At 31.7% G+C, this 144,179-nt stretch overlaps 3 protein-coding genes across 4 annotated transcripts; 1 reads left to right on the forward strand and 2 right to left on the reverse strand.

Annotated features, from left to right (window-relative positions):
* Positions 1-13,172: 13,172 nt before the first annotated feature.
* LOC145313466 (protein O-linked-mannose beta-1,2-N-acetylglucosaminyltransferase 1-like) lies at positions 13,173-104,918 on the reverse strand. Of its 2 annotated transcripts, XM_080152898.1 has the most exons (11): positions 104,761-104,918; positions 66,672-67,620; positions 28,623-28,711; positions 23,657-23,704; positions 19,134-19,343; positions 18,350-18,908; positions 17,993-18,238; positions 16,635-17,196; positions 14,744-15,713; positions 13,891-14,293; positions 13,173-13,242 (listed from the first exon to the last, which is right to left on the reverse strand). In XM_080152898.1, exons 2-9 carry the CDS (start codon positions 66,883-66,885, stop codon positions 15,608-15,610), a joined length of 2,034 nt encoding a protein of 677 aa, XP_080009024.1. In that variant the 5' UTR covers positions 66,886-67,620; positions 104,761-104,918; the 3' UTR covers positions 13,173-13,242; positions 13,891-14,293; positions 14,744-15,607. The 2 variants fall into 2 exon arrangements, with proteins under 2 accessions (XP_080009024.1, XP_080009023.1); XM_080152897.1 differs by lacking the exon at positions 13,173-13,242 and having other exon boundaries at positions 13,462-14,297.
* LOC145312918 (uncharacterized) lies at positions 52,773-54,936 on the reverse strand. The gene is made up of 3 exons (XM_080152125.1): positions 54,660-54,936; positions 52,852-54,357; positions 52,773-52,789 (listed from the first exon to the last, which is right to left on the reverse strand). The coding sequence occupies exons 2-3, from the start codon at positions 54,077-54,079 to the stop codon at positions 52,773-52,775; spliced, it is 1,245 nt and encodes a 414-aa protein (XP_080008251.1). The 5' UTR covers positions 54,080-54,357; positions 54,660-54,936.
* Positions 104,919-117,989: 13,071 nt separating the features above from the next.
* LOC145313467 (uncharacterized) lies at positions 117,990-124,099 on the forward strand. Its single transcript, XM_080152899.1, has 2 exons — positions 117,990-118,124; positions 118,424-124,099. The coding sequence occupies exon 2, from the start codon at positions 118,834-118,836 to the stop codon at positions 121,459-121,461; it is 2,628 nt and encodes an 875-aa protein (XP_080009025.1). The 5' UTR covers positions 117,990-118,124; positions 118,424-118,833; the 3' UTR covers positions 121,462-124,099.
* The last annotated feature ends 20,080 nt before the right edge of the window (positions 124,100-144,179 follow it).

Consider the following 144,179-nt stretch of genomic DNA (forward strand, 5'->3'; position numbering starts at 1 on the left):
ATTGCCATATAGTCGATAAGAATTTAGCTATTTTGACTGATTAAATGTAGGTGTAAGGTATAACCAACAAGCGAAACAAATATAAAATAATATTTGGGGGGCAAATGGAGAGGTCGTCAATTTTACGATGTGTTGCCCCCCAACAACAGCTGTAAAAAAACGTATAGGTTTCGTGATTTTTTCGAAATAATTTCGTTATTTTTATAAGCTGGAATAAATGACTTTATTAACACTCTTTCTGTAATTTCTACGCGACATACATAATACCCACTCCCCCTTATCTTATTTTATAATTGAAACAACTTAAAAATAAAATTTTACTAGCAATGCTTTTTTGTGGAAAAGTATATAATAGAGAATTTTAGAGTAGCTGTGAGTCTAAAGCACACACACACACACACACACACAAACTAAAGCCAAATCATACTTTTATGGGTACTTACGCTCATATAAAATTTTGAACAATGAAAATGGGTTTACAATAGTTTCTTTGGGAGGAGCGCTAGAGAAGTGTTTGTGTATTAAGATCTCGGAAATGTATTTCTAATATTTGTACATTATGAAATATTGTACAACTTTTACTTACAGTTTTTAAATCAGCAATTTAATTCGGGGATAAGACGATTAACTATAAATTGATGTTCTTCTTAAAATACCTACCTGTTTTTGTACATTAAAATTATTGGTTGAAATTTTCTTTTGGCACTGCCATTTTAAACCAACCTATAACGATTTTATAATAGTAAATAATGTTTTATGCCAACGAATAAGAGAGCATGTTTATAAAACATTGAAATCGACAAGCGGTTACTATAGATTATTTGAAAGTGTTGAAATTGTTCTCATATTTTCTGCAGTGTTCAAATTATGAACAGCTTTCTTACTGTACAAATCCTGTAAATCTTTCTGTAGGATCGACCAAAGCTATTGTGTGTATTTGTACACTTTGCCTTAAATTTGATAGGGTGGGTTGCACTATATAAACAAGCAAATAAAAACGAATTTGTCCACATGAGCATGGCTAGGGTAAAATAGAAAGAAAAACAAGGATGACAACATCCATAAAAGCGAAGCACTGAAACGGTAGGACAAACGGACATTAACACTTGTATAGTGTCTGAATTGAATAATCAGAAGAGTCGAAGCAAAATTGTAATTATATTTGTTGAAAAAATGCTTGATACATGATAATGTTTATGGACATACTTACATCTTTAGGACTTGATTATAGAGTTGCTTCGCTTATAATATTGTTCTTTGTTGTCCCAGGAATCAATATACCAAAAATCAAATCAAACGAAAAATTAGATCACTTAAAAATTTGTTGTTAAAAAAGTAGAAAAGTTGCTACGCTTTCTAAATCGTGCCTAATTACTACAGGAATCATCATGCAAAGTTTGAAATCGATAGGACAATTCTAACATGCCTAAATTAATGAATAAAAGCTATCTATCTCGGACGGACGGACGTACGGACGGACGGACGGACCGACCCTAATTATAGAAAAGCTTCGCTTTTAAAAAATATTTTAAAAGTCATTAGTTAATAGTAGCAAATGAAGAAATTGTTTCATTTAATAAAAAAGCTAATGTTATACCTTGCTGAAATCAAAACTTAAAGAGAAGTACTTTTTGTAGGATTTATAACAATAATTCGGCAAAGAGCTCTTCATTTGCATGGCCTTTCTCATGAAGTTCTTGTTGTGCATATTACTAGTCATCTTTTATCTACAATTGCTTTCTTTATCCTGGGCTTTACATTGAAGCAGAATATACCATTTTTAAACGTCGCAAGTCAACAATAGAAAAATGAGAAAGCAAAAAAAATTTAAGAAATTTATTTTTTGTAGAGATGATACGCATTTAAAAGTTGAATATAAAAGGTTTATGAGGTCACAGTATAAATATGAATTTTGGGGCACAAAAATTTTAAAATTTTTATCAGAGAAACAGGTTAAGGTAAATGAAAAATAAATTGATCTTTCTCCACACATTCTTCTTGTGTTCGTCTGTCGTATGTCTACAAGAAACTTTTTAGTTTGTGGACTCAACAAGCTGCTACGTCCCCAGCATCTTGGGGCTCTGTATTTTAAGGTTCAGAGAGGGGCTAAAATATTGCTTAAAATCCTCCCAAGACTTTAATCTGTAAATCAAATAAATGTTAAAGATATGTGTCCTAAATAACTTGTGATGACTGATAAGCATGTACTCCATAACTTATTTCATTCGCCCATGGTTAGCTGGTTTTTAACTTTGCTATAGGTTGTCATCCTATTTTTAGTTTTGATTGAATTGAGAAAGAGCTAAGCTTATATTCAACCTATATTATATTGACCTATTCCTTTATCCCTGCTAATAATGGATCATATTTGTATGTAAATGGTCATTGACAAAAAATAATTTTGCACAAATGTAAAATTTAAACATTTTACAACCCCGCAAAAGAGTTTGAATAAGAGGGTAAGCAATCACTTCCTCATATTGTCATGTCATTATTTTTCTGCAAATTACTGTAAATGTAAACAATAGCAAATTAGGGAATGGGGAGGGAAAAGTGGTAATTGACATATAAGAAGCAATGTGGAAGGGGTAATTTAAGCTGTTCGCATAGTATGTTGTGATTTTTAAATAACGTAATATATTTGCGGAATTGATGGTGCTCCTATTAAGAATGAGGTTAACTCATAATTTTTAAGAGCATAGCCTCTCTATGATTATTTTGTGTCTTTACGTCCCCTGGAATAAACGATCAATAACCTAGTACTATTTCGTTCAGTCTACACTTTACTGTAGTAGTGAGTATCTACTAAGTTTCTCCTCTTCATGGTTCATATTTACATCCTAGGAAGGTTTTTAACTTTTGTGGGAAATAATTTTAATTTTCATATATTTGACGTTCACAACTTTGTAAAGAATAATTTTCCCGTCGCGTCTGTAAATGTAAAAAACAGTCCATTTTGATCAAATTATGTTAACGATGTTAGGTTTGATTATTTTCTATATCATAAAATTAAGATTGTTATCAGATACATCACTATCAAGGGATAAGACATCTAAAGAAAAAATAGACAATTTCTGCTAATTGAAAAAATGCTGATATTAAATTTGACATATCTACTCCACATTTGTGTATATTCAAAAACATTTTGTTGGAAAAAGGATTATTGTAACAATACGTTGGAGCGATTTTATTTAATTAATCAATTAATCAAAATAAATTCAATGAGGAAAGAATCTTCGAACTTAGAAGGTTTTTTTTTGGGTGTTTGAAACACTTTTACATTGTTAATCTCTTGATATTGGGAATTTTTTTACATGCTTTATCCCTTTATAACCTTTAAATTATGATTGAACAAATTGTAAACAATTAACTCGTCAATTTTGGTCACGAACACCTCATGAATTGGCCTATATTAAAATCAGTATGGGGTATACAAAAAAAACAATAGAGTGACTCAACTTTTAATATTTAAGAAAGAGATCATTATTTAGAAGCTTTAACATGTATGCGATGTTAAACTGTGGTAAAAATATTGGAGTAAAATACTAGAGGGGGGAGAGGATAAATAACTGAATGTCTCCATCCTAAGGACCTTGTGCAGACTCTCAATTGTGTCTTTGAAAATCCATCAATAGTGTCGGGAATATTAAAACAGCCAAGTAGCTGAAAAAAAATTGCTAGCATGGGAAGAAGGTCCTTAACAGGGGGATCCAGGTAGTTGTCTGGTTATACATCTACACTATAAATTTATTGTAAAACTAATATGAATGTTGATATGAACACATATACATTTTAAGACATAATTATAGAAAAGATACACTTACATAATTTTGCTTTAAGTTGTTCTAGGAATTACCATTTCACATTCAAGTTAAGTATAAAATTCTAATATATTAATATATTAGCATTTGATAAAGTAGTCTTTCTAGAAATGACCATAGCTTATTTCTTGTAGTCACAAGAATCTTCATGCAAGATTTAAAACCTGCAATGGGACAATCCTAATATTACAAAATCTTTGACTTTAAAAATATAACGTCATATTTTGCTTTTTAAATTATTTAATTTGTATCACTGTATAATGTGAAAATAACTTCTAATTTAATTCTGTATAAGAATCATATAATCATTATCTTTCACGTCCACTCATAAATATACAAGAGAAACCTGAAAAAGGCAGCTATTGGGTTGGCCATTCAGTGATTTTAATCGGTTTTTATCTAGTAAATTATCAGTCAAATTATATTTTTAAAAATAAATATGATGAAAGCTAAAATTATCTAAAAGCCTAATATGATTCGCGCCTTTATTTTTTATTTCAGATATAAACTTTTAGTTCATTCAAAAATTTGTTTTGTTGTTGTCCTATATGTATCCAGAATGTCTGTTTGTCTGTATAAATGTTCTTTAAGATCTTGTAAACTGCTGGACTTATTGTCCTATAATTTTCAGGAAATTTTATATTGGTTCTAGTTTTGGGGATATCGTTTACCGCCTTTTTGGGGAGAATTATTTAGTTACTTTGATCCATAGATAGTAATTTTACTGAAATGAAATCAAAATGAAGCCAGCAGAGTGTTTTAAAATTCAACAAGTTTTACAACCCTGTAAAACCATTGTGCTTTTATGTTATTGTAATATACTTTTAAAAATTTGATAATTTTTTTCGACTTAAAAATCAAAATAGTATGTCAATAGAAAGCTTCTATGTATAGGAAGGAAAGCAAAGTGTTTATTAAATGTAAAAAAAGACAACAAGTTTTTTTTAACAAGCTGTATAAAGTTGACGTTTTGGAATGATTTTAACCACCCATCTTAAAGAGACACTCTATTATTTTATTTTTAGCTTATTATAATTGAAAACTTGTTACTTTTTGATATAATTTTTTTGTTAAAAGTACTTTTTCTCCACGGTAAGATAATTAGATATTTACAGCAGCATGATTCAAAATAAGGCTGACAATGTTTCAGTTTACTTCACCTATTATCAAAATCTTATTTAGTGGCTTCTGTATTTTTCACACATTGCCTTTTATTGCTGACTAAATTTGTTATGAACAAGTGTTTCAATGCACTTCTACGTTCAGAAAATAAATTAAACGTCTTCGAACTAATATTATTAGAAATTTACGGGTAGATGTGTCCTTTTAAAGTTGTTTTAATGATTGAGTTAGTAGATAATAATATCTTTATCTCACATCTCTACCAGGCAATTTCCTATTTCTTCCTAAGTTTCCCCACAATTCCCTCTTAGTATTAAGATGTTTATCAAAAAAGTTTTCATCCACAAATGTTAATTTTTTTTCTTTTATGAATGGAAAATTTTCTAATTCTTTAAATTATACCTTAACACACCATCCAGAATAGTCTAGATTCCTTTATTTTGTGATGCTATGTAATATATTAAGTGGGAGGGAGGGCTACTAATTGGTTTACTGACTCAATGTAAGATGCTACCATCTTCTAACCACATATTATACTCAAAAGATAAAATAGTAACATGCTGAAATTTTTAACAAAACATTTTTTGTTTTCATGAATTCTGTTTTTCCTCAAAAAATACTTTTACTATCATTATAGGTTTTTGTATTGGATCTGTGAGGTAGAAGATACAGGACTAAAAATATAGTTTCCTCTTTCCACTCCTGTAGGAAATAATCAAAAACCTGCCCTTGATTTATCACCTATGAAATTGTTATACAATTATAATTTCTTATGAACTCATACCTAATGATTTTAAATAAAGGTTTTGCCAACCATTTGAATATTGTTGTTTTGCTGGGTTGTATGCAATTATGTATACTAGGACTGTTGAATTTATGACAGAAGTCACCATGCAGTGGAGAAATAGTCACGGTTGTATGGGAATAGGCAACAACAAAATTTTCGGGTATTGTCATGACATCGAAAAAGGGTGTTTCGTCGTATATTCATAGTAGCTTTTGATTGGCCCCGCAAGGTTAGGACCGCTGCAGGGGCTATAAATAGAAGAAAAGCTACTGTAAAAATTCGATTAAACTTAACTCCTTAACTTTAGGAAACTGACAATACCCAAATTTTCTTATAATTCCTATTGATATTAATTGAAGAACCCAAGTTTTTAATAAAAAAGCACAATTTTTAATAGCGAATTAACCATTGTTAATGTGACTCACATTTATAACATATACAAAAGTTTACTGGTTTGGTATTATCAATAGCTTCTTGTTGTTACCCTACTTCTTGTTCTTGTAAATGTTTGACTTAAATGAATCATTAATATCATATTTTATTTTCAGTAAGAAGATGATTAAAGTCTCTCAACAGATTATGACGTCATAGGATAAAATGACCATTGAGAGACCAGCATAAATTTTACCATTGCATTGAGCAATTACTGTGTATACTGGCCTCTCATTGGCTATTCTATCGTATATTGAGGGACTTTAATCATCTTCTTCAGTAACATTTTCTCAGATGCCATATACCTTCATCTGTGAGAAATAGAAGAATTCTAGATGTAGCGATTCTCAGATCGTAAATTCACCAGGTTCTGGTGGGAGTGCGCAGCTCCTCTATAATTTTGTTATGGTTATGAACCAAACAAAACTGGTAAAGTTTATTGCTTTAACTTATTATTAATCTTAGACTGTATGTAATTCTTTTAAGTTTCCAGTTATCAACTCATTGTTAGTTTTAATGTCGATGTGAATATAAGTCAAATTTTCTTTCAAATAGAATTTTTATATATTTAACATGTAATATTTAGTCAATCCCATTTTAAACCTTTATAATGTAAAATGAAACGAAATTGATTCTAAGTTGATTAATAATCAATTCTTAAGGCCAAGATTGTTGAAATTTCCATGGTTTTTACGTATTTAATATTGATAAATTTTAAGTAGAAGGCCACAATAATAGAACTCTTGACTATAGAAACCCCTGCCCCTTCTCAAATTATCTGGCCACTGTCGGGGCTCTAACCATGTGGTATCCCATCCGAATAAGACACTTTACCTGTAACCTTTACTTAATTTTACCTATCCTAAAATAAGCATAAAAAATATTTTATTTTATCAAAACAATCGTTTGTAGTCTACTAGCGGCTGCGCTCATAACATCTATTAGCTCTGTATTTGATGGAGTAAGGAAATTAAGTAGGAAAATAGCCTAAAACTAAACTTAGATATAAAAATTAAATAGCCTTAAAACATATAAGAATCTTTCATAAATTTGAGGACTCAATCGGTTCAGTAGTTCTTGAAATCTCAAACATCAGACAAAAAAAACTTTACATAATAGGATAAACAATTTACAGGAAACCACCATTACACTTTTCTAATTTTGGTTTTAGTTTTCCTTGTTCAATTGTGAGACGTGTATTTAAGTAGTTAGTTTATGTTTGTCTTTTATCTTTTTACAAGGACCTGGATATTCATTGCATTGCAAGCATAGAAAATAAAATAGAATTAGAAGTTCATTTCAACCAGAGCAAGAATTTAAAAGCATTTATTTTGCCGGTACGTTCCAGGGATGGGAGGGGGGGGGGTTGTAAACAAATTTTTTATGCTGTAGGCAAACCTTTAAAACTCTTCATCCCTCCAACCTCCCTCACAGAAAAATGCTTGGACGTCCTTAGGAAATATGGACGAAGCCCAATCTGTACCACTTTTGCACTTGTTTTGATTCTTGTGGCGTCATATTCTCCATCTATTTTTTAGGGGTTTTCTTTCCCACTTCTCCTCTCATCTCCCTCATTTTATGACATCACAGGAATTAAAAGTGGTGCAAAAGTGGTACAGATTGGGCGTCGTCAAAATATGCTGTAGGGCAAGGGAATCTAATGTTTCTAGAAAACTAAATGCCTGTTTTAAAAACTTGTCTTTCTGCTAGCAGCTCATATGCAAATGGCATAGCACATAAAAATATCAACAACCCTTTTTCACAGGTTTTTAACAAGGACATCAATAATCTTACTATCTGACCACTGACCACTCTATGCGCTAAGAATGTAGAAAAAATCTAAAACTGTCTTTTTGATATATTCTATGTCATTTTTTTTGAAGAGGTTGACAGCCGTTTCCTTATCTGCAGCTACATAAATAACCGCCCTTTATTACTGCAGCCGCAAAAAAAATACTAATAATGCACAAGGCTGCCGTTATTTCTCTAGATTTGTGCACAGCCGCGGCAAATTTTTTTTATATTTTTTGCTGATAATAAAAATTTGCATCTAAAGACGAGCTAAGCTGGTGATTATATTGTTTGAATGAATGATTATAATAATATTACCGCCTAAAGTAATGACATTTATTTTTATGTTTGCTTAGTAAATGTATGTTTTTAAAATATCATCCTTTATCATAGGAATTAGGCTTATAGCGTAAAAAATTTCATTTCCAAAATACAAAAATATTATGTCACTATTTGGATGGCAGAAAAAAAGTGTCAAATCATGTCATTTACATATATTAATGTAGCTAAATTTGTGTATGTATTTCCAGTTAATATAAAAACCAAGAGAATACATACATAAAAACCGGGTAACTTCAAATATTTGCTAATAAAATGCCCTAGACAACCAACCCTTTGGCATTCAGCCCCACTCAATCTAGAATTGTCGCACACTTGACAAAACAACAGTAGGAACTATTTATAACGCCTATATAACCCCGTGTTGTGTTAAAAATAGAACCTAGCATTTACCCGACAATGAGCGTTTGTGCTACGTGTTATGTCAAAATCGCGGGTACGAGAGTCTATATAATTCGTGGCTCCTTTATAAAACAAGGATGACAACATCCATAAAAGTGAAGCACTGAAACGGTAGGACAAACGGACATTAACATTTGTATAGTGTCGGAACTGAATAATCAGAATAGAAAAGTATAAGAGTCGAAGCAAAATTGTAAGTAAATTTGTTGCAAAACTGCTTGATACAGGATAATATTTATGGACATACTTACATTTTTGGGACTTAATTATAGAGTTGCTTCGATTATAATATTGTTCTTTGTTGTCCCAGGAATATATATATTAAAAATCAGATAAAACGGATAATTAGATCACCTAAAAAAAATTTTGTAATAAAAGTAGATAAATCAACATGTTTAAAATGGATCGTACGGAAATTCTGGTAATTATTATAGAGTTGCTACGTTTTCTTAATTGACCTAACTACTACAGGAATCATCATGCAAAGTTTGAAATCGATAGGACAATTCTAACATGCCTAAATTAACGAATAAAAGCTATCTATCTCGGACGGACGGTCGGACCGACCCTAATTGTAGAAAAGCTTCGCTTTTAAAAAATCCAAGGATATGACAATGGCCGAGAAATTAATCCATCAAAGTCCATTTGTAAACCTTTGTTTCTAGTAGATGGTAAATATGCGGGGGAAGAATAATATAATCCTCAATGTTCCATCCCTCCCTGAATAACTTTCTTCACTAATCTACAATTCTCCCCCCCCCCCCTCATCTTCTATTTTTAATTATCTACTATATATGTTATAAGAGTATATCAGTCAAGGATGCAGGGACAACATGTTGGAAGACAAATTTTTCTTTCATTTTTAATTTCAATCTATAAAAGGCAAAACTTTATTTGTAATGAGAGATAAACTAACGATAAATTGAAATACATTCTCAATGATGATAAACAAATTACCTCCTTTTAATATTGGTTGAAAAGTTTGGGCAATACTGGTTAGGAACCAACCAACAAAGATTCAATTAAAATCATCTATTTTTGTTGATCCAACGAATAAGTTAACGTGTATAAAACTTTTGGGTACCAGTATAAAGTACGGTTCATCAATGTTCCCTTCCTTAATGTTTATATGTTTATGGGGTAAAATTTTATTAATAGTCCATTATCTTTCCCTTATATTCCTGATATTAGCTCATTTATTATTGAGATGTTATTGTAGTTTCTACTTTTTCATTGCAGAAGTTACTTTCCTTTATCATTTTTTTTTGTAGTAAATCTACCTTACATATCAACTATGTAGGTTCATGGGTCTATTCTATGTCTCCAATCCCAGTTTTTTATATACAAAACCTTCAAGTAAGGTTTTTTTTGCCCATACTTTAATTCGTCCTATAGAGCAGCTTTTGAGAGAAATTTAGCAAAAAAGCTTTGATACTAAAAAAAATGTTTTTTTGCTAAAACTAAATGAGACAGCAAAATTTTACATACATCACTTTTTAATGAATTCCAACAGTTATGTTTAAAAATGAATTTCATATCGTTTTGAAAAATGACAAGTATATTTTGGTATGATCTTTTAAATGACATTTACATTTTTTGTAGATTTTCTGCAAAGAAGATAAAGTATAGAATAGAATCCAGGTAGAAGATTCTGCCTGGCTAGCCTAAATTAAAATTGGAACATTTGAAAGACCAAAACGGCTATAAGGCTGTTAGTAAATCACATGATTTAAGTAATAATTCTGAAAAAATATTCAAAATAAATTCATTTTGCAATAATTTACTAAAAGCCTTGTAGCCAAGTGTCCAGCTTTCTTTACCCTATTCACAATGGATTAAAATCGAATTTTATGTGTTAAGCTTTACAAATTTTAATTAAGTAAGCAACTTACTTTTCAAAAATGTACCAAAATTATTGGTCTCAGCATTTATATGATAGGTTTCGCTCCTATGCTGTTTTCAAACAGCTGATTATACATACTAGCAACTACATCCATACATGAACTTGAGGTAGGGGAGGGGGAGGGGTTGTACCCATTTAGCTGACCCTTAAAATTATAAACGTGGTCAATCATACATTAAAAGTAACTTTTCATCTTTATCCAAACCGACCAAGCATCTAATGCTGGAATCACCTCCACATGAGGTGAGTTATATTGGTGGATTTCTTGGTAAGACACCAATTTTTTAAGGGTTAAAGAGTACCCACTATCCACAGTAAATGATAGCAAATTTTTTCAAAGACAAATCTTACAAAATACAATATAAAACTAAATTTACAGGCTTTAAACAAATATTTAACAGTATCTATTAGATTTTGATACAAATTAAACTTTTTTAATTTTGTCCAACTAGTCAGTGTGATTTGTACTTTATCATTATTGTCTTTACTGCGCAAGTCAAAGATTCCTTCAAATTTCCCAGAAATATTTAGGGTTTTCACTTCTATTCCTCCTTATTCTATGATTTTCTTAAATCCATACAAAAAAAAACTTTTATTAGCTAAGCTACTATAATATAACATGGGTAATATGCGTTGAGTGTGTGTCTAAATCAAACTTCTTATCTATGAAAATTCTTTAAATTTAGATAAATAAAAATACCCTTTGCATCATAGACATCCAAGGGGGGGGGTAAAGGGGTGATTACCCCTCCCCCCGAAATAAATTTGGGGGTGCCGTAGGCACCCACAAAATTTTCGATCTTCAATTTTTACCCCCCCCCCCCCATCAAATAAAAAAAATTCCTCTATGAAATAAAGATTACCCCCCCTAATAAAAAAGCTTGGACGCCCCTGCTTTGCATGGTTTAACACATACAACATAAAAAAACATATTACTTTTAACAATCTTATGATCTTGTTATTTTTTAGCTACTAGTGTTTAAAGTTATTCTTGTTAAGTCATATATCATTATTTTTTTGAAATGCTTGTGTGTGTGTTTGGGCGTATGTTTGAAATTAAAGAGCAACTTGAAATGGAATTCTGATTTCACACTAATTATAGACTAAATCAAAATGGGAAGGTGTTCCTGTATAAACGAGAAAAGTCTAATATTCAAAGGCAAAGTTTTAGTATAGCAATAGATAATTACGTTAAAAAACATTAAAATAAAGATATATATTAGGCATCAGACAAATTTTATTTAAAATTAGGTTTCGAAAAGACAGTCGTAGAATAAAGGTACTCAACATTCTCTAAATAAAAGTTTTATTCTTCAAAGGAAATTTTAAATCTGTCATCATTTTTTTAAAGCTATCCTATATTTTCATTGTTTTTAGGTAGTATAAGCTATAATGCTCAGATAGTTGATCAAAACTAAAAGCTTGGAACTCCAAATTTAAGTTTTTATATGAGCACCACTAGAAATATTTCCTAGCCACTCGGGGGTCCCATAAAATACATATACTAGATTCTATATCATTAGATAGTATAAACCAAACTAAAATTTGAAATACCTAACCAAATTAGTGCTTGTAACTATGAGATTAAGGACAAGCATATCATATGACAACAGCCTATTTTAGATTCTAAAAAAGATAGGAAAATTATTGTTTCTAATTTCTGATAAGCTTTTTAACATCATTTAATTTTCAACTTGTAAGAAGATTGATCACATAAATAGGTTCTGAGGGGTGCTGCCACTTTTACCACTCGCCAAAATATGACCACTGTGTTTTTGACAAAAATTGGGTGTATTTTTGTCAATTTTGTTTTTTGCTGTACTTTTGGCAATATCTTTTATCCACTGTTAAAATTACACCTTTACTGTTGTCATGCTGTAGATAGTCTTTGTAGAGTTTTTGTGCTTTCTATGTATCTCTGTTTATTTAACTGGCCGTGCTCATTAGGACCAAGCAAATTATAATAGACTTCAAAGTGGTGTTCCTAGAAAGCAACCAAGAAAAAATTATCCTTGTGATTTTCAAACAGGAATAATTTTCTAATCATTTCAAATTTATTATAATTTCAAGGACTGTTAGTAGCATTTTATGAGCGTAGCTTCAATTTATCTAGGGTATCTTCGACTCTGTAATTTATTTAAATGTGTAAAAAGGCAAAAGTATTAAAATGACAAAAATGACAATTATCTGGAATTTTGGGTAATTTATTTATTTACCTTGATTTTCCCTTATTCCAAAATTTTTTAAATTGTGGCTTATTTGCTGAGACTTTCATATAAGAAAGTGAATAGTATTAGACGAGTGTAAAGGAGTATGCCAAAAAAATTAAACCCCTTAAAATATAAAGGTTAGAGGTTGTTTATTTTATAACTTTTAGCTGTGCAGTCTTCATCAACCAGCAGCCGTCCGTTCAATTGTAATGTCTAGCGAATAAAAGTTATTTTTCCTTTCAAGAAATGGCATCCAGCCGCAGCCGTCCAATAGTAAAGGCTACCAAGAAGTATAGTTCGACCAACGCAACTGATTAAAGTTGTAGAGTATCTTTACTATTCTGACATCAATGAAAACACATATTAATTATCATTATTTATTTGAATTTAAATAATTTTTTATGGATAATAATTTTGATGCTAAAAATTCACAGCCTGGGGTTATAAATAAATATTCAATTCGACAATACTGACCAGATTTCTAAAAATTATGTTAAAAAGCTGCAGAATTTTATAAAACATCTTTTTGAAAAACTTTATATTTCTTCCGGCCGCATAGCTGGCAGTAAAACTGATCAGCACCCTATCTCTATTGCCGAATCAGTAAAGTTTTGGATAAGTGAGCTTACGAAAATCTGCGTTAAGTTATTATAATTTTTAAAATATACTGTACAGCCAGCCGATTTAGCCGCTTTCAAAGCTGTTGTTAAAATAAAAAGATGGAACAATTCGCAGCTTACTTTTTGACATGATCCGTTTCTTTGAAAATCTTGCTACAATTTAAAAAAAAAAGAATAATGAAAATACATTTATCAAGAATTGGGAAGCATAGAAGTAAAACAATTTTAAGATTTTTACATTTGTGGATGTATTTTTGCTTTTATTAGAATCAGAATTTAAAGTTCTTTTAAAAAAGGCTTATGGCAATTAATAAAAATTTTTTATAATTGTGCTATGATTTGAAATTACATACATTGTTGATAGTATTTGTTATTTGGGCAGTGATGATTATTAATTTGTGTATATGATGCAAAAAGATGAAAGAATGAATATTTAGTATTGGTCAGTATTGTAATATTTCACTTGTATCACATTAATAGAAATTACAGATCAAGTCAGTTATACGAAGTAATTCTATTGACGATCGCTGAGGTCATCTTTTACAATTTATTTAGGAGGTGCTAATCTAGCGGAAAAACGGCCACGTCCACACCACACATCATTAAAACGAAAATCAGAAGCAAATGGATAATCTAAAACAGATAAGATCCTATAATGCACATAACGCGCGTAAAGCACAAAAACGCGCATTTTATCTGGCCGTGCGCTCTTACTAAATATTAAAAATACATGTTACTTGTTGTATATTTTTAACCATTTTGCCACTTGCAGCAGGCTAATTTCAAGAAAGAAGACCTTTGCCATTGTCCAAGTAGCTTCATTCGTAATGTTGATTTGATCCTAAATTACTTTTTCTGGTCATTTCCTATCTTTCACTTTGTTTACATATCATTTAAACCAATATCAAAGTTATATAATATTGTAAAATAACAACAAGTGATGAACCTAAATTCTATTGTGACATTTCTATGTCTGATAGACTATAGAAACCAACCTCCTTACTTAAAGATTCCTATCCCACTTGGGTTGATTGCATTGCATCTTGCAATAACAGGGTTGCCAAGCTTGTTGCATATATTTGTTTTTAACAAAATAAATATATAAAAAGATTTTAAAAGCCAAAAACAAATAAGTGAAAAATGGGCTTAAAAGTCTATCTAAACTTCTGAAAATTACACTATTTAAATGAATTATAAGAAGTGTATCAAAACACAAAAGCAAAAAAAGCAACATTTTTAAAGTAAAATCTACGATAAAATTAGGTTGGCAACCCTATCAGGGGTTAATAAACTATTAAATAGATATGTAAACTTACACAAAATAGATGTGAAGTAGATAGAGTAGAGTAGATTAATTTAATCACAAAATTTGCATTTTATATCGGCAGCAGTATATAATATTAAACATACATTATAGTTGGAAGGATGAATGTATATTTTCTCTCTTTTAAAAATATCAACAAAAAACCATTAACTTAATAAATATCACATAAATATGTAGGTATACTTATCTCCAACAGTTATATTTATGTTCCAAACAGGTATGTAAGATTACATATCAATCCTAACCACACAGTTACAGGTGTAATTTAAATCTTGTTTTGCTGTATGTAAAAATGACATCAAAATGTGATGAAAAAACTTTCGATTTAATACTAAAGTATCATTGAATGCATTTTGACAAGGAAAGACTTGATTGATTGATTGATTTTTGGTTGCTTAATGTTTTAAAGAAAGAAGATGATAGTAATAGATTATTTTTAATAGAAGAAAATATTTTCAACCTTCCAACTTTAATAATTCAACTAATCATCTCCCAATATTGAAAATAGGTTATATAAACACATATATATGCAAATGTAAGAAAACTTAACACATCCCCAAATAGTATTGAATTCTGGGGGGAGAGGGGGGGGGGGGAGTGTCGTTTATCTTTCATTTGCCCACCCCAATTTTGAAGAAAATACAAATTTAAAATTATTCCAATTTTTAACACTTTGAAGGTTTTACACACTAATAAAATAATAATTATCAAACAGATCATAATGCTTATTACAAGGTATTTTTTAAAAATTTATAATGCAATAATTTAAATTAAATAGTATAATAATAAAGAACATATTGCTATTTTCAGATAAGTTGACTTTTACAAAATGATAAATAAAATGTAATAAAAATTTTCATGGATTTTTGTTAATATTTTTTAGTTTGGCAGCTGAGGATTTTGATTTCTTTGTTTTCTTGATTCTTAACTTCAGAGGGGTAACTTCTGGGGGCATATAAGCTCTGAAATAAAAAAATGGGAATTAAAAAAAAAGAATTTATTGTTTATCTATTTCTTGGCTTCTTTTTTTACTTTCCCTTCATAAGATATGCTAAAATGTTTTCAATAGGTAAAGCAACATAGAAGTGAGGTTGTTTTTCCAAGTTGTTTTTTCACCTCAAACTATCAAACTAACCATTCTTCAAATGGGTTTAATTATTTTTATAAAAATATGTATTAGGCAATCTAATAACTTAACTACAGTGTGTTTTTTTTATGAGAACTTTTTTGAAAGCAATTTTACCCCACTTATAGTTTTCAGAATTCAATGATTAATGGCTTATTTTCTTCGTTTTTTAAGGGAAATTATGAAACAACCAAAAAAAATTACAGTTTTTGTTGAAAAAGTACAATAAAGTTGAAAATTAAAAACTTAGGTGACAACATATAAAAATGGTTTTAGCGCATTTTTCTTATGCTCAAAATTGGATTTTCAGTAGTCGACTTTGGGGGGGGGCAGTACTTTCTCCCTGATTGAGAAATGGCCTTCAAACTTTGACCTATTCTAGTACATGTCCCCAATAGTATCTGTATAAATTTATAGCTCTATATCTCAACTTTGAAGCGTTTTGCAGCCATTCTTGCAAAAGGTAGAATATTAGAACATAAGAAAAATGCGCTAAAACCATTTTTAGATGTTGACACCTAAGTTTTTAATTTTCAACTTTACTGTACTTTTTCAACAAAACTGTAATTTTTTTTGGTTGTTTCATAATTTTCCTTAAAAAACGAAGAAAATAAGCCATTAATCATTAAATTCTGATAACTATAAGTGGGGCAAAATTGCTTTCAAAAAAGTTCTCATAAAAAAAAACACACTGTACTATTAGCTTTCTAAGTTTTAAAAACAGAATCATAGAATTATAGAAATAAAATAAACTTACGAATAAGGGCTGAATGGAGCACCAATAATATAGAACGGGGTTTCATTAATAAAAAGCCTCCATAGTCCATGATGATAACCTCTGGCGTCCAGGTCCCAGATGTGAAGACATTTGGCCAGTGCCAGCCAGCTGTTGAAATCTTTGCTATGCTTCATTTGAATAAAAAATATGTGCGGTATCTCTTTCTCTTTGATATAGATATGACTAGTTCCGTTTATCTCGTTACAGGGGCATTCTAGCAACACCCTTCCCCTACTAAGTTCATATTCTAGCAGGCCTTCATACTGTTCCTGAACCATGGCCTCAACACCGATCATATCAACGTCAGGTATAGTATTGAATGACCGCTTGCTGAAGTACTTATCATGAAAGTACGAGTTCATGTTCACACCAGAGGCGCCAAAGTGAAAGGTTCGCGACACGTCGGGTATGATGCACTCGCGACCTTGGCGGATTTCGCCGAGACGCATCCACATGTCCCAGTCCCAGGTTTTGTCTGGCGGCGGCCACTGAGGCTCCAGCTCTGTGTAGAACAGATCACGGGATAACATCCATCCCAAACCTTGAAAAAAAAATGCAATTAATTTTCTCTCCTAATATAGTGAATTTGCAAGGGTTGTATATTCTTTAATATGTCCAGGCTTTTTCATCCCCCCCCCCCCCCCCCCTCCATTGTTCAGACAAAAAAGTAATAAGTATCGCAATGTATTTATATATGCAATAGACATGTTAATGAGCCCTAGGACTCTAGGGAATAAACTTCTTCATGTGAAGTAATTACATCTTTACTCATGCTAAGTCTAAGAAGGCATTTTTAAGAATATATATTTAAGTATTAGGTAATAACAGTAATAATAATAGAAAACACTTTTTACATTTTAATAAAGTAATTTAGTGTAAAAAATCATGGATATGTCATGCAGAATGCAAATGAACAATTCTCTTTTTTATTTTAATTATTGGGGACATAAGAAATGAGTGTCCATTGTTATTAAGAAAGAAAGAAAATAAATTCAATAAAATTACTAATTTTGAAAAGTTAAAACAATAGTTATTTCTCGCATCGTATTATAAACGGCTTTCCGCGGATATAGAATGTACAATTATAAGATTAAAACCAGTTTTTTTAGCCGGTGCCTTTGGCACCTCGGGGCTAAAAAAACTAGTTTTAATCTTATTATTGTACATTTTTATATTCGTAGAAAGCTTGATATAATACGATGCTAGACATAGTTTTTTCGTATGGATGAGAACCGGTTCCTATCCACCAGATTCGAATGAATACGAGAAAATATATACTTGTCTGTCATTTCCTTTTCCGAGAAGATTAAAACCTGACCAAAATAAAGCTATCTTACCTGGCATAGTCTCAACCCTGTATAGTAGTGTAGGGTCCATACTTGTGTACTCATACCCCAGATCATTCCACGCCGATACACAATACAGGCTCGGGTCAGCTGCCAGCAGGCCCAGGGTCTGGCCAAAATATGAGAAGAAGTCTGGCGACACGTCCAGGTCTTCCTCTAGGACGATGGCGTGTGTTGCCAGAGGAAACATGGAGAATATGGCGGATAGTGAGATCTTGTAGTGCTGAGAAATTCGACCTGAAAATAATTTGATTAGCAACTTTGCTTTTACATTCTTTAATTTTATTTATTAATGTTGAAAACTTGAAAAAATATATTCACAAGAAATTATTTAAGGTTAATCTTCACCTGTTTTCGAGCCAACTGGAGCATGCTGAATTCCTCTCAGACCAAATAATTTGGCAACAGATAAAGTCTCCTCGAAAAATCCATCAATAAAGACAACAATATTATCGGGATTAGCCCCGTGGGCCGACAATAAAGACTGCAACATCCGACACAGGTAATGCGGCCGGTTCGAGGCTATTATGGCAACTGGAACATTCGCTATCTGATTGTTGATGGGGGGAGGTGGGTTGAATGCAATGGGGGCGGGGTTATCACAGCTACAAATGGATCCGTATCCCTCGATCCTATCACAGAAATCAATGCGCCGATCCTCTGTCGGCGATGACGGCCAGCAAGGCGGAGCCGGCTCAGCTAAGAGCTTAACCTCGGCGCTGACCTCAAGACGTTTGGCCCAGGACTCAAAGTCTGGCGACTTGGCGTAGCCCTCGGCGATTTTACCGGCGCCTTTAACGGCCACCATGGCCCACATGTCTCGCCATCCCACTCTGGACATCTCTGTAGAACCCATGGAAAGCAGAAGACGGCGACTTGGCGGTTTTAGATGGAAGGTGCCCTCATCCTAAACAACAAAATAGTTAATTAAGGACAATTTTAGATTTTTTAAAAATTATTAAACATTTCCGTATTCAAAATCCATTTAAGCCACCTTTATGATTAAATATCAAATAAATTATATTATAAATAAATCTGATTTGTGAATATTCACATAAATAGTCAATCTTGTTATTTTGTTTATCACTGCTTAAAGATATTGTTATCCTTGTTTATATGAGCAAATTATTACCTTAATGGCAAACACGAATATTCTATTATCCTGGACCATATTAACAAACAGAGCCATGGCCTCATCCTCCCTGGGCGAGTATGTGTCGAACACCCTGGAGGACATGAGGGCTCCAGTGACCTGATGGAGAACCAGGACGTGGATACCTCTGCCACCAGTGTTGGCCTCGCTCTTCGGCTCGTAGCTCTGGTACCCCTTGATCTCATAAATCTGAAATAAATAAAACGTCAAAATTTTAAGTCAGGCTTTTACAACGACTTTATAATACTTCTGCTTTGTCAGACGCTTGCAATTGAAATCCAAAGCAGTTTTAGTATTATGGCCTATAAAAATGTGCATCTCAACATCTCAAATTTCGAATTGCTCATTGTATACCATTGAAATTGTTCATAGTGTAACTTTTCCAATTAAAACTACATGGACACATTGCTATAATTTGCCATGATAAACATTGCTATAGAATCGATGAGTATTAGGTAGAATAAGCTGCCTATTTTTTATCTACAGCATTCGATGTTTTGCCCTGATTTGAAATTGCTGATAGTATAGAATTACAACTTTGATGGGGTGCTATCAATTCTGCATGTATATTACCATAATTGATAACCACTAGACCGATCTGGTTTGCCTTTACAGTGTAATATAGGTCCAGGTAAAGTATACTATTTGGGGGGTAGGTACCTCCCCATAAAAATATCCCCTAAGATTAATCATCCCCACCAAAAGACTAAAATTAAAATTAGAGTGCCCTTAGAGACCTCTTAATGCGTAGCCTCTTGTAGCAAATCAGAAGTGCAGTTTGTGCTGTAGTAATAATTTGCGTATGCTGATATTTTATTCATATATATTATATACATTTGTCGGAAGTTATTGCACATCAACTTTGTAGTATTGATTACAACTGAACAACCTTAATCTAATTAATTTAGGGGATTAGAGGGATGGGTAATTTAATAAAAATAATCTATTCCCAATTCAACCTAAATTTATTAAATAACACTTACTAATCAGATGTGCCTGTTCAAGGGTAAGAGCATTCTCCTTACTCCTTAATTTTATGTTAATGTGTTTAATCTGGCATGACATTTGTAGGTGCAATTTTCGACAAGCTTCAAATCCAGCTGTTTGTTTTGAGAATATATTTAATTTATATATTCCTGTGTAGTTACTACAATTACATTTAAAGTACATTAAATTTATATAATATTAAATCAAAACTAATAAATTTGATTTTAAAATTATTGATATAGATTTTCCTTTTGTCAGGAACTTAAAAAATCCATTAATAGCGAAGTTTATTACACAGATTACCATGTAAATTACATCATATGGACGAGACTGCTGTTTATGAAACTTTAACATCAGACAGTAAAACCCGGCAAGCAAAACACAGATACCTTGATTATACAAACTTTGACTGGAAGTCCTAAATGGGCATAACAGTGTTAATAGGCAACTTTTTAGAATAGTTAAATTTGACTCAACTCTAATGCCAACAAGCGGACGTACAACAATTGTAAAACTTCACTATAGAAAATAAACTGGCCTTATCTGTAATAGGTCTGCCTGTTTAATTGGGATATTTTTCTCAGTACCAACAGTTGTGTGGGAAAAAAAATTTTAAGGCTCCATTATTAAAATTATTAAATAGATATTTTAATATTCCCTAAAACTTTGAGCTTTAAATTAACAGTATTTGTGTCTATAGAATTTTTTAATAACAGCCGGACCAATACAGCTCTCCTTAACAGTGAAGATTCCTATAGGTACTGGGAAGTGGGAATGTCTTTTAACCCTCATAAAAGAAGTCGCCCCTAAAAAAGTTTTTGTTTTGATTTATTTTTTAGTTTAAAGCTTAGTTTAGTTAAAGTACAAAAAAAAGCTTAGGCTTTATTTTTAGTAAAGGTAAGAAATTCTTTTACTTTAGTAAAGAAAATCAGATTGCGAAAAAGTTTTAAATACTGTCATCTGTGCTTAGTGTTTTAACATTAATAATGTCCAAGAGTATCTAATAACTTAAGGGCATAGTTTAGTCCCTGATGGTCCTAGAAATATTAGGTTGACAAACTATTTATATTAATAAGGAGTATTACATACCAGAGTGCTAGCAGCTACGTCCATAGCAAATTGGAGCATTGCATTCAAAGGGGGTAAGAAGAGGGCAGAAAAAAGCCTAACACCATCTTTAACTATGTAAAAGAAAAGCTTAATCAGTTTATTAGTATTGACAAAAAAACATACTACTTCATATAAAAGGATACAATAAAACATGAAAAATAATAGGCGAATCTACCCTCCAAATCGGTATGCCTTGCCTATCTAAAATTAAACATATGGTAACGTATTTTAAAAAGAAATATAAATAACATTTAATTTAAAAAACGATTAAGGTTCAAATGTTTGTGATGATGTAATAACAAAACTATCGTCTAACAGGACTAGATGTCTCGCAGTGCCTAGGTATGGCATCTTTTATAGAAACTCTATAGGCCTTATTATTAGCGAATCTACACTTTAATTTACATTGTCTGTCTGTCAGTCCGTAACGTTATGGGGGGATTATGATTTGTTCGGCTACTATCAAAGAAAGATAGACGGAATTTTCAGTGAAGATTCTTATGATACTTGCCCAATCACATATAGATTGTTTTGTCCGCCTGTCTGTCGGTCATGCTTCAAAAAGATCTAATCCTTATATTTAAAGGTTTCATGGTTTTCTTTGAGTTGTGTATATTATCTCTAATTCTTTTCTTTGTTATAACAAATGAAAATCTGCTTACTTTGTCTATTTGTCCATTCCATGATCGTATTATGCTTTTCTGCTTATGGATGTTGTTAACCTTGTTATTTAAAAACACCATTGCCTTATTATTTGCACACTAGGAGAAAATTATCTGCTGTGATTAAAATCACAACGGCTGTTTAACACACTCAATATACTCACACACACATAAATACACACATCATTTAGATATATGTACATATATGTTAAGGGGTAGTTTTATGAAATCTATTTTAAATTAATCTCTCCCTGTATTTTTTTATTTCTTATTGTAATAACTACATTAATGTAGATTAGCATTTATTTGAATTCAAAAAAATTTCATCTTTTATCATTTAGTATTCAAACTTAATGACTTAATCACACACTTTGAAAAATGTCCTATTTTCACTAACTAATATGTGTTATTTATTGATGTATTGATATGTATTGATGATATTTTTATAATTCATGCTAATAAATTTGAATTTAAAATTAAAAATCCTTTAAAGGATCAAAATTAAGCAACTATTCGCCTTTACGATCTTTCTTTTTGTCATGCTTGTTTTTAAACAATTTGTTATTGTGTGAAAATGATTTTAAAGCATGTTCTATTTTTATCAAATGCTGTCATGAAGTGAAAATATGCAGGGAGGGAGGGGAAAATTAAGATTATATTAATCTACAACCCTTTATTCCTCTACTAACTTTAGGAAACCACATGAAAATAAAAAATTTATTATGAAGATTATTTTATCCTATCCCGAAACCCCTGAAAAACATGGCATTTAACAAGGTGTATCATTTTTCACAGAAAAGAAAGATTATTTGCTTTTACTAACGCAGCTACGATATAACTAGAGTTCGTACGTCCTTATGTAGTGGTAAGTGAAAAAATGGATTATTTGTACATCCAATTAACATAAGGCATAAAGAAATATTGGCAATGACATTGCTTCTATACTCCTTTATAGCCACTTTTATCTAGTCATATTAAAATTTATTTGTTTAAGAATGCATGTGCTGTGCTACCTGTAGACAATTTTATCCTTGTTAAACTTTTCTTAACATGATCTACCATAAAATTAACCATTTAGTAAAACTTTCTTTTGTGTGAAAATTTTAAATAGTTCAATGATTAGTGCGTTAATTAAACAAGGATGACAGTTGCATAAAAGCGAATCCCAAAATACTTGGACATTAATAAATTTGCAGAAATATGTTAAAAAAAATACCACTGTAATTTCATTGTATCAACAGATACTGAAAGAAGATCTCAATGGTCTGCACTCATGTTATTGCTGCGCTACTATTAGGCATAATTGTCCTTTATTTAATTAATAATAAAGCCACACATATTATAACAAGGATGACAACATCCATAAAAGCGAAGCAAAATTGTAAGTCAATTTTTTGAAAAACTGCTTGATACAGGATAATGTTTATGGACATACTTACATTTTTAGAACATGATTATAGAGTAGCTTCGCTTATAACACTATACTTTGTTATCCCAGGAATCAACATACCAGAAATCAGGTCAATCGGATGATTAGATCACATAAAAATTTGTTGTTAAAAAGTAAAAATATCAACATGTTTAAAATGGACCTAACTACTAAAGGAATCACCAAGCAAAGTTTGAAATCGATATGACAATTCTAACATGCCTAAATTAACAAAAAATGATATCTTTCTGTGACGGACGGACGGACGGACTGACCCTAATTATAGAAAAGCTTCGCTTTTAAAAATAACTTACCACTGTGTTATCAACAGATACTGAAACAAGATCCTTGCTTGATATTACCCTGCACACAAAAACATTCAGCTTTTATAAAATAGTTTTTTTGTATTAAATTCGACAATTTAGACTTGTTATCAATAGGAAAGTATTGCTGAAAATCCTTGATCTTTTGTATTCTTTCCTATTAAGAGGTAAGATTTTCTGATAACCGTAGGTAAGGTCTCTCTAACCAAAAAAAATTCCTTATTTAGATAAGGATTAATTTTGCACATTAAAAAAAAATACTGGAACACTGTGTCTTGTGTGAAATTGGATAGCCTGATATCTAGTTGCCGAAAGTGTACGCAGTTTCCTGGGTGTTTTCTCATCCTAGCTCAATATTTACTACTAGCTACAAATCTTCAAACTTCCCTTAAAAAATCAAAATTTGAATGTATAAACGATTTATACATTATAAATTTGAATTTTTTGAATTTAGATTTTTTTTTGAAGTTTGAAGCTTTTTTAGCTAGTAGTAAATATTGAGCTAGGATGAGGAAACACTCAGGAAACTGCGTACACATTCGGCAACTAGATATCAGGCTATCTGAAATTGTGGTGTGCCAAGTTTTAAGGATTTTACATAATTCTTCTTTATAATCAAGGAGAAAGGGGAGAATTGATTAATTAAATCAATTCATTACATCTATCCCTAATAATCAAAAGCTACAAAAAAGCTTAAATTTTGGAGTTAAATGACAGATAGTTTAATCTACAAACATTCTATTTCCAATATTAAACTAAAACTATGTAAAGAATTTGAAGATATATTTTTTACAAAATTATATTTATTATGGATCTTAATATATAAGACAATGGACAATAAATTTATGAAGAATGATGATAAACACAATCACCCCAAAGTAGATTGGAATCATTTGTTAAAATGTTGAGGCACTGCCAACTTAAGCCAACCAAGGTTTTTGGGCCAACGAATAAAGTAATACATGTTTATAAAATTGAGCACCAGTATATGTTTTATTTTCCAAAGTTCCAACCCTTCCCGATCTTATTGATTTATAATTTCAAACATGGAATTTGGGGGATTGATTGATTTGTCTTTCATTGCCCTATCCCTAAATCCATGTCTTTAATCTTTAGTTTTATTTTCTCACAACTCCAGGAATTATACGCTTTGATGTAATAATTTATGGTAATCTCTTGTTGTTTTAATATTTTAGGAATTTTATGAATATTTTATTAAATTAACCAGAATATATTTAAGGCATAAGACGTTTTCATGGGAATTATTCAGATATTTTCTAATAAAGACAAATTTTATTCCAAAAACAATATATATATTATATAATGAAAAAAAAACAATTCCTTGTTTGAAATAATAGATATAGTAGATCTAGATGGTCAAGCAAGCCCCATTATTCTACCTATAAGCGAATGATAAGCACCCTTCTCTCTTCCCCTTTTGGCGAAGACCTTAGAAACTAAGGGCAAAGGCACAAAAAAATATTATTATATTAAATCAATGAATAAACTATTTTCACAAAAGTTTTCAGCCAAGGAGATGCAAGTAGAAATATTTCTTTGACTGTTTAAAATACCAATTAGATAAAAAGTAATAATAAAGTTTATGTGTATAAAAGTTTTACTAAACAGTGCCCAAGGAATAGGTCATTGATTTACAAATAGATTGGCAACAATGAAATTATATCTAATGCTTTAGATAAACAAGAAATTTAAAATCAAATAAAATGGTTAAGATGCGCAAATTCAATTGACGAATTAGCATTACACAATTGAATTGGTAAAGGGTAAAACATAAGAGTGCATAAGGGAGGTGTAGGGAATGTTTACACACCCCATAAAATGAGATATTAGGAAGAACAGCCTCCCCCACACCCAGGGGCGTCCAAGCTTTTTATTTTGGGGGGGGTAAAATTTTTTTAAGGGGGGGGTAATTCGGTTTTGGGGGGGTAAAATGGCGCGCGAAGCTCGCCGCAAATTTTTTTTACCCCCCCCCAAAATTTTTACCCCGGGGGTAAAATTTGCTTGGGGGGGGGTAATTACCCCCCCCTGAAATATGTTTGCAGGGGTAAAATTTGTTTACCCCCCCCAAAATTTACCCCCGGGGTAAAATTTTTGGGGGGGGTAATTTAAATTTTATCAAAAATTTAGTATTAAAAATGCGCGCGAAACGCGCAAAAAATTTTTTTGTTAGAGATTTTCTATTTTTGGGGGGTATTTACCCCCCCAAAATTGTTTGGGGGGGGGGGAATACCCCCTTCTAAATAGTTAGGGGTAAATTTTAGATGGGGGGGGTAAAATGAAAAAATTTTTGGGGGTGCCTACGGCACCCCCAAATTCGTTTGGGGGGGGGTAATCGCCCCATTACCCCCCCCCTTGGACGCCTATGCCCCCACCCCTTTTAAAACCCTGTAAACGCCAGTGTAAAAAAAATATAAGTGGAATGAAAATTATGTAAGGGTCTCTGGTTAGGCAAATATAGTATATCTAATATTAGAGGAAATAGTTAATCTACCAATTACCTATCCGTATAGCCCTGTAGGGCATGTAGGGCATGTGTGTGTGTGTTTGTGTAGGGCATGTGTATGAAATAAAAACCTGCTTGTCTACCAACTTTGCTGAGACAAAAAATTATGATTTTATGTATTACAGCTATTCTCAATGTTTAGCTAAAGATCAAAGAAGGATATTTCAGTTTCCTGTATTTAGAAGTGCTATTAAAAAAATCTGGTAAACGTATTTATTGAACTGCTATGCTTTTGAAAGTAATACCAGCAATGGAGTAGGGATAGGGCAATGAAAAATACAATTATGTCTTTGGATCTAAAAGCTATTAAGGGGAAAGAAGATATTAATTAAGAAGCCGCATCATTTATCCCTTCTTTCCTGCATTATCTGCAAGGCTTTTCTACAAACAACGCGCATTATTTAAATGAAATTGTTTAAGTAATAAATATTATTTGAATTTTGTTATTGATTGGATCTTGGTTGCATTACTTTCATCCATAGGTAAAATTAAAATTGGTGAGGTTAGATTTCTCATTGGTTTATTTACAGTTTTGTATGTGATGTAAAGTTTTAATCTAGTGTTGGTGGTGGTGAGGAATTATAATCTGTAATTAAGAATATCTAATACATCTTAATGATGGGAATTAGGCTCTCTCTCTCTTTACTATTATTATTTTAAATCCAAAGCTTTTGTACAATATATTTAATGTACTGGATGTTTTTCTTTGTATTTGTATGCAATGGTCAAGTGAAGATTTATAACTGTTTTGGAAACCTCGCCCTACCCAAGAAAATTCCGACCATTAAAAAAAATATTTCACTTTTTAAAAACTAAAGGGTGAGCAAAAAAAATGCGTACCTTTTTAAAATTCAAATTGCACGGCTTGTGTTAATGGTAAAAAAATGTTATGCATATCGTTAGAACCGCTATGAACTCTATTTTTTGGAAATATAAGAACGATTCCTCTGCTACGTATAGTTAGGGAGCTACGTGTTAAAATGTCCCAACTGATGTAAAACTAAAAATTAGAGAAGATATTTTGCAAAAAGAAAAGCCTACATTTTTTAATTTCAAATTGCGCAGCTTGTGTTAATAGTAGAAAAATGTTACGCATACCGTTAGAACCGCTATGAACTGTATTTTTTTTGGAAATATTTGAACGGTTCCTGTGCTACGCATAGTTTAGGAGCCAGATGGTAAAATGTTCCAAAATTTACTCGCAAGTCAAGTTTTAAGTCAGTTGGGACATTTTAACACGTAGCTCCTAAACTATGCGTAGCACAGAAATCGTAGTTATATTTCCTAAAAATAGACTTCATAGCGGTTCTAACGATATGCATAACATTTTTCTACTATTAACACAAGCCAAGCAATTTCAATTTTAAAAAGGTAAGCATTTTGTTTTGCTCACCCTTTAATATGGAAAGTGGATGGGTAACTTCCCCCGCCCCCCCTACTATCAAGTGTCTATAGGCCTCTAGGGGCGTAAACGATAGTGGAAATTATTGTTGTTTTCCATAATTTTCTTGTGCGAAACACTGCCTTTGCTGGCTTAGATTATTTGGGGAAAAGGGGCTGTCAAATTATCAACTCATTGATTAAGTTAAAAAAATACATAAAACAAAGTATATAAATCTTTGAAATCACAATTATTACCAAGGAGAATTGAGAAAGAATGACAAAGCCTAATTTATCCTACATAGTATATAGGGATTAGGAATAATGAACACATAGAAAAACTATTTTACGCTATCTTTACGATAGTTTTTTTTTCATATTGATAACATTTGTACGTTAAGATAAAAACCGTTTCAATAGCGTCAACAATATTTTAACAGGCTACAATTTGGGGTCATCTCAAAAAACGCCTATTTCAGAAAACGCCTGTCTTATATTCTTAAAAATCTTAGATGACGTCTATTCTTTGGTTGCAATATCCATTGCCCCTGTACAACACAGCATACTCATTGTTTGAATAGGTGGCGTTTTTTATTGCTTAGCTGATTTAGTATAATTAGAATAATTCTCTATTCTTTTAAGTTTTTTAGTCCGTTAATTCATCTAATTAGCTTAAAACAATGAAGATTTAGAAAGAATTTCACAGAAAAAATCTCACAAATTTTTTGCTTTTTTTAAATAAATTCAAAAATTTTTGGGGTGCCTACAGCAACCCCAAATTCATTTAGGGGGAGGGGATAATCACCCCTTTACCCCCATTTGAACGTCCCTGTTACCTTTCCTTAGTTTGAAATAAATTGAAAATAAGAGGGAAGGGGGGAGGCGGGGCAGGTAGTTTTTATGTTTATTTGTTATTTACTTTAGTTCAGGTTAGGGTAGGTTATACTGGGTACCAGATATCCCCGTAGGCTAACAACAGTCCAAAAAAACACGCAAGAAATGGTAAAGCTACTCTTCAACTAATTACTCATTAGTGCATGAAAGATGAATTTTCCTGATATTAAGAGTTGTATCTGTAAGCTCTTGAAGTTTGAGTTGTGAGACAAGTCTTCCAACACTTGGTTCATCTGATTCTAACACACCTGAAATTTTATAAACAAAATTAGCAATAAGCAAACAACATCCATAAAAGCGAAGCTCAACCCATTAAAAGTGTGACATTGATGAACATTAACAATTATAGACACCGCTTGAAGTAAAACAATATTTAGAGTTCTGAAAAAATCGATAAAAATCTAACATAAAATTGATTGATTATTAACAAGGACAAACTTACATCTTAATATTTGGTGACGATCGAGGTACAAAACATGTCAAAATTGGATTTTTTATATCTTTAATACAATGTAGAATGATGTCTGTCTGTCCGTCCGTCTGTCTGTCTGTCTATCTGTCCGTCTGTCCGTCCCTTAAGATCTTGGTAACCACTAAACCGATCGGATTCTACTCTTCAGGGAATATACCTACTGGTCCTGTGGTGGTTTTAGGTTTTTTTGAGGGGTGGGACACCTCAAACCTCCCCAAAAATGAAAAAAATCCCCCCTCAATTTTTTTTTAATTATTTAAAATTTGTGGGGGCATCTCCAGAGGTAATTATTTTTTTTCTTCTTTAATTACATCTTGGGGCAAAGCCCCTAGAGGCTAGGGGCGAAGCCGCTAGTAATATTATAGAGCTGCTATGTTTTTAAATTGAACTTATTGTTATGAGATTCATTGTGCAAAGTTTATTTTTGCCCAATTTAAGGTCAGGGTTATCATTTCAGACCCTAGAACAAAATCGCTATTAATAAACAAATCAATCAAAAAAATATTTTACAAATATTTCTAATAAAATAAAACATTTCAGACGTAAAATATTGTGATAAATCTATCTAATTTTTATAATTGAACAAATGTGTATTAAATTTCTTATATAAGGAAACAGGAATGAAGGGATATACAATTGTTTAAACAGAAGGTTTAAAGGCGAAGCTAAATAAACTAAACAGTCAAACAATTATACCTAATCTTTACAAGATCGTCTTCAGTTTTCAAAAAGGTTCTGAATTTATAGATATTTTATAACGATTTTATATTAGAAATTCCAATTTTGCTAGAACTGTTTAAGGCAAAATAATTTGTTTTTCAGTTACTATATCCCTGATACAAACACACATTTAATAATTGAAGAGAGTACTTTCATGATAAGAGTAAAATCAATTTAGCAGAGTAAGTAAAAACTAAATTATATTTGTGCTCTACAATCACGAAACCTTTTTATTGTCATTTAATTTGATTATTTATTCAAATTATTTAAATCTTAGTGGCTTTGCCCCCTGCGTCTATGAGTTCCAACCAAAAGAGGGGCAAATTCGTCCAACGCTTTCCATGTGTTTTTCAGGTGGCAACAAGGCCCTGAAAAGTTATCATCCTTGTGAAAATATAGAACTATCTGTAATTCTGGTAAAAAGAAATAAAAGTTTATTAGGCACTCAAAAAGATTGAACAAGATTTATTGCGGATTTTTCTTATGTATGCTCTAGCGTTAGTTGGTTAAATAGTTAGATGGATGGATATATGGCTTGTTTTTTTTTCTCATATATGTCCTAGTGTTAGTTAGTTGGTTTAGTAGAAGGGGACAGAAGACCTTTTTTAATAAATTTAAGTTGTTAAGACTTATGACTAATTGTATAAGTTTTTTTTTCATTTTGCCTTGTAATAATTAATCTTGAATTATAATCATAAATAAAAATAAGATCCATCAATACAAATTAAAATTACTACATACATTAAATAAAAACTTACAAGGATGAAAAAAAAATATTTTTAGTCCAATCGAATAAATTGAAAATAAGGGGCGATAGGATTTTTTCCTATGACTAACCCTAGTAGGGCCTTCCTCTTTAATTTTAATATATTTTGAAATTAGGGGGGAAGTGGGTTCGAATAGGCACTAATTTGAAATACAATAAAGCTATACATATACATAAAACGATTCTTTGACGAACAGACATACAAGTCCATATTAAATGATAGCTGCGCTTTTTTAACCAGGAAAACATATATGTCTGATTAGTGTGTGTATAAACTTTAATATTTTTTTTTTTATTAGTTGCAAAGGAGATTTACATTTATATTTTGTCTTTGATTTTTCACCTTATCAAAATATATTTATGTTTTCATGCTAATAATGTTATTAAAAACCATCTGGGAAAAGATAAAGATAGAATAATTTTCTTCAAAAATCCTCCATTCAATTATATGATTACTTGACGGATTCACCCTGTTATTCTAAAAAAAAGTATAAAAATTACATTCTAATTTTTTTACTGCAACTCCATTCTCCGTGTAAGCCAGTGGCCTTGTAATGCGTATAGAACAAAAAAATGTTCATGTTTTCTGTGACAATTGCAAATCTTAATTCAACTCTTCTGGATTTTTTCCCCAGGAATTTTGGGATAGATAAATGGAGTAAATAAACAAAATTCATAACTTAACAATATCAAAAAGTTTAGTTAGATTAACTTACACAGAAGATTTTTAAGCGTAATATTTTATTGTTTTAGGTTATTTTTATTTTTCTATTGCATTTCTACAATTATACAAAGACAATCATCTTAAAATATGTCTGGTGTAGTATAATTATCCTATCTTTCAATCATTATCTGTTATTTGTTTACATTATTATTGCTTCGCTACTAAAAAACATAATAATCCATTTTTCGCATAATTTCACCTATCCGCATATCCCTGCGATTTTCTTTGCAAAAGCTTGAGGTTTAATTTTGCAAGGTGTAATCAAATATAAACAGCATATGGTTTAATTTGGACCTTTTTCAGTTGGAAGGCTGAAAATATTCATATTATTCTAAAATTTAGATGATGAGTCTTGGCCCACACACCATTATGACCAAAATGATAAAATGACAAAAAAAATGGTACCTATCGTTCGTAAGGTATATTTTTGGTAACATATAAACTTAAATGATAATAGATACATCAACAAATTATATATCTTTCTTGAAGCTATTATCTTTTCCATATTTTAGCGGGAAGAAAAAGTTTTTTATTATTGTTTCTGATAATATCTCTTAGGAAGAGAAATATGATCAATCTTTCAACTTTTGTAAAGTTTGGTAACATTCAATTAAAATTTGCCACAATTTTGATTCATTCTGTACAAAAATACAATGATTCCTAGATTTTTATATCCTTGTGACATTTTTAAAAATGAAATTTTATATATCCTACAAACTAAGTTTTGTGCGTGTGTGTCTGTATGTGTGTCATAGCTGTTTTGTCTTGATTGATTAATAGGATTGCGAATTCTGTTTTAAAGAAATACATTTTGTAATTAATGTTATTTAAAATCAACAATTTCCTGAGGCGAAAAAAACAATGCAAAAAATGAAAAATATAAAATCCTATGATTTTTGCTTTTTGCTAATCTTACTGATTGTGTAATCCATGTAATTGTTTGGAAAAATACTTTATTTTACCATTTGAAATTTTTGAAAAGTTGTTTGCAATGCATTTACTGCTTGTTACTAGCGGCTACGCCTCTACAGGCCTCTCGGGGCCCTTAAGGGGGGTGGGGAAGTCGACCAACCTACTTTAAATTGTAGAATTAATAGAAAAATTTATCCTAGTAGGGTGATGTTACCCTCCTCCAAATTAGTTATAATCCTTCCCAGAAGCTACCCTGTAAAGGAGAACCAAATCGGTTTGCGAGATCCTTCGGTACACACTCACACAGACATACACAGATCCTGTTACTTTATTATAAATATGATAAGAATGAGTTTTTGTTGGGGGTTATAAACAGCGACTTGGCGAACACAGTAATAGTGTCTGACTGATTATGACGTAACAAAAAAAAATTAGCCAATGAGAGGCCGTTATTTACCAATGGTAAAATTTATAGTGGCCTCTCATTGGCTAATTTTTTTTGTTACGTCATAATCAGTCAGACACTATTACTGTGTTCCGACTTGGCAAATTATTGGATTTTAAGTATTGTTGCAATACATAATAGTGGTAACTGTTATGAAATATCTTAATTTGGCAAAGTGCAAAAAAATCTACCAGAAAATTGTAAAAGAAAATTCTCATTTTATGTTGGTACAGTGCGTAACTTAATAAAACCTTATGAAAATGTCTGCCATTTAAACAAAATATTGCTTAAAGCTTAAATCAATAAATTACAGTAATGGTTTTATTTGAATACTCTTAAATGAAAAAAATAGAATATTGCATGCCATGTTTCAGAGATTTTAAGGGATAACACAGTGGACGATATATTAATGTACAAAATTCATTATAAATAATTTGGAAGTGCTTTTATCAGATATTAAAAATTACCTTTAATTAAAGAAATAAAATTGTTGAAGTACTCTGAAAGTGCAGTGCTAGTGCTAGTTAGTGTATTTAATTAAAACTTATAACAATTGCAAACAAACACACACAATCACACTATTACATGTATTGAAACATTGACAGAAGAGAATGATGAAAAAAGATACCGAAGGATACCGCTAACCACTGAACCGATATGAACAGTGTAGCTTCTCATAGGTCCTGAGACGGTCATATATATTTTTTGGGTTGGTACTAACACCTTCCCAAGAGAAAGCTTTTTTTTCGTTAAACTAAAATTGAAAGTAGGGGAGGGTCTACTCCATCTCCCATCCCCCCCCCCCCTCCACCTTAAAGGCCTCTAGGGGCTTAGCCACCAGTAGTAAATTAAAGAATAACACATGCCATACAAGGCTAAATGGTAAATATATCTGTTTATTATATTATTAAAAGTTATGAAGCTGATGAACTAAATCAATTTCAATGTTTACAATGTTTAAACATAACAAGCTATAATAATCTCTGTCCTAGTATATAATAAACTCAAAAAAACAATCCAGTACTAACAAAATACACAATTAAGAGACTCTTAAGAGGTTCTAATTAAAGATCTAATGCAGTTCTAAAAAATTAATAGAATAACAGCTCATTATGGGTCTAATTAATGTGAAATTGTACTGTGACCATGAATGATTTTGGCGGGACCTGTCTGTTTGTTTGGTTGGTTGCAGCTGCAAAATATAATACAGTGCATCTAGTTTTTGTTCTTGCTCCCTTATCTGCACTAACTAACAGTTGGTGATACAAAGAAAGAAACTCTAATTATTTATAACTATTTTTGGTAGCTAGACTAATTGAAAATTATCTTTGTCTGTCCGTCATTTAAAAATTATTTAAACGAGTATATGGCAAAAAGACTGTAACTAACACCACACCAAAAACATTTTACATAAATCAGCTGAAGGTTTCAACATCCATCTAAAATTCTAAGTTTTTAATTATATAAATCATTTATTTGATTTCTTAGGACCTGTAATTTTTTAAGACCTCGTTTGGTGTCATGTGTGATGTTAAGAAAGAATGTACAACAGTTTATCAAACTAAACTTTACTTAGGTGTAACATGGCGTTCACCAAATGTATCATAAATTATCCCTGTAGAACAAAATGGGTGTGACTTTCCTTCACCAAATGTACACTTAAATATAGTGTTTAACATTCGAAAAAGGAAATAATAGCAAATTTATCAGATAAATCCAAGGGGAGGGGGATAAAAAGGGTGATTACCCCCTCCCAAGCTTGGAAGTTCTAGTCTCCATGACATAAAGATTCCTCCCCCCCCCCCAAAAAAAAAAAAATATTTTCAATTTTTTAGCTCCCCCCCCCCCAATAAAAAAGCTTGGACGTCCTTGGTTCAGGGTAGAGTTAGTATGTCCTGCAGTATTAATATGCAGTTCTGGTGTTTTGATAATGTGATTTGCACCAACAAAATACTAAATATATATCAAAGAGATACGACATTATGCGGAAGAAATAGCACACCTTTTACTTTTTATTTCCACCTTACACAAACTTAGTTTTTTCTCTTCTATAATTTATTCCTTAGTTTTCAGTACAAAATTATATAATCTAACATATGTCTTGAAAATTATAAAATTTACAAACCTAAAAACATTATATAGAAATGATTAATTAGATAAAAATCAAAGAAAATTACAATTTAATCGACACTTTTAAACAAGTTTAAACCCTTCTGTCCTCTTGTATTTTCATTTTGAAATATTCTTAATCCAAACTTTCTCTGACTGAAATCTTAAAGTATAAGGCAATGGACTAGAAGTTATTGTAACTCTCGCTCCTATCACCTCCACAGTTTTGACAAAAATATCCTCTTGGAAGATCAAAAGATATTGGTGAAAAAGTCTGGACATTGATAGTTTGTATAACCCAATCAACATTTGAATCCAACAGATAACATATTAAATTAATGATTTTAACACAAAGGCAATACTGACAATAATCAAAAGTGCAAAAAATATTCTTCTATCCTTAAAGAATTAACAAAACGTATAAATCTATAATATCCTAAATCTATTTTGATCGGAATTTGTTTATAATTATTGAAATTCCACTTAATATTAGACTAAGAAAACAGAGACTAACCAAAACTTGGATTTTAAATTGACAATTAGACTGACTCGTAATAATCTACTTCCTTTATTACCCCAAAATTAATTTCTCTACAATTAATATACCCCTGTTTCCGTGATAAATGAGTGTGAGGGATAATTTTTGTTTGTGTTGAATTATTGAATAATTAATTAGAAGAGGGGACTCCTCCAGGGATGCTGGAATAGGTCAATTAACAGTAAATTTATATTCCCACCCAAAATATTTTATTTAATATTTAAAACAGAAAATAAAGTTAAAGCTCATTTGCCCGTTGCATATTAGTTATAGTTAAAATCTTGGCCAAAATAGCGTTAAACTAAAGAAACTAAAATCGTAATATTACTGCTGCTATGTCAGACGTGCATATCTTTATTAAATGTGGAGTATATAAACCAATAGTACTATAGAATCTAGAACTTGCTTTTTTTTGTACATCGCCATATGTTGAGTTCTGTATTTGGTAACTGGTGATAATAGTGGGAATAAGGGTTGTACATTTAATATCCATTTAATCTCTGGCAGAATTCTCAGGTTTATAATTTCTACTCAATATTCTTGCCAACTTCAGATATTCAATTGGTGTTCGTTCAAAATAAATTAAAATCATTATTCTAGTAGCAAAGCTACTCTTCGAGTCCATTAGCATTATAAAGTGTTGTAATAAACCACTTAAGATTACAACAAAATACAAAATATAATGTCAAATTATCTGATCTTAAAACCTTTGAAATTAAAATTTTGCAGTTATATAGTACAATAATTTGTTAGTTCTGTGTGGACATTATTATTTTATCTAATTCCTTATTCAAATAAACATTATAACACTAGGCTACCGAAATAAATGGCTCGGTAACAACTGAACAATATTAGGTCTCTAGATAGATGGGAGAAGCTAATAGCTGGGTAACAACTTACTAAATCATATTAGGTTACCAGGTAAATAGGAGAAGTAAATAACTAGATAACAGCTTACTTAATATATTAAGTTAATAAGCAGCTAAATAGGAGCAGAAAATAACCGGGTAACAAGTTAATAAATAATATTAGGTTACCAGATAGCAAGCTGGGTAACAACTTACTAAATCATATTATGTTATTAGGTAGATAGGAGAAAAAAATAGCTGGATGAAAACTTTAGGTTACAAGTCGGTTAAGAGATTTAAAATCCGGGTTACAACTCATACAATTATGAATTAATAAACATTCTACATATATTCGGGTAGCAACTAGCAAAATTATATCATTCTAGCGGCTGGAAAATTGGAAAGAATGCAAATACCTGAATAACTATTTGTAATTATTAGGCAGAGAAAAAGTAACAAACTTAAAAAAAGTGTTGATACTCAGCCATAGACATATAACCGTGGGCACATAATTAGCATAGCTTAAAATTATCTATCAAGGTTTGATAAACTAAAATAATATGCAAATGCATATCATAATAGATTAACGTCATCTAAGAAGTTTATATAATATGTAAACAAGAATTACAATAACCATTACAGAAGAGCTCATCCAAATAAGGATGTTTTATTCTTTACTTAAGATTGCTAGGCTTCATATAAAGATTATGTTCATTAAACAAGGATAACAACATCTATTAGCGGCGAAAATTATGGAGAATATGGACAAAGAGATTCAAAGAGCCCTTGTTAAAATTAAGAATAGATTTAATGGTGGAAAAATTCTCGAAAACTATGTCGCGCATTTTTATATTTTTAATACTTATATTTTGTGTGAAGACTTTTTTATTTTTAAAAGTATTCCGCCATCTATCATGAATAGCAGCCGAAAAAATCACATTTCCCCAATATCATTATGGACGGAAAGACAAACTGAATCATAGAGTAGCTTCGCTGCTAAAAACATAAACCTTACTACAAGTATTTAAGTCATTATTTTGAGGGGGAATATGATAAATATTGTAGAATATGATTAAATATTTTGACAGGTAATCTATTTTGATGCATAATTGATTTACAAATTAATCAAATTTTTATGTATATTTATTAATTTATCAACCAAAATAACTTGAATGTTTTATATATAGCAAATAAAAAATACTTTATACATAATTTATTAGGAAAGCTACTCTATAAGTTTTGTGTCTGTCCTTCTATCTGTAATATTTGTGCGTTTTCTAAATAAGTTCATATGAAGAATCTTGCATTAGGCAGTTTACAGCTGATGTCCTTTTGTCAGAATATTGATGATGTTTTCATTCTTGTTATATGGTAGGTACATGGTCACTATACAAGTAGCCAAGCTCTAAACGTGTAGATGAAGTGTTTATAAAAGCAATTAGTTTTATGCCAAGATTAGAACAATTAAAATTAGATAAACGTCTGGGAAAGAGAAAGATATTTACAGCATGGCTTCTCAGCCACACAGAAAAATAATGTATAGCACCGTATTATATCTAGTTTTCTACGAATATAAAAATGTAAAAGTACAAGATTAAAACCAGTTTTTTAGCCCTGAGATGCCAAAGGCACGGGCTTTAGGGATTTAATAGTATTTTAATATTTTCCTCAAAAGAATCAAAACTAAATTTAGTCCTAATATAATAGTAACAGGATGTCTAACTGAATGTGTGTAGCGAAGGATCTCGATAACTGCTGGAGTACTTTGGTTCTCCTTTATAGGTTCAGGGAATTTAACAACCATTAAAACAAGTATCCATAATAGCAGGCAATATTAAAGCAAATACCATTGAATACATCAAATTGGTCCAAAAAACTGTATATCTATCTCTCTCACTGTATAAATGTCTGCTTGATAATGATACTAAATGCGTTGGGTATAAATCAACAAGTTTTATCTTTCTCATTAAAAAGTATTATAATACAATTATTTTAGCTTCTAGATTTAAACAGTATACTTTCAAATTAACTGGAAAAGAGTAAGAATGATAATTCCTTAAAAAATAAGCAAGAAAACGCCTCGAGGACACGTGGCTTGTTTTTTCCTTTTGACACACATTCGAGTATAGAATCAGAATACGTTACCTGAAAAACAAGAAAAATAATTGATAAAATTTGATTATGGTGGTTATTTAAGGAAATATTTTTACTTTTGGAACGTCTTTAATCAAGGGATATCTTACATTGCTAAAAGATTTCAAACTTTGTTACGTGGTTCAAATAATGTTACAGTACATTCTTAAAAGTGAAGCAACTGTACCTACTCTTAGACAAACCCCAAACTGTCCCAGTTTTGAGCAAGACGATTCCTGTGACGTTATATAAAAAGGGAGGGGGTGAAGAAAATCTCTTCCCCTTTCTCCCATCTCTTTTGAAGAGATTTTCTCCCCCCCTTGCCTTTTTTTTCCCGAAACGTATATGACGTAACTGGAATCGTCTTGCTCAAAACTGGGACAGTTTGGGGTTTGCCTAAGATTGATAATTTGTTTATTTGTCCATTGGTTATATTTATTTTGCTTTTGTGGGTGAGGTTACCCTGATTTGTTGTTTTATATGAATGTTTTATGTATTTTCGAACCTAGCCTCTAGGGGCTCTGCCCTATGAAAGTAGAAATCGAGGAAAGTGGCTTTACATCTTGCGATATAGTTTTTCTAAATAAAAAAAAATTGGATGACGGACGGAAAGACATCATTCTACTTTGTATTATAGATTGTCCGCATTTATTTATGAAGTAACTTTGTATATCAAATTAATGTCCAAAATAAGATGTAATGATAAAATAACTTGTGACAAGCAAAGTTCCATCACTTTAACGTATTGTCTTTTCCTAATACTATTTCATATTCGCAAAACATACAAAATTAGTAAACAAATACAAAGAGGTTTTTAGTTTTAATTATATTTTTCTTAAAATATAAAAAAAATGATACTCTAAGCGATAGTAATGTTACACCATGACATGCCAGAGAATAATATGATAGCTATAATCTCATTTATTTTTGCATGACTCTATCTCGCTCTCTCCCTCTCTCTCTATCTTCTATTTCTTTTTTGCTCCTCTCTATCTTTTAATCCCCTTCTTTTTTAGTAGAAAAGCTATCATATAACTTTCGTCTCAGTATAGATTGACTTGACTGTATCTTTATTGCATTCAATAAAATATGAGTAATGTAAATGAGTAATGTAAAAATAAGTGATTTGATTACAAAAGCTGACAAAAAATTAAGAAGAATATAACATAAATCTTAACAAATTCAGAACAACGTTTAAATGTTTGGAGAAAAAAATATTTTACTCTTATTATCTTTTATTGTTTTTTATTTAAGCTACTTAGAAATTGGTGTGCTACTTATGGACAGAATAATCCTTGTTTTGTGTATATTAAGATAAGAATGATGTAATTGAAAAAAAGCTTTTAGATTAAAGATTAACATGAAAGCTTCGTTGCAAAATAATATTAGCTATATTTTATATAAGCATTTTATTAATGTCTCAACCATGACACTTTGGTTGAGCTTGACTTCCGAATTAGCGGGAAGTTCACGAGATCAGTTGGCGAACATACAAACCCCCAATACCAGGAACCATCAAGTTTCAACAGCAGGTTTGAATATAGATTTATTGATGAAATTATTTCAAAGACCTGAAATTACAATATTAATTAGTTCATAATTCCAGTTATTTATAACCACGTAATCTTATTTGCTTTTTAAAATCATTTTTCTCTACGGTAAAAATCTTTGGAAACTTTGGCTTTAAAGGAAAATTATTTGGTTTAATAAATCATTGTTAAATGCAACAATAAGGCACATAAAAATTACTAAAACATGTATTAATCATAATTAAGTTTCATGCTTAGCTGGCTAAAGCCTTTTTAAAACTACATATAATCGTCCTATACACCATTCTTCCTAATAAAATTAACAAATTCTACCTGAAGTTCTTTTGGTTTCAAATCCCTGGTATACTAGGGTCGTTCACACACTATGAGACCAATGATAGGCCCAATTTTGTTCTCCGAAATCTTCACACTCTCATATCTCATTCAAAAGTGAAAAACGTGGGCGCATATAAACATTCCATGCCGCGTCTATTACTGAAGGAAAGTCATAAAAAGACGACATTTGCGCTTAGTTTTAGGATTAATGATAAGGAATTAATTTCGCACTTGATAAACACAAAGCTTCCTCGAAAAGAGGTTAAGACACACCCCCCGTTTGAAAGTCAAATTAACTTCCTTAACGAGATTCAAGGTTTTTTTTGCGCTGAGCACTAGCAACATTTCTCACTAAACTCAACTCACCATAATCACATGAGAATGGCCACATCCCGAAAACGTGACAATTTTGCTCCTAACTAAATGAAACCCCGTGAAATGCATACACAATATTATACTCCTCACTAGGACTCATAATACCTCACATTTTAGGATAGAAGGATGGGGATTGGTTTGTACCATACAACATTCCATGCACATGACAATCACAAGATCACATACACAATCCTAAAATAGACAATCCTATTAATCATGATGTTGTAAATATAACAACTATACTAAATAATAATCATTTCATAATCAATAGGTAATAATCATTATAAATAAATCAATAAGTACCTACGAAATCAGGTTGAAATGTAAACAATAATGGTAAAATGAAACGAAATAAATCTTAGACAAGAAAATTAAGATTTATAGGTACTTAAAACTAAATTTGTTAAGCATCAAAAAGAGTAGTAAGAAAAAATATTTCAAAATCCTTGGGCAGAAAGTTTTTCAAACTTAATGAATAAGAACTGTACTATCTTAATCAACAATAAACTTTTTAATACTTAAAGAATAGCAAAATAATAATATCTTCATTAGAATTTTCATCGGAATTATGAAAAAAAATACCAATTTTTCTTTGTAAAAAATATGAGACTTTAAATATGAATTTTCAATCATTCCTTGATCTGAATAAAAATGTTTTACTTGATTGAAATTCATATATAATTCTAAAAAAAAATCTGCTAAAAAAATACTTGATTTTTTCTTAGAATAAATATCGAATCACGCAACCTCGACACATTTATTCCTTTTTGTTAAACTTTTTAGGTAAGTTTTTTAATGAATTGTACTTTTGAAAAGAATTTAAACTCAATAAAATTAAATTTGAGCATATGAAATAGAATAAACTTTAATCGCATTTCATTTGATTCTTATTTTAGGCATAAAATAGGCATATGAAAAATGTGGCTTTTTTTTACTAAAAAAAATCTCAATTTCCATAAAATAAGAATCAATTGTTAATCATAATTTTTAACAACTGCTTTTATTTTAATATCTGCGATAAAAATGAAGGAAAGGTTAATTTAAAATATGCATAGTTTATCTTAAATTAATTCTGTGACATTCATATTAATAATAATCAATATCTTAATAATATCATACATCGTGTTCATTATTATAAATGCTTATCTCATAGAAAATAGAGTTTACGTTTTTAAACATGAACGAAAATATATGTACCTAGGAAATAATTGCTATAAAATACTTTCTCAAGGTTTAAAATTGTCCGAAGTCGCTAGGTACATATATTACTACGAATCTCTGCTCTCGGAATGAAGAAAAATCTTTACGCGTGGATTATTAGGAATCCTTGCCTCCGGAGTGAAAGAAAAAACTTTATTTGCTTACAAATTAAAACAAATATCTTGATTTTTTGCGATAATCTTTTTAAAATAATAATAAGAAATATTTTAAACATTATCATAATAATTTTACATGTTGTGTTCTTTACTTTAATGCATTATCTCATACGAGAATCTGAGAAATAACATTTTTTAAGCAAACGTGAACCATGAAAAAAAATACCTCGAAAAATAATTCTTAAAAATCTATTTTTCTCAATCTAAAAAAAATCTGCAAAAATCACTTTGTAGTTAATACACACAGACTTTTGCTTTTCAAAATCATACTTAAGAAACAAAATCTTTTAAATCTGCTTTAAAAGTCTAAACAATTTTGTAGAATTTTTGTGCTTAAATATGAACAATAAAATTAGTTGAATAATGAATACTTATTCTTTGCAGAACCTTTTTAGGTTCCCTTCACAAGCTTAATATATAACTTGTATTATTTTTTCTTTAAAAGATCATTTTCACACATAAATAGTTTATGTTGTAAATTAGATTTGTGGGTTGGTAGACTTTCAATAACTTTCTGGCGGCAACACCCGCCATATTGCAGGCCCTTTACCCTGTGTCGGGCGGCCAGCTTGGCAGCAGCCAGGTCGATTCTTGATTCACAACAGCACCAACCTCTATATCAGAACCGGCTGCAACACAACCAATTTCAGCATCATCATTGTGAACGGCTACATCCTCACCTGCCGTAGCAATGTTATCAACAGCTACGGCAGTATCTTTAACATCAGATTTGACTGCAACACAAACAACAGCGTCAACTGCAGAAATAACAGGTTTCTCAATAACAGCATCACAAGCAGAACCAACAGGTTCATCATTAACAGCTACGGCAGACCCAACCGGTTCATTATCAACAGCTACGGCAGTACCAACCGGCTCATTATCAACAGCTACGGCAGTACCAACCGGTTCATTATCAACAGCTACGGCAGTACCAACCGGCTCATTATCAACAGCTACGGCAGTACCAACCGGTTCATTATCAACAGCTACGGCAGTACCAACCGGCTCATTATCAACAGCTACGGCAGTACCAACCGGTTCATTATCAACAGCTACGGCAGTACCAACCGGCTCATTATCAACAGCTACGGCAGTACCAACCGGTTCATTATCAACAGCTACGGCAGTACCAATCGGCTCATTATCAACAGCTACGGCAGAACCAACCGGCCACGCACTCTCATCAACAGTTACGGCAGCTTTATACGCAGATTTCTGCTGACCAGCTCCATAGTCAGCACTTGTACAGATAAAACCACTACCAAAAATGGTTCGCCACAACATAGACTGGCCCACTTTCTGGTAGGTTGATGGAAACACGTCAGGATGTGTATTTCCAATGATGATATCTAAGCCTCCACTAATATATGTAAATCTTTCTGGCGGCATCTTAAATATTTCGGCGGCGGTTTCCGGATGGACCGAGTGCATCTCGTTGCCACCTCCGAGGTTAGGCATAACAGCTGCCTCAAATTCTCTCAAGTTATTATCCCTGTCCTTCAGATAGAACACCACATTGCGGCAGGATGATTCACTACCGTCAGCAACAGAAATGTTTGTATATCTGCCGGTAGATTTCAGCTTCAACTTGCTGGACAACTTCTCAGACACAAGTGATAGATTTGCACCAGAATCAAACCTGACGGCGGCATGGCAGGCGCCGCCGCCAGGTGCTACAACTGGAACTATTTGCAGCAGGAAGGTACATGTGCTAGGCGCAGAACTTGATTTGTAGACTGTATTCACACTAGCACTAACCTCATGCAACATACGACTATGATAACTGTCGTAATAATTGGTGCCACAGACACCAAGCTTATCCGAGTTAGATGAACGACGTTCCATCTCTCTAAGCCTTCGGTACATATCACGTACTTCTTGGCGCAACTCCATGGAAATTTTAAGCACTCCCATGTCCATCCTCACCTTCTCAACGACATCGAGGTTCCTGGCGACAGTGCTCGACCTCACGTCGTCTGAATCATTGTCAAGCCAGTGCAGAATTTTCGTACACTGTTCCAACGACGCATAAACTTTATCTGCAACAGTTTTCTGTTCACTAGCTTCATCCAAATCACGCTTGAACTTGCGCATCTCACTAGTCTCCACGGCAGATTTTAGACTTTTTATTAGGTCAGATTGGTCCTTGACCTCACTAAAAATGTCACGAATTGATTTTAAATTCACATTTTCACATGAACTAAAACTTTGGCAGGCTTTTAGATTTTCATAAAACACTTTTATCTGTTCGTCAAACACCTCTAGCCTTTCATTGCCAATAGCGATAGCTCGCTCAATTTTCTGCTTTTTAGTGAGCACCATATTGATTCACTAGGTAATTAATTCACAGAAAAATTGTCAATGTTTTTTTTTTTTTGCATCAATACACTATATGCTATTGATTTATTGAAGAATGCTAACGCCTATTCTTCAGATTCTTTGAAGAATGCTAATGCCTATTCTTCAGAACCATTTGAAGTTGCTTGTGCAGCTCCTTCAACCATCAGGTTATTTGAAATTCGCTTGTGCAGCTCCTTCAAACTCCAATCATTTGAAATTCGCTTGTGCAGCTCCATAAGAACTTCAGGACTTTGAAATTGTCTCAACCATGACACTTTGGTTGAGCTTGACTTCCGAATTAGCGGGAAGTTCACGAGATCAGTTGGCGAACATACAAACCCCCAATACCAGGAACCATCAAGTTTCAACAGCAGGTTTGAATATAGATTTATTGATGAAATTATTTCAAAGACCTGAAATTACAATATTAATTAGTTCATAATTCCAGTTATTTATAACCACGTAATCTTATTTGCTTTTTAAAATCATTTTTCTCTACGGTAAAAATCTTTGGAAACTTTGGCTTTAAAGGAAAATTATTTGGTTTAATAAATCATTGTTAAATGCAACAATAAGGCACATAAAAATTACTAAAACATATATTAATCATAATTAAGTTTCATGCTTAGCTGGCTAAAGCCTTTTTAAAACTACATATAATCGTCCTATACACCATTCTTCCTAATAAAATTAACAAATTCTACCTGAAGTTCTTTTGGTTTCAAATCCCTGGTATACTAGGGTCGTTCACACACTATGAGACCAATGATAGGCCCAATTTTGTTCTCCGAAATCTTCACACTCTCATATCTCATTCAAAAGTGAAAAACGTGGGCGCATATAAACATTCCATGCCGCGTCTATTACTGAAGGAAAGTCATAAAAAGACGACATTTGCGCTTAGTTTTAGGATTAATGATAAGGAATTAATTTCGCACTTGATAAACACAAAGCTTCCTCGAAAAGAGGTTAAGACAATTAAATAAGTATGAACAATTTTTATTGCCATCAACATTTTTTTAAAAAGATGATTTTTTTAAAAGCGAAACTTTTGGTCAAATTATCATAAAACATGATTTAATAGAAATCAATATTATAGTATAGTAGTAAGTTGATTCAATAAATATTTGTTTTACCAATGTCCGTCCATCCGTTGGTTTGTCCACTTATCTTTGCTACTAGATAGATTTCTGAAATGTGGGTATAAAGATTACCATAATTGCTTTGTTCGACTTGTAAGATATCTTTGCTACTAAATATGTTAAAAAAATAATGTTAAAATTAACTATTTTTTAGCAGATTTTCTGGTAATTTTAACCCATGACTTGCTTTATCAAAATTAGGGTTTGATACTTAACAAACAGCTCATGCAAATATTAGTAGCGCTGCTACTTTATAATGAGGCTATATTTGTGTGGATGCAACCCTCTGCTAGTCTCAAATATTATTTCTCACTATCAATTCCAAATATTATATAACTGCCCTGTCAATGCATTTTAAACAAACCATTTTAATTGCCTAGGTCGACTACATGACATTTAAAAAGTTTATCGCTGACACATTTTTTATGATATTATTGTTATGAAATAGTTAATGTCTTTTATATAGCATGAAAACAAAAATTGTCAAATCTGGTATATTCTCAACATGCTAAATTTCTTAAGACATTTTCAATGTCGGCTTCATGCCATTAAATATTTGGATATAATAAAGTTTTTATGAAAATAATCAACCTTGTTATAAAATATTTAATTAAGGAGTTAACAAGATAAGGTTAAATAGGTAGAAATATATTTATGCTTCGATGAAATGTAATAATTAGAAGAAAATTTTGTTTATATAATTTTTTTTTTAAAGAAAGGATTGATTAAATGATATTTTTAGTTTACTCCTATAATTAAGAATCTTTTAATGTGTCCCTATTTTAAATACCAAAGCTACTATATAATTTAAATTTTCTGTCCGTCAGTCCGTACCGATATAGGGTAAATGTGATTTTCTCGGCTGCTATTAAAGACAGGTAGCTAAATTTTTCAGTGACATGTCCAGTGTCCAAATCTAGTCTTTAAATTGTTTTGTCTGTCTGCCTGTCTGTCGTTTATCTATAATACAAAATAGCTTGATGTCTGTCCGTCCGTCTGAAGCTTAAGATCTCGGTAACCACTGAACCGATTTAATTCTACTCTTCAGGGTATATACCTATCAGTTCTGTGGTGGTTTTAAGCTAATTTCTTGGGGGGTGGGACACCCCCATCCCCCCCAAAAATGAAAATTTACCCCCACCTAAAAAAAAAAAAAAATTTCTTGAAAACACATTAGACTATGAGCAGCACCAGTAGTTTCTTGAGAACACATTAGACTATTTTTTTTTACGAATTTTGCGAATTCGTTATTTAAACGAGAAAATGTTTTCCTGCTGGGTAGGTGCGAAAATTTGCGATCCGTTCTGCTGGGTAAGTAATAGAAGATGTAATTATACCTCTTGGGGCAAAGCCCCTAGAGGCTAGGGGCGAAGCCGCTAGTGTTTAAAAAGACACTAATCTTATTTTTTAAAGGTATCGTTGTCTCAACCATGACACTTTGGTTGAGCTTGGACTTCCGAATTAGCGGGAAGTTCACGAGATCAGTTGGCGAACATACAAAACCCCCAATACCAGGAACCATCAAGTTTCAACAGCAGGTTTGAATATAGATTTATTGATGAAATTATTTCAAAAGACCTGAAATTACAAGATCAATTAATAAACAGAATAAAATATTATTCGTTATCTTAAAACTTTGAGCACTAAAAAAATCTTTTTCTTTTCTTATGGTTAAAGAATCTTTGGAAACTTTGGCTTTTAAAGGAAAATTATTTGGTTTAATAAATCATTGTTAAATGCAACAATAAGGCACATAAAAATTACTAAAACATATATTAATCATAATTAAGTTTCATGCTTAGCTGGCTAAAGCCTTTTTTTTAAAACTACATATAATCGTCCTATACACCATACTTCTTGATCAAATTAACAAATTCTACCTGAAGCTCTTATGGTTTCAAATCCCTGATATACTAGGGTCGTTCGCACACAATGAGACCAATGATAGGCCCAATTTTGTTCTCCGCAATCTTCACACTCTCATATCTCATTCAAAAGTAAAGAACGTGCGCTTCAAAATAAACAAACACTCTATGCCGCGCCACATTATGAAAGGAAAGCCCTAAAAGACGACATTTGCGCTTTGTTTTTGGTTTAATGATAAGGAATTTAATTTCGAACTTGATAAACACAAAGCTTCCTCGAAAAGAGGTTAAGACACACCCCCCGTTTGAAAGTCAAATTAGCTTCCTTAACGAGATTCAAGGTTTTTTTCGCGCTGAGCACTAGCAACATTTCTCACTAAACTCAACTCACCATAATCACATGAGAATGGCCACATCCCGAAAACGTGACAATTTTGCTCCTAACTAAATGAAACCCCGTGAAATGCATACACAATATTATACTCCTCACTAGGACTCATAATACCTCACATTTTAGGATAGAAGGATGGGGATTGGTTTGTACCATACAACATTCCATGCACATGACAATCACAAGATCACATACACAATCCTAAAATAGATAATCCTATTAATCATGATGTTGTAATATAACAACTATCTAAATAATAATCATTTCATAATCAATAGGTAATAAATCATTATTAATAAATCAATAAGTACCTACGAAATCAGGTTGAAATGTAAATGTAAACAAATAATGGTAAAAATAAAACGAAATAAATCTTAGACAAGAAAATTAAGATTTATAGGTACTTAAAACTAAATTTGTTAAGCATCAAAAAGAGTAGTAAGAAAAAATTTTTCAAAATCCTTGGGCAGAAAGTTTTTCAAACCTAATGAATAAGAACTGTAATATCTTAATCAACAATAAAACTTTTTAATACTTAAAGAATAGCAAAATAATAATATCTTCTTTAGAATTTTCATCGGAATTATGAAAAAAATACCAATTTTTCTTTGTAAAAAAAAACTTAAAATATGAATTTTCAATCATTCCTTGATCTGAATAAAAATGTTTTACTTGATTGAAATTCATATATAATTTCAAAAAAATCTGCTAAAAAATACTTGATTTTTTTCATAGAATAAATATCGAATCACGCAACCTCGACACATTTATTCCTTTTTGTTAAACTTTTCAGGTAAGTTTTAAAATGAATTGTACTTTTGAAAAGAAATTAAACTCAATAAAATTAAATTTGAGCATATGAAATAGAAGAATATTTAATCGCATTTCATTTGATTCTTATTTTAGGCATAAAAATAGGCATATGAAAAAATGTGGCTTTTTACTAAAAAAAATCTCAATTTCCATAAAATAAGAATCAATTATTAATCATAATTTTTAACAACTGCCTGACTGATACAGCATGTTCTTCTAGGGGAGATTTATCTGTCAGTCTGAACAAGACTCTTGCCGTCTTTCTTCCATCCTCAATTCTCGTCACTCGGCCCATCCTCAAACATCTCATCAGCGGATTGGTACTCGTAACCAGAACTATATCTCCATCAGTTAATGGCTCCGCCATCTCATCCTTCCACTTGGACATCCGTAATATCTTCGGTAGGATCTCCTGGCGGTAGGCAGTCCAAAACTGGGCAGATAAATCTTCCAACAACTTCAACCTGGAGGAAATTTGGTCCTCCGGTTTCATCGCCACATTGCACAACGGCTGGCGGTCAACATTTCCCAGCAGCTGGCCAGGGGTAATCAGCCGCCAATTCTCCACGTCGTTCGCAGCTTCAATCGTCAGTGGTCTGCTATTCATAATTTTGCTGACCTCCGCCAACAGCACCAGGAGCTCGTTGAAATTAACAGAACTATTCACCAACTTCTTGGACAGCAATCTCTTGGTTAATCCCACCATTTTCTCAGCCTGCCCAATATAATGGTGGGCTCGGGCCGGGATCTGAGACCAAGAAAACTCTACCTGGCTGCCCAACTTCTGCTCTAAAACCTTGCGAGCACCGGATAATTGTGTGCCCATGTCGCTTACTATGATCTTCGGCAGACAATGAACAGCTTCCAACTTGCGCAGGGACAACAGGATACTGCTGGTATCATACTTTTCCAAGGCATCTAACCACAACGCCCCTGAGAATCTGCAGACCACCACGAACACCCACACCTTCTTCGTTGCTGTCTGACTCCTCGTTTTGGCGGCAGCTCTCCTCGTAACCAGCGGACCCATCAGGTCGACCTGCACAGCTTCAAAAGGCCTGCTCGGGACCAACTTGTCAGGTAACACCTCCCTCATGGTAGCACGACATTCCTTAGCCCTCTCAACACTGCAGGGCCAACACTTCTTCACTTCCATGATGGCCAACCTCCTTGCCTTCACAATCCAGCACCAACGGCGGCTCTCAGCTAAAGTTCCACGGACACCAGAGTGAAGCTCAACATGCGCTTCTCTCATAAAAACAGCAGCTAACCAATTACCAGGCTCCAAAATTATTAAACCTGGCATGTCTTCAAATATCATTTTACGGCCGCCAGTAATGGCGTCAATAACTGGCTGTCCTCGACCAACCATTTTAAGAATCCTCATCTCCCTGGTCACATAATTTCCACCGGGACCAACGACAGGCCAGGTCAATGATACTTCATGCACTAATGGATTTAATGACGCATAATTGCCTTTAGCATCATTTATCCACTCATCCTCTTGGCTTCGTGACACAATGAAAAGTTCCGCCGCCGCCATAAAATTGTACAAAGACGGCTTGTACACAGAATCTGCGGCTGCTACATGACTACCAGCGGCTGTAGCCTCACCTTCTTGTCTGCTCTTTAGCTTCTTCAACCAGGTGTTCGCAATTTGCAGGACAGCTGCCATAATACGTTTGGCCTGTCCAAATGATCTCCTGTGCTTAAACCTAAAGACATCTTCAGCGGCTTCTCCGGCAACTTTCATTGAACATAACTTAACCATTTTGGTATTCAACTCCTCTGGGGGTAAAACTTGCTTGACTTCTTCGGCAGTTTTCACCGGCCACGCACTTTCATCCTGGCGCAACCATTCTGGGCCCAATCTGTACCTGGAACCTGGTCCCAAATCTGATACTTTGCAGGTGCTTCTGGTGCCCAAATCTGCAACGTTTTGCGTCCCCGGGACCCACCTCCAGTCATCCTTGTTGGTCGCAGATTGAATTTCTCCAATACGATGAGAATTAAATGTGTTCAACATAGCACTGTTGGAAACTATTCGTGATAAAACACACGATGAATCAGTAAAATACATCACTCTGATAACATCAAAGGGCAGGGCATCTCTGACGGACTTTGCCAACCTTGTGGACATCTGGCACCCCATCAACTCAAGGCGTGGAATTGATTCACACTTGACCGGCGCAACTCTTGACTTGGTGGCTAGCAGAAACGTTTCAAATCCTTGTCTAGTTGGCCACCTCAAATATGCATTACTTGCATAAGCCTCTGATGACCCATCCGAAAACATCATCAAGGATGGAAGGCCAGTTGGTTCATCCGGAACCACACAACGGTCAAACTCCAATTTAGCGACCTCAGCTCTGTCCTCCAGCGACTGAACAAGTTCATCCCGTAGACTTTTTGGAATGAAATCTTGCCAGCCCAAATTCAGCAAACAGGTTTTCCGCAGGACAAGTTTAATTCTCAACAGAATAGGGCTGCAAAGCCCGATCGGGTCGAAGGTTTGGGCGGCGAACCTATGGACCATCTTCTTTGTCAGATTCTCGTCCAAGGCGTCCTGGAGGTTGTACAAATCAGCATCCTCTTTCACCTTCCTTCCCTTGACTTTACCATCTTGGTTGACTCTTGTGGCAATGGACAACACATCGGTGGCTGGCTTCCATATCAGCCCGAGAACCTTGGTATGCTGGCAATCATCTCCAGAATAAATGACTTGTTTGAAGGAAAAACTACCTTTGCCGATAATCCTGTCGGCCTCTTTCATCATCTCCTTGGCTTCTGGCTTCGATCCTGCTCCCGAAATAACGTCATCTATGAAGCTGTGCTTCTCAAGCTTGACTGCAACTGGAATCTGAGGTAACTTGAATTCCTCATCAGGGTAGGTAGGTATTTGTGGCTCCTTCCATAATTCAGGTTTGGCAACAATTTCACTACCGTTTATTTGTCCCTCTCCATACATCTCCTTGACCTCTGCTTCACTCTTTCCGCCGAACAGGCGGGACGTCAACTTCAGGGCTGTAACTGCCAAATTTCCCGCAGCTAACTCGCCGAAATTTACAACTTTGGTCAGGTAAATTTCAAGTGGACCATCTGGCGTCGGGGAAAATAAAACTCTCTTCATCTGGCTGTCGAACTCTGTGGCCAGGATGGAGTTATAAAACTTGGAGATATCCGCGGTTATACCAACCTTGTAACCGCGGAAAAGCATCAAATGATAAAAAATCTTCTGCATTGGCGGCGGGCCTCCCAGCATTATGTTATTAAAACTGGTACCCTTGAACGTCAGAGAACTATTTGCACACAATCGCATGGGTGTGGAACTTGAATCCTCCTTGAAAGCAACCACTATTGATGAACAAGACTTAGGTCCTTCATACTGCAATTCTTCAGGCGTGGCTTTTTGAAAAACGCCTCTTCTTATGGCGTCGTTGAATACCTCCACATACATTCCATAGGTACCTTCCTTGACCATCCTGGCACGATCCTTTTCAGCAATTTTGCGGGCTAAACTCTCATTGTAGGGTAAAGTGTGAGGATCTTCAATATAAGCATATTGACCTGTCCACTTGTTGGACTGCAAGTCTAGTGTTAAACCTGCCTCAATTATCCTCTGCCTCTCACGCTGGTCCCAGGTAGTGCCGTCGGCCATAGCCTTGCACTCTTGACAAGCAGTACATCCTGGACAAAGTGCCTGCGGCTGTATGCCAAACGATTCAGACGTCAGAAAGTCTGGCAAAGTGCCTCCACTGACACTGACAGCCTTATAAGCCGACTTTTGATCTCCAGCTCCACCATCAGCACTCGTACAGATAAAACCACTACCAAAAATGGTTCGCCACAACATAGACTGGCCCACTTTCTGGTAGGTTGAAGGAAACACGTCAGGATGTGTATTTCCAATGATGATATCTAAGCCTCCACTAATATATGTAAACCTTTCTGGCGGCATTTTAAATATCTCGGCGGCAGTTTCGGGGTGGACCGAGCGCATCTCGTTGGCCCCGCCGAGGGTAGGCATGACAGCTGCCTCAAACTCCCTCAGATTGCCGTCCCTATCCTTCAAATAAAACACAACATTGCGGCAGGAAGACTCGCTGCCATCAGCTACAGAAATAGTTGTAAATCTGCCAGTAGATTTCAGCTTCAACTTGTTGGATAACTTCTCAGACACAAGTGGCAAATTTGCCCCGGAGTCAAACATTACCGTGGCGTGGCAGGTGCCGCCGCCAGGTGCTACAACAGGAACTAACTGCAGTAAGAAGGTACAGGGGCTGGGTGCAGAACTTGACTTGTAGACTGTATTCACACCAGCACTAGCCTCATGGAGTAACCTGGAATGGTATCTGTCGCAATTATTAGTACCACAAACACCAAGCTTATCAGACTTATTACATTTGTCAGCAGTATGGCCGTCACATAGGCAAAGTTCACATAATTTCTTCTGCTGGACAACTTTCTTTCGATCAACCACGTCCATCTTCTTAAACGTGAGGCAACGGAAAATCGGGTGTTTCTCCTTGCAGCTCTCCACAGGACATGCACTGTTCCACTTGGAAGCCTTGTCCTTTCCAGCCTTTCCATTCTTATTGTCGTTGCGGCCAGATACTTGCGCGGCGGCAGCTCTGTCACGATTTCTCTTGCCGGCGCCATTGTCATAGGACATATCACCAGCCAACATGGCACCCCTGGTCCTCTCCAGCAGTTCAACAATCTTCGGGATGTTGGGTTGGTTCATGCTACCTAGCTCCATCATAATTTTGTCTCTCAAATTTTCAGGGCACTTGTCTTTAAAAATATGAATGAGAGTTAGGTGGTTGTAATCCTTAGCTGCAGAACCAACGATGGCTTCTACCTCCTGCATCATGCTCTTGAAGGTAGCAATTGCGCTAACCACGTCCACAGGTTTATCCACAGGTTTCATCTTGTTCAACTTAGTTAAAATCCTCATGAACCGGCGAGTGTTTGATAAAAACATCTGGTCAAGAAACGCCCATTGTTCATTGTGATCTCTAATCGCTGACACTTGCTTGCGTAGTTCCGGGTTGGTTATCACCTTCTCCATACACAACATCAGACTTAACCTCTGGTCAGCAAATCCATAACCAGAGCATAGATCCTTAAAGACCTGTTTAAAGTTTGGGTAATCCGTGTCAGTACCGTCGAACGACGGCAACAAACTGTTGTCCCAGCGCCCATACTGCGGGTTGGAACTCCGAATATCCACAGCAGACATACTTCTGGAGAGCATGGCAGGTGTCCCACTCTCATCCAGGTTAGATGAACGACGTTCCATCTCTCTAAGCCTTCGGTACATATCACGTACTTCTTGGCGCAACTCCACGGAAATTTTAAGCACTCCCATGTCCATCTTCACCTTCTCAATGACGTCAAGGTTCCTGGCGACAGTGCTTGACCTCGCGTCATCTGAATCATTGTCAAGCCAGTACAGAATTTTTGTACACTGCTCCAACGACGCATAAACTTTATCTGCAACAGTTTTCTGCTCACTAGCTTCATCCAAATCACGCTTAAACTCGCGCAGCTCACTAGTCTCCACGGCAGGTTTTAGACTTTTTATTAGGTCAGATTGGTCCTTGACCTCACTAAAAATGTCACGAATTGATTTTACATTCACATTTTCACATGAACTAAAACTTTGGCAGGCTTTTAGATTGTCATAAAACAATTTTAACTGTTCATCAAAAACTTCTAGCCTTTCACTGCCAATAGCGATTGCTCGCTCAATTTTCTGCTTTTTGGTTAGTGGCATATTGATTCACTAGGTACTTATTTCACAGAAAAATTGTCACAGTTTATTGCATCAATAATTCACTAGATGCTATTGATCTCTTGATGAATGCTAACGCCTATTCATCAGATATTTTGAAATTGTCTCAACCATGACACTTTGGTTGAGCTTGGACTTCCGAATTAGCGGGAAGTTCACGAGATCAGTTGGCGAACATACAAAACCCCCAATACCAGGAACCATCAAGTTTCAACAGCAGGTTTGAATATAGATTTATTGATGAAATTATTTCAAAAGACCTGAAATTACAAGATCAATTAATAAACAGAATAAAATATTATTCGTTATCTTAAAACTTTGAGCACTAAAAAAATCTTTTTCTTTTCTTATGGTTAAAGAATCTTTGGAAACTTTGGCTTTTAAAGGAAAATTATTTGGTTTAATAAATCATTGTTAAATGCAACAATAAGGCACATAAAAATTACTAAAACATATATTAATCATAATTAAGTTTCATGCTTAGCTGGCTAAAGCCTTTTTTTTAAAACTACATATAATCGTCCTATACACCATACTTCTTGATCAAATTAACAAATTCTACCTGAAGCTCTTATGGTTTCAAATCCCTGATATACTAGGGTCGTTCGCACACAATGAGACCAATGATAGGCCCAATTTTGTTCTCCGCAATCTTCACACTCTCATATCTCATTCAAAAGTAAAGAACGTGCGCTTCAAAATAAACAAACACTCTATGCCGCGCCACATTATGAAAGGAAAGCCCTAAAAGACGACATTTGCGCTTTGTTTTTGGTTTAATGATAAGGAATTTAATTTCGAACTTGATAAACACAAAGCTTCCTCGAAAAGAGGTTAAGACAATCGTGATTTTCTTTTACCTTATGTACATTCTCTTTTTTTCTTTGTTATGATAAATAAAAAAATCTGGTCTAAAACATACTTTTGTACATTCATGATTATTTGTCCTTATCTTCTTATGAATGTTGTCATCCTTGCTAAATATTAATAACATAAGGACGGAGACTAATTTAAGAGTATCTTTGCTTATATACAAGGTAACAAGCTAGTATACCAATTATGACTTTAATAATACCTTGCATAATATTGTATTTGTCTAAAGATAAAATATGTATACATATATATTTAGGTATAACTATGGAGTAGAAGTGCTAATAGACTCAATATTAGATTCCGATATTGGTGTGCTTACAAAACAACAAATTAAAGAATATCATAAACAAAAAGTTCTAATTATACACACTATTAAATTAATGATTGAAATAAGGATTTTTAATTATCTTTACGATTCTGTCTGTAATTCTGTCTCTTGTAGCTTATAATGATTGAGAGGGGGTCAAAGGGGTGTAGATTAAATTAGGTACCACTGTGTAATCCAATGATTCAATAGAAGCAAAATGCTTTTGTAAAAAAATATATCCCATTGAACCATCGCTGTACCATAAAATTAAATATACTACTAGAAACCAATTGACAATCAAACGGCTGTAATGCTTTGAAGTGTAGTGTAATTAGAAAATAAGAACATTATCTATAATTCCTTTCATTTTCTTAAGATGAGTGTAATTAAAGCTGAACTTGTTGTCTACTTGACATCAATTTCTCCACCACTTAATATTAGGTTCCTTAGATTTTTCATCTAGATTTAACTCTAGATGTAATATTATCATTGCTATAATGTCTTTGTGCTACAATGTGATTTATTGACAATTCTTTGCTTATTAATTGTAAATGATTCTATTCTTTTTTTAAGATGGGGAGGATATATATATATATGTAGCAATGTACATATATATCATATCTGTTATATTGAAAAATAAGTTTCGTGCTCATTTGTAATATTATTGCAGAGTAAAAACTTGCATAATAATGTTTGCAATTCATATCTATATATCCCAATGTATTATACTATGATAAAACTTTACTATGTAGTATATTATATATGTAAAGTTTGGTCAAACAAGTATGTATGTATACTGTATATAACTGTAATGTATAAATTTATTCATTCAAACTTCTCAAAATAGTAAAGGATTTACAAGAATAGACTTTCCTTTTTTGAAATATATACAACATAATAAAAAAATAAATAGAGGCCTCGTGAAATAAGGGCTTTAAAGCCGCAGCCACAAGTACAACCAGTTGCAACTAAGCCACTCAAATTGGACATTCTAAAATCTATGTAATGACAAAAAGTGTAAAACGGCCGCTTTTTTTTAACATGCCACAAATGCAGCTAAATAAGCGAATGCTTCTGACTTTTCAAAACTTTACTATTCATAATAAAAATTTTTAGGAAATTCTTTACTTTTGGTAAAATGTATATTAAAAGTGTGTATAGTACCTATGTATCCAAAACTAAGTATTAAACTATTTTAGAACTAAATAGTATATGTATATCATGCGTCAGGACAAAGCTTAGTTTGCACACTTTAAATAAGATTTTTAGAGCAAGATTATTAAATAAACAATAAATTTTTGCATTTATGTTTTAAAATCAATATATATGAAGTTTTAAATATTATCAAATATGTTAAAAACTTATGGAGTTACTACTCAACAAAATAAAGTTGTTTAAAAATATATAAGGATTTTTACCCTTCTATTTCGTTGATTTTATAAAAGTTATTTTTTCAATCTCACATTTTTCCAGTATTTTAACTTACAGAAATTGGTAAATAAAAGAATACAAGGTTTCTTCAAGTTTACCCTAATCATTTTTACACCTGATTGGGGTATTTTTTTAACTTAAAGGCGATCATCGCGAACTTTCATAATAAAGGTTACACATAATATTAGTAGGATTATTGGAAAGGTGCAAAAAAAAATTTGAGATCATGGATTATAGAATTTCTAAAAAGATACAATGAATTGAATTATAATACAAACAGGAGAGGTGTTGTTGAAAAAAATTGCTTTATAAATACTTTTTCTTAACCCATAAAGCAATTCCTTTTTTCTGGTAGTTAATCCAGGAGCAAACAGGCTAACTGGCAAACAACACATAACTTATAAGGGATCCAGTCAAAAATACAAAGATAGACCTTCTCCGGTAACTCTGAATACTTTGCTTAATATTTCCAAATTAAATCCACAAATTAATAGGAGGAATCTTAAGTTATCAATGAAATATACATCTCCAATGATTATAATCAAAATTGACCCTTCTGTAGATTAAACTTATTGGTTAAAGGTTTAGACACTACTAGTTTGAAACCAACCAATTAAAATTCAATAAAAGTACCCAAAGTTTTTGACCAAACAAATAAGAAGACATTGTTATAAACCTTTTAGTTCCAATGTAATTTAAAGTCCAATGTTTCCTTCCTGCCTGATTATTTATACATACATAGTTGCAGGAAAGGAGGGGTGCATGCGGGGAGGGGTAATCTCAGCACCGCCGTGTGTGCAAATCTTAATCGCCTGCTCCATTAGACAACACAAAACAAACATTTTTTTCCACCGCCAACAAGTCATTAATCAAAAAGTGCAATTTTCTAGAAGGCAAAGAAAGTTATTAACTACAAACTTGAAAAAACTTATGAGTTAAGATTGTTGTTTTAATTAGAATTATTATGATTTCTTGAAAATAACAACAATTTTAACTTTTTTATACATTTAATACTTATCGATCAGTTCGTCACCTTGTTTTTTGGCATATTAGACGTTGTTTTATGAGGGTTCATCGCTTTTTATTAATGTATTAATGCTGGTTTTTTTTGGTTTTTTTTATTTAAGGAAATCATATAGGAAGATTGAGATACCTGACCTTTTCATCTACAGTAAGCTATTCAGCTATCCATGAAATTACCTGAAAAAAATATATTCATGAGAAAAAATGTGGCCCAATAAACCTGGTTAAATGTTTGAAATGTCTAGACCGAGTCATTTCATTGAATTCGCAATTTTTTTCTACATTTCAGGTCATTGATTTTTGAGGTCGATAAACGACAGGTTTTTTTCTGTAGCTCAAATATAATTAGGGTATGTCAGTGCATTACTCCTTAGACTGTATTCTTTATAACATTCTGCATGGACAGGAAGGAGATACGTACGGAATCAAAAAAATGGCACTAAACCATAAAAAAAACATTAATAACTATTATTAGTTGCTGCGCGCTCTCTCTCTCTCTCTCTCATTACATATACAAAATTTTACAAAAAATTATATATATTTTATTCGGTCCTAGGACAAACGCAGGAGTCCCAAACGTCGGAGTGGACAAACGTCGGAGTGGAAACTTAACCTAACCTAACCTATTTTAATCTTATAGGTTTTTAAATGCCTAACCCCTGCGGGGGGCTTATTTGTATATTTATATCTTAACCTAACCTAACCTGTATAGAAAAACTTAATATTCTAACACTCCTGCGTTTGTCCACTCTGACGTTTGGGACTCCTGCGTTTGCCCTTAAACCTTTTATTCTTCTAGATGACAGTTTCTGATTCTTGACATAATGTTGATGCTTGCTTTGTTAGGTGTGCACAAATATATTCTTGTTTTGCACAAATTTAGCGCTGTGCGGAATGACACGTATTTTGCGATATTTAGGACCTAAATGTTTTGAGTTTAATCTATTTTTGCTCCCACTATGTACAGGGAATAGGCAATATAAGTTAAAAATGGATAAAATTTTAATAGCTTATCTTTAATATTTAGGAAAATATCACTTTAAAGTTAGTTATACTAGGTTTGAAACTAGCTTCTAAGCCTCTAGCACATAGGGTATTTGTATTTGGACCAAGGAAGGGCACAAAATTAGCCTAAAACCATCCCATGACTTATTATAAAATCAAACAAGCACAAAGCCATTTCGGGAACTGGGGGATGCTTCCTGAAATGGAGAACTTAATTAGTTCAGTAGTTATCGGTGTATTAGGCTACTGACAAAATATTACTACTTTATATAGTAAGAAGATAGATACACCTATGATTATTCAGGCTATTATAGCTCAAAAAGCAATACTATGAAACAAATATATTTGTAATATTTTTAATCCATGTATGTTTGTAATCTTTTTGTATATGTATATTTCTTTAGCACCTAAAAAGCAATAAATATATGTTTCCTACAAAAGGTTTGAATAGTAAATATTTCAAGCTACCACAATCAAAAGCTGAAGCAAAAATCAAATTCCAAGTTTTTCATGGCCCCTCTTTTTATACATTTCAATATATTTTGGCATCTTAATGTGGAAAGATATGAGACTAAATGGCTTCTAACCAAAGCTCGGCAGCCGCAGCCGAATTCAGCCGCATATATTTAGGAGAACATCAGCCGCCTCCCGCAGAGTTTTAGACAATTTGAAGCCAGTGTCGCAAATAAGTCATCATTATTCAGCCGCAACCGATCTGCATTTTTATCAAATCTTAAGCCAAACCATTAAAAATTAATTACTAAAACGCTGTAAATTATATCGTTATCGGCTGTACTTTTCTTCAACAACCACTAATATTTAATTACTCTTTCTTAACCGCATCAGAGTCGATATAACAAATGGCGGCTGATTGTGCTTAGCTCTGCCTTTAGCATTTACATATAAAAGTTAGAATATATCTTTATGACAGACATAAAGATTTCTATAAAGCGTTTTCATTATAAACACAGGATAAAATAAAAATTCTATCTTTCCTAAAACATAATTAACAGGGATATACTTTTTGAAGAAAGAATATTTTGCCTAAAAAAATTCATCGCCTCTAAAAACTAATTTATACCTTGTGAAATTATTTTGTTGAAAAAATAAATCCAAAAAGGCAATATTATAGCTTTCGATTGCTTCGCCTCTAGGATCAGGAAAATAGCCAAAAATAGCCAATAGTCACTCCAAGACATTCATATGGCTTCCCTGAAAAGGAAGACTATCCCGAACTAGAAATTTGTGAGATATTTAGCTTCAGAATGAAATTGACTTTATACTTTATTTTAGGGTTGATAAGATTATAAAAATTATATAGAGAGGCTTTTATGTTAATAGTGCTTAGTCAAACAAAATTTACATTTTTCTTTTCATAAATAAAAAAGAGCTAAAAAAGATTAAACTTTCTCAGATTAATGAATTTATAAAAATTCAAAACTTCTTTATTTCTTTAAAACTAACAAGATAATACAACATTTCCTTAACTATAAAATCAAGTACTCTGCAGAAAAAAAGATAATTCTACAAGAAAAAATTCAGCTTGATAAATCAAAGAAAAAGTGTTGCTAAAAATTCAGAATTTGTTGTTGTCTTAATATATGTGTGGATGTGTGTGTGAGTGTGTGTGTTGTTCTGTGTAAGTTTTAGACAACAATGATTCACGCAATAACACTTTTTATTGTCATCCGTCTTGGACAGTTCAAACAAAGCTTTATAGCACATAAAAAAAAGGTTACAAGGATATGTAAATGGAGGATACATTAACCCCCTCCCCCACTATTAATTGCATCCGGTTTAGGCAACTCAAGCAAACCCTTATAAATGAGGGTTACAGAGATAAATCGATACTAGTTTCAGCCTTTTTAATTTTTTTATGCAGTCCTATTTTGAAAATAAAACTATAAAAATATTGATATGATAATTATTAAATCAAATTAGTATTTTAAAGTTTCAAATTAATGTTTTTAAACTTATTCCTTCATCCTTAAACAAATGTCAAATTTATTTTGAAGGATATATTTATGACATTTCTCTCTTACAATACTTCTAGTTTATATAAAATTTACATTTCGATGAAAAAATTAGGTTCTTGGATAGTTTTAGGCCTTTTTTGTGCTTTCGTCTTTTCCCTTCGAATGAAGAGCATCTAGATGCTTGGGGATCATATTAAAGGTATAATAATTTTGTTGATTTTAGTGAATTTTACTATAAAATTTAAGTCTTGAGATGGATAGGGTCTATTTTTTTATACTACAGCCACTCTCCCTCCCCTGGATACTATCGCCGTAGCTGTAAGTAAATACAAAGAACAAGATTTAAATAAACTATTAATATATACATATATTAGAGTAAAAATAATCAAATCTAGGAATAAAACGACCATTTAATATTCCACCAAGTTAAATTATGCCTTTGGTTACACAACACATGAATATTGGGAGGAAGTAAAGATGTAGAAAATTTAAATTACAATTGTTACCTTACTCCAAACATATTTATACCTAAAAAACTATCTTTGAAATGTATAAAATGACAAGATGTCATGTTAAAAGATGGTCAAAAGTAGGCATTGCAAAAAAGTCTCACAATAATTTTATCAACAAAAGAGCCTGTATGTAAATTACGATGGTTAACCATAACTTCTGCAAAAAAAAGTTATCTGACAGAGCTAAATGACAAAATATAATGTGATATTTAAATTTTGTTTTAGCCAAAAAATATTTTTTTATTGGTAATCATCTTAATATCAAAGAATCAGAATAGACCCATTCCTAATACCAAATTATTAAAACAACGAAGTAATCCAAATCCAAATGTCTAAAATTAATCTACCTTGATATTTGGCTCTCATGAACAATTTTGGCGTATAAATATTTTAGTCGATTAAAATCTCTCTTTTTGCTTATACATAGCAATGCAAATATGATAATTGGATGTTATTATAGAGAATAATTAGTTGTCATTTGAGTACTGCGATTCTGAACATTGATTTTAGCTAATGTAATTCAACTCTTCTGCGTTAGTGATGAAACACCATAAATTACGAGACCTGGCCGTTACGGTATGAATAGAGCTTTTATACGGAAGCTTTTTACTGGCACAAAAACATTTAAACAGATTTTTTTGCATAAATTGTTTTGAAAGGGTAGAAAGTAGTAAAATTGTTTATGTATAATTTTGTACTTTTAATTTGTAAAAAAAAATAACTTTAATGTTAGTTTTAATGTTGGCTGAAACCTCATCAGTTATATTAGCCATTTGTCAGCAGGTTAAAAAAATTCTGTGATTTTTTGTAGCTTTTTATAGGTTTTGGCATTCCCCTCAACCCCGCAAATTAGCCAGTGACCAAATACAATAGCAATCGATATGAAAACCATTTCAAAGATCTTACATAAACAAACACACTAAGGGTTGCACTAGCAATTGAATCAATTATCCTTGTGTTTTTTCTCAACAATACCAAAATATGAAGGCCTGACGACCGTAATATAATAATGAGACCAAATTTGTAGGCTGTAAAATGAGTCTGGGGGGATTTCACGGATATATGGACAGGCTAAGATTCAAATATTAGGATTTATATAAAAAAAATTCCGTAACTGTTAGTGTTTGAATTTTAATTCGAGGATTTTTAATACATGCGATTTTACACAAGCTATATTGATTCAAAAGTAACAGGATGGTTGTCTATCTTTCTTTACCAAAGGATCACGCTAACATATGAACCGTTATGGAGAGAGCTTCTGATAGGTCCTAGGAAGGAATATAACGAGAAAGCCCAATCTGTCCCGATTTTGTATCACTTTTGAAAAGTGCGATTCCTGTGACGCCATAAAAAATCTCTTCCCTTTTCTCCCATCTCTTTTGAAGTGATTTTCTTCCCCCCCTTCCCTTTTTCTTTCCCGAAACGTATATGACGTAACTGGAATCGCACTTTTCAAAGTGATACAAAATCGGGACAGATTGGGTTTTCTCAATATAACTATTTTGCGTGAGGGTACCACCACCCTCCCAAGAGAAATCGCAATAATTTAAGAAATATAAAGCACCGCACCGGTAGATATTTTTTGTAAACAGCTGATCTTAACATTGATTGAAAAGAAAACATTTTACGTGTCCCAATAGGCCTCTATGGGCGAAGCCGCTAGTGTAAAATAAAATAATACAAAAGCAAACTTAAATTAGAAATATTGCCAAGTAATGCAATTTGCTCGATATGTCTGTGTATACTTGTGCGTGAATAATAGTTGTTTTGTACGTTTGCATCAACTTACTTTATAGTAATGCTGGACGGACGAACGTACAAACCTTAGTTATATATTATCTCCGAAATTCAATATAATATTTTCCAACACATTTTACTATCACTGCAACCCTGCAAATATTGTAACAGACATACAAGTCACTAAATATTTTCTCACAATACCCAATTGTAAAAATAAAATAAAAACAAGAATCTAAATATTCATAGTTATCACAGGATATTGAGCATAATAAAGTTTATGAGCCGAATATATTTTCTTAGTGTTTCTTTAGCAGCGCATCTACTTTATAACTATGTTTTGGGATAACACTATTAAAGACACAGGCAAAAAATGCAACTCTATGCAAAAAAAAAACAGCTTCGAGACTCTACACAAAAAGGTAAAGTTTCGCGAACATCCTTTTTAATTCTTTCTTTAAAAAGAATAAAAATATTATAGTTCTTATTAAAACATGTTACTTATAATTTTTTTAGTTGCTGCATTTCAGTGGAAAGTTGGTGTTAATTAGATTAACAAGTTTAATCGAGTGCTAAACTTTTTTTGTAGCTAAGAAACTCGCTAACGACTAAAATGATATGGTTCTCCTTTAGAGGAAATCTTCTCATAGGCCCTTAGATGGTTTTAGGCTATTCTATTTTTATAAATAAGTCTGGGTATGGTTTTAGGCTGTTCATCTGCCCTTCCATATCCTTTAGTGTATAGAGCCCCTAGATGCTAGTAGCGCAGCCGCTAGTGGTGTAATATAATAATAATAATAATATACAAATTTTCCTCTAAACAAACCTCTTTCATGTCATTGCAGAACACTAAAGAAAATTATAATACACAGGAACGCAGGGATAAGCAACAGGAATATATATTACTTTTGACATACCATTCTATAAATTACATACAGAAATACATTTAGTTTCATTAATAACTGAAGAACTAATCTTGCTTAAATTGTTCAGGAAAAAATGCTATATTTGAGGCTGAATCTAATCCTCATATCTTTCTTCCTTCTAATATTTAAAGTTAGAATTTAACACATTTGGTGTAAATTAATTAATCACCTATAGTCGTATCCCTGTATCCTAGATAATACTAGAAGTGGCTGTATTTAAACATGAAAGGCCTGTGTATTAAATAAACCAAGGGAAACTTTGTCCATAATTAGCGCAGCAATAAATAGCTTAGGAAAAAAAGATCAGTTAACTGTTATTTTGAAAAAATGGAAGTTAGTGAAATCATAAAATATATTAGAATCAAATAAACTAAATAAATCACGAAACTAAATAAAAGTTCTCTTGCGTTATGAATGAGAGACATACGGACAGTTGTACATACAGACATATCTTAATTATAGAGTATCGTTGCGGCTTACAAGACCAATCATTTTAGTAGGAAGTTTAGCAAAAATTGATTATAAAGCAAAGCTGAACATTATTCAAAGCATAACTGACAATGGGGTGCTTCATAACACTTAAATTTGTGTATAGGGTTTAATTTGGTCGGACTAGTGGACACACTAACCACATCCAGCTATAGAGAAGTTGTGCTATTAATGTTCTGTGATGCCAATGACTCCCAGAGGAATTTAAATTAGTAATCACAAAGTGTAGGAGTAAGCTTTGCAACCCACAATGGTTCATAATTGTAACAAAATATCAACCCACAATGGTTCATAATTGAAACAAAATAGCAACCCACAATGTGTCATAATTGAAACAAAATAGCAACCCACAATGGGTCATAATTGAAACAAAATAACAATCCACAATTGTTCATAATTGAAACAAAATAGCAACCCACAATGGGTCATAATTGAAACAAAATAGCAACCCACAATGGGTCATAATTGAAACAAAATAACAACCCACAATGGTTCATAATTGAAACAAAATAGAAACTCACAACAGTTCGGAATCCAAACAAAATAGCAACCCACAATGGATCATAATTGAAACAAAATAGCAACACACAATGGTTCATAATTGAAACAAAATAGCAACCCACAATGGTTCATAATTGAAACAAAATAACAACCCACGATGCATGGGTCATAATTGAAACAAAATAGCAACCCACAATGGGTCATAATTGAAACAAAATAGCAACCCACTATGGGTAAGGGTATAATTAAAACAAAATAGCAACCCACTATGGGTAAGGGTATAATTAAAACAAAATAACAACCCACAATGGGTCATAATTAATACAAAATAGCAACCCGCAATGGGTCATAATTGAAACAAAATAACAACCCACGATGGTTCATAATTGAAACAAAATAGCAACCCACAATGGTTCATAATTGAAACAAAATAGCAACCCACAATGGGTCATAATTGAAACAAAATAGCAACCCACAATGGGTCATAATTGAAACAAAATAACAACTTACGATGGTTCATAATTGAAACAAAATAGCAACCCACAATGGTTCATAATTGAAACAAAATAACAAACCACAATGGGTCATAATTGAAACAAAATAACAACCCACGATGGTTCATAATTGAAACAAAATAGCAACCCACAATGGTTCATAATTAAAACAAAATAACAACCCACAATGGGTCATACTTGAAACAAAATAACAACCCACGATGGGTCATAATTAACAAAATAACAACCCACAATGGTTCATAATTGAAACAAAATAGCAACCCACAATGGGTCATGATTGAAACAAAATAGAAACTCTCAATAGTTCGAAATTTAAACAAAATAGAAAACCACAATGCAGGGTCATAATTCAAACAAAATAGCAGCCTACAATGGGTCATAATTCAAACAAAATACAATAAAAATTGTACAAGACAATGATATTTTGTTGACCTAAAACCCAATGGTTTATAACTTGTATATTGGGCATGTATTTAATAGTCATTTTAGAGTGTTAAGGCACATAGCAAACCACAATGGGTCATAATTCAAACAAAAAAGCAACCCACAATGGTTCATAATTGAAACAAAATAGAAACTCTCAATAGTTCGGAATTCAAACAAAATATAAAACCACAATGCAGGGTCATAATTCAAACAAAATAGCAGCCTACAATGGGTCATAATTCAAACAAAATACAATAAAAATTGTACAAGACAATGATATTTTGTTGACCTAAAACCCAATGGTTTATGACTTGTATATTGGGCATGTATTTATATGTCATTTTAGAGTGTTTAGGCACATAATTGATTAATTTGAAATTAGATAAACAATAAATCAGAGCACTTTATGAATTGATGAAATAAAAATTAAAAATCATCCTATTGTTTCAACTATGCCAAGAAATCAATGAACGAATGCAAATAAATAATAAATTAATGTCCTAATTAAGCTGGTAATTTATTACTAAATAAACAATCAAATTGTGTCATTATTACTTTTATTTTATTTAAAGTAAACAGAAAAAGGACAGTTAAAAGAATAATAGGGAAAATAAAATTTAAAACAAATGTGTTTATATTTTCAATATATATTGCTAAAAACATTACAAAATTAATAATTAGTTAGTTAAGAAAAATAAATACAAATTTTCTTAATGCATCACTTATTATAAATGTTGTTCTTGTCCAATAGGTTTATTTTACGGCAAACAGACATATTAACATACCCTTCTTGTAGATAAGCTATGGAATGATCATTACATACTAACAAAATTATCTATAAAAATAAACTTACCTTTTGAATTTGACTGAGTTTCATTTGGCCCCACCAGCGCCGAACTAATCAGCAGTGAGCTACCAAGAAAATAGACTAAAATAACAACAACAGCTAACTTCCACAGGCCGAGAAACGGCCATAATTTTCGTCTGTGTCTATGAAATTTGCCAACATAATCACTAAATGCTTGCAACGAAAATAACGTTGCTTTGCTTGTCCGAAGTATTTTCATTTTTTGGCAATTTACTATGCCTTCGCCACCTTTTTCACTAAAAACTAATGTTTTTAAAGCAAATCATTCACTTGCATTTAATTGCCAAACTGATATTCCAACACCAACAGCTTCGCAAGGTTAAACATGGCATGTTTGCACATTTTTTGCAAACAAATTTTGCGGATTTTTTTGGCAGATTTTTTTCTCATAAACTGAGACCGATTGAATTTGATGATTTCTACTTGACGTCCGCCAACTGATTGAGAGAAATTCAGCAGAGAATGAAAGAGAGAGGTAGGTGTATAAAAGCTTAGGTCTCACATTATATTTTGATCTGAGTTTAAGCTTATCAAAAGGTGTCCTTTCTCTACCTCTCTCCTTCTACATTCAATCTGTTTTAATTTTCCTCTCAGAGACGTTGTCTTTATCTCCCTTTACACTGTGAAGCCCCCCGAAAAAAAATAAAAATTTGTCGGAGACTTTACTGCAATAATATTTAGGCTGATTTCCCGCGTCGTAGTCTCGCAATTCTATCTAGTCCAGGCTCTGATTATTAGAGCAGGGATGCAGAATTGTGAATTTGCGTGGCCCCACGTGCCGTGACTGTATTGTTCTTATTCCCACACAATCAGGCCAGTACAGGTGTGTTACTGAGGCGGGACAGTACGGAATAACTCGTCAGTTTGAGAAACCAATTAATTTGGAAATTATATTGGTCTGCTTACAACTTCCTTATATCCCGAGTCACAAAATCTGAAATTGAAAATATTTATGAATTAACAAGAATAATTGATTATAGAAATAGAAAAAATGTGTTTTTCAATAGGGGAAGGAATAGTCCAAATTGGAAACAAACACTAGGTAACATTAAAAGAAAATGGAATAATACACGGCAGCGATGTTGAAAAGAGACTATCCAAGGAAAAACACACAGCTCAATTTGTAGGAATATATTTCGATTAAATCACATCTAATCCTTGTCAACCTGCACAAAATTAACCATATTTCATATATTTATAGTAAAATCAGATATATATTTTGAAAAATATTAGGTTATTTTAAAGTAAAGAAACAACAAAATAATGAAAAAGTGCTCGAAAATACAAAGAAAAAGTTAAATGTATTATAATGAATATGGTTATCCCTTCTATTATTGTTTACTGTACAAAGGTTTGTTTGAAACTGAGCAATTTAACCGCTGGTTTTGGTGTAAAGGGAAGGGGTAGAAGGGATGGGGGTTTAAAAGAATCAAAGTTCAAAAGAATGAAAGTTTTGTCTGTATAACTTTTGTTTTTTAAAAAAATATTGCAATTAGCAAAACAGAAATACGTGATTGTGTTGAAAAGATTTTAATTTTACATGAAAGTGTATAAAAAATGTCATAATTTAAACAATAAAGTATTAAAAATTTTTTTAGTAATGATCAACAACAAAGCAACAAATGTAAATTTATATTTAGATAAAAAAACAAGTAAAATTACAATTTTTTATTTAATCCATTTCTTAGTGTGTCAAATTTATTGATGTATTCAGCTTCCCGAATTTTTCTGTAGTTTGATAAGTCCAGTTTGCATTTTTCTAAGACTGAAAGCTTCATGTTGGTCATGCTGTGAAAGAAAAGAAAAAGAAAACAAAATAAATATTAGAGTAGAAAAACTTGAGTAACCAAAAAAACATTTTCGGGAATAATCCCTTTCGTAACATCGCCCCATAAGAGGCGATTCGTCATATTTTTAAAATGGCTTTTTATAGGTTATTTTATGTTAGGTTAGGTTATATTGAGTTAGGTGATTGCCCCACAGGGTTAGGTAATTGCCCCGAAGGGTTAGAGCCCCCCGCAGGTGCTAGAAATAGGAGAAAAGCTACTGGGAAAAATACGAAGAATCGCCCAATAAGGTGCGATGTTACGAAAGGGACTATATCCACATTTTCTTGTAGGTATTTTCTCAAAATATTATCTTTTTTCTACATTATGTAGTAGAAACTTTTGATTTAAAAGTAACTCAATTTACATTTTTTCATTTAATCGTAGTTGACAGTTTGTCGCATATACACTAGTTATAGAGCAGCTGTACTTCTCATAAAACTACAAGGTTAACTGTATTTGTTTTTTCTTCATGATATTTACCAATTTATGCAAATTTGAATTGACCATCTTTGCAAATTTTATAGCTTCTAGAATAACTGATTGCAGATTGAAAAGCAACGAGAAACATTTATTGCATAAATGCGCAAATTACAAAGTTAAAGTATTCATAAATATCTATTAAAAGAAAGGCTTTTCTATAATTAGGGTCGGTACGTTTGTCCGTAACAGATAGGCTTTTATGAAATATGACTGTTGTTTATTTTTAGCCTATAAGTGTTAATACATCACTGACAAACAATCTTTAAAATCCTATTTATCAAAATGAAATTATTTTGTTATATGTATATGATAAAGACAGATTTTTAAAGTTAAAAAATTGATTAAGTTTCAGAGCATCATTTTGGAACACAGTAATAGTGTCTGACTGATTATGACGTAACAAAAAAAATTTAGCCAATGAGAGGCCGTTATTGACTAATAGTAAAATTTATAGTGGCCTCTCATTGGCTAATTTTTTTTGTTACGTCATAATCAGTCAGACACTATTACTTAAAATTTTGTTAAAATAATCTTTGTTATCTCAAATTCAGTAAAATCCTTTTAAAATCTCTGCATTTTATGGCATACCAAATTTGTAAAAATTTAGAAACAAACAGATTAGTTTTTTATGAAAACTTAGGTCCTATGAGTTGAAAAATACAACTGAACCTTCTAGTGATGATCCTTAAAAAAACGACAAGGTATTGTAGCTACAACTATTTTTAAATCAAAAGAAAAAGTCAGTTTAATCAAGGACAGAAAGGCAAATCTGTAGGGGTTAAATTTTTTTTTTAAGTGTAAAAGTTAATAAAACAATATGCCTTTTTGCAACAGGCGTATTTTTCCAAAAGCAAACATCCAAATTTTGTGAAGCTTTTATTATCGGTGAATGAATTTGGTAAATCCTGGGTAACAATATTCATGTAGGCTATTTTGGAAGCAAATTAATACAGGATTTAATACATCATGTTTTTCTTTGGGAGATAAAAAGTTAAACTAAAAAACTTTAAGATCATTAGCCGCTGCCGCCAGTTAAATTTCGCAATCTGTAGTTCGACTACAATTAGCAGACGCACAGTATTTGAACAATCTGCAGCTGCAACTACCAAAGAACGGCAAATGGTGCCAATTACCTATAAGTACAGCCGTGTTAACTTTTTTACCATGTTTTATAAATAAACAGCCACGTCTAAGCCCTTTTTAAAGGTATGTATAATTATAAATTGCAATATTTTTTTATAAAAATTGTTGGTAAGATTTGGTTGTTGTATTATCTTGCGGGATAAAGTAGGATTTAAAATCTTTTCTATACAATTACTGACAGGTCAGCTAGCAGCTCCACACAAGGACAGATAATCTCATATTCTATTCATTTATGTTTTGACCTTAGAAAAGTGCTAGGAATAGTGGATTAAGGGGAAAAAAGTAGAAAGCGAAAAAAACGGAACCTACGACAAACGCAGGAGTCCCAAACGTCGAAGTGGACACTTAACCTAACCTAACCTATTTTAGACCATCTTATAGGTTTTTTAAATGCCTAACCCCTCTTAGGGGCTTATTTGTTCATTCATATCTTAACCTAACCTAATCTGTATAGAAATACTTTAAAAAATTAATATTTTAACTCTCCTGCGATCCTGCGTTTGTCTACTCCGACATTTGGGACTCCTGCGTTTGTCCTGGAACCAAAAACGACATAGAAATCCCCGTTTTTTTACTTTTTAAAACGTACTTCACGCCTATCCCTAGAACTCTAACTTTTTAGAGCTTAAAAGCCACTTAACTTCTTAATGTAAAGAAGCACCAAACATTGTAAACAAATATCAAAATACAATGAAATATCTCAAAATAAGTCCCTTTCCATTCCAAATACGCTTTGTTGTGTTAACTAAAGATTAAATAAATAGATATACAAAATTGTGAATTTATGTATATGTGCAAGTTAGATTTTATTTACAGTAGGTAACTTTATATAAAACAAAAAGAAAAGTAATATATTAAAATTATGTATGAATTAATGCTTTTGGTAGTCTTAGAATATTTAGGAAATAAATTTGGGTATAGTCTCTTTCGTGGCAACACACCTTAAGGGGAGATTCTTCGCATTTTCACAGTAGCTTTTTTCTATTTCTAGACCCTTCGGGGGGTTCTAACCTTGAGGGGCAATCACCTAACCTAATATAACCTAACCTAACCTAAAATAACCTATTAAAAGCTATTTTAAAAATACGACGAATCGCCCCTTAAGTGGCGTTGCCACGAAAGGGAATATACACATAAATTTTCAAGATTAATTAGACAATTTCTTTAATCCTTCCATTGCATATGTTTAGCTGTTATAAATTTATTTAATTCTCAGCCTCGCTATGTATGGATGTTTTCAAGATTGTTTTTTGTGTACCTATAATGATAATCCTATAAAATATTCACCAAAATTAAATGAAATATGATGAATAAAGGAAGTTTTATCCAGAAAATTCAATATTTTCAAGGTCCATCTAAAGATTTAGGTTTAATCCTATTATACATGATATAAACAAATAAAAAAAGTTTATTATAGCCATAAAAAAAAATATTTAAACCCTCTAAAAAGAACCATCTAACAAGGATGATGACATTCATTAAAGCAAAGTGAGAACTACAGAATATTGACTATGTTTGTTTGCATTTTGACAAATTTAGCAACATAATTGTTTTTATTTTATTTCTATTTTGAAACCTTGTATTCAGTGTATAATGAAAAAAGTGCTAAAAATTTCTTTTCCTTCTTCTAAAATCGGACTCAATTTTGTGACTAATAGATACTTATAAGGAAAATCTTCGTTTTTTTAAATGTACTTTTCTTATAAATATTCAAAACTCATGTCAAAGATTTTTGAATGACAGGAGCCCCGAGAAATTTCTAGTTAACAAACAACAGGGATGAAGCCTCAAAGCTAGGGCGTACAATAGAAAAAAATTGTTAATTTTAATGAAAAATCTTCAAATACATCCTCTTTTAAAATGATCTTTTAAAAAATGGCATTTACAACCAAATCCTTTGTATTGACCAGGGCTCTAGTTGAGCGGCTTGCAAAAAAAAGTGGCAGGGGTGTTGTGCTATTAATGAATTTGCGGCTGCCAGGCCCTGGTACTGAGTGTCCACCTCTCTGACTTGAAGGCCAATACTTGTCAAATTTGAGGATGAATAAACAAAATCTTCACCACCAACACATATTTGGATAGTCATTTATACAGGAGCATAGCTTCTCTATACACCAACACATATTTGGATAGTCATTTATACAGGAGCATAGCTTCTCTATACACCAACACATATTTGGATAGTTATTTATACAGGAGCATAGCTTCTCTATACACCAACACATATTTGGATAGTCATTTATACAGGAGCATAGCTTCTCTATACACCAACACATATTTGGATAGTCATTTATACAGGAGCATAGCTTCTCTATACACCAACACATATTTGGATAGTCATTTATACAGGATCATAGCTTCTCTATACACCAACACATATTTGGATAGTCATTTATACAGGAGCATAGCTTCTCTATACACCAACACATATTTGAATAGTTATTTATACAGGAGCATAGCTTCTCTATACACCAACACATATTTGGATAGTTATTTATACAGGAGCATAGCTTCTCTATACACCAACACATATTTGAATAGTTATTTATACAGGAGCATCTCTTCTCTATACACCAACACATATTTGGATAGTCATTTATACAGGAGCATAGCTTCTCTATACACCAACACATATTTGGATAGTCATTTATACAGGAGCATAGCTTCTCTATACACCAACACATATTTGGATAGTCATTTATACAGGAGCATAGCTTCTCTATACACCAACACATACTTGGATAGTCATTTATACAGGAGCATAGCTTCTCTATAGACCAACACATATTTGGATAGTCATTTATACAGGAGCATAGCTTCTCTATACACCAACACATATTTGGATAGTCATTTATACAGGAGCATAGCTTCTCTATACACCAACACATATTTGGATAGTCATTTATACAGGAGCATAGCTTCTCTATACACCAACACATATTTGAATAGTTATTTATACAGGAGCATAGCTTCTCTATACACCAACACATACTTGGATAGTCATTTATACAGGAGCATAGCTTCTCTATACACCAACACATATTTGGATAGTCATTTATTCTGGAGCATAGCTTCTCTTTAATTCAAATATAATTATTGTTTATTAGGTTGGAATAATAAGAAGCAAAGTTTACTCTAATTTACTTCTAACTTATCCGCCAGTCAAAAGAATAAGGATTCCTTATGATCAATTTTACTAAATTTTTATAGTTTTCAGATAATGTACAATTCGATGCAAAAATTGATTCGTTTTGTGTCAATAATGATAACTTTAGACTGGAGAAGTCAAGGGCCAATTCCCTGCCCTTTCATTGATGGCAAAAATGGATATTTTTGTGATAAATGCTTAACGTGAAAAGTAATTTTTTTATCTACAAAAAATAAATTAAATATATATTCATTCTTGACTTAAGAGCTTAAGCTGTAAAGATAACTCTAAAACTCAATGACAATAATAAAGTTTTTTTTAACATGTCATCATTCAGTTTTATTTCAATAGCATTGTAACAAATATATTTTTTTCATATTATGGTTCTTGGAATTAACAAAAACTTAAAACTATGAACTTTGTTTCTTTTTCCATAGAAATTTGGGATATCTAAATTAAACTATTATGCCGATAACTTTTTGCTTTTTTCCTAATTTCAGTGTATGGTATTTTACTGCTGTAGTAGAAACATTATTATGGAATGATGAAAAGATATGCTTTTTATTTTGCTGAAATAGGTAAGGAAAAGGTTTTCTTCAGATGAACTATACCTTCCATATAGGTATATTTATCAGGAATCTAAAGGGGTAAGACAATGATCGATAATTTAATGTACATCCTCAATTATTAAACACTGAATTATCCCCTCTTTATATTACAATTAATAGTTAAAGCGTTTGGACACTCAACTTAATGAACCAACCAATCTAAATTCAATAAAGTCCCCAAAGTTGTAGACCCAACGAACAAGAAAACGTTTTTATAAAACTTTGGGGACGAGTTTAATAAACAGTCAAATATCCCTCCCTGTATATTTATGGTTTTAAATTTTTGTCATGTGAATGTCCAAAATTTGTTGGGAGTATTTGAATATTAATTCTTATTGACTAACAACCAAGGGAATAGGGAAATGTATCTTTTTTTATTTTATGTTTAAAGATAGCTTATGATAGATTATAAAATTTAAACCAGTTTTGTTAATTTCAAGATTTTACTTTAATATTCTTGGAAAATTGTCTGCAATTCGATGATATATATGATTTTTCAGTATGGCTGAAATCTAGTTTTAATCAACCGGATATTATCGGTTTCCAAGCCATACTGAAAAAAAACTGTTCCAAAATAACTAACCATTTTTTTGTAACAAATGTAATCTTTAACTAACTTTGTCCGTCTGTCTGTTAGTATAGCTAAGAAAGACAAATAATTTAACTTGACTACTATACATGTATAAGACTTCAGAAAATCTTTTGATCATCGCATTTCCATTGTCATTGTACTTAATAGTTCCTAACCTTCTCTCCCTGGTAGCCAACACACTAAATCAACAACAGCTCTAATCTTGCCACAGCACCGCAACAACCCACCACAACATATAACAACAGCTCAGCTTGTAACCTTCAATCAGCCTAATGGAAATTTTATCTCAATTGAAGAGAAGAGGGGTTTGTTAAATAATAATTACATTAGCAGAGATATGAATTGAAAAATAATTAATCTTAGCGCGTTTTTCATTTTAAAAATGTTAATAAAAAATAGACGCCTTAAGTAGAAAAGTAACAATAAGTTTAGAATAAAGAATAATAAACTGTAATACAGACAAACCCTTAATATGCAATTGTGTTCTACAAAATTATGGTAATACCTTCAATCCTATAATAAAAAGTAGTAAGCTTTTTTAGTATCTCGCTATCCACTGAACCGATATGATTCTCCTTTACAGTAAAGCTTCTTACAGGCCCAGTGAAGGTTTTTACCTGTTTTAAGGAAGAGTATCTCCACCCCTCCCCAATATAAATTACCCCTAGAATTTCTAATATTATATTTTTTTTCTTTTGTGGATTGAAAGGCTTAATTACATTTGGATGTAATTGTCCTGATTTTCTAGTTGTTCTTTGATTTCTGTATTTCTAAAGTATATCCGTGTCCCTGGACAGAGAGGCATCATTGCATGTCTAAACAATTTTCTCGGCCACCAGTAATGAATAATACCCTTATATCTTATCTATTATCACGACTTATATTAACAAAGCTTCTCCATAGTAAAGCATGTTTGTTGGTCTGTTTGACAAGAACAATTAAAATTTTAAAAATATTAGCAGGATGAAATTAATTTTAATTTTAAAATCTTTGCAACGTAGCAAAAAAATACATTCATTTAACATTTAAATAGTTTATTGCTTTGCCTCTACTAATATTGCCTTTCTTGTTACCCCAAAGGAGAAGAGACTTGGGTTTGGGTGAATAGGAAGGGCTTGTAGGAAGATTCTATTATATTATAAAATTGTTATCTAAATAGGTAGAACAAATTTATAATAATGCTATATCATCTTTAATAGCATTTATGATCGAAAAATTAAATCACTTGGATTTTTGAAAATGAAATAAAATATTCAATTAATAAGTAACCTTTTGGACATGTAGAGACAAGAGTTGAAATCGATTGGACGATTCTGACAAGCTTAAATCTACGACCAGAATTATCCAACGAATGGACAAACCCTAAAAGTATAAAATTCACACATAAAAAAATAAATGTTAAAGTGAGTAGACAAGTATTGTACTTTGAAAGGATTTGAATAGGCCTCAGGATAAATCAAAGGGAGGGCAGTCAACCATTGTAATTCTGAATCTTCTTACTTTAAATACAATACACATTTTCAAGGGTTTAAGGGATAGGCCAATAGACGCTAAGTTCATATATTATTGTCATAGTATATGTTAATAAATTGTCAATCATACTTAATATTATATAGTCGACCTAAACCAGTATAAAATATTGCATCATTTTAAGTTCTTTTCCCCAATTCTTATAACTACAGCATTTTATAGATTAAAGTAATTGTGGGAGGAAAGTAGATTAGTTTAAACACCATTGTACTTTACCTCCTTGACAATATCAAAAGATGGGGAAGTATTGGAGGGAGGGGGCCGGGGGGGGGGGAGAGCATTAACTTTCGTACATTTTTTAAATTATCAAATCATCAGAACTGTATTCTAAAAAAATCGAACATTCCTTTAATAAACCTATATTCTTTCATTGTCCCTCTTTATAACTTATTGTGTGATAATATGCAGAAGTGTATGCACACTGCTGGGCATAAGATTTAATTGAAGATGTGTTGTGGTGTATTTACAATCTCATAGAAGTGTTCTTTCTAAATAGCACATTACTTCCACGTAATTTTTAACAGGATTTTGACACAAAATGCTGAATTAATCTTAACCAAATTTATTGATACAAAACTTCTGTAATTAGTACCTATAGCAATTAAGTATATATTGAAAAAATGTTTCATATTCACAAAGAGTCACAACTGCAAAATAAAAAAAAGGATATCTTTAACATAATATTGATGTGAATAATAATTTGCTAACGCAATAAATTTTGCGCAATTGATGGGACATAATATTGATGTGAATAATAATTTGCTAAAGCAATAAATTTTGCGCAATTGATGGGACATAATATTGATGTGAATAATAATTTGCTAACGCAATAAATTTTGCGCAATTGATGGGACATAATATTGATGTGAATAATAATTTGCTAACGCAATAAATTTTGCGCAATTGATGGGACACCATATGGAAGGGATGTCCAGGATTACTTATGGTTGCATGAGTTTGAGGTATTTCCACGGATACTCAGATTAGGTTTCATGCCTACACATCCTTCTTTTAGGATTTTTAAAAGCGCATCCACTCTTTTACAATATGTCAAGTAGGTATACCTCTAAACTTCTGCACAATATAACAGCCATATATGCTTGATATGACGATTCCTATGACAATAAGATATCTAGACAATGTTGCAACTTGTAACTCTATAATCATTAACACAATGTCAGTACGTTCTTTTAAAATTATATTTTTGAATTTTATCATTAACTTTTAATCATTATCATGACTGTATAAGCATAACATTTTATGTGTCGAATTTAATTTTTATTAATTTAACTAAGAGCTGATTTTTTCTCTTTTGTTTATATATATTCTTGTTTCATGAAATATTAGGTAGTCTGTTTAGTTTTGCACCACAAGGTAATGTATATTAGATTTTAGTACCAATATTTCAATATTTTTTCCTTAAAAAGGATACTTTAATAAAATGAATTATAGGTTGCATGGAACAGGTTTAGAATAAGACCATTTATTAAATATTAAAAAGCAAAGCTGATCTAAAATTGTAGTTTGTTGATTGGTCTGTAAGTCGGTATATAGACTATTAATTTGCACAATTTTAAGGACAAACATACAAAGCTAATTTAAGAGATGCTGCGCTTATATAAAGTTATGTTAAAGTAAAGAAATAAATTTTAGAACAAAACAGCAATAAAATTTGCTCCTTATTCCCATAAAAATCACTTACATAGTTTTGCCCTCCTTATATTTTCCCTATTTTCTAAAGTTTGCTGCTTATTAGTTTTAGATATATCATCGACATATTTTCAACAAAATTAATTATAATAACTTAGTTTCCACTCTCAGTTTTAATGTCTACAATTGCGACTGTATGTGTGTTTTTAATGTAATCAATTGTCTTGAAGTGATCAATGTATCAAGAGCTACCAGTATGACCATTGACTGTATAAATTAAAATGAGATATATAGCGTACCCTTGTTAAGATAAAAAGATTTGATTTTTTGAAAGGGGTATGTAGGCTTTAATCCCATACAAAATTTAAAATGCAAACTATTTCAATGTTGACATTGTGACATGGTTTGCTCTTAAAAAACACTCTAAATTTTAGTCAATTATTCGTCCATTCCAAAGTTAGACTATACAAGGAAATATATAGGCAGTCATTCTCAAATTAGTTTTCTTTCTTTCTTGCTCTTCACAGTTAGAATAAAATTGATTTGGGTGTAATTAAACGGATTATTCTTAATTCATTTCTTAATAATACAGATGCTCTATAACATATTTATTTATTGAAAACCTAAGCATTGAAAAATCTTTCTGTTTTATTTTTTTATTTTTCTTGAACTAAAGATGTCTTACTATGTAAAAATTGCTTATAATAAATTGATGTACATCCCCATTATAATAAAAAATTACCCCTTCTGTAGATCTAAATTATTGGTTGAAAAGTTTGACAAAACTTGTTTGGAATCAACTAACTACAATTCTTTATCAGTACCCAAAGTTTTTGAGCAAGAAAATAAGAAAACGTGATTATAAAACTTTGGGATACAAGTAAAATTTATTGTTCAATTTTTCCTCCCTCCCTGATAATTTATAGCATGGCTACCCCACTCTATAACACTAAAATTCATATCAAAAACCTCACTGAAACATGAAAATAGTTTTCGTAGCAGAAAAAGATATTTACATGAATTCTTAGTTATATTTACTTAGAAAACAGATTTGTAAAAATTCTTAAAACATGTTTCCAATTCTTTCAATGTAAACTCGATATTTAACATTTAAGAACAAATACTTTAAGTTCTTTAAGACAAAAATAGGATTCTTTAAAGAAAATAATTCACTTTTAGATTCTTATGATATTTCTGTTGTGCGCGGACACGTAAAAGAAAATATTATTTGTTTATTTCATTGTTTATTTAAAAGACAAATTAAATGTTATAATTTTAAAACAAAAGAGATTAAATCTTTCAAATTATATAGAAAACAAGGTTGACAACATTCATATGCTCATAAATTTAAAACATACCTAGGATGTACTGGTAGAAGAATGGTATAAATTAGGTGCATTGGTATTAAAAAATCTCTATAGTAAATTACAGATATCTATCTTTAATAGAAGCCGATTAAATAATTTTTTTCCCATAGATTCTTAATCTTTAGAACGTAGAAATTATTATTTACACTGCACTGACAATAATTTATGATTTACCTAATGTTCATTGGAATCTTCACAAAAAATATGAAAAACTAAATGTGTCACACAGACAGACAGACATCGGTAATTATATAGTAGCAGTATTAGTGTAAATTATAATTCTAGCCGTCAAAAGACGTTTGTCTTTGTAATGGTATCTAATTAATATATTCATTAAGAAAATAATTTTCAAGGACTAACATTAATTAAACTGGAGAAACATGTTGGATAAAGTATTAGCGCAGCTTCTTTATTATTAGTCTTTGTCCGTCCAATTATAATTTTTTTCAGGATTCCCCCTTCAAGTCAGCAAATACCCTTTAAACTATTATTCCATTAAACCATGAATTTCAAAAGAAAATTTACTGGGCCGCTATTAAAGATAGTGTCATTTATTAATCAGCCTTGAAAATGCAAATTTTAAAATAATAACGGCTGCGCTACTTGAACATACTCGTACTTGTTTTACTTAGTGAATTTTCAAAGGGATAATTTTCTCACATTTTAATTTAGAACGCATGATTCCGTCATTATATGAATAATCAGTGTGCATTCAGTTCCGCATATCAAAACATCCGCGTTGTGTTTTATATTTGCAAAAAGAATAAAGGTACTAAGAAAGAGAGGTAATGTCTGATTTAGCCAATAAATGAATCGCATCGGAGCATACATGAAATCTTATTGGTTGAATTAAACTGAAGTTTTCTAGTTTTTTCATTAGAGTTAACTAGAGCTGTTCTTTCAACTTTTACTCGAATCAAGTCCATCACATGAAGTACTGCCTTCATATTGTTGTTTCACATCTATGTTTTATCTGTGAATTAATAATAAATATGCTTCATCTATTGCAATCGTTGTAAAATAATAAAAATCCCTTTATGAATTTAAGTTAATAAAATTATATTTTTTTCTTGAGTTTCTATTAAAACAAAAGAAATATCTCGGACTTCAAATGTACATGATTTATAATCTTTAATTCGTAATTCGTATCTATTATAAACATTTAAAATACATAAATTCATAATTTGTTTCATGTTTACCTCGAAATAAATTATATAAAAATAAAATAACAACAAATAGCAATACAACAGCAGGTTCGTTACGTTTTCAACAGGACCTAGCGTTGTACTGTGTATACACTGTACACACATGTGTAAGAGGAAAGGGCATATTTTTTTTTCATTTTGTTCACATAAAGAGTCAGCTGTAAATAGTCGCATTTCTTAAGATAAAGCTTTTCTCACGTGAATTATATCGTGTTAAAATTTATTTTCTAGTATAGCATATTACAAATCCTTTAATAAGTTAGCTATGAATTGTTGAATTCCTTAATATAAAGTTAGCTTTCTAGAAATTATATACTCGAAAAATTTTAAGGTGTTTTGTCAGCTGGAGGAGTTCCTTTGTCAGATTTACGAAAAAGGGGTTCACACTATAGTTCTTCTCTCCTATTTCTATTTCAAAAAGATGAAATTCTTACACAAAAGTAATTTGATGTCTGTATGAAGCAAAAGATATTGTTACCAACTGGATATTGAATACATGCGCGGAGGGGAATGTACACAAAAAAATCATAGTAGATCGCCTTTAGCTTGCTGTAACATGTAACATAGTTTGCGGCAAAAGAGGCGGCTTTTTCATAAACAAAAAAATATGATAATATGATAATGATAATTATAGTTTGGTAAATTTGTTGCAATGATTATTAATGATTTTAACAAACTTTCTAGATTAGGATAATTAACAAAATATCATTTATTTGAAATCTCAATTTTTTTTATAAAAATTAGATATAAAAACAAAAAATTTACCAAAAACTATTTTAAGTATTCTAAGTCTATGCAAAAGAATTCGAGGATTTTTCGGTCTGAAAAATAATAAAAAATTCAAACAAAATTTTCAAATAATTAATCAAACAAGTTTAGTGATTTAAACCGCAGTTACATCCTCTGCATTCAGCTGAATGTTACACGAAAGCCGGTGTCGTAATTTTAGCCGCTAGTTCAATTATTGTCGAAGCTTTAGCCGCTTCTGGTGTCATAAATCTAATAAAAGTCACAAATACAGCCACCTTAACTTTAAAAACCTTACTATTTTCTTGTAAAATATCATAATTTTTGTCAATTTAATTAAAACATTAAAAAAATGTGGAGATTCAGGTAGCAAAGAGAATTTATAGAAAGAATTTCTGAATATCAAAGATTCAAAATATCTTAACAATTAAGACATCATACTATGGTCTACATTTAAATTTAATGTGCAAAAAAATCAACGATTTTTTTGAGAAAGGGAAAAAATGTTATACTATGTAACATTTTTTTAAAATTCCTACATACATTTTAATCAGCAGCTGCATTTAGATGGCATTTCAAGAAAAAAATTTACATACAAGAGGCAAATAACTCAAATAAATATTGGTTGCCGAGCCCTAAATATGATTTTGGTAATACAAATATTTGTATGATTTATAGAGATTAGATTAGTCTGTCCAAATACTTGATGATTCGTCCAATTGTTTAAGGATCTGATAATCTAATCTGCAGTTACTAGAAATTTCCTTATTTGGACAAAAGTGCATAGGTATGCCATTAGAGTTAACTTTGAACATTAGACCGCTCACAAAAATGTAAATTTCTCAACGTAGGGTATTTCAAATGTTCCAATAGAACTATTGGAGCAAAATGTTTTGATAATTTAGAGTGCATTTGCTTCTTTAATTTGTCAACTTTTTGTGCTGTTAATTAATCAACATAGTTTTACATCTAAAATTATGTTATTTTGAAAATAGCGCAAAATAGTATCGTCTTAATGTTGGTCAACATCATAACTTATGCATATTTTATTTCGACACAATGATTTAAAATATATTTTTTCTTCTAGATGTACAATTTTATGTTAGGGTCTAAAATACAACGTCTAATAGAATGTGTTCAAATATTTACATTCTCCTGTTTTTAGCTTATTATTATTATTAGCTAAAGAATTCATTTACAATAATTTTATAAATTAATTATCTTCGCTTTTACAAAATAAGCATTATCTATATCGCTTTTTTATTAGGTCACACCTCATAGAAAAAAATCGTAATGAATTTTTTATTAGCCTTTTTTTGTGTGTAGACCTAACCCAAACAATCTAAAACCGACTGTGGAACAATAATGAGGCTATAATTGAAAGCATATATTTGACACTGTAGGCCAGTAGTTTTAGATAACTGTATTTCTACTTAATGTTAAATCTTTCTTGATTTAGGAAATTACATTTATTTAACACTTTATCTGTAAGAAAATAAATTATTTACAGCTCAATCTTGGAACAATAAAGAGGCTTCAATGTAGGTCCAGTAGTTTAAGGTTACTGTATTTTATTCAATGATACACCTTTCTTCATTTAAGAAAATTATATCATTCTTTTTATTTATTTTACTGTAAGAACATAAAATATTTAAAGCTCAATCTTGGAGTATTTAGTAAAGTATTTTAATTCAACAATAAAATATTTTTGTTTGAAATAAAGTGTGAAAATACTTGCCCCCATGTTAATTGTTAGTGCCCTCTTGAACAAAGAAAAGAAGATAAAAATTCCAATTACCTAGGTAACCCACAAACTATAAAATAGGGATAGATATTAGGTAAATAAAATCATATTATTTATATATATATGTGACATCTGAACTTACACAGTGAACAAAATGGTCTAAATATTGAGGTAGGTTCTCGAAACTTGGTACATAAGCCTAGTCCTATAGGAACTACATCTAAATGAAAAATATCATCCATTTTTTTTAATTTTTAGGTTAGATATCCGTCCCTTTCCCTAGCCACAAGAAATATCTAAAGAGCCCAAGAATGCAAATTATATTTGAAGGTCAATTACTATAAGTATAAGAATATAATTATATGACTGTAATCATGGCGACAGGGATTGGAAATGGACAAAAAAATAGTTTTAAATTTAAAGTTCTAATTTATTTTATCAAATTTTATCATATTCGATTTAGGAAAGATAAATTTAACTTCCATTGCCATATTCCTGTATCTGGCTACAATAAGACGGTGGTTGTCCGTGGTTTAAACAAGTTTATAATAAATAAAGAGGATTATCTTCTGGTACTTTTAAATAAATATATAGTAATCCTATTAAATTTAGGTGCCTATTATTTTATCACCATAAAAGTATTGAAAATTTTAGACACAACCCAATCTTTCCCGATTTTGTATAATTTTTTGAGGAACACAACTCCAGTGACGTCATATTTTTCTTTCCCGAAAAAGGGAAGGGGGGAAGAAAATCTCTTCAAAAGAGATGGGGAAAACCCCCTTTTCTCCCATCTCTTTTTCCTTCCCCCCTTCCCTTTTTCGGGAAAGAAAAATATGACGTCACTGGAGTCGTGTTCCTCAAAAAATTATACAAAATCGGGAAATATTGGGTTGTGTCAAAATTTCATTTTATAGATCATTATTTGGTAGATCTAGAATTCAAGCAGTAATATGAATAGAAAATTGTTACATAGTAAATAATGGCTTTTATTTGGGTCCATGTCAATTTTAGAGTAGCTACAGCTTTAAAAATACCTTAATAAAAACACAAAATAACACTAATCCTCCAAGTTTCAAATTTTCAGGATGAACGTGTATGAAGAGCCCATAGGGTTAGTTGTAAAATCTAATTGGCGGGTTTTATCTAATTAAGTTCTAGTCTCCCCCCCCCCACACACACCTCTCCATACTTTCCACCTTTATGTATATTCATCAGAGGTTATATGTTAGAAGGTATTACGTACCATGTAATTACATCAAAACATTATACTTTTTCAAGGCGAAGCTTATCTTAATTTAGTGTATATATGTATGTTAGTCTGACAAAGGTATGGCATGGGTAGCTAACAATGTGTTTTACATTTATTTTACACATTTCTTACAGCAAATCATGGATATTTTCATCCTTATTCTCAAAGCCTAACTTAATAAAGTTTAGATTATTTCAAAGGACAAATGAAATACTATTTTTGCATCATTGAGAAAAACAAGGAAGTAAAAGTGTAAAACAGTTGAAACATAGTTTTTCAAAATTGAACAGAACAAAAAAAAACGTTGATAATTTTAAACCCAAGGGTAAAAAATCACAGCCACTAAAAAATAAATTAAGTCACGAATATAAATAAATTTTTCGATTGTATTATTGCAATATCTAAAAAAAATCTATAACAGAAATGATTCGCATCCATGTCTTGATTTAATGACCCGCAAAAATGTATTGCTTAACCGAAATTGTTATTTTTATGATGATTCTTTGTTTTTAACTTTTTCTCAAATAAATAAATCATATATTAAAAAAAAGAAACTATTTATCCTTTATATTCTACCTATGTAACTGGATTGTTAGGTTTTTCGAATAATTTTATCAAAACAATATTTGTATTCTTAAAATATCTAGATAAGGATTTTGTTAGCATAAACACCAATTTATATTTTATATGTTGCTTTTATCTGATAGATATTTATTATATTTTTACAAAGAATCTTACCATTTTTGGCATTACAAATTGACCACTTTTTAAATATATTACTTTAGGGTTAGTAAAGTAAAATTTGTAGCTTCGAAGCTACTCTATAACTAAGGCAATGGTCGTAAGACCGTTAAAAATACCTTACAGTCTAGCCTAGCCTCAGCATCAATAACATATGATATTTTCTGCAAGTTTCTAAATTATTTGATTAGTTTATTATTTTTAAATCTTTATATTTGGTCTAATTCTTTTTAAAATGACTAGCAGCTTCGCCCCTAGCCTCTAGGGGCTTTGCCCCAAGAGGTATAATTAATCTTCTATTACTTACCCAGCCGAACGGATCGCAAATTTTTGCACCTACCCAGCAGGAAAACATTTTCTCGTTTAAATAACGAATTCGCAAAATTCGTAAAAACTATAGTCTAATTTGTTCTCAAGAAAATTACTACTGGTGCTGCTCATAGTCTAATGTGTTCTCAAGAAAATTATTTTTTTGGGTGGGGGTAAATTTTCATATTTGGTGGTGTTCCATCCCCCAAGAAAATAGCTTAAAACCACCACAGGACCGATAGGTATATACCCTGAAGAGTAGAATCCAATCGGTTCAGTGGTTACCGAGATCTTAAGCTTCAGACGGACGGACAGACGGACGGATGGACGGACAGACATCAAGCTACTTTGTATTATAGATAAATCTGAGCCAAAATTTCGAATTTACACAATTTTTTTTATTGTGATATGTGGTCAGAAAATTGGTGCTGAAATCCTAAACGGATTTTGATTTCCATCACTGCACTGATTGAAAATTAATTTAATCCATAGAAACTTAACTGCTTATCAAAACAATTTATCTCTCGCATTATAAATTATAATTTGTGTATAATGTATAATTTGTATTGATCAACAATTACAAATTTCCGTGTTAGCCCTAAAGCGATATTAGTGTGTAAACACATCCACTTGATCGCAATTAGAAGGCTATTTTTTTGGTGAAGATTTTCCTGAACAAAGACAATCTACTCTAAAACACAATTTTTCTACTAGACAGTGACGTGTAGTAATAGCAAGAACAAACAACTAAATATTCTAATAAAGTGTATTAATTCAAGACAAGTTAAACATACAATAATAATATTAAATATAATAGCAAGTATTCACTTTTGGGTTCGTGCCGAGTTGCAGAGCAAAGGTCTTGCTCCGAAACGGTTGACACAAGAACTAAAAGCTAATATACAAAATACATACATTGCTCTCAAGTCAGGAAGAAAGGGACTATACATCACATTTCTCCCTGGCTTTAACATGAACATGGATTTCAAAACTGTAATATTTCAGATTGAATATAACAATATGTTTATTACATGTTAATTGACATATATATATTATAAGTAGCATTGAATGCTTATTAAATAGATAATAATTGATCTGGTATGACACCTGCCATATTTTTATTTTATTTTTTTTTATTTTATTTCCAGATCTTTAAACACTTCATATACATTTTTTTTTATTATTTTGGTTCCTTAGAACTCTTTTGTGTTTTTTTTTTTTTTATATATATTCCTTTTTTCTTTATGTGTTTTTTTTTTTTTTTTTTTCTTTTTAATATTTTTTTTTTTTAAAAAAAACATTGATTAATATATAATCACTGAAAATGCATTGATTAACATATAATGCATTGATTAACATACAAAACATTGATTAACATAGTTATTATAAATGCATGATATAAAAAAAACACTGATTAACATATAACCATCAGATTTAAAACATGGCATTATAGAGCATTAATATAAAACATTAATTTTGAACCTTTTCGAGACTACTACTGCCTCAACAAATATTTAATACATAAAATAAAATAAAATATGAATTAACACACATAAAACTATAATTATTCATAATCATTGATCATAATATTCATTTTCTTTTGCCAAATTTTTCTTGATAATAGTAGTATCATTCATATCCATCAATCCATCATTATCCATCAATCCATCAATCATCTCACAAATGACATAACCATACCAATGCTACAACACCACAAACGATATAACCATACCAGTTGACCTTAGCTTAGTTATAAACTTAGTTATAAACTGGTTTCCACTTAGCAACTGTGATTTTCTCAAACAACACAACAGCCATTCACCTCCACCACAAGAAGCCTCCAATCTCTTCAAAAAAATTGGAATCGAATCCTTTCTAGCATCGACTCTAGCTACTTCCCAAAATTCACCCTTTCCTGATTCAAAATACGTTGCTGATCCTGCAGGTTAGCCAACCGAGCATCTAACTCAACCATTCTAGTAGCCAAACCTGCCAAATGTTTGAGGTCTCAGGTCAAAAATCAGAACTGCTGTTCACATTTATCATCCAGGAGATTATATCTATTGCATAGTCAGGCATGACTTAAGCCTAATAATGACAACCACAATAACTGCTATTAACATCTCTGTTAGAATCCAAAAATCGACATGTCATTCAAAATACAGAAACTGCCAATGATTTTCGTTATAACAATGATGCTACTGTCGACACTCCAATTAATGATAACATTGAAAACAATGAACAGAAACAACAAACACAGAGAAAACTGCAGCCGAACAAAAGCAACCAAAACCTTCGCCATAGATTGATTCGAAATCTGATCCATTTCGTTTTTCAATACTAACTATCGACAAAAACACCAGCTATTGACAAGTAAGATATCCAACCTGGCAGTCAAATCTACAACAGCCACATCATCTTTAAGCCCCGCCTTCTTTAGAACAGCTAAAATTTCACTAACCAGCATTATACTTTGACTGCCCACTGTATTAACAACTTACAAATATCCGTTTTATCAGTCATAAATATATTTAAGATACAATGCATGCTATTTTAAAATTCTGCACAACTTCACAATAGCTTCTAGCCCATGGTGTATATCTCTGTTTATTATTATCTATCAACTAAATACTTCTCATTTTGACAACTGTAAATACATCTCTTTGTAGCTACCTGACTCACTGTGCATTTATTTGCATCATCCTGACACACTGTGCACATCTGTTCAAAATAAATATCAACATAATTCGTTTAGCTCTTTGTATCTACCTGACTCACTGTGCATTTATTTACGTTATTCTGGCACACTGTGCACATCTGTTCAAAATGTTACAATATCAACATATTTCATTTAACTCAATGTTATTTCATTATCCTTGACATACGAATCCTCAATTTTCAAATTAAGCTTCAAAACTACTCTCCGACGTCTTATTATCCACAACTGTTGCTTAAATGCTTAAATTTAACACCTCCAAGTCTTCAAAACTTTTCAACAGTTATTATAAATCTAGCAATCTATAAATCTAAATTACTTTTCTTCTCCTTGGCAGCAGTTGGACTGTTGATTGGAGTACTTATAACAGGTTGAGAAAGGGTTGCAACAACAGTATCAACAGATTGACTTGCTTCAGTAGGATTATGATTATCACTATCACCAGTACCAACAGATTGACTTGCTTCAGTAGGATTATGATCATCACTATCACCAGTACTATCATTAGTTGCATATGATTTGCCACTACTGGTTGATTTAAGACTCTTCTTGCCAAGATCAGTAATAGTCTTCCCATATATAGAGATATCATATTCAAGCTCAAAGATAGCTTCATCAATCATTGTTTGCAAGATATCATATTCAAGCTCAAAGATAGCTTCATCAATCATTGTTTGCAAGTATTTAATCTGTAACATCATCAGCTCTAGTACATCATGAGGAAACATATTCTGTTGCACAATAGACAGAATATTAGTAAATCCATAAACTCCAGCAGCTCCATACATTCCAAATATGTTGTCAATCCAGCACAGGCTTCCTTTGGAGTTTTGTGCAAGCACTCAGTTGTTAGCTTCAGGTACTTTTCATGATCACTAAATCTCCTTATAGTTGCCAGAGAATACAGGAACCTTGAACTTAATATCTACCTTCCTGGTGATACTCCAAGCTTCTTGACCGCATTATTGTTTAGCTTCCTGTTTAGCATTCTGAACTTCAACAGACTTCACATCTAATCTATAAACAGATTCTACAGCAGCAATAGCATGTTTCACAATATTACTGACCCAATTACTAAACAATCATAAATAATGCTCCTTTAATATCGATAAAATTCAACATATAATCGGTCATGTACCATAGTGTATCCTGTACCAGCCTCCACTCTCTCTCCACCAACAATTCAACATATAATCGGTCAGAGCAAAGTGTATCATATACCAGCCTCCACTCTCTCTCACACCTTTTAACTATATCATAAAACAAAACAAATCACTCACCTACAAATAATACCAATGTCAACACAAAACAATGGCCAAATTCAAAACTATATTTCAGTCACCACCAACTACTTCTCTTGCGGCCGATCAACAGGTAATACTGTATCTCAACCACCACAACTACTCCTCTTTTCGACCAATCTGAGAGCACTTTCTTGCGCAGCTCAACTTTTGCGCATACAACGCCCAACTCCTGCTCATCATTGCTGCTACCTCTCTGCACCACCCCATCTTGCGCATACCAACTCCGAGAGACAGTGCAAACTTTCCTTGCCAAATTATTGCCCACCCCCCTTCTCCATGAAGAGAGACAGCTCCACTCAAATATCTAATGCATTATAACAATTTTGCTTCATGAAATTCTAAGCTTCATAAATAATTTTGCTGAATCAACATCACTAAATCGCAATATATACTATTCTATATCGAGTGTCCTTAATAAAATTTAAGCTTAAACAAAAACTTAACACATCCATTATAATTCCAAGTTTTAGTAGATTTCAATCCGCCCCTCAATATTCTTCCATTTTATTCTGGTCCACCAAAACTTTCGCAATACGTTCATTATATTCCAAGTTTTTAAATAGATTGAAATCCGCCCACATCTATTCACTTTAATTTGATTCATCCAAAATTGAGCAACACATAATGTTTCAATTTCAAGTTTGAGTGCAATTTGATTCACCACCCTGTGTTATTTATATAATTGCTTCTCCTATAATTAGGTTTGGTCCGCCCATCCATACGACCATTTTGATTCACCACCCTGTGTTATTGATATATTTGTTTTTTTCTATAATTAGATTCGGTCCGCCCATCCATACTTTACATCTATCTACTTTTTGTATTTCGAACTTTACATGGTGATTTCTGCAGCAGATAGGTACAATTTAGAAAACGTAGCAACACTATAATCATTTCTATGACGTCCGTACTTCCATTTGTAAACATGTTGATTTGACCACAAATTTCTATATGATCTAATTATCCGATTGTATACTAATTCCGGGAACAACAAAATTCAACATTATAATCGAAACAGTTAAAATATCTAATTATCCAATAATTTTATATGATCTAATTATCCGATTGATTCGGTGTATATTGATTCCTGGGACAACAAAGCACAATACTTTATGATTGCGGTGTCAATAATTTCATATGATCTATTTATCTGATTGTTTTGATGTATATTGATTTCTGGGACAACAAAGTACAATATTTTATGATTACAGTGTCAAGCATCCAATCACCCTTCAGACAACCAACACTCTGAGATGCACAACCTTTTTCGAGAAATTTTAACTGTGCATGGTATTGAATTGCGCCTGTTTTAGCCCAAGGCATTCCCTCACTCTAACTATTTACTTCTAACTATTTACTTCATTTACTTCAAGTATCTGATATAGTAGCAGTGAGAACCATTTTTAACTTTGTTAGTTATGACTCAGTGTCAGACCGAGATTTAAACCTATCACCTACCCAACGACAAGTAGATGTGCTACGTGTTAAGCGGTTTACAAGCGAAGCCACTCTATAAGCAAGTTCATAAAATGTAAGTAAAACATCAATCTGTATCAATCAGTTCTTTTTTAACAAATTTACTTACAATTTTACATCGACTCTTATACACTTATTTTCTCAGTTTTGACACTATACAAGTGTTGATGTTCGTTTGTCCTACCATTCAATGCTTCGCTTTGGTTAATGTTGTCTTCCTTGTTTTTTACAAAAATTATTCAGTTCTGACACTATGCAAGTGTTGATGTTCGTTTGTCCTACCATTCAATACTTCGCTTTTATTAATGTTGTCTTCCTTGTTTATTACAAACAAATTTGCTTACAATTTTGCATTGAATCTTATACGCGTATATTCTGATTATTTAATTTTGACACTACACAAGTGTTGATGTCCATTTGTCCTGCCATTCCATTGCTTCGTTTTTACGGATGCTGTCATCTTTGTTTTTATACATCATATCCGAAAACGTTTCAATTACAATAGAAGTCATATATAAGTCAAACTAAACTTGCACTTTTAACCACCAAGTCTAAACAACACATTTAGTATTAATCTATATTGCATCACCCATCATTGGATATAGATATACACAATAGACATCTCTTCCCTACACAATCCTATATATAATAGATCTATTGTCAAAACTTGCACAAAGTTTTATTTTCAACAAACATCCATAAATAATATATCCATTGTACACACATCAACAAGTTTTCTCTAAATCCATAAATAATATATCCATTGTACACACATCAACAAGTTTTCTCTTCTCTCCATACAAATATTTCCAATAACATTCATTTCCTACTATACAAATATTTCCGATAATTTATTCATATATATATAATATGTCCATTTCAATTCTGCACACATATCATAATTAATCCACATATAATATGTCCATTGTACAATCCAATTCTACACACATATCTCTCACTCACTCTCTCTCTCTCTCTCTTTCTCACATCATAATCAAATACTGAATAACAATTTTTGCTTCATTAAAAATTTTTGCTGAGTTATGCATTCCAATCTTAAATCGCCATTTAATTGTTTAAAATAAATCTAGTTAAATCCACAAAAATTCCGCCCACCAATCAAATATCACATTCTACTGATCATGATAACAAGTATGTATCAATCCAAATCAACGTAAATTCAAAAACAAAACAAACAAAATTTCTGTTCTATCTATAATAGAAATTTCGTACTATGAATAATATACCACAGATCAAAGATCACATATCTATCTTCACGCAAGTACAATCGTTATTATTCATAGCACATTTTAACCATATTCAAAATATTTTGTTTCCATACATATAAACTTAAGAGTAGCTTTACTCTTATTTATACATAAACCGCAATATAATTGTTTTAAAATTAAATACTTAGAACCATAATAACTGACTCAACTTTTAAAACAATTTACAGCCTTTCATCAAAATTCTAATACCTTTTAAAGTATCTAATTTCAAATTTTTATCCAATTTTCATAAAATCACGATTTTAACATTTAATAAAATCAATTTTCTTCCATTAACAATTTTACAAAATTGTATTCCTATTTTCGTTGAAATTAATCCATCTTCAATTTTTTTTTATTATTCTTATCTCTGTTAGACACCACAATAGTCTGAAACAAAAATAAATATATCCAAATATCCAATTCCAGTGTAACAAAACAAAAAAAAAATAAATGCATATATTTTGATTTTCATAATAACATAATCTCATAAACTCGTATTCAATAGTTAACAAAATGTTATATTTCCAGAATTCAAATAATTACCATAAATCAAATTATTTTCCATCACAAACTTTATAGAGTTGCTTCGTTTCTCTCCTTATTATTTAAACAATGTCAGCGCTTTCCAAATTATATGTTATAAATTCTAACCTTGTGCATGGACACCACAATGGCAGATAAATTAACATTTATCCCACTAATTCGAATAATATCAGAGATCTACATTGATAAGCAATGGATACAACAATGGAAAATAAATTGACGTTCATTCCCAAAAAATCGAGTAAGATCAGTAATATACAGGGATATAACAATAGCAGATAAATTTTCGTTCATTCTAGAAAAAGTTGCTCCACAAGTAATCTATATGATTTGTAACATAACATCTCCAAGTTAGATCAGTAATATACATGGATATAACAATAGCAGATAAATTTTCGTTCATTATAGAAAAAGTTGCTCCACAAATAATGAGTTTTATTTCCTCAATAAAAATACTTCCAGAAGCACAACTTCTATACATTTTTATAAGCCGTCAAATCTATCAGATACAAAACTTATTCAATTATAGATATCTTAATTGCAAAACTACAAAAATCGATCGCCGCCACACCGCCGTCAAATCGCCGTAGTACATGTATATCCTGCTGATACAATCCAAAACTGTAGAGAAAATCCTTCTTCCCTGCAAATTGTAGAAAGAAATACTCGTTTAATCAATACACGTCTGTCCTGAATGAGCTATAGAAAGAAATACATGTCTAACAATATACGTCTGTCCTTGTTTACAATACATGTAATCCTTGCTTCCCTGCAAATTGTAGAAAGGAATAAACTGTAGAGAGACATTTTTAACAATTTTTAACAATACTCAACTGTCCTCGTCTCCCTGTAAAAACAAACTATAAAAGGATGTATTTTTTAACAACACATGTCTATCCTTCTCTCCCTGCTGATACATGTCCAGGGCGGCACCTTTTCCCCTTTCATGGTGTCCTCCACCAACATAGTACATGTCCAGGGCGGCACATATCTTTTCCTGGACATTATGTTGGTGTCCTCCACCCACATGTTGTCCTGCAATGTCCAGGGCGGCACCTTTTCCCCTTTCATGGTGTCCTCCACCAACATAGTACATGTCCAGGGCGGCACATATCTTCCCCTGGACATTATGTTGGTGTCCTCCACCCACATGTTGTCCTTCACTAGACAGGATGGTGTCGTGGTGTCCTTCAATGGACAGAATGGTGACATGGTGTTCTTAACCATCACATATCTCTCCTTCACCAGGGGTTCGACCTGGTTCACCATCTCTCCATTCTTCAAGCATAACTGGTCCAGGAATTCGACCTGGTCCAGCATCACATGTCTCTCCTCCTCCAGAGGTTCGACCTGGTTCACCATCTCCTTGACTGTTACCTGGTCCTCTCCACCTATACACTCTCCCCCCCCTAACCTGTTTGGCAACACCACCAAACTTTCTTGTTCAAGGAAACAAAATTTTTCATTAGCAATTGGAGCTTTGAAATTGTCCATAGAAAGTGTTGGCAACACCACCAAACTTTCTTGTTCAAGGAAACAAAATTTTTCATTAGCAGTTCGAGCTTCGATCTTATCTTCATGATCTTGCATTCCACCAAAAATAGTTCGAGAACCACTAGCAAACAATTTAGGCTTCTCCTCTGGTACAGATCCTCCAGCCGTCCTCTGCCAAGGCATAGAGTTATTCAAACTATTCTGCTGGGTATTCAAACTATTCTGCTGGGCAATTCTATCCAAAATTTGCTGCTGGCCAGTCATAAACTCATCAACAACCGTCACATTCTCGGTTTTGATATCATTATCAACACTAGGCACCACCACCTTATTAAGGCGATCTTCTAAATCGTCCATACGAGTAGCCAGTCCAGTAACCGCAGCACTAGTAGTAACATTATCCGTCAACTCTTGAATGCTAGTCTCCAGGGGCGCTATACGCCCACCCAACTCCACCGCCACATTATCAATTTTAGTCCTAAGAGCATTAATCGCATGAACCATATACACATCCTTATACACAACCATATACACATCCTTCTCCTCCTGAGACATCTTCCTCCACTCAGCAATGTCCATCCTGGTCACTGCAAACATCCTGAACAAAAACCAAAAGCAAAGAAATAATACAATTAAAAGAAAATCTGAGCTATAGATTCGTACTACACTACTGCGCCAAAATGACGTGTAGTAATAGCAAGAACAAACAACTAAATATTCTAATAAAGTGTATTAATTCAAGACAAGTTAAACATACAATAATAATATTAAATATAATAGCAAGTATTCACTTTTGGGTTCGTGCCGAGTTGCAGAGCAAAGGTCTTGCTCCGAAACGGTTGACACAAGAACTAAAAGCTAATATACAAAATACATACATTGCTCTCAAGTCAGGAAGAAAGGGACTATACATCACAACAGTTTAAAATTTCTTTTGAATATTTCCCTTCAAAATTTACAACCTGTTTGGGTTTATGTAAAAATAGATTATTTAGTTTTATAGATTACTATGTCCATCCGTCAATTTGTTGAAAGCTTGAATTTATGTATGTGCTTTGCTTCTTATGAATTAATGAAATGTTGTTGCTATTTATATTAACAAAGCATAAAACAGCATTAATTTTTTTGCTAATATGTTTGCAGTTGAAGTGATCGGCGCACCACAATATTTCATCGGCCAATTCATGAGCAGAATAAATAATAAAATAATACATTTTGTTCAACTGAAAATTTTCTTAGGCTAACAATATCAAATTATTATTAGGCACGAAATGTAAATGTATTAATTAGAAATATCTTTATAATAGAGTAACAGGATATGTTGCTGTGTGTGTGTGTACCAAATGATCTCACTAACCATTGAACCGATATGGTTTTCCTTTACATGTTAGCTTCTCATAGGTCCTGGGAAGGTTTAAAACTGTTACCAGGTACCACCATCCTCCTAAGAGAAATCAGCCCTTTATCTTAAAACTGCAATTAAAAGAGATGGGGTCGAATTTCCCTCAACCCAAGGGCCCCTAGATGCCTCTAGGGCCGGAGCCGGTGCTAGTAAGTACTGAAGTATTATCATGATATCAACATCTATCTAAAGTAATGTATAAAAAAAATTTTGCAATATAAATGACATAACTAAGTAACTCTAAATGATAACCATTAGTAATACATTTCCCATTTGTACATTTGCATCTTTTAGACTCCATTCATTCTTAATGATATTGAGTTAATAACATTTTCTATTAACATATCTTTTATGAGGAAAGGATAAAAAACAATGAACCCTAAAAACTAATGTTTTTTTTTTAGATTGGGTTTGTTTCAGGAATCAGAGATCACAATGAATAAAATACTATTTTGGGGAAGGCCTAAGATTTTGGGTCATTTAATTTTTAGTTTTTCTGATTTGCTTAAGTTTTTAGTTAAGTGTTTAGTGTTTTTTGATTTATTTAATGAATTTTAATTAGTAAGTGCAATTTTTCTTTATATTTGTTTAAAGGTAGAAAGCTATTTAATAATATTCTTGCAAAACAAAAGATATACTGATCTACAGACCAATCCATATGACAATAAAAATAATTAATTGAGTCATTAAAAATTCATGACTAGAAAGTCATCCAATTTTGAAGCTTCTAATGCCGACGCCTTTTAGACAAAACTTGTTAAATAAAGGTATAAAAATGGTAATGTAATGTGTAATATTGATCAAATTATCATTTTTATATCTCATCCCATTCTCAATGGCCCATTACATCAAACAAGGATGACAAAATACAAAAAAATCGAATCCCAAAGACAGATAAATTGAAAATCAACAGTAATAGAGTAGTCACGTTTCAAGAATCTTCTGTTTTAAAATTGCTTACTATTTAAGATTTTAAATATAGACGTACTTACCCTATCAAACGTAACTATAGAGACGCTATGCTAAAAAGCTTATACAAAATTAGACTGACACCTACAATGATTAGAAAAGTTTTGCCTTAAAAATATTCTAGATAAGGTTTAAGATATTTCCCTATATATATCGTATCAATATATCAAAAACTAATTTATTTATGTAGTTTAGACATCCAGAGAATATAAATGATCTTATTACATCTATTTTGTCCCATAAAAACTTTGAATTTATCATTAAATGGACATTAAATGTTAGTGTGCTGATATATTGGGAGAGGGTTAATCTTAAAACTAAACATAAGAGGCGCAACAACAACAATAAACTAAATAAAAAGATAATAGTTTGACTGGCAGAAATAAATCATAAAATAGCTGCGCTGCTAAACCCATAAATTTTGAGATTTTAGGATTAAATGATATTACCAAAATAAAATTTACATAAATGGTAGCAAACCAAATTAAATAGTCCTAATATGAACAAATAATATTTTATGGGGGGTAACCACCCATTTCAAATCAATTAACTCTCTGGTTATGCGTGTGGTTTGGTTTCAATAAACCTAATAATATTCCTCCAATTAAGTCAAAAACTGGTGTGTATTCACATCCACACAGCAAACGAGGGGCTTGTGACATATTATGCTGCTGTATTATGGGATCTACAGTGATAAACCAGTGGCCGATAAATTGATTGAAAATAGTAGTTTGAACACTAAACTTAATTAACCAACCAATCAAAATTCACTCAAGTCCCCGAAGTTGTTAAGCCTGCGAATAAGAAAACGTTATTGTAAAACTTTGGGGACTAGTGTAATAAACAGCCTATTGTCCCCTCTCTCACTCTGTATTGTAATATTATATGGTTCTGATGATTTGGTGAGTGGATGTTATTACACATATAAATAAAATCACTACTCAGACCTCTCTGTGCCTAATTTGATATTTGAATTTTAAAATAAAATAATAATTACATGAGTAAATTCAGAAATATTTTTAAAATGTATATTTTAATTCCTAGTCAAACAATTTTCATAACAAAATCTAACTGTTTCAGACATTTTAATGTTCAGTTTTTAGTCAAGTGATTAGTTTCTCTACATTAAAAGTCCAGGGATCGGCAATCATAGCTGCCAACAAAATTCTATAACGATTCGCCATCCACCATAATGAGTTAATTTTTCAATGTTAATAAAAAAATAGCAGCCTTAGCCTGTTATATCTTTTTAAAACCACGAATTTTTAAATTAATGATGGCTGTAGCCATTTTCATATTCATCATCAAACGTGTCGTCATTTATTCAGATGATGTGACCTTTTTAAAGAAGAAGCCGCAGTCAACCGCACTCAAAATTGACGACTGTCGATCCCTGCAAGACGCACATAAACTTATGTTCTGTAAATATATGTGAAATTAGGAAGCCCTGTTAGGCGAGTGCTACTGCTAGCTATAGAAAAACGCCCGTGGCAAAAGTAACACTGAATAGAAAAAAAAGTAATTTTCCCACACTGCACATAGGGGCAACAAGGGGCAACAATTCACCACCCCCAAATCAAGTTTTAAACATTCTTTGAGTATTATCATACCCAATGTGCATCAGATTTCAAAGGAATCGTAAAAATACGCTTTTTAAGTAAGCATTCTAATGCATGGAAGTCAAGAAATGCAAAAATTTTCTTACAGAAAAAGGCATACTTTTTGTGTTTCACCAACAATTTTAAAAGTATTATAAAATCTCTTAGAATTAACGTAATTAGACAAAATAACTTCTGATGAGTCATGCATTACATATATTTTGACAGTATAAAAGAAAAAAACACAAATTGAAGATATTAGTCCTAAATAATTATAATTGAAGTCAAGATTTTAGTTTTTATTTGTTTGTTTTTTAATCAACTTTTAAGTAGACAGTAAGAAAAAACATGTTTTCGCCGGGTGTTGCCGGCTAAAAAAACAATATTTGATTACCCAAAGACATATTTTAATCGCCAGTACTGGTTTCATTTACCCCCCGCGCCCCCGTAGGGGTTTTTAGCCCGTTTTCTGAACGTGGGTGCACAAAAAGCTTGTAAGAAAAGGCGTTTAAATGCGCTTTTAAAGTCAAAACTTAAGATATAATTCAAATAAATAAAAGACACAAAAACAAAGACATATTGGGAAATATTTATTCTGACTTAGAATTAAAGTTAATAATAAATATTTTCAAGTTCTATTGCACCAAATGATGGGGAGGAGAGGGGGGGGCGGGGGGGGGGCTAAACCTAAATCTAAACCTCTTTATGTTTGATGTTTTAATGTAACTAAATAATCGTTTCTATAGATTATTACAAATATCAGGGATCTAAAGGGATAAGACAAAGGTCAATAAATTGTTGTACATCCCCAATGATAATACACAAAATTACCCCTTGTGTAGATTAAAGTTAGTAGTTAAAACGTTTGAACACACAACTGTAAAACTTTGGGGACTAGTGTTATATTGGTAATTATGTAGTTACAGGGTATTCATGTTTAAAGTCAGCAGTTTTATTTAGAAAGGGAGGGGACTGTTAATTACACTAGTCCCCAAACTTCAAAGTTTTATAATAACGTTTTTATATTCGTTAGCATAAGAACTTCAGGAAATTTAATTGATTTTTTATTGGTGGGTTCATTAAGATGAGTGTCAAAACCTTTCAACCACTAATTGTCATCTACAGACAAATAATTTTGTAATATAATTTATTAAATATGTATCAATATTGGGGATGTACATAATAATCGGTTATTGTTTTGTTCCTTAGATCCCTAGGTGTTAATATATAATACAAAGTAGCTTGATGTCTGTTTGTCTGTCCGCTCATCCCTTAAGATCTCGCTATCCACTAAACTGATTGAATTGTACTCTTCAGGGAATATATCTACTGGTCCTGTGATGGTTTAAAGATCTTTTTCAAAACTAAAAATCCCCATCAATTTTTTCATATTTCTATAATTAGGGTCGGTCCGTCCGTACGTCTGGTACAGTTAGCTCTTTTACTTAACTTAAACAGGCTAGAATTGTCCTATCGATCTTAAACTTTTCATGCTGATTTCTACAACAGTTAGGTACGACTTAGAAAGCACAGCAACTCTATAATCGTTACCAGAAAGTCCGTACATACATCTATAGCAAGCTGATTTTTACTTTTTTGACAACAAATAATGGTTTTGAATGTTAAAAAATATCCTATTCATCTGATTTTTTGAATACTGATTCCTATTTCAATAACGTCTATTTTTATAAGCGAAGCATCTCTATAATCAAGTCCTAAAAACGTCAGTATGTCCTTAAACAGTAACATGTATTTAATCAGTTTTAATTACAATTTTGTATAGACATGCATTAATATTCAGTTCTGACACTTCACAAGTGTTAATGTTCGTTTGTCCTTCCATTTCAGAGCTTCGCTTCTTTCATGGATGTTGTCATCCTTGTTTAATTACCTCTTGGGGCAAATCCCCTAGAGACTAGGGGCGAAGCCGCTACTGTACATATAAACAGTAAACAAGAATCATAATATCATTATAAATATAGATATTAGTTAATAAAAATTTATGTTAATCATGCCCACATTTATAATGGATTTATTAAACATAAAAATAAAGTGAAACTTGTATCTTGCTAAAATAAGGATCCCCATCCACCCCCATTTACACCATCCCCTCCCCTCCTACTAAAATGAATTCCATGACCCAAAATTTGACACTTTGAACACTAAAATTGGACTACAATTAACCTAGTTACACTTTAAAGGGCCCCAAAAGCAAGTGATAGGGTAACTGTGCTACTAAAAAATTCTCATATTGCTCTGATAACCAAAACCCCTAATTAGACATTTTAAACACGAAATTCAAGATAGTTGATGGATAGATAGATGGATAGATAGATGGATAGGTAGATGGATAGATAGATGGATAGATAGATGGATAGATAGATGGATAGATAGATAGATAGATAGATAGATGGATAGATAGATGGATAGATAGATGGATAGATAGATGGATAGATAGATGGATAGATAGATGGATAGATAGATGGATAGACAGATGGATAGATATATGGATAGATAGATGGATAGATAGATGGATAGATAGATGAATAGATAGATGGATAGATATATGGATAGATAGATGGATAGATAGATGGATAGATAGATGGATAGATAGATGGATAGATAGATGGATAGATAGATGGATAGATAGATGGATAGATAGATGGATAGATAGATGGATAGATAGATGGATAGACAGATGGATAGATATATGGATAGATTGATGGATAGAAAGATGGATAGGGTAAGGGGGGGCTATTTTCGGGAGGGGTTAATCTGGTAATTTTCTATCTACCTTCATAAAATGACCTTTATCTCCATGTTCCTTTCAAATGACAGAAAAAAAACATAAAAGCAAATTTGTTTGTTGTTAAATTACCTACAAAAAAGTATAAAATGAAATTTTTGTGAGATGAATTTTAAGGGTACTAAATAATTAAATCCCCTTTTTGGTTGATTTGCCCCAATGTGCACTGCAATTTTTATAAACAAAATGTTAAGGAGAAAATGTTATATTTAAAATTATAATGCACTAATAAGCAATATAAATGTGACCAATTGTTGTTCTAAGTAATTAGGCAAAAATAATTTTCTAAAATTTGGGGGGGGGGGCAGAGGGAGATTGTCTTAAATAAATATTATACTTTGTTCATAGTATAGAATTGACAAATAATTTAATTTTGACAGAACCCTAGTTTTTATTTCAAAGAAAGTTTTTTTTCTCTCAATATTTGAAGCTAATTTTGTGGTCAATTATTATACCTATTGACAACTTCAACTCTTTTCAAATTTTCTCAATTAAAGAAAACATAATTGAGTTTCTTTTCAATTAAATTTTCAAATAGATTTTCACTTTTACAATTTTACTATTATGAGATAGGTCTGGCTGAAGGTTAGTTACATAATACAATAAAATTTATTAATTTTGACAACAAGTTTCAAAATTTTTCATATTTTAAAAAGATTGTAATGAAACTACAAGTTAATCTAATCCATACAAAATGCTTTTTAGATCGAAAGTAAAAAGCTTCCTTAAAAAGAATATTTTCTCGTTCGAGTGGTACAAAATTACTGACAGGCAAACATTCTACCTATTCATAGGAAATGTTACAATTAGATGCATAAATGATGTTTCTATAATTTATTTTCAAGGATATATTTTGATATTTTTGCTCGAGAACAATAAATAGTCTGGCACTGCTTAAGAATTGTTGTATTTAGAACTCTTATCTATAAACAAATCATGCACCATTTTTGATATAATTCTTAGAAATGCGAAGATTTTCTACAGCGGTGATGGGAATATTTTTATGAATAATTTGGAGGCATCAGGACCCTAACCGAACTAAAATAAATTGTTTTATGCTTATTAAGGTCAGATCTCCTCTTTGCTGGTGCTAGAAAAAGGGAAAAAATATTTTTAAAGTGTTTTAGTGAAATCAACAATAATATAAATCGATAATATAGGCATGTTTTGTCAATAATCAAACAATTAGGTATTACCTTTAAGGTGAAGCATCGCTAAATTTTATTTTTGCGATTTGGTTATTTAAGTAAGATTAAAAAGAGAAGAAGAACGTCAAAATAAAGCATCTTCAGCAAATTATACCAGATTGTTAAAGAATATTCTAATTGGCCGTTTCTCAGCCTTTGTAAAACGCCTCTGTTTAATTTCGTTGACCTTTGTTTTGATGATATTTTCATCCTTGTTATTATTATGTTCTTTATGCAAAACGGAAGTCAAATTTCTTGCTTTATAGGAATTTCATGTTTGAGTGGTTGAATAAAATAATTTTTATTTTGTTTGGTTTGTTTGATTTGTGTTATGATAAGCAAAATTATTGTTGGTTAATTCATGCATTCCTTCATTTACTAAGTATATTTGCGATTACTTTTATTTAATGAAATCTTCCAATTTTTAACATGTACAAAACGGCCTGCTTAAATGCCTCAAGATCCATGTCAGATCTATATAGGAAATAAATGTCTATAAACGAGCTCAAGTTTTCCAAGGAATATATGATTAAAACTCATAGTGCTCCAATAATCCATAATAAACTCTCATTGCCCAGAACGATAAGACCCATTATTTTACTTTATTAAAAATAAATTCATTTTTTTCATTTCATGTTGCTATTTACCTTATATTGATGTATTTAATTTCTAATCATAAAAAAGAAAATTTAAATTTATAATATGATAAATTTAAGAAAACTATGTTTTAAAAGAATTCGATTGTGGCGACATTTTGTGTGTTCAAATATTAAACTAAAATTGTAATCATCATCATTAACCCTTTGGTGATGGTAATGTAAAGAAAAAAATATAATTTAAAAAATCTTTTAAAAATCATTTAAATTATTAAATATTTACTTTCTTTTAGATAGTAATGCCGGGTGAGGAAAATAGATTTATTGAGAAATAGATATGCATATAGAAAACTAGCCAATAGGGAGATAATTATATCGAGCCAACTCTAGTTTATACATATTTACAAAATTAAGAATTAAAGAAAGGAATAAAAGAGTAAAGAGAAGTGGTTATTGAATACAGCTCTAAATCAAGGTATAGAAATAATTGTCAAATATTTGCTGCTTTCACACAAAGAACCTTGTTGAGCATTGATTTCCCCTCTTATTTCCATTTGTTTATTACAGATTTCAGTATAGGTTAGGTTATATTGGGTTAGAGCACCGCAAGTAAAGGCGCCCCACAGTGGTAAGGCAAAGGAAAAAAATACAAGCCCTATTTTCCAATCTATAAAAAATAATGGGTAGGGGTTTATTAGGGATCAACATGCACTATGTGTGAAAGAACCAAACATTTCCCTAGCCTAAAAGATGAAAAAAATATAACTTTTTGTTTATTAAATCAAAAGTATTTAAGTTTAACTAAAGAGTAACGATATAGGTTTGAAAATTTAGGATGCTTTAATCGATTGTCAATAAAGGAAATAAAATATCTTTACTAAGATTGTAAAACTTAATAAAAAAATATTTCGACGTAAGAATCTGTAAAATGTTAAAAATGTATATTTTTTCCAAATGGTTACCTCTTGTAAATTCAGAATATTTTAACCTTTTCAAGGCTCAATGTAAATTCATAAATATTCAATAGTATTGAATTTTACTTTTTAAATTTCTTTTAAAAATAATCTAAGAATATCCAAAAAGATTTATTTCAAATTGTATTTTTCTCAACTTTAGATTAATCAAGAAACTTAAAAAGACAAAACGGTTTTCTACATTTTATCTTATGTGAAGGTTGTTCATTTGAAAAATATAATGCACTTGTCGCGGGATTTATATTACTAATGATAAGCAAACATTAACAGAGGGAAATATTTTTTATAAGGCTAAGCGATACGTTCTATATATAACTATTAGTAGATTTATATTTGCAAGACAAGGATCTTTTAAAGTACATTTTTTATAATAAAAAAAAACAATTGACCAGCCCCTTCAGGAATGATTTACACTCGCTTCAAGGCATTGTTTACATAAGTGGGTTTCATATTAAAAGCAAATCATTTCTACATTAAACAAATGTCCGTCCATAATTTTCATTTTAAAGAAACTCTATAATCTTTTAAAACATTTCTTGATCTTTTAGCTCTTATGATACTAGGTTTGTAGATGAAAAATTTTGAAAAGATGTACCCTTTTATCATTAGGCATAATATTAAAGTATTGACTTATTTTCTTGTATTTAAATTAGGCTTGGGCCGGATATCCGGCCTGATACAGGATATCAAAAATGTCCGGATACCAGATATTAAAACTATCCGGATACCAGATATTAAAACTATCCGGATACCAGATATTAAAACTATCCGGATACCAGATATTAAAACTATCCGGATAACAGATTTGCGTAATTTTCTGGATATCCGGAGTTGTCCAGACATCCGGCCGGATACCTGCAATAAAACAACCCTAAATTGAATTAAACTTTATCAAAGTTTATCATACCCTTTAAAATTGTTTGTATTTCATTATTATGGTTTAAATTTAGTTTGCCATTTTGTCAGCTACGTTTATATGAATGGTGTTATACTTGTTAACATAAGTGGGTTTGTTACTCAGATAAAATACTATTATTATTCTGTAATAAATCAAATATTGCATGTAACAAATTAAACAAACATCATATAGTATTTATATATTTGTATAGTTTTTGATAGTTTTTACTTGAATATAATAAATGAATTTTTTTGCATTTCCTTAGGTCATAATTTGAAATTATGATATCATAAAAACATTTTTAAGTATGAAGCTTAATCAATTCGGAAATCAGCTAAAACAATCAATGTTTTATTGCTTTTACATTGTTAAAAAAGCATCCAATAGTTATTGATTATATCGGATTATAGACAGCTTTCCGCAGACACAAAATGAAAAATTCTAAGATTAAAGATAATAAATATTTAGTAAATAAAAATAAAAAAAGAAACTTACTTTGTTGATTAAAACAATAGACAACTAATAATAATTAAACGGAAGTCACGTATCATATCGGTTATTTTTATGAAACCATAATCACTAAAAAGTCTCACATATGCGCGTAAACACACACTACACGCGCGTGTCATAGGCACCACTTGAAATTCAACAAACTACTGAAGAACTGACCATCTAATAATAAAATATTCCGACACACACACACACACGCGCGCGCATGCAACTCTTCTTTCAATATTTAAGAATCTTCGTTTATAGCCCGTCCCTTTGTTATTTTTATTACCAACTCTTTTCCCCTTTTTTCACTCTTGCGGTTCTCCGTTGCTTAGACTCCCCCATTAACTCTCCCTCTTTCTCCTACTTGACTTATATACGTTGCCTGTCAGAGTAAAATCTTTGTACTTTAATTCAAGTCAACTATATACGTCCGACGACGAGAAAGACCCTACCTTCCCCTTTTTAAGTTTTTTTCCACCCCGGCCCGTGAATCTTCTTACTCATGTGCATTAGAACTACTCTTCTAAAAAAAACCAGCTTTTCTACAATTTACACCATCACCTCTGATCATTAATTGGGACGTTGTAGAATCGTCTTATCGATTTAAAACCCTACAGATCATAGAGACAGACAACTTACACAAAAGCTGTGAGAATCGACGGATGAATTTTTTCTGAAAGTTAGTGATTTCTAGGTTAATTAGGCATAAAAATGTAAGAACGTCAATAACAAGCATCCTGGATTTTAGGAATGTTACAATGATAAGAAAGAATTTAGCCTTTTGTTTCTATAATTAAAGGCGTTGTCATTTGATAATGTCCTTTTTTTATCAAAATAGTTTGGCTTCGCTATTATGGATGTCAACATATGTGCTTTGGCCTGGACTTAATTGTCCCTTCCCAAAATATCTGCTTTCCTATATGCCACTCCTTGAAACCACTCTATTCTGTCCCAGGCTTTGAGAAGCGTAATCCCCTGTTAAAACCACCGGCGCGGCGCCACGAAAAATCCGCGTAAATCCTTCCGTGATGTCCTTGCGTACAAGTGCGTCTGTTCGCTGTGCCATAGTTTGTGCGTGTGTGTGTGGGTGCGTATATTTGAAGAAGCTCTTATTGATATGGTTGAAAAGTCAAACGAGGGGGGGGGGGTAGTTAAGTCAAGTGGGCGCAAAAGGGCTTGGCACTTGGGTGCGCCACCTATAAGCAAGTGTCTTTTTCATACAGCCAAAATAAAAGTAAATACAAATTATTATTTATAAAATTAATGTCAAAATTTATTTAAGTAAAAAACCAAGTATAGTAATAAATTGCATCTTTTTTGAGACAAGACATTCAACAAATCTATTGGCAAAGAAACACAAACAAGGATATCCAGCACTTGAATTGAACAACCTTTTTCTCAACTATTTTCCATAATGAAAATTAGCCATTTTCCCCATTTATAGTAATGGATTGTTTATGTTTCTGAGTCAAGACATTTCCCTAAATCTTATAATTGGAAAAGAAACAACATATTCTATTTGCTGTTTTATATAAAACCTTAATAATACAATAAATATACATCTACACATTACTGAAGGCCAGGGATAGGATAACAAATCAAAATTCCTTCAAATTCTTATTTGTAAATCAGGTGATTATTAATGGGAGTGGGGGAGGGGATAGAAGAGGTTACAAATTTGCTATATCTCCTTATCCATCCATCCCTGACATATCCACATGAAAGATTTCTGTATGATTATCAGATATTTCAAAAGAACGTTTAAAATTCACTAATAAGCCTTTGAAATGTCTCCTATACCATTTATTTCCTTAAATGCGCGTTTTATTGGTCTAAAGTAATACAAACACTAACAGAACAATAACAATATGAAGTCATCATCTTGGTCATGTTTATTTTATTTACAAGGATTTATTGAAGGTTCCCCATAAAGCAGCCTCAAACCTGCCCTAGATTATTATCAAGCATGCCTCTAAATAATTGACCGATTAGAAAATCTGTTTATTTTAAATGAAAATACAAAAATTGAAATAAAAACCACAAAGAAAGTTTAATTGGCAATAATAAAAATTATCTTGACTAATAAGAAATTAATTGTTGGTAATTAATGGGAATTAGCAAACTATAATCATGATGTATTAGATATACAGCAATGTAGCAGACCATTTAGTTGACTATTAGTGTGGCATATTTGCAATTTTTTCTGTGATAACTTTTTTTTATGCTTTAACAACTTGAATAAAGGAAATTTTTTATAAAAACAAAAATGACGTCATTTAAAATGTATACTGGCCTGGCAATGGTAATTTAGTCTGTGTATTGGCCTTTCGTTGGTCATTTGTTTTGTATTACGTCATTTTTTATAAACAACATCTGAATTAAGCTACCATTTTTTAAAAATCTGCAGCCAAAATGCGACTTTAAAAAAAATCTGCATCCAAACTACAATTTTCTTACAGCCTACAGCTGAGTCGCTAGAAAATGTTAGTCTACCAAGCTCCAGGTACAGATAAACTAAAAGTAACCACTCAAGAAAGCAGTACCCAATCCAAATGCCAAACTAAAACAGCACAGCACACAATTATACTTTTGAATGATGGGAAATTAATTTTATGTTGGAGAAAATTTTATAATCGATAATCAAACTAGGATATTTATATTTCTACTATCTACTTAAAAAAACATGATTAGTCTAACAAAAAAATATGTCGTTTGATCTTTTTTTGTCAAAATGGTTTTAAGGCTGCGAGGTTTTGTGATTATTAGCTATGGATTATAATTTAATCTATCCATAACACAAAGTAGAACATTGTTTGTCTGTCTGTCCGTCTTTCTGTCTGAAGCTTAAGATCTCAGTAACCACTGAACCGATTGGGCTCTACTCTTCAGGGAATATACCTACTGGTGCTGTGATGGTTTTAAACTATTTAAGCTTTTTAAAACTAAAATAAAAAAAGGAGGGTCGACTAACCCCCCCCCCCCACCCCCTAATTTTTTTAATTTTTTCTTTTTAAATTTTAGATACAAAAAATTAGGTTGATCAAACCTTAGGGGCGAACCCGAGAGTTAGTTAAATAAAGGAAAAGCTAAATGATTGGTTTAGTTACAGGTTTCCTAACCTAATAAAATAAATTTTATATAGGATTGTACAAAATTATCTTAGTAATATTTATTTTAAAAATTTAAGTAAAAGAAATTCTTAAATAGAAAGTTACGCTTTTATTATTATTTTGAGGATCCTCATGCATCATTCATTAACGAATTTAGCATAGAAAATGATCAATTACACCTAAACTATTCATACGGACAAGCACTTGGAGCTAAAAATCTTCGCTTTTAGAAAAAATTCCAACACTTATCTACTAGAAAAATCTTTATGTTTTTACAGAGTAAAAAAAATTTTGCGAACAATGAAAAATAATCATGTAACATTTGTGTGTCTATCTATAAAGGGGCTCGGCAGCTGCAGCTGTATTTTTTGCATGCAAAACAGTCTAATCCTCAGTTGATCTACACTACTCTATGTCAATTAGAATCCGCAACCACCAAAATTGGCGGGTAAAAAATCCGTTACCGAAGTTGCCATTAAAGCAGCTGTATCAATGAAGTCATTTTAAGCAGGTTGTCGCTTTCTAGTTGCACCCTAGCTAAATGACGGCGGCCTAGCCTTAAACATTACAATGTGTACATATTGCTTGTAAAACAACCATAACATTGCATGTCTCAGATTTTCAATTTGTTCAAAAAGACACAAGCAATTTTCCGTAGCATGGCTACTTTATAACTAGGATTTGATTGTAATTTTTGTCCGACGGCTACTTTCAAATAATTTTAAGACAAGTGTATATTTTTTACGTACGCAAGGAAGAATTGTCTGTTCGTTAGAAAAATTTCTTGAATGTTCAATGAAAAAGTTAATTAACCCAGCTTCTTTAATTATTTAGATTAAAAGACAGTGCTTCTAGTTTCCTAAAAGGTAGCTTTGCTTTTACGGATTTTCTCGTCCTTGTTCTATTTAAATGACTGCTTCAGTAGCGTGAGAATGTATATTCATTTAACCAATTTAAGCATGTAGGCAACATAGTATTATGTCCTTTGTTTGTTCTTCCTATCAAAAAAGAGATTGTTGTGTATTTTCTCAAGCAAAATTAGGTTAAATTTACTAGTTGCTTCTCCCCTCGCCTCTAGGAATGGTGGGGGAGGTCAAAAAAAGAACTGAAACCACTACAAGACATTGTTAAAGCTTCCTTAACAACTACAACTACAAAAAAACTTTAATTTTCCATTCTTAATTTTATCTTATTGTTGTGTAGGTGTTTTTCTTAACCTACAAACAAGTGATCTTTTTGAACAGCTTTTAAAACTACCACTCTCTTTTTCATTCACGGTTTTTACCTAAAAGTTTTATGATATGTTTATCATGTAACAAACGCACAATCACATAGATTCAAAAATACTAGTTGATTTTTTTTTAAAGTCTAGTAACTTCTCTTCCTATTTATGAAATTTTTAAAGATAATTTTTGAGTGTCTAAAATGTTAAATTTAATGACAAGTAAACAACAAGATTTAAAATTTATCCATGTCAATATCAAAATGATTTAGCATCTTAAAAGAAAAAGCATTTTAAAGATAAAATAAAAGTGTTCACAGTATTTAACTCTAAAGTGGCTTCCGTGCTTTTTTTTAATGGGCATGACAGCCGAAATTTTTTAGGGCGGCTCAGCTGCTCATTATTAGAAAAGTGGCCGCTTGAATAACGATAACTACATTATGGATTTATGACTTTTTACCGGCTGCTATTTCAGAAATTTTTCCATAATTTGTATGTTTCGTTTGCGTCTTGTACGAACTTCTTTTGACAACAGCTTTTGTTGTAAAAGTTATGGCAGAATGCGGTTGGAGAGCCTTGGTTTTCTTGAATGAAATCAGTGGCGCATGTTAAGCATATGCAAAAGAATAAAAAGCTCAAGTACCCGCATGTGCTTTTCAGTAGTCATGCATCAATTTTAAATTTTTAGTAGCACAACCATTCTATTTATATTAACGTGTGTTTGAATGTAACTTAAAATCTTTTTTGTTAAACAAGACTACATATTATTGTATTCTAATAACAGATCACAGTTTTCAAATTTAAGCTAAAAAGCTTGCAGATGGTGTACTTTTTTTGCACAAATTACAGCATAATTATACCTTTAAAGATTATATTAAAATCTAACTTTTAAAAAAATTTCTTAACAAACTTTCTAAGTTTTTTCAGTATCTATTGAGATCTTAAGCCTCAACAAATAACCTTACTACTTTATATAAAAGAATAAAAGAATTCAATTGAATTTAGTACAAAAGTTGAAAGGAGGGTCAACTTATCATTCATTGTACTATCCCTGAATCAGTAGAAAAAATATTAAAGTTTTAAATTATTATAATAACGGAAACCATTTTTGAGGGAATAATTGTTTCATTCCCAGGACATGCACATAAACTTTTCTGAAAATTAGAATCTAAACTATGTGCTGTTTTTAGATTTTTTCAAGCAAACAGTTTGCCTCTGATATCAAAGGTTAGATTACATAATGCCTTTAAAAAAGTGTAAGACAAAATTAAATGTATATTACTAATCATTTCACATATTCTGAGTTGTCAAGCTGGATTTCCATCGCATTTGAATAATAGTTTTTTTGCATAATTCTTCAATAATTTCCTTAAAACTTGAGAAGTATTGAAAAATGAGTTGAACTCACAATAATTTCCAGAAGTTTCACAATTTTACTACGAAAAGAATTCAATTTGAAACTGCAAATTCCCAAAATTGAAAACGAGAGTTTTATTTCTAATAACATTGTATATGTCACAAATTCAATTTCATTATGATAAAAAAAATTTATAAGACAAAAGAATAATAAGTTAATCTATTAGCCAAATTTTTTATTATTAAAAGTAAAGCTTTTCTATAATTAGGGTTGGTCCGTCCGTACGTCCGAGACGGATAGCTTATTTCGTTAATTTAGACATGTTAGAATAGTCAAACTCTGCATGGTGATTCCTGTAGTAGTTAGGTACGATTTGGAAAGCGTAACAACTCTACAATCATTATCAGAATGTTCGTAAGTCCATTTTAAACATGTTGATTTTTCTACTTTTTTAACAACAAAATTTTTATGTGATCTAATTATCCGATTGATCTGATTTTTGGTATTTTGATTCCTAAGACAACAAAGTACAATATTAAAAGCGAAGCAACTCTATAATCAAGTCCTAAAAATGTAAGTATGTCCATAAACATTATCCTGTATCAAGCAGTTTTTCAACAAATTTACTTACAATTTTGCTTCGACTCTTCGACATTTATAATCTGATTATTCAGTTCTGACACTATACAAGTGTTAATGTCCGTTTTTGCTACCGTTTCAGTGCCCGCTTTTATGGATGTGTAATCCTTGTTGATCAAAAAATTGTGTTGCTTTTCTTCAATTTTAAATTGGTTAGTTCCAAACTAGTACATAGTGTATAAACCTTTCAATCAATAATTTCAATGTCCCTTAAGATCACTAATTCAAGTTAGGGATTATCTTTTTACTTTTATTTATTTTTAAATTAGGTAAAGTCATTACGATAGAGTACACTGAAATATTTTTTCGTTTAGATAAGATTACAATACGTATTTATTTAAGCTTTGTCTTTGAAAAGAAGTTATGAACATTTACAAATTTAAAAATAAATTTCTTTAAAACTAAGATGTACAATTTAAACATTCTAGGCACTGTTTCTGAAAATTGACAAATAGAATTTGAAAGATTGAATTCCAACTTCCTATCAGAAGCCGAGACCTTACACCTAACTTCTATAGAAACTGCATTTCTTAGTAGCAATAAGTTTAACATCCACCGCCAAAGTGTTTCTACCGGAACAAGGATGATAACATACATAAAAACGAAGCTATGAAACGGTAGGACAAACGACCATTAACAGTTGAAGAGTGTCAGAATTAAATAATCATAGTATAAATGTATAAAAGTCGAAATAAAATTGAAAGGAAATTTGTTTAAAACTGCTTAAATATATATTAATGTTTAAGGGGGGCATACTTACATTTTCAAGACTTGATTATAGAGATGCATTGCTTTGTTGTTCTAAGAATCAGTATTCCAAAAAAACAAATCAATCGGATAATTATATCACCTAAGCTAAAATATAAATATAAACATGCAAAGTTTGAAATCGATATGACAATTCTAGATAAATTACCTTAAAAAGGTATCCGTTCCGCATGTACGTACCGACCCTAATTGTAGAAAAGCTTCGCTCTTATAAATTATTGTATTTAGAAATGTAAAAGTTTAAACCGAGAAAAAAAGTAAACTGAGAGGATAATTAAACCTTTGACTATTGGAATAAATATTTTTATAGGTTTTACACTTACTGTGAAGTATAAAGTTATTTATGTTATGATAGGCAAGAAGAGAGAAAGGGTTTTAGTTTAACCAGACAATTCTAATGTTGACCTATACATAAACGAAGAATATAAAGTCCCAGATGTATTAGATCAAGACCCAAGAGAGGAAATTACATTATGTATAAAATACCAATACACTTAACTATCTTAATCTAAATAGTACTCTTCCCATCTGAGATCATCATTTACATTATCAATTTATCTTCATGATGTAACACACAGTTGGCCTGAGCGTAATGTATGTTTTTGGAAATGACCTAATAATTAAGGTATTAGATTCTATAGGTACCCGTTTTAGGGCATGTGTTTTTGGTTATATCGTATATGTTTGTTTATAAAGTATAGCAATCAACTTTTTTCTAACATATAGCCAATCCTTTGAGGAACTTGCCTATGAAATACAACAATTTAAGGATAAAAAAATCTTCGTTGTGTTAAAAAACCTCTGCTTTACTTAATTGAGCTGTGTAGAGAGTCTTCCTTTTCCTCTGTAATCCATGTAGACAACTGCATATCTATGTATTTTTATATCAGCATTAATATAATTTACTTTCAGACAGAAAAGATGAATATATATAATGCAGAGATATACTTTGTTTAACAAAGTTTTATTCAATCAAATTTATGGAAGATGTTTCATCTTTTTTTTTCTTTTCACAACATAATTCAATGATGGCATAGAATTAAGTGATTCTCTCAACAGATCTATAGTTTTACTCTAATATTCTCTCTAAAAGACAAGAACAAGGACAACATATACATTAGTTGTATTAATTGCTAATTAATATTTAAGAGTAGAATTATCAGTGATATACCTAGACACAACTTATTGCTGCTGGATGCCAATTATTTAAAAAACGGGGTTTAGCCTTGTCTTTATGTCTGTCTGTACCCTATACAATGTAGCTTATCATAGGTCCTGGAAGATTTAACTATTTAACAAGGATGACAACATCCATAAGTAGCGAAGCACAAAAAATCGTGGATGGAAATACGTAAGAGTAGATTTAAAGTGTATTTATTAAAAACAAGAATAGATTTATTGGAGAAAATAAAAACAAAACCTTGTTTTATTTTTAATGATGACGACGGTCAAAGTAGATTACATAAAAGATTCTTATAACAATGGGAAAAATTATTTTGATACTGATATCCCAAAAAAGTTTGAAAATTGGACCAAAAACACCAAATATATGGGAAAATGTGTAAAACATATAAAAATAGCCAAAAACCTGATAAAAGGCAGTCTGACCGCCATGGTTGTTTTCTTTAAACGACGGGAAATTTAATTTTGATATCTATAACTGAAAAAAGTTTGAAAATCAAACCATAAACACTGAAGATAGGGAGATTAATGTGAAAAAATACAAAAATAGCCTAAAACCTGCAAACAGGCAGTCTGGCCGTCATGGTTGTTTTCTTTAAACGACGGGAAATTTAATTCTTATAGCTATAACTGAAAAAATTTTTAAAATTGGACCATAAACAATGAAGATATGGTGGAAATGTGAAAAATACAAAAATAGCCTAAAACCTGCAAAATGGCAGTTTGGCCGTCATGATTGTTTACTGTAAACGACAGGAAATTTAATTTTGATATCAATAACTGAAAAAAATTTTAAAATCGGACCATAAACACTGAAGATATGGAGAAAAATGTGAAAAATACAAAAATAGCCTAAAACCTGCCAAAAAACGGTCCGACCGCCCCTGATGTTTTATAGTTAATTGTGCTCCTTAATAATGGGAATGTTGTCAAAAAATTTCAGCTGTCTATCTTTAATAGGAGCCGAGAAAATCACGTTTCCCCTATTCTGTCTCATGACGGACGGACGGACGGACGGACAGACGGACGGACATTGTGAATTATAGAGTAGCTTCGCTACTAAAAATGACCCCCTCCGAATTTTCTTTAAGTTTTCTTGTAAATTGAAAATTAACATTACGATATGAGAAAAAACTTATAACAGACAAGAGCAAAAAGAGGTTTAAAAAAAATTCTAAAATTTGTTAATCAAATTATGATTGTTGGGTTACCTAAGTTTTTAAGAGTATATTTTAAAATAAATTGACCTAAATGTCAGAAGTCTGTTAGTTAAAATGCATTTACAATAAGCAGAAGTGTGAAAATGTTTGGACAAGCATACAAACAATTCTAAATAGAGTCATTTGTTATGTGCAATTATGTAAATTAATTGCAACTTATACAAACTTTAGTAAGTTATGCTCAATGCACTAAAATTTATTTAGGCCAAACATAAGTAAAAATTTTAACTGAGTTTTGTTTTAGTTACATAATGCACTGTCTCTCCAACTTGTCAAGGGGATGTCAAACTGTTGTGCCAGGGTTCGACAACTGCGATTGTAGAAAGTAACTGGTTATGGATCGAATTACGTTTAGGTAAATAAATTATGGGTGAGAAGATTTGTAAAGTGAAAGAAAAACAATGGTTGCTGTGTTACAGAAAGAAAACAGAAAACGGTGAAGAAGAAAAAAAATACGTGAAATTATATTCATATTACACATACTGTCACATGTATCTTGTTACATAAAACTGCTTCAAAGTTGAATGTCTCAAAAATTAGCCATGTGACATAAAAATGAGGGATTATCCATCTCTTTTTTAGGGTTTTTCTTTTCCACTTCTCCTCTCATCTCCCTCATTTTTATGGTGTCACATTTTTTTTATTTTTGAGACACTGCCCCCATACGTTTTTTGTCAAGATTTCAGTATTTAATAAAGAAATTGAATTGATCTTTTAAGGGAAGCGTAACACTTGTCTGGGTATGTATTTAGGCTATTTTTCTACTATTTTTGACCCGTTTGTATGCTAAGTGCCTAGGTGCTAAAGGAGCAGCTACTAGTCTTTCTATAAATAAGTATAAATGTATGTGGAACCAAATGGTTTATCTTCTGTAATAAATATACATAAATTCAGTCTTTTCATTGAATAAATAGATAATATTGACCTACTTATAGTCCCCAAATATGTATGCACTTCTTTTGTGGTTCCTGCAAATAACATATATTATAAATAACAGTTCATTTTATGTTCTGTTAATGTTTATTTTTAATGTACTACTGTAAATGTCCTGACTATGGGAGTAACTTCTTATCTGAAGTGCAGTGTGAAGTGTGCATTTCAAATTCTTTTCATATTCTTACCCCCCATATCCATATAATTGCTGCTAGAACCGGATAAAATCAGGAACGGTAAGGACAATAGCGTTAAAAAATCATTTTATATTCCTACCTTTCCATAAATGACTTTTTTTAGTGTTCACCTTTTAAATTAGCCAAAAAAGTAATCACCATTCCTGCAAGATTTGTCCTAAAATTTAATTTTGTTAACCTGGATTTGAATTCATGGAAATAAATAGTGCTCAATATGAAATAGAAAAAAATAGGTCTAAATAAATTGAAATATTTTAAAGTGTTGATAATATCTAAAATTTTATATGAAATACATTTATAATGATTATAAACAAGAATAGGTAATTACTTCAAAAAAAAGGTACTTTTTCAACATTAGAAGTTAAATTACTATTCTAAAAAAACAGTTTAATAAACTAAAAAGCACCTAATTAAAAAAATACATATGTTTATCAAATATGAAATAACAGGACAAACAGACAAACCCACATGTGAGAATTGTGTAATGTATCTTGCTTCTGGTATTTTATATTTGCACATAAAGAATATGAATCTGCAATGTAATCCCACTAAATTTCTACAGGGCAAGCCATTTAAACACATTTCCTCTTGAATGAGAATTTTATTAGGGTGTTTTATATGCGCCAAGATGATTTATTTTGACATGCTAGGGCTTTATGTTTACATTTTGTAACCTCTATAAATATGTAAAGTAGGTACGTGGAGATGAAATATATTTAGTTTGAAATGCGGAACAACACTTCAGGTAATAGTTTCCCTTATCTTATTATTTCAAGTAGTGAGTTTATTTTTTGTCCTAAGCTTAAGATCTCAATAATTATAGAACTGATTGGGTTCTCCTGTTTTGGTAAGCTTTACATGGGTACCGTGTTGGATTTAAGCTATTTTTTAAAAAAATATTTAAGTCTTAGGAAGGTTTTAAGCTTTTTCTATAACCTTTGAATAAAGAGCATTTAGATACTAGTTGCGCATCCGCAAGCTCTATATATAAAGCATGGCTGAAAGAAAGGCCTATAAAGTAATCATTTAAAAGTAAAAATCATTGAATAACGTTATTTAAAATAAACCTAGATCATCTCTCTTGAAACGTTAAAGGATCACATAAACCCTCAACTTTGAGCTCATTTTTTAAAATAAAATTTTTGTCAATAAAACCCTAATAAACCAAACACAATCAAAATTAATCGATACAACAATCTGAAAAAAGGTTAATTTTATAAACAGCTTTACGCAATTTTCTAATCCTGGATCAAACTTTAATGGCCTTAAATTTCTTTTCTTGTGAGCTTCGCTTCTTCATCCCATTTTAATCCTTGACAGAGTTACAAATTCTTTCTGTGCAAAAAATAAAATTTATTTATTTACAGATATTCAAATTCTTTTAAATATCCTCAAGGTGAATTTCAGGCAATTTCCTTCGAACTGAAAGTGGACCACAAACTTTTAAAAGAAAGAAAAAATATTTTTATTTTTAAGTCAGGTAAAGTATCAGGGTAGCCCCGAAGGGTGTCATAATTAGAACTCCCTCGCTTTTGTATTCAAACATAATTTTTAAATATTTTTGATAAAGAGAATAATGAGGATTTTGTTACTTAATGGAAGATGATAAGAGTCCCTCCACACTCACAGATTATGACGTCATACGATAGAATAACCAATGAGAGGCCAGCATAAATTTTACCATTGGTTAATTACAGTGTATAGTGTAAAAATTATATTTATATAATTTCCCTAAGATTTATAATTAGTCTTGTCTTTATAGGCTAAATTTTCAAACAGAGGACTGTTTGAGTTTGTAACTTTGTAAACTCTCCATAAAAATTGGAATTATAGCAAGGTATGATTTTTTTTCTTGTTTCTTGTCAAATGTCTATGCACCCATTTATTCTCAAGTATTGAAGTTTAACAAATATGGGAAATTAATTATTCTAGATTCCTTGATTTTATTAGGAGTTTTTCTTTGAAATAATGTGAAATAAGAGTAATAAAACAAAAGTGCAGATAACAAACATAATCTTATTTTGAACTTTTTTCATTAACTTTTTATTACTTTTCCCAATCATCTTATACTTATTTGACAGCATATAAGAGACAAATATAAAGATGATACAAACTTGACTGCATATGTAAATAAGTAGAAAAGAACAGCTTGACACAATAGCAAAGTATGAAAAGAAAACTTTCCTCTCCAGTGCACATCAATGCAAATAAAACAACTTTTAACTTGAACAAATTCAAACACACACAAGTATTTCAAATATTCCTTCAAATTATTTAAAGCAGCAAAAAGGATGACAACATCCACTCAGTGAAACTTAATGAATTATACTTAGTAGTTTCTTGGTTGTACAGAAAAGATGTTTGGTTAATCCAGTGTACCCACCAATTAAAATTAAAAAATAAACCTATAAAGAAATTCTATCATTTAAATATTATAATTCAAAATGTAAAAAATAAAAAGATTGTCTTAACCTCTTTTCGAGGAAGCTTTGTGTTTATCAAGTACAAAATTAATTCCTTATCATTAAACCAAAAACAAAGCGCAAATGTCGTCTTTTAGGGCTTTCCTTTCATAATGTGACGCAGCATGGATTGTTTATATGCGCCCACGTTTTCCACTTTTGAATGAGATATGAGAGTGTGAAGATTTCGGAGAACAAAATTGGGCCTATCATTGGTCTCATTGAGTGTGAACTACCCTAGTATATCAGGGATTTGAAACCATAAGAGCTTCAGGTAGAATTTGTTAATTTGATTAAGAAGTATGGTGTATAGGACGATTATATGTAGTTTTAAAAAGGCTTTAGCCAGCTAAGCATGAAACTTAATTATGATTAATATATGTTTTAGTAATTTTTATGTGCCTTATTGTTGCATTTAACAATGATTTATTAAACCAAATAATTTTCCTTTAAAGCCAAAGTTTCCAAAGATTCTTTAACCATAAGAAAAGAAAAAGATTTTTTTTAGTGCTCAAAGTTTTAAGATAACGAATAATATTTTATTCTGTTTATTAATTGATCTTGTAATTTCAGGTCTTTTGAAATAATTTCATCAATAAATCTATATTCAAACCTGCTGTTGAAACTTGATGGTTCCTGGTATTGGGGGTTTTGTATGTTCGCCAACTGATCTCGTGAACTTCCCGCTAATTCGGAAGTCCAAGCTCAACCAAAGTGTCATGGTTGAGACAATTTCAAAATATCTGATGAATAGGCGTTAGCATTCATCAAGAGATCAATAGCATCTAGATTATTGATGCAAAAAAGAAAGAGCTGCACAAGCAATTTCAAATGAATGATGGTTGAAGGCGCTGCACAAGCAATTTCAAATGGTTCTGGAGAATAGGCGTTAGCATTCTTCAATAAATCAATAGCATATAGTGTATTGATGCAAAAAAAAACATTGACAATTTTTCTGTGAAATAATTACCTAGTGAATCAATATGGTGCTCACTAAAAAGCAGAAAATTGAGCGAGCTATCGCTATTGGCAATGAAAGGCTAGAGGTGTTTGACGAACAGATAAAAGTGTTTTATGAAAATCTAAAAGCCTGCCAAAGTTTTAGTTCATGTGAAAATGTGAATTTAAAATCAATTCGTGACATTTTTAGTGAGGTCAAGGACCAATCTGACCTAATAAAAAGTCTAAAACCTGCCGTGGATACTAGTGAGCTGCGCGAGTTCAAGCGTGATTTGGATGAAGCTAGTGAGCAGAAAACTGTTGCAGATAAAGTTTATGCGTCGTTGGAGCAGTGTACAAAAATTCTGTACTGGCTTGACAATGATTCAGACGACGCGAGGTCAAGCACTGTCGCCAGGAACCTCGACGTCATTGAGAAGGTGAAGATGGACATGGGAGTGCTTAAAATTTCCATGGAGTTGCGCCAAGAAGTACGTGATATGTACCGAAGGCTTAGAGAGATGGAACGTCGTTCATCTAACTTGGATGAGAGTGGGACACCTGCCATTCTCTCCAGAAGTATGTCTGCCGTGGACATTCGGAGTTCCAACCCGCAGTATGGGCGCTGGGACAACAGTTTGTTGCCGTCGTTCGACGGTACTGACACGGATTACCCAAACTTTAAACAGGTCTTTAAAGATCTATGTTCTGGTTATGGATTTGCTGACCAGAGGTTAAGTCTGATGTTGTGTATGGAGAAGGTGATAACCAACCCGGAACTACGCAAGCAAGTGTCAGCGATTAGAGATCATAATGAACAATGGGCGTTTCTTGATCAGATGTTTTTATCAAACACTCGCCGGTTCATGAGGATTTTAACTAAGTTGAACAAGATGAAACCTGTGGATAAACCTGTGGACGTGGTTAGCGCAATTGCTACCTTCAAGAGCATGATGCAGGAGGTAGAAGCCATCGTTGGTTCTGCAGCTAAGGATTACAATCACCTAACTCTTATTCATATCTTTAAAGACAAGTGCCCTGAAAATTTGAGAGACAAAATTATGATGGAGCTAGGTAGCATGAACCAACCAAACATCCAGAAGATTGTAGAACTGCTGGAGAGGACCAGGGGTGCCATGTTGGCCGGTGATATGTCCTATGACAATGGCGCCGGCAAGAGAAATCGTGATAGAGCTGCCGCCGCGCAAGTGTCTGGCCGCAGTGACAATGAGAATGGAAAGGCTGGAAAGGACAAGGCTTCCAAGTGGAACAGTGCATGTCCTGTTGAAAATTGCGAGGATAAACATCCTATTTTCCGTTGTCCCACATTTAAGAAGATGGATGTTGTTGACCGAAAAAAAGTTGTCCAGCAGAATAAGTTGTGTGAACTCTGCTTGTGTGATGGTCATGCTGCTGACAATTGTAATAAATCGGATAAGCTTGGTGTCTGTGGCACCAATAATTGCGATGGTTATCATAGTCGTATGTTGCATGAGGCTAGTGCTAGTGTGAATACAGTCTACAAATCAAGTTCTGCGCCTAGCACCTGTACCTTCCTGCTGCAAATAGTTCCAGTTGTAGCACCTGGCGGCGGCGCCTGCCATGCCGCCGTCATGTTTGATACTGGTGCGAGTCTACCACTTATATCTGAGAAGATGTCCCACAAGTTGAAGCTGAAATCTACCGGCAGATATACAAACATTTCTGTTGCTGACGGTAGTGAATCATCCTGCCGCAATGTGGTGTTCTATCTGAAGGACAGGGATGGTAACTTGAGAGAATTTGAGGCAGCTGTTATGCCTAACCTCGGAGGTGGCAACGAGATGCGCTCGGTCCATCCGGAAACCGCCGCCGAAATATTTAAGATGCCGCCAGAAAGATTTACATATATCAGTGGAGGCTTAGATATCATCATTGGAAATACACATCCTGACGTGTTTCCATCAACCTACCAGAAAGTGGGCCAGTCTATGTTATGGCGAACCATTTTTGGTAGTGGTTTTATCTGTACAAGTGCTGACTATGGAGCTGGTCAGCAGAAATCTGCGTTTGAGGCTGCCGTAGCTGTTGATAATGAACCGGTTGGTACTACCGTAGCTGTTGATAATGAACCGGTTGGTACTGCCGTAGTTATTGATAATGAGCCGGTTGGTACTGCCGTAGCTGTTGATAATGAGCCGGTTGGTACTGCCGTAGCTGTTGATAATGAGCCGGTTGGGTCTGCCGTAGCTGCTATTGATAATGATGTTAGTTGTGCTGCAGTTATTCCTGATGATATTGGTAACGTTACTGTAGCCGTTGAGGATATTGTTACGGCGGGTATTGAGCCGCTGAATGATTCGGTTCCAGCCGGACAAGAGCCGACGGGAGTTTCGGTTCCGGCTGGACAAGAGCCGATCAGAGTTTTGGTTCCAGCTGGACAAGAGCCGACGGGAGTTTCGGTTCCAGCTGGGCAAGAGCCAATAGGAAATTCGGTTCTGGCCGGGCAAGAGCCAATAGGAAATTCGGTTCTGGCCGGACAAGAGCCGACGGGAGTTTCGGTTCCGGCCGGACAAAAGCCAGTAGATGATTCTAAGTTTTGTGACAGTCACACTTTTATTACTTGCCCTGGTGCTGTCATGAATCAAGAATCGACCTGGCTGCTGCCAAGCTGGCCGCCCGACACAGGGTAAAGGGCCTGCAATATGGCGGGTGTTGCCGCCAGAAAGTTATTGAAAGTCTACCAACCCACAAATCTAATTTACAACATAAACTATTATGTGTGAAAATGATCTTCTAAAGAAAAAAATAATACAAGTTATATATTAAGCTTGTGAAGGGAACCTAAAAAGGTTCTGCAAAGAATAAGTATTCATTATTCAACTAATTTTATTGTTCATATTTAAGCACAAAAATTCTACAAAATTGTTTAGACTTTTAAAGCAGATTTTAAAAGATTTTGTTTCTTTAAGTATGATTTTGAAAAGCAAAAGTCTGTGTGTATTAACTACCAAATGATTTTTGCAGATTTTTTTAGATTGAGAAAAATAGATTTTTTATAATTATTTTTCGAGGTATTTTTTTTCATGGTTCACGGTTGCTTAAATATGTTATTCTCAGAGTCTCATATGAGATAATGCATTAAAGTAAAGAACACAACATGTAAAATTATTATGATAATGTTTAAAATATTTCTTATTATTATTTTAAAAAAGATTATCGCAAAAAATCAAGATATTTGTTTTAATTTGTAAGCAAATAAAGTTTTTTCTTTCACTCCGGAGGCAAGGATTCCTAATAATCCACGCGTAAAGATATTTCTTCATTCCGAGAGCAGAGATTCGTAGTAATATATGTACCTAGCGACTTCGGACAAATTTAAACCTTGAGAAAGTATTTTATAGCAATTATTTCCTAGGTACATATATTTTCGTTCATGTTTAAAAATGTAAACTCTATTTTCTATGAGATAAGCATTTATAATAATGAACACGATGTATGATATTATTAAGATATTGATTATTATTTATATGAATATCACAGAATTAATTTAAGATAAACTATGCATATTTTAAATTAACCTTTCCTTCATTTATCGCAGATATTAAAATAGAAGCGGTTAAAAATTATGATTAATAATTGATTCTTATTTTATGAAAACTAAGAACATTTTTTTTAGTAAAAAGCCACATTTTCATATGCCTATTTTTATGCCTAAAATAAGAATCAAATGAAATGCGATTAAATATTCTTCTGTTTCATATGCTCAAATTTAATTTTATTGAGTTCAATTTCTTTTCAAAAGTACAATTCATTTTAAAACTTACCTGAAAAGTTTAACAAAAAGGAATAAATGTGTCGAGGTTGCGTGATTCGATATTTATTCTAAGAAAAAAATCAAGTATTTTTTTTAGCAGATTTTTTTAAAATTATACATGAATTTCAATCAAGTAAAACATTTTTATTCAGATCAAGGAATGATTGAAAATTCATATTTAAAGTCTCATATTTTTTACAAAGAAAAATTGGTATTTTTTTCATAATTTCAATGAGAATTCTAACGAAGATATTATTATTTGCTATTCTTAAGTATTGAAAAGTTTTATTGTTGATTAAGATATTACAGTTCTTATTCATTAGGTTTGAAAAACTTTCTGCCCAAGGATTTTGAAAAAATTTTTCTTACTACTCTTTTTGATGCTTAACATATTTAGTTTTAAGTACCTATAAATCTTAATTTTCTTGTCTAAGATTTATTTCGTTTTATTTTTACCATTATTGTTTACATTTACATTTCAACCTGATTTCGTAGGTACTTATTGATTTATTAATAATGATTTATTACCTATTGATTATGAAATGATTATTATTTAGTATAAGTTGTTATATTTACAACATCATGATTAATAGGATTATCTATTTTAGGATTGTGTATGTGATCTTGTGATTGTCATGTGCATGGAATGTTGTATGGTACAAACCAATCCCCATCCTTCTATCCTAAAATGTGAGGTATTATGAGTCCTAGTGAGGAGTATAATATTGTGTATGCATTTCACGGGGTTTCATTTAGTTAGGAGCAAAATTGTCACGTTTTCGGGATGTGGCCATTCTCTTGTGATTATGGTGAGTTGAGTTTAGTGAGAAATGTTGCTAGTGCTCAGCGCAAAAAACCTTGAATCTCGTTAAGGAAGTTAATTTGACTTTCAAACGGGGGGTGTGTCTTAACCTCTTTTCGAGGAAGCTTTGTGTTTATCAAGTACAAAATTAATTCCTTATCATTAAACCAAAAACAAAGCGCAAATGTCGTCTTTTAGGGCTTTCCTTTCATAATGTGACGCAGCATGGATTGTTTATATGCGCCCACGTTTTCCACTTTTGAATGAGATATGAGAGTGTGAAGATTTCGGAGAACAAAATTGGGCCTATCATTGGTCTCATTGAGTGTGAACTACCCTAGTATATCAGGGATTTGAAACCATAAGAGCTTCAGGTAGAATTTGTTAATTTGATTAAGAAGTATGGTGTATAGGACGATTATATGTAGTTTTAAAAAGGCTTTAGCCAGCTAAGCATGAAACTTAATTATGATTAATATATGTTTTAGTAATTTTTATGTGCCTTATTGTTGCATTTAACAATGATTTATTAAACCAAATAATTTTCCTTTAAAGCCAAAGTTTCCAAAGATTCTTTAACCATAAGAAAAGAAAAAGATTTTTTTTAGTGCTCAAAGTTTTAAGATAACGAATAATATTTTATTCTGTTTATTAATTGATCTTGTAATTTCAGGTCTTTTGAAATAATTTCATCAATAAATCTATATTCAAACCTGCTGTTGAAACTTGATGGTTCCTGGTATTGGGGGTTTTGTATGTTCGCCAACTGATCTCGTGAACTTCCCGCTAATTCGGAAGTCCAAGCTCAACCAAAGTGTCATGGTTGAGACAAAGATTTTTGCTACTAAAGTAGTAATATATATGAGTATACAATTTTTTTCAGGAATCCTCATGAACGCTTTGAAATCTATAGGACAATTCGATCATGATGAAAATTAAGATATGAGCTATCTGTTACAGACGTACAGACAATAAATTTAGCGTTGCCTTGCTTTTAAAAAATGTGTAGTTTTTGTGAATAGTTTGCTTTACGCTGGAAAAACGTTGGACAATTTAGATAAATCTCAAAATATTTCCTCTAATCTTATACTAAAGCTTTTTAGTAAATCTTAGTGTTATCTTTTCTAATTTCTTGCCAACACATTTTTGTTTAATTATCAAAAAAAATCACCAGGAAGGGAGAGGCAAATGACAGAAATTATTAATCTGAACCATTTTTTTTTATTACTTCCTATAAAATCGATTTTTTTGAAATGATAATTTTTAATGCCATTGTCCAGGGGATAAAACCCAATTCAACCTCTCTGGGATGGCTGGAGCCCACTAAATCCTAATTTTCTGTGTAAAGTAGCAGAGCCATTTGTATTTTAAAAGATAATATCTCAATTAACAACCTAAAATGTGTGTAAAAACCTATTCAAAGAATTGATAATCCTTGCTGCCATTTTCAATTCAAAGTGGTGAATTTGAAACTTTTCATTCAATAGAAATGCATTGCTTGCAAATGCAGAATAAAATAGAAGGATATCCAACCAGTTTCCCATCTAATCCTAAATTGACTAATTATAAACCCCATTATAATATTTCTTTATTAATCCTTAAGTTATCCAAATCTAAATGAGAGTATAATGGAGGGCAAAGTCATCTCCTTAAAATTTCTAAGCTAACAAATAAATTATTATCTTCTTCTCTATGAACTGATTTAGTTAAAGAGAGATTGTTAAGGTTTATAATTGACAACGAATGACTCCTCTCTGAAAAAGCAGTTAGCAATCAGAAAAGCCATAAATAATGAACAAAAACAAGTATTAGTACAAAATCATGAAAACAGAGAAGCATTGGAACAAAAAATCTAAACTTTTAGTTGCAAAAAAGAAACATAATTTAGAAAAGCTTTGCCATTAAAAAAATATATATTAGAAATATCACCAAAATATAAAGGGTCAAACACATGTATTAAATATAAAAAGTGTCTAGTACAGTAAGTAGACCACTTTGGTGTGTGAAAATCGAATAGAAAAGTTTATTTCTTTCAGGAAATTATGCAACAGAGAAAGAGAGGGATCAATTGAATGCCGTTTTTTATAGACAAGGCCAGCCCAATGCAATTAGAAATGTATTTCTCGAACACAGTAATAGTGTCTGACTGATTATGACGTAACAAAAAAAATTAGCCAATGAGAGGTCGTTATTGACCAATGGTAAAATTTATGGTGGCCTCTCATTAAATAATTTTTTTGTTACGTCATAATCAGTCAGACACTATTACTGTGTTCGTATTTCTCAAATTTTAAATACAGTTTTAAATATTGTATTGATTACTTGTTAGAGATTATTGACACAAAAAATTAATCATCATTTAATATTTTCTTTCAATTGAAGGACAATAAATACTTCTGAAAAGCCTTTTAAAAATTGTTGTTGTCTTCCTGACTGATGTGTTTGTAACCAAAGATCTCACCAACTACTGCACTGGTCTTGGCTCTTCTTTAACGAGAGGTTTTCTTTATTCTGTTCTTTTAAACTATGAGAGTATCTCAACTGATAATTGTCCCTGAGAGAAATTCCCACTTCAAAAAAGTTCTAAAATATATATGGACAGTCTAAACAGATCAATAACAAGAAAAAATAAAATAGGCTTTGATTTATTTCAAAATTGTTACCCAGCATCTACTAAAGTGGTTTTGTTTCTTTAGAAATGTTGCATTGACATGTCGTTAATTTTCAATACGTCTTTTTTGTGACGTATTTAAAGAAAATGACTTATTAATATGTCCTTAATTGTTTTTTATTTGCCATTATTTTTCTTAAAAAAAGAAATTACAAATTAATGCCTGATTGAATATAAAAATTATGGTTGTTTCAATGCGTCATTTTGTATTTTTTCCACATATTAATATATATGTGTAGAATTACATATTAATGTGACAGTAAATAAAATAAATAATGTGGAATTAAAACATCCTTAATTTGTAATAAGTCATCTTTATTAATTAAATAATTTATTAATATATTACTTACATATTACATATTAATTCCGCAGTAAATAAAATAAATAATGTGGAATCAAAACGTCCTTATTGTGTAATGTGTCATCTTGAATAATTAAATAATTTTCAAGACACTTTAGGAAGTAAGGAAGTGTTCAGAAAAAATTCTGACATAATTATTTTTAAATATTTTTTTCTTCTTAAAAACTAAAAGTTTGTAACATAAAAATAAAATCAAGAAATCTATTATTTTTATTTTTGAAGTTAAATTTTTCTTATTAAAAGACAAAAAAATTTTCTGAACTATGATCCCCATATAAATATTATGAGTATTTAGTAATGGTTAAACCCTACAAACAAACATTACAATTTATGAGTAATTTAATTTGTGTGAAGAATAAGATTTACTTAATAATAGAACTTCGTTCGTAAATGTGATGAGAGAATGAGTTAAATGAATTTTAAAAACATTTTTCCTTCTCTTGTTGCATAATTTTGAAAGGAGATCATAATCGACGACAAATCATGAATATAAGTTTTACAATGTTGAGGTAAGAAGTTAGCTTAAACAACTTTGGGGACTTTAGTGAATTCCAATTGGTTTTATAACTTTAAAGGTAAGAGTTCTATTTTATATCAATCCTATTATATTAATTAGTAAACGTTTTTTGTCTGTCCCAAAGGATCTCGCTAACCGCTGAACCGATATTGTTCCCTTTACAGTGAAGCTTCTTATAGGTCCTGGGAAGGTTTTTAACTATCTTTTGGGAGGATTCTACACCCCCCTCCCCCCCAAAAAAATATTTTTTAAAACTCTTTTGAAACTCAAATTTAAAATGGGATAAGGTCAACTTTTCCCCCTCCTACCAGTGCCCCTAGAGGCTTGTAACCAATCTGTTCCATGATATTTTGTATGTTGGTCAGTTGGTTAGGCAATAAAAGGCAGAAATTTAGAAATATATAAAAAAAAGATTTTCTCGTTTCCTGATTAAGAGTGAGGTCTTATTTTTTCCCTGTGTACATTTCTCATATTCAAGCATCTAGATTAATTGAGATTTTTATTAAAATAATCCATTTTTATTTAACTCAAATCAATTTCTAATTATTAATTAATTCAATGATTTAATTAAAAAAATATTTATTTAATTCAATATAATAATTGTTTAATATTAAATCTAATATTTTATTGATACACATTAAATACCAATTTTGGCGGCCATATTGTTTTTTTTGACGTTTTACAGTAAAAAAATGACGTTTTGATATGTCTTTATTTAAAATAATATGTCATTTAATATTTTTGTTATTTATATCTTTTAGTGACGTTTTTTCAGAGTTAAGGTGCATTTTTAGGATTTAATAAAATATTATTATTTTTTAATTAATATTTAAATTATATTGTTAGTTTGGCGGCCATCTTGTTTTTCTGGATGTTTTAAAGGAAAAATTGACGTTTTAATGCGCCGTTATTTAAGATAACATGTCATTAAATTCAAAATATTGTTATTATTTATATTTTTTTTGTGACGATTTTTTAAAGATAACAACGTATTTTTGGTACACAAAACGTCCTTTAAAAAAATATGAAACGTCATTTGTATAGTAATAAAAAAGTTACGTCATTAAGGACGTATTAATGCGACATGTCTCTTAAAATAATGCGATAAAAGTATATGCTGGGTATTACCTTAGGACAAAATCCTACTCTAGGAAACTTACCTTGAGTGCTACCTTTTTGTTCTTGTATTTACAGCGTGCAACAAAATAACTAGTTTAGGCAGAGACTCGTTTTGTATTAGGGTAATGAAGTACATCAAAGTTTTGTGAAATTTGAACCTGGTAATTGTGTGGAAAGTTGATGTAGGTCACTGCATTGAGACTAATTTTTGTGCAGGACACAAAATCTGTAAAGTATTCAGTTGTGGACGTAAAACAAACTTTCAAACAGTAGGAGATATAAAGCTTATGAGAAAAACTAGAATCTAAATATGTAGAACATTAATAATTTTTTTCACTCTTTTTAGAGAGTTTTGATCTACTATTCCTTCTCAGAAATTAAACCATAGCAAACAATAAGTAGAAACTATACGTTAAATGTTTCGGATCTTGGATTAGGAAAAGGGCATTTTAAGAATCATAAGAAACAACCAATCAATTAATTTGATAAAAGTCCCAAAGTTGTTAAGCCAATAAATAAGAAAACTTTATTATAAAACTTTGGGGACTATGCAAACTAAAAGAGGAAGAGAAGAAGGGGAGAGTCAGAAAAAGGCAATCTAATAAGTAATTTGTCATCTACAAAAAAAATTAGTTTCGCAACCACAACTGGTAAATTCGGGAACAATTTTGACAAAATTGCAACCCCTATTTTTTCTCACAGAAATACACTAACTTGACTCGTTAATCAGTGCAAAAGAGGAAGTTGTTAGGAAAGCATATATTTTGCTTCACCCATAGCTCCTCTGTCAGCCATTGAATTACTTAAGGCATCATCTAATAAAATATTTTTTTCTCTATTAAAGAGCAAAATGTTAAAAAGCCTAATTAATTAAATGTTGAAGTTTTTAAATAAGTATTTTACTACTTTGATAAACAAAAAATGTCATATAAATATCAATTTATTCCCTAATGCCCTATACAGGGACTCTGCTTCAATTCAAAATATGTTTGATATATAATCTTTATAGCATTGTTAAAGGTAAAATCTCTATTAAATTGATGTACTATCCATTTTTTACTGAGAAAATAAGTTACTCATTTTCCAAAATTCTGAGAAGCTAGGCCTATAAATAAGATTATGTAAAAATGGAAAGTATAAACTTGTTGAGGGACACTTGCATGATAAAGAAATAGTCTCAATGTGTTCCAACCTTCTTTATGGACGGCGTGTCTGTGAACCTTGAAAATTTATATCATAAAGTTTTCCCATCTAATTGGAGTTGCCAGGTTCTGGCGAAAATCCGCAAAACTGTCTTTTGTATAAAATTCAAATGAATAAGCTGTAGTAGAAAGGTATACGAGGGCTGAGAACGGTTTAGCTAACACAGCATAGGTAGAACCAAATAAGGTAATGGTAAAGTAGTAATAAATGTGCTTTTTTGCACAAATATGAAAATGACCACGTGACTAAGGAGATTCAAAAGCAATCAAAAAATAAAGAAGTAAGGTAAATATAATGGAAAGAATTATGTAAAAGAGAAGAGTGTATAAAAGAACATCTGAATAATTTTCAATACAAAGTGACGAACATTGAGACATTTTCTTATTATAGTTTAGCTGCACTACATCAAGCATATACATATATTAAAAGGATTTTTTGGCCAAAATTCAAACAAAGGGCAATAAAATTCCATATAAGTATTAAATACTTCTAAATGGTCATCCCAGAAAAATTTGTTATCAAATCTGCAAGATATTTATGTTCATTGATTCTCGAGATTCGGATTACTTTTTGTGCGGCCACGATGCAGAATAATGGCATCACTAAAAAGTTTTTGCATAGACGACCATACAAACTTTTTGCAAACTTCATAAATATAAGACTTGTGTCTGCCAAAGAAAACCTAGTCGATCCTTTAAACTTTTCTATTCGTTGTTAGATTTTAGGTAAGTCAAGATTCTGTGTAACAGGGTGGCGAGTGAAAAGTTAGTTTAGAGGTCATACATAAAAGTTAAGTTTTAAAGAGCATTAAAAAATTACTTTAAACAAATTTTGCTGAAAAGTTCAATTATGTAAAAAAGTAGCGCAGGATTTAGACCCACTAAAGCTAATATAAATATTTTTAATGATGAGTAGCTTTACTTAACTGAGCTAAAGATAATTTTAATTTCCTGAAATGCACGGGACCAACACCAAACTTCCCTAAAAATTAAATAAAAATCTTTTAAATCTTCTCCAAAAGGGAAAAATATAACCTCATTATTTATAAGTTGTTAAAGACTAGTGTTTACATATAAGAATGGAAGGACGATTCTTTTATAATGAATTGTCCTATTCCTGTATCTGTGAGAAGAACAATATGATGTTACATGAGAAGAATATGATGTTACATGAGAAGAATTGTCCTATTCCTGTATCTTTGAGAAGAACAATATGATGTTACATGAGAAGAATATGATGTTACATGAGAAGAATTGTCCTATTCCTGTATCTGTGAGAAGAACAATATGATGTTACATGAGAAGAATATGATGTTACATGAGAAGAATTGTCCTATTCCTGTATCTGTGAGAAGAACAATATGATGTTACATGAGAAGAATGCAAAAGTCAGGGATATAAAGGGATTGTACAATGGACTGTAAATAAATCTGCCCCTCAAAGTTTGTAATTCTTTCTTTGATTGCTTGCAAACTTTTAGAGGATAAAATTTAAATGTGGCAATGTTCAGAGAGAGAGGGGACACAGTACCCAAAGTTTTATAATAACGTTTTCTTATTTGTTGGCTTAACAACTTTGGGTACTTTTTTTCATTGGTTGCTTCATTCAGTGTTTAAAGGTTTCAACCACTAAATTTCATCTACAGAAAGGGTAATTTTGTTTATCATCATTTAGGAGTACATCAATTTATCGGCCATTGTCTTATCCCTTTATATCCCTGGGCAACAATTCTTTCCTCCCTGGCAAAAGGAAACTCTACTCCCCCTAAAACTCTGCAAATTAAATCTGTTTGAAGTTTGAGTCTTGTGGCAGCAGAGGGGATATGAATTTCAGAACAGGAATCTCTTCATGTATTCTTGTATTTCAAGGTGCGCAGCTATTTCATAACTTCAATGCGTCTGTACATAAAACTAAAAAAGTATTAACTGACTAAAACTTTATCAGGTATTAATTAGAGGTTTTAAACTTTACTACATAAATTGATAATTAAATATGCAATGTATCTTGCGAAAAGACAAAAATAGTTATTTCTCGCATCGTATTATAAACGGCTTTCCGCGGATATAGAAAGTTAGTACAAGTATGAGATTAAAACTAGTTGTTTTAGCCCCATGGTGCCGAAAGCACCGGCTAAAAATCTGGTTTTAATCTTATGATTGTACATTTCTATATTCGTAGAAAGCTGGATATAATACGATGCTAGACATAGTTTTTTCGTATGGATGAGAACCGGTTCCTATCCTACGGATTCGAATGAATACGAGAAAATATTTTATCTTGTATTCTGCAGGGGGGGGGGGAAGATGGGTAAAGTTTACCCCTCCCCCCCCCCCCTAAAGTTAATTATCCCCCCTATTGAGATTTTTACTTCCCCAAAAAATAAAAGGCCAATATCTGCCAATTGAACTTTCTTTTCTTAAAACTTTTAAAAATGTCATAGCTGCGCTAATTGTGGACATAATTGTCATTCTTTAAAACGACTCAGACTTAGAAAATCCAGGGAGAAAAATGTAAACTCATTATAGCTTAATTAAGTAACAATAGAAGAGCTGGGCTGCAAATTTATAAATTAGGGTTCGACATCTGCTTTATTTAGAGCTGCTGAGGATTATTAAAAAACTGCGGCAAGCTTTACGCGGTCTGGGCTGCCAAGCCTACTTTAAGTTTACAAAACAAGGAACAAAGTATCCATAAAAATACTTATGATTTCAGATAAAGTGAGTATGTGAATGTGATAGTGTGTTAAGAAAAGCATAATTAGATCAGATAATTTGGAATGGACAAGCTTCAGGGATGGTTTTAGGCTATTTTCTACCTTATCTCATCCCCCTTCGAATACTAAGCACCTAGAAGCTAGGGGCGAAGGCACTAGTAAATATATATTTTATGTTAGTTTAGATAATTTTCAAAGTTTATCCATACTAAAGATCAACATAAAGCTTTGTTTATTCTTGTTTGATAGCCTGTGTAATGTTCATTTTATTGTCCCATTAAAGGACATAAACAAAGCACGGTGTGCATTTAGTTCCACCATTTATCATAAACATGCACAATAAATGTATAAGTATAGATATATAATCCAGATAACTACCTGGAACCAGTGTTGAGGACCTTTTTCGATTACTGGCGACTTTGCTGGGTTATTATTTACGACGCTGTTGGCTGATATTGAAAGACAAGTCGTCACAGGTGCACAGGGTGGGGACATACAGTCATTTAACCCCTTCCCCCTCTATTGGTTTTTTTAATACAAGAACAATGAAAAATAATAGTTGAAGTTAGTGGATTGTGCTGTTGTAATGATGTGCGGTCCTTGTGATTTGATAATATGCGGAAGTGAATGAACACCCCAAAGGGCAAACACACACAAAATCACAAATTCTAAGTGAAAACTTATGCGGACAATATTGCAAAATGGTCAAAAAAAATTACAAACAAAATAGACATTCATAACAATGACTATATAAAATTTTTATGTCAAAACAGGTCTTCCTCGTTTAAAGGGGTCTTCTACAAAAAAAGTTTAAACTTTTCGATGGATTGAATTCTCTTGTAAGTAAAGAATAAAAGATTGAAAGTAGGTAATGCATTTTTACAAAACCTTCAAAGCATTAAAGGCTTAGGCTCAAAACTTTTACTCCTTGTGAGACAAAATTTAAGTATACTTTATTTTCCTTATGTGTCCGTTTTATTGCCTGTCTTTTTATGGCGTCGAGGGGGGGGGGGGGGCGGCTCTTATTCTGACAAAAATTGTATTACCACTCATCGCGTTATTGGAAAAAAATAGCATGGAACATGCCACGTTAAATAAGAAAAGACAAATATTTCAGGAGTGTACTAAAAAGTTTTTTTTATTGCTAATAATTAAATCAAAATAAAAAGATTCTAAAGTTTATTTTACTGCGTCTCTCTAAAAGTATATAATATCATATAAAGAAACATAATACTTAAAATACGTCATTTTATTAGAATAAGACAGGTATCATAAATAGTTTCTATATATGACATTGTTAACAGATTCTATTTATCGTCTAAACAATTTTCCAGAACATAAAAAAGGAAGCGCAACAATTTGGGTAATTGGCAATGTTGACTGACGGACTTGTCGTAATAATAAAGTGGTTACGCTACTAAAATATCTTCTTTGGTTCGTGAATAATTATCCAATCTTTATGCAGAATTGAAGATGGAAATCGATTAAGCTATCTGTTATGCCGATTTCATAAGGCATAAATAGTCGAACTGACAGAACAGAATTGTAGAGTAACCATGCATAAAATAAAAAAGGGAGAACCAGCCTATATAGTGACAGACTATATTTATGATAGGAAAAAAAAAAGGCGAATACTAGAGTAACAATAGAGTGCTATAAAAAATACATAACAGAACAAATATTTCAGGTAGAAAACAGCTACATAATGAACAATTGGATATACACACACAATAGAAGAAATAAGAAGGATAAAACAAAGAAGATATCACAGAAAAAAGAAAAATATTATAATTTTAAGAAACATGTTTAAGTATTACATTGATAATTATTTTTATTTTTATAATGTTAGTAAGTCTAAAATAACTCCATAAGAAAAAAGAATGCAGAGTAGGGTATACGTATTTTTGGATGAGTCATCGCTATGCATAGATATATATATATATAGGTATACAAACGTTTCAACCCCTTATGGAAAAACAACCCTTTATACAAAAGCACAGAAAACGATTATGCATCTCTTCAGGTATAAAAAGGGAAAACCAACTGGATATGATACCAGTCATTCCAGCTTGGTCCCTTGGTCAACAAATCTTCACAGGTTAGAAATTTTTAGGTTCGGTAAAAGTTTTTCTTTGGTAGATAAAAGGTGCTTTTCTATTTTCTGTGCTGGCGTTTTCTTTAACTTTGATTTTTCCCTTATTCTCTTGTTGTTATTTTGGACTTTAACTTTTTGATAGTTTGAGAAAAATTTATTCTAACTTTACAGTTTTTTTATTCATCTCTTTTTTCCACTTCTTTTTCTTTTTTCACTTTTAACAGCAATATTTTTCTTAGCCTAAAAAAATAAAAGAACTTATTAAAAAAAAATATAGCCTAAGTATTTTCACATAGTTTTTCATATTCAAAAACATCTTAGTTCTAGTAGTAGAAGGATTAGAAAAAACTTCTATCTTTTTTTTCCCTTGAGGAAAGTATAAAAACATAGTCGATATTTAGTTTAGTTTTTAAGGATCAAACTTTAGTTATAAGGTAACATTACAATACATGTTATATTGTCTTCCTATTGTAATATCTATTTTGATTGCACTTATAATTATTTTTAAATTCTGTATTTAAGAAAAAAAAGTTATTGTTGTCTTGTAATATTAAGTGTCGATTTTATTTTTCATATCAGCATTTTCACTTGCATAACTGATAAGTAAAAATAAATCAAAAAGAAAACAATTTTGAATAACTTGCCTTTTTTTATTATATCCGATATATAAGAGGAAAACTCTCTCCTTCAGGAAAAATAATTGTTTTTCATTCGATCCAGCCTACCATTGCCATTCAGAAAATAAGAAAAGGTTGTTTGTTGATTCTTGCGCTTCGCATTTAAGGACTCGACTCAAACCCGGTACTCGTCCCCGTGCTCTTGTACCTAAACAACAAAATAACATCAGATATAATTAACCCAATAATCGCATTAGTGGCAGTAGTGCATCCCTTTTGTTTTTTTTAAGGACCGAACTCGTGCTTGCCTACTGTATTCTACTGAAAGGAAAAGAGATATAGTATCAGAAGCATTACTTCTTTGATTATCCTGAAAAACAAGAGATAAGATTTAAGGTTAATTTTCTTTTGAGTATAACCACTGAACCAATTTTGCTACCCGTCTATCTCTCCGCTATTAACATCTAAATAAAGGAAATATAATATCCATCTCTTGACGCCGCTCAAAAAGATTTCGATCTGATCTAAAGACAAATAAAAGATTTTATCAAAGGGAAAGTGATTTCACCTTAACACGTGGTCCAACCTTTCCGGGATCGGGATCTTAAATGTTGATTTGACTTGCAACCAACTACATTTTTCTACTAAAAGAAACTTTTATTTATTCTCCTGGCCAGTTTATAAATTAACTGAACCTAAAATCTTGTAGAGTAGTACTGCTTAAATTTTTGCATGCTTTTACTATTGCTTTCCTATTATTTTATTGACAATTTATTTTAGGTACAACACTGTCTGATTACCCAGCATACATCATCAGGAATTTGTCAATAGAAACTTTTTGACAAGAATTTTATACTCATTCTAAACAGCTACAGGCAAAATTTATATTTTTCCTCTACTTCCGTTTTCATTTTTTGGAAGCACTATTTCTCGCAGCGCTGCAAATTTTACTTATTGTCTAAAATACAATAATATATATACGTCGACACATTTTTTTTTAAGCCTCATATTTCTTGGTTACGATTTATCCTAACAATTTTGGTTAAAGATTTAGCCTAACAAGTCTAGGTTCCGATTTACCTGATAACCCTTATTTTTATTGTTGTATACTTTTCTATTAAATTCATTGATAAAGTGCTAGCCAAACTATTCTTCTTACTACAACAATATACTTTTTTTTGGGACTGCTTCTTATCCCTATTGTAAGGCTTTAGGGTTGGCCTAAAAATCTAATTTTTTCTTATAATATTCTGCGCATATCTAAGGTTTGACTTACCTGAAAATCTATACATATTTTATTTTTTGCATACGAATTTGCACTAATATATACTACGGTTCCTATTGACCTGAAAATCGACAATTTGAGGCATTGCATTATACTTTAAACAGATAGCTTCCGAATATATCCTTATATTTTTTAAGTATCCTGAACATACTTAAATTCAGCTAACAGAATAAACGATCGAATTTTTTTTGAAATTATATAAAAAAACAAAATATTTTTATAATATTGTTAAGTTTCCCTAACTAATTTATAGGTAATTTTTCTGACTAAAATACTTATCCTTATTTTTCTGCATACTTTGTACTTTACCCCACTCATAGCCTTTGTGTATCATACATGTAAAAGTGCACAATTTTTTTACTTCCGGTTCTAGATACAACATTTAACTTGTGCATTTCAACAAAATTTTCAACAGTCACCGACTTTAGGATTAATCACAGTACACTCTCTTAAATATATTTTATATAAGTGCTTTAACAACTTCCCCCTCTCAACCATTGTGCAGATTATTCATATAAATCGAGGTTTCGTGATTACCGGATATAATTTTATCTTAGCCTAAATATCTTATAACCTATTAATTCTTTAATATATATTTCTCGTACCGTTTCATAAAATGTTTAGACGCAGTAAATCGCAAGAAAGGGATAAATCTTTTGCCGAAGCTCTTTCACAAGACTTAAATAATGAACGTCTAAAACAAAAACCTTTTCATAAATCCACATCGGATTTGCAAGAAAGTATAAATAATGAAGATATAATAGAACATCCTTACAAGGATGATTCCGTGCCAGGGTTAAATCCTCAATTTGATAATGAATACGACACGTTTTTAGCTAAGCTAAGGCAAGATAAAAGTTCTTGTAAACTTATAAAAACCCCTCTAGGACGCATTCTCCTAAATCATACTGCATATATTGTAGAAATTGCTCAAAAAAATAATACGCCATTGCCTAAAAATTTTTATAATGATACCATTGATGATTACAACATTTTTCTTGATGAACTAGAAGAGTCAAATAAAGCTTCTATAGTTAATAAAGAATCGTTACAGGCATCTATTAATGAAGCTGTACAAAATAGTGTAGTACAGCAACATGCTGAAATTTTTGACACACAGCATAAAATTTTCCTCCTTCCCCCTTTTCCTACTGAATTTGGATCAAGCCCTGTACTTACTGATCAAAAGCTTACCCTAGTAAATAATACTTTTCCTGTCCGTCAAAAATTTGCGGGAAAAGAAACACCATCCATTTCTGAATTTTTAAGAAATATTAAATCAGCCCAATTACAATGTCAATTAAATGAAGAACAATTCAAAACAGTATTCCTTCGTTGTTTTACGGGTCAACCTTATGAAATTGTCTGTAATTTTATAGATGGTAACTTATCAATTAATGAAATTATTTCTTCATTACTAACTAAGTATGATAAAAGAATGAAACCTGATGAGGCTAACAGTTTATTAAATACTTATAAACCCCCCCATAACGCTACATATGACTTGGTTGTTAGCGAAATTATTAATCTAGCACAGCGTGCTTGCAGTAATCAACCTGAACAAATTAAAAATGCTATATATAACTACTCTGCCATTGAATGTCTGCTTAAAAATCTTCCTACAGAAAATAAAGGAGATGGAGAAAAAACTCGACAAATTCTTGTGTCTTTATATGGTCGAGCTCCTACTTTCGATGAATTTACTAGGGCATTACGTAAACTTGCTACTGCTATAGATGTAAATTATAAGAAATATTCGAAATATAATAATAATCGTACTTCCTTACAAGTCACGAAACCTCTCACGCACATAAAATCGCTCCGTCCTACAAAAAACTTTGTTCGTTCCGGAAATGCAATATTAGAGGGATCAGCCTTCCGTAATTTTCGAATAAATGAGATTTCATATCAAAATAGAAATAATAACAGACAAAATTATTCTTCTCAATATAATAGGAATCAAAGTAATTATAATTCCTCCCCTCATAAATACCATGCCAATGGGCATACTTCTAAATCTTCTTTTGCAAATAAGCCTAAATATCAAAATCCAAATCTTATTCCCATTAACCAATCTAATAGGCAGGGTCAATCTTATGCATCCAATAGAAAATATTATAATAATAGTGAGCCATCTTCAAACTCAAGACCGTATTTTAATAATAATCAAAGCCCTAGGCCTTCTTGTGGTTTATGCGGTAAAACTGGACATAAATCTACCGGTTTCTGTTACGAGATGCGTACAGATTCCGGTAACTTTGCGTTAGTTAAGGCAGTTCCCGATCATTGTCCACGCTGTAAAAGCTCTTTAAAATTAGAACTTTATCATCCTGATAGTTTTTGCCCCATGAGACCCCGCGCCCTTTTCCTTAAAGCAAATAAAATGTGGCCTCCTCCTACTGAAGAAATCAAAGAGCAAATGAGAAAACAGCAGGCTAGTTTTCATAAATAGGATTTTGGCACCGCTTCCGCCCAACAACTTAAAATTTCATCTGTCTTTTTAAAAACAACAAATGCATCTACTTTAAGTCCTATACCTGAATATCCCACTGTACATATATCAAAACTAACAGTGTCTACTATTAATATGGAAATTGGAAAAAAATTATACCTCCCCTGTAAAATTGGCTTAAATAAAGATATTCTAGGTGATGCATTTGCTTTCTTTGATAGCGGAGCGGGTCTGCCAATAATTAACTGCGAATACCTTATTTCTTTAAATCCTACTTATAATAAAAAAGATATTTTAAAAGGAATACAAACGTCCAACTATAACCTAATTTCTATAACAGGACATTCTCTCAAAATATTAGGAACAATCGATTTATATTTTTTTCATCCCTATTTTAAATGAAAAATGCAAAATAAATTTCTATGTAGCAGAAGGAATGGACGACCCCCTTCTAATTAATATGGCCACACTAAAACATTTTAAAGTAGCAGTATCACTTTATACAGACCCCCCTAAACTTTTTGTTGATACTGAACCCAGAATTTATTTGGAAACTTATTATTTAAATGATACTGAACGCAACACTTGTATTTCTGATGTTGTATTTTTAAACCCTAAGGAAATAAAACTTGTCCATTTTCATGTGCACGCCCTTACGTTCTATGTTTCAGGAGCGCACCTCTTTATAACACAAGATAAAATTCCTTACAAAGAAATAGGCTATATACGAATAATTCCTAGTATTGCTGAATTACAAATATATAAAGACAATTATATCCTCCCTGGTTATGCCCAAAACGTTGGCGCACAACCATTCAGAGGAACCATAAAAGGAACTTTAGTTACAGTCAAAAATTACTCTACTATACCCATCCCTGATGATACGAGCGAATTAAGTTCAATTATTAATACTTTTCAACAAGAAAACATTAATATATTCTACGAATGTCATTTACCTGCTGAAACTGAATTTTCTATCCAAAATATCTGCATACACGATTTCCATTCAGCACAGCCTGAAATAAATAATTTTCACATTAATAATATGAATGTTACATTTCCTAAACATTCTCCTTTTCTTTCTAACCCTACATGCGAAAATAACGACGTCACTACACCAGGAAAAAGTCTTACAGAGGAAAGGATAGACATTAAAGAAAATATTATTCCTAAACATGAATTGCCTAAATATTATGACCCTGCCCAAACAATACAATTAAGTTTTAATAGTGACTGTATTATCACACCTGATGATTTACTACCTAAAGGTCTAGATATACCAAATACGATGCTAGCAAATGCTACAGACATGGTTTTAGAAAAAGATTATAAACAACATATATGGCCTTATGTTAAAGACATTTTTATTGATAGTTATCCTAAAGTAGTATCCCTACATTCCCTGGATAGAGGGGATATCTCAGCCACTTGTGGCTATTATCAAATACGTCTCAAAGAAAATGTAGAATTGCCTAAAATGCGAAAAATTTATTATGAGAATAGCGCTAATGCTGAACTTTTGAGAGATGTTTTAGAATTTTTAGTAAAAACAAGAGTTATAGATAAGGCCAGTGCTAAAGGGGGTGATTTACCAGCATTTTCTTACCCATGTTTTTTAGTATCACGTAAAGATAAAAGAAATCAATCTGCCCGCCTAGTTGTTGATTTTCGAAGTCTTAACGAACTCATTCAAATCGAGCCAATTGCTATATCTAATTTTAGAATGCTTTTAAATACAATGAGAGATGCTGTAATATTTAGTAGTTTAGATCTTAAATCTGCTTTTCAATCTATAGAATTAACAGAGGACTCAAAAAAGTTAACACAATTTAGCAATATGTTTGGGACCTACTATTTTAACACCCTATGCACGGGGATGGCCAGCAGCCCAACCGCCCTTAGTAGATTCATAGATAAGATAATAAATATGGTCCCCAAATATGAAAATGGCCAACTTTTATATGACGAAAATGGTTTCCCTATATTAGAATGCAATAAACTAGATAATGTACTTATTTATTACGACGACATTTTAATTTATACGTTAGCAGCAGAGACATATGAAGAAACATTACAAAATCATTTTAAATTAGTAAAAATAGTAGTATCTAGACTTGCATGGCATAATGCTAAATTAGATATGGCTAAGGCTAACCTAGGACGGGCACAAATCAATTTCTTAGGATGGCTTATAGGAAATAGTTTTTGTCAGGCGGACCCAAAGAGGGTAGAAGCAATAGCGAATTTGCCTTTCCCTAAATGCCAGACAGGGATGCGTGGATTTTGTGGAAGTTTAAATTTTTTACGAGATACATTAAATTTTTCTGTATTAAAAAACGTTCATTATCTTACACCTCTTACCTCTAGTTCTTTGGAATCGTATAAACCTACAGATTTACAACGAGAAAAATTTAAAGCCTTACAACAGGCACTAATGGAAGGACCATTATACTGTAAAATTATCCTAAAAGGAGTACCTAAACTTTTATTAACGGACAGTGCTTCTGGAGAACTTAGCCAATTTGGATGTATTTTAGGGCAATTGGTACCCCCCAAAACTTCTATTATTACTGTACCGCCAAGTATAAATCTAGATGACCCAACCCACCAAATTATATTCAATAACAAATTACCTGTTAAGCCTATTCCCCCTCTCCTCCCTGGGACTTGTACAAAAAAGTATCTCTCGCTCATCTCCATCCCTCAACCACCTGAAACAAATTATTTAAATGATAAAACATTAGGTTATGGCACACACGCTGATAACTCTTTGGGAATAACAATTAAAACTATGATTTTAGCATATGACTGTAAGATAGATTTTAAAAAAATATGCCAAGAAACCCATGAATATGTAAAAGGTCACGTGGCTTATCATATGATTTTAGATAAGGATTTTGGAGGAAATAAAGCAAAAATGCAAGATTTTCTTAATAATATCAAAAATGGAATATTTTATATTGACAAAAATTTACAAATAATGAACGCTTTAGCACATGTTTTCATAAGGACTTTTACCATAATCAATTCCACTACTCTATTCAATAAAAAACCGCTCATTACATTTAATAATGGGAAACTTAAAATCCCATTTTTCTTCCTACTATATTCTAGCAACAATAAATTATTTATGAGACCCTCCTTGGTAGACAAACATTCTAGTTATAATTTGGGAAAACATGCAGGGACATTTGAAATAGTATTATATTATTCTAAACGCATACCACCCGAATTTAAAAATCAAAACATTATGAATCTTGAATTATATGCACTTGTAGAGAGCTTACGCGCCGTAGAAAAAATTATATCTCACGAAGAAGTCCTTTGTTGTGTCGACAACAAAGTATTATATTATGCATTTAGTAAAGAAATTATAAACGCTGCTCGCAATCACGTGACCAACTGGGGCCCCGTGATTGGAGTAAACTTTCCAGGGATAAATTTAGTTTTTATTAAAACAGATCACAATCCTAGTGATTTTCTAACAAGAATTTTTCATATTAGCAAACCCGATATAAAAAGAACTAAACTACCATATTATGTTGATCCCCTCTTAGATGAAAATATGCCTACCGATCATATTATATCTTTAAAAGATTGGATCGCATGGGTGGAAGCTAATCCACAATATCTCAAACAAGAAAAAAACCCCCCAGCAACCAACGTTAAGATTTCTATAATAATTAATCATTCTGTAACATTATTTGATTTGATACAACCTTTTCTTATTAATAATATTAACGCTAAATTGTTAAACCTTGCCTATGGAAACGATTTTACTAGTTGTTTTTACCCGCCCCGTATAAATCTTACCTTTGAAAATCCTACAACACAGATAGTTAGCCAGCTTTGTGTTTCTTCTCGTCATAATAGGTATCAACCTAAAACAAAAAAAATATTAAGTAAAGCTAAACCTTTTATTTTACAATCAGAAAATATATCAACAAATAGTTATTTTATTTTACCTACAAAATATATTTTTAACATGGACGATTATGCCCATTTATTTCCTAACCACATTAAAATTTTATCTACTTTTACTAATAATCAATCTACTGAGACAGAAAAACCCGAAAGCAAATCAGTAGGATCTGCCCTATCCTTGAATATGGCTTTCAAAAATGCAGAAAATATATATGACCCAATGCGTACATTAGAAAAATCATTAACCCCGGATTTTATCAATACTTTGCAAAAATCTCAATTTCAAGATATTTTTGATAAATGTGTCATTTCAAATTCAAAATCTTTTACACAAAATAATCGCACTTATTCTCTACACAATGGAACCCTATATGTCAAAATTAACAATAGTTGTTTAAAGTTATTAATTCCCGATGAGTTAGTAAACAAATATGTAGCATTAGCACATTTAATGTCCAATCATTGTGGACCTAAGAAAATGATTCTTATTTTAACCAGCTATCATCACCCAAAATTAAAATCTTTATGTTACAAATTTGCTAATAGTTGTATAGCATGCTTACTTGTGAACCATCCTAATAGAACAGAACAATTAGGAATCTTCCCTTACTTAAAAGATGTAGGAGAAGTCCTACACATGGACCTTATGGAATCTATAGGACAATCATCGGGGTTTAGCCATATTCTTGTTACTAAATGTATAATATCAAATTTTGTAATTTTAAGCCCATTATTTGAAAAGTCAGCAAAGGAATTTATTTACATTTTTACTAACCATATTTGGCAAATTTTTCATCCTGCCGCTGTCTATACTGACAACGGCAGCTTATTTATTGCCAAGAAAACAATTAGAACCCTTGCCCTAATGGGAACCCGCGTAATTTACTCTAGTGCATATACCCCCTCCTCACATGGAAATGCAGAATCCTACGTGAAAATTTTTAAACAAGTTATGAAGAAATGCCTTGCTTCTGGCAAAGATTACAATTGGACACTAATACCAGCTTTAGTAGCCCATTTACATAACTCAATACCTAACGCAAACACCGGTTATTCCCCTTATCAACTGGTTTTTGGACCTAATAGGCATTTAAGTTCTACATTTTTAGATAATAATTTTCCTAAATTGCACCCTAATTTGCGCAATGAAAGAGAACATTTGCTTCAGTTACATTCTAATCTTACACACATTTTGGGCCAGGCTAAATTACAAGAAACCAGGGTTATTGAGAAACGTACTGAGGCTCATAATAAAAACAAAATAAAAAGAAACTTTGAGGTAGGACAAATAGTTCTCTGCAAGGACAAACAAAAATTACAAGGCAATACTCGTCCATTAAAAACTCTATATGAAAATACGCCTTACATTGTTTTAAGATTAACAGACACTAAAATTTTATTATGTCGAATGGGTGATACTTGGACTATTTTTAGATCTAAAAACGAAGTAAAACATTATAATCCTTTAGACCCCGATTTTGATAATTTACCATCTGTAGTAAAGAAAATTTGTTCCAACCCCAAATTTAATTTAACACAAGCTGATATAGACAACTTAATAAAGGAAGGGTCATTTAATTTCGAATCTTTTATTGAAAAATCTGATATGGATCCACAATTATTGGAATTTTTAAATTCTATGGATCTCCCCCCCCCTGATACTGACTTAACAGACGAAGAAATTGAAAGAGATTTTCTAGATGAAATAGATCAAAGAGTTACACGTAGCACTAAAAAAACTATTATTCAAAACATAAGAGACGATCTTACCTCTAATACTAAAACTCATAAGCATATCCGTTTCTTCCTGCCTGAAAAAGAATAAATTATTATATA

This window comes from Acartia tonsa, chromosome 3 (genome assembly GCF_053477335.1).
Source record: "Acartia tonsa isolate MP-2025a chromosome 3, ASM5347733v1, whole genome shotgun sequence".
NCBI classification, from domain to species: domain Eukaryota; kingdom Metazoa; phylum Arthropoda; class Copepoda; order Calanoida; family Acartiidae; genus Acartia; species Acartia tonsa.

What these genes read in the sequence shown, in the direction of transcription:
- LOC145312918 (XM_080152125.1), bottom strand. Translation starts at nt 54,079, where the DNA reads ATGCCACTAACCAAAAAGCAGAAAATTGAGCGAGCAATCGCTATTGGC.
- LOC145313466 (XM_080152898.1), bottom strand. Translation starts at nt 66,885, where the DNA reads ATGAAAATACTTCGGACAAGCAAAGCAACGTTATTTTCGTTGCAAGCA. An exon ending in CAGGGTTGAGACTATGCCAG is followed by an intron (nt 17,197 to 17,992) that starts GTAAGATAGCTT and finishes TTTTTTTTCAAG; the next exon opens with GTTTGGGATGGATGTTATCC. An exon ending in GCTCCATTCAGCCCTTATTC is followed by an intron (nt 15,714 to 16,634) that starts GTAAGTTTATTT and finishes TTTTTATTTCAG; the next exon opens with AGCTTATATGCCCCCAGAAG.
- LOC145313467 (XM_080152899.1), top strand. Translation starts at nt 118,834, where the DNA reads ATGGTGCTCACTAAAAAGCAGAAAATTGAGCGAGCTATCGCTATTGGC.